Genomic DNA, 142,880 nt, shown 5'->3' with positions numbered 1-142,880 from the left:
AAAAAATATTACAAGCTGCTAAGAAGAAGTCATTCAGATACCATGGAATCACAGTGAGATTAACACAGGATCTGGCTGCATCTACACTGAAGGTCTGAAAGGCATGGAATATGATATTCCAGAAAGCAAGGGAACTAGATCTACAACCAAGGATCAAATACCCAGCAAAACTGACTATATTCTTATAGAGGAAAGTATGGTCATTTAATGAAATAGAAGAATTCCAAGCATTTGTAAAGAAAAGACAAGACCTGAACAGAAAATTTGATGCCCAAGCACAGAACTCAAGAGAATCATCAAAGGGTAATTAAAAAAGAGGAAAAAAAGAAAAAACATAAGAAAACAAAAAGAAAAAAACTTTTTTTAAGAGACCCAATAAGTTAAAACGATATGTATCCCTATAAGAAAAGAGGTCATTGACAACTCTTAAAAATTGTTATTATCACCTGGGCAGCTAGAAGAATTACTTAGAGGGAGCAGTGACAAGCTGTATTGGATGAAATGCTAAGACATAAATATGTATATAGATATATGTATGCATAAATATATGTATATACACACAACTAGAGTTAAAAAAGAGTTTAATACTAAAAGAAATGGGAAAAGAAACAAAAGGGGGAAAATTTATATGTCACAAAGAAGCTCATGGAGGGAGGGGGGATAACATCAATACATTAAAGGGTAAAGTGGTTGGAGATAGGAAATACTCAACTCTTACATGCATTGAAATTGACTCAAAGAGGGAAGAATAATCCAATCCACTGGGGAAGAGAATATATTTGCATCCTTTAGGGAAGTAGAAGGGTAACAAATGGACTGGTGGAGAGGGAAGCAGTACAAGGGAGGAAGAGGGTGGGGGGGTAGTTTAAGAAAGACTACAGGGAAAATAAGGGGGGGAATAAGAAGGGAGGGGGTAGAAAGGGAATTAAAATAAGGGTGGGAATTAGGGGGACTGATTAAAAACAAAACATTGGTGTAGAAGGAAATAGTGAAAGATGAAAAGGCAGGACTAGGAGTAGAAATCAAAATGCTGGGAAATACACAGCTGGTAATCATAACTCTGAATGTGAATGGAATGAACTCACCCATAAAATGCAAGTGAATAGCAGAGTAGATTAGAATCCAAAACCTTTCCATATGCTGTCTACAAGAAACACACATGAAGAAGGCAGACATGCATAGGGTAAAAGTAAGAGGATGGAGCCAAATATATTGGGCATCAACTGATAAAAAGAAGGCAGGAGTTGCAATCATGATATCTGATAAAGCCAAAGTAAAAATAGATCTAGTTAAAAGAGATAGGGAAGTTAAAAAAAAAAACCTGATAAAAGGCAGTACAGACAATGAGGAAATATCAGTACTCAACATGTATGCACCAAATGGCATAGCATCCAAATTCTTAAAGGAGAAACTAGTGGAGCTCAAGGATGAAATAGATAGAAAAACTATACTAGAGGGAGACCTGAACCTTCCTCTATCAGAAATAGAAAAATTAAACCAAAAAATAAGAAAGAAGTAAGAAAAGTGAATGAAATCTTAGAAAAATTAGAGTTAGTAGATATGTGGAGAAAAATAAATAGGGACAAAAAGGAATACATCTTCTTTTCAGCAGCACATGGTACATTCACAAAAATTGACCATGTATTAGGGCATAAAAACATTTCAAACAAGTGCAAAAGAGCAGAAACAATAAATGCAACTTTCTCATATCACAATGCAATGAAAATGATAATTAGTAAGGGTACATGGAGAGGCAAATCAAAAATTAATTGGAAATTAAACAACACAATTCTCCAAAATAGGTTAGTTAAAGAACAAATCATAGAAACAATTAATAACTTCATTGAAGAAAATGACAATAATGAGACATCCTTTCAAAATCTGTGAGATGCAGCCAAAGCAGTACTCAGGGGGAAATTCATATCCTTGAGTTCATATATTAACAAATTAGAGAGGGCAGAGGCCAATGAATTGGGCATGCAAATTAAAAAACTAGAAAATGAACAAATTAAAAATTCTCAGATGAAGACTAAATTAGAGATTCTAAAAATCAAAGATGAAATTAATAAAATTGAACATCAAAGAACTATTGATTTAATAAATAAGACTAGAAACTGGTACTTTGAAAAAACAAATAAAATAGACAAAGTACTGGTCAATCTAATTAAAAAAAGGAAAGAAGAAAACCAAATTGATAGTATTCAAGATGAAAAGGGAGACCTCACCTGTAATGAAGAGGAAATTAAGGCAATCATTAAAAATTATTATGCCCAATTACATGGCAATAAATATTGCAATCTAGGGGATATGGATGAATATTTAAAAAATATATAAATTGCCTAGACTAACAGAGGAAGAAATAGACTACCTAAACAACCCCATATCAGAAAAAGAAATGGAACAAGCCATCAAAGAACTCCCTAAGAAAATATCCCCAGTTCCAGATAGATTCACAAATGAATTTTATCAAACATTCAAAGAACAACTAATCCCAATATTATACAAACTATTTGACAAAATAAGCAAAGAAGGAGTTCTACCAAATTCCTTTTAGGACACAAATATGGTACTGATTACAAAGCCAGGCAGGTCAAAAACAGAGAAAGAAAACTATAGACCAATCTCTTTAATGAACATAGATGCAAAAATCTTAAATAGCATACTAGCAAAAAGACTCCAGCAAGTGATCATGAGGATTATTCACTATGACCATGTAGGATTCATACCAGGAATGCAAGGATGGTTCAATATTAGGAAAACCATCCACATAATTGACCATATTAACAAGCAAACTGACAAAAACACATGATTATCTCAATAGATGCAGAAAAAGCCTTTGACAAAATACAACACTCATTCTTATTGAAAACACTAGAAAGCATAGGAATAGAAGGGACTTTCCTAAAAATAATAGACATATAGTATAGTGGTAGTCTCTCAGTGACCGAGAATGACAATTGTCTTTGTGCATTATCATCTATTGATGTACCCTAAATGTACAAAAATAATAAACAGTATATATCTAAACCCATCAGCAAACATCATCTGCAATGGGGACAAACTAGAAGCCTTCCCAATAAGATCAGGAGTGAAACAAGGATGCCCATTATCACCTTTATTATTTAACATTGTACTAGAAACACTAGATATAGCAATTAGAGAAGAAAAAGAAATTGAAGGTATTAAAATAGGCAATAAGGAGAGCAAGTTATCACTCTTTGCAGATGAAATGATGGTCTACTTAAAGAACCCCAGAGAATTAACCAAAAAGCTAGTCGATATAATCAACAACTTTAGCAAAGTTGCAGGATACAAAAGAAACCCCCATAAGTCATCAGCATTTTAATATATCTTTAACACATCTCAGCAGCAAGAATTAGAAAGAGAAATTCCATTTAGAATCACCCTAGACAATATAAAATACTTAGGAATCTATCTGCCAAGACAAACACAGAAACTATATGAACACAACCTCAAAACACTCTCCACACAATTTAAACTAGATCTAAAAAACTGGAAAAACATCCACTGCTCATGGGTAGAATGAGCCAACATAATAAAAATGACCATCCTACCCAAACTTATTTACTTATTTAGTGCCATACTCATTGAACTACCAAAAAACTTTTTTACTGAATTTGAAAAAACCACAACAAAGTTCATTTGTAAGAACAAAAGAATAAGGATATCCAGGGAAGTCATGAAAAAAAAATGTGAAGGAAGGAGGCCTTGCAGTTTCAGATCTCAAACTATACAATAAAGTAGTGGTCATCAAAACAATTTGTTACTGGCTAAGAGACAGAAAGGAGGATCAGTGGAATAGAGTTGGGGTAAGTGACCTCAGCAAGACAGTCTATGATAAGCCCAAAGATCCCAGCTTTTGGGACCAAAACCCACTATTTGATAGAACCTGCCGGGAAAATTGGAAGATAGTATGAGAGAGATTAAGTTTGGATCAACATCTCACACCCTACATCAAGATAAACTCAGAATGGGTGAATGACTTGAATATAAAGAAGAAACTATAAGAAAATTGGGTAAACACAGAATAGTATACATGTCAGATCTTTGGCAAAGGAAAGACTTTAAACCCAAGCAAGAGTTAGAAAAAAATCACAAAATGTAAAATCAATAATTTTTATTACATTAAATTAAAAAAGTTTTGTACAAACAAAACCAATGCAACCAAAATTAGAAGGGAAGCAACCAACTGGGAAACAAAAACATCTGACAAAGGTCTAATTACTCAAATTTAAAAAGAGCTAAATCAATTGTACAAAAAATCAAGCCATTCTCTAATAGATAAAAGGGCAAGGGACATGAATAGGCAATTTTCGGTTAAAGAAATAAAAACCATTAATAAGCACATGAAAAAGTGTTATAAATCTCTTACAATCAGAGAGATGCAAATCAAAACAACTCCGAGGTATCACCTCACACCTATCAGATTGGTTAACATGATAGCAAAGGAAAGTAATGAATGCTGGAGGGGATGTGGCAAAGTTGGGACATTAATGCATTGCTGGTGGAGTTGTGAATTGGTCCAACCATTCTGGAGGGCAATTTGGATCTATGCCCAAAGGGCAATAAAAGACTGCCTGCCCTTTGATCCAGCCATAGCACTGCTGGGTTTGTACCCCAAAGAGATAATAAGGATAAAGGCATGTACAAAAATATTCATAGCTGTGTTCTTTGTGGTGGTAAAAAATTGGAAAATGAGGGGATGCCCTTCAATTGGGGAATTGTTGGGAGCCATCAGGCCATGATGCCTTGAGAAAGTCATGCGTTGTAGCTAAGGAGGCCACAGAGTGGCCCTTGGCAAGATGTGATTGCCCACTCAGTCCCCTTTGCATGACCTCTCTCATCAATGTCCCTGACTTATGGAATTGACATGATTATCACTCCCCCTAATTTCAGAAGGAATAATGCAAGAGCAAAATACCTGTACCCTACTTTCCCAAAACATCACCAAAAATCAGACCCTCAAACCCAATCCCTAAAAGACTATCATGGTTTAACTTTTACTTAGACACATAATCCCCAGTAAAACCACAGTTACAGGCCAAGCCCAGAACTTTCCCACTCACACAAACCTATTCTCATGAAGCCAGCACACAAATCAATCATAAAGGCCCATACAAAATATTCAGGTACACCAAGCTTCAATATACTTCAGTGACTCGATTTCACAAACCAGTAACTCAGAAACTCCCTAGTAAACCCTGAAAAATGATCAGTGTAATATTAAATCTGAATTGTGTTCCCAGTACCTCTCATCCTCAATGATATGATAGTTTAATTGTCTTTAAGAACTTCTGATTGATTACTTCTAATAAGTAAATTTCCTTGATTGTTTGTAAGCTCAAAACTCCTCACAGGGTAGTGAGAAAATTAAGCCACCTGTGACAAAATCATTTATCTTGTGTGAAACCTTTGTGCTGTGAAGAATCTGTAATCACAATACAAGAATATAGAACGTTAATTAAGTGATTTGTTAAAAGTTAATGTTTTACTTTTCCATTTATCTCCATTTGGACATGTGTGTTAGGTAATGTATCTGTGTGCCAAGAAAATGCATATAAAGTAAACATCAAGCTTGGGGATGGTGGAGCAGTTATCAGATGCAAAGCATTCCCATGGCCGTAAAGATACAGCTGTCTTCCATTTGTTATTATTTTTTGACTGATCCTTTGCCACCTGTTGGGAACCCCTGGAGTAGCGAGTGAGGCTGGACCTTGTCCGTGGCACTTGTTCATGGCTGAACAAATTGTGGTATATGTTGGTGATGGAATACTATTGTGCTCAAAGGAATAATAAAGTGGAGGAATTCCATGGGGACTGGAATGACCTCCAGGAAGTGATGCAGAGCGAAAGAAGCAGAACCAGGAAAACATTGTACACAGAGACTGACACACTGTGGTACAATTGAATGTAATGGACTTCTCCATTAGTGGCAATGCAGTGATCCTGAACAACTTGGAGGAATCTTTGAGAAAAAACTATCCACATTCAGAGGAAAAACTATGGGAGTAGAAACATAGAAGAAAAACAACTGCTTGAATACATGGGTCAAGGGGATGTGTCTGGGGATGTAGACTCTAAATGAACATCCTAATGGAAACACCAACAACATGGAAATAGGTTCTGATCAGGGACACAAGTAATACCCAGTGAAATTGGCTACAGGAATGAATGGTGAGGGGAGGGGAGGGAGGGAAATAATGTGATTCTTGTAACCAAGGAATAATGTTCTAAATTGACTAAATAAATTAATTAAAAAATAAAGTAGGGAAGGTGTTTAAAAAAAGAATGTGTGAAGGGGGATAATATACAATAAGCCAAGAAATGTGGCAGCACCAAATCATTAAGGAGTTTAAATGCCAAGCAAAGGAATTGTATTTTATCTTAATCAATAGGGAGCCAGCAGGACTTTCATAGCAGGGGAGTACCATAGTCAGGTTTGTGACTCAGGAATATCATTTGGACAGTTGTGTAAAGGATAAGTTTCATAAGAAAGAGTCTTGTATCAGGAACAACAATTAAGAGACTACCAAAGTGGGTCAGGCAAGAGGTGATGACTTTGTAAGTGAAGAAAAGGGAACATATTCAAGAGATGATACAAAGGATTTGGCATCTGGTTAGATATGAGAATTGAGGGATAGTGCTGACTTTGAGCTTGTGTAGCTGGATGAATGGAAAGACAATGGCACCCTTAACAGAAAAATGAAAGTTGGAAAAAGGGATGGTTTTTCTCCATCTGTCTGTGTGTGTCTCTTTCCCTTCCTTCCCTTCTCCCTCATATAAATTGCTTGGAGGCAATGACTGTTTCATTTTTGTCTTTGTATCTCCAATGTCTTGCACAGTGTCTGGCACATAGCTAGTCAATAAATGCTTGTTGATTAGTTAATTGATACATTGATTAGTTAATTAGATCAATTGAGTTTTAAATATATACATCCATTGCTATTTCTGCATTGCTATTTTTGGTCATTGGGCAGGATGTGTGTATTATAATAGAAGATGCTCTGGACTGGTAATTAGAAGTGTATTGTTAGTTTCAGAAGAATATTCTTTGTATTTGTATCATAATTAAAGAAGGCTGGACTTTAAAAAAAAAGGAAGACCTGGGAGCTGTCTGAGGTGCTGACCTAGACACTGAAGCAAGAGTGGGTCTCAAAGTGTTTGAATTAAGTAGATCAGGGAGGCATGACTAGAAAGCATTTTATGCTTTTTTTCTTTTACAAGCTCAATGTGAATGAACAGTAAGATATGTCAGCCAAGAAATTTTTGATAGAATCTTGGGCTACATTGAGAGGCATGTTGTTAAGTGTTAGATTTAAATTAGTTTTGAGTGTTAAATAGTTGTAGATAAGAGAGTGGGAGCCTTAAACTGTGATAATTAAAATGTTTGGGAGCAAGGGAAATATATATAACAATTATGACCGCTGAAATATGTTTTCTACTCTGTCTTGGTTTTATATAAATATAAGATGGTCGCCAGGGAATATATTCCCAATTTATGAATATGCCCAAGCCAACTGGGTTTTATAGAGAAATTTAATTTATAATACACTGATTAATCAATAGAAAAAGAGAGAAAGTAAGAAAGGAATAAGAATCCAATAAGGCCTAGACCTCAGTCCTAAGAGATATATCAGTTAGTTGGTTTTATCACTCACCCAAGATCTCTCAGGTAAGGCTTCTCATGCCAACTTCAGGCTCCACCTTCGAGAGAGCCTCCTTTCAAGAAATGTTTCCAGAGAATTCTCCTCCTGACTCCTCCTGAGTTCTCCTTCCACAGCCTCCTTCAAGACCTCTCCAGGAGCTCTCCCTTCAGGACCTCTCTCCTCTCAGACCTCCTTCAGAGCAACCACCTCTCAGAGAAAAACCTCCTCCTCCTCTATCCTCAGACCCCCACTATCTTTAAGCCCACAATCTAAGTTCCCTCCCCTTAGTTCTCACATCTACCAATCACTGTCTATGTCTCCCCTGTGCCAATGGTGGCTCTAGCTTAACCCAGGACCGCCCAGAGGTCTGCCCCTTTGCACATGTCTGTTGAAGGTCATATTCTCAAATAATTAAATCTTGATCTTTGCTGCAGCCCTTCCTAATCCTGTTACTCTGAGTAGGGTGGAGATTGTAGTTTCCAAGACCTGGTTCTGTCATTCCAAGTATCTCTATTGTATCAATTCTAAAATCAATCATGACTCAAAGAACTTCCTGTTCTATGCTTAAGCATAGGTCAAAGCCCTTTCCATTGTTTAGCAAAAAGTTTCTGTCCTAAAGTAGTCTTAAGTAGGGAGGAGAAGGATCCTCCCATGCCAAGGAGTTTCACATTCCAATAGAGTTCTTACTATCAGTAGGAAATTTTTTCAAGTATGAAATTTCCCAATGGTGAAATTTCCAACATTCATAAGTCTAAGAAATTTTAAGGTTTACATAAGGATTAGGAAAGTGATAGTGTTTTTGTATTGTTTCTTGGTCAGATCACATCTGGAGACCTGGTCTATGTTCTGTTTCTGGGTACCACATCTTAGAAAGGACATAGAAAATATGGAAATCACAGGATAGCAACTAGGATGGTGAAGGACCTTGTGATCATGCCATAAATGACAATCTGTTGAAGAAATTGGGGATTCTTAGTGATATGATTAAAATTATCTTGAGAGACTGGTTTTTGAATAAGAATATCAATTTATTGATTATATCAGTTTATTAGTTTGGCCAGCATCATAACTGATAAAGTGACATAGATTTCCATGGTCCTCTCAATCCATGGCCCTTGGAAGCCTTGGAAGCTGGATCAGGCACCTTGATAAATAGTTTTAGGAGCTCATTATTCAGCTCTTCCCTTGAATATCCCAAGACATTTCTAATTGGTGGATAGCTAATTAAGAAGTGGTCTAGGTGCAGCTACGTGGCTCAGTGGATTGATTCAGGTTTAGAGATGGGAGGTCCTGGGTTCAAATTTGACCTTAGACACTTTCTAGTTAGGTGACCTTGAGTAAGTTACTTAACCCCCATTACCTATCCCTTACTGCTCTTCTAATTTGGTACCAAAACACAATATTGATTCTAAGATGGAAGGTCATGGTTTGAAAAAAAAAAAGAGAGAGTCTATCAAACCATCCATTTCTCCCCATCATGAGAGATAGATGAGGAGTTTGTTATGTATGCAGGAAAAGAACTCTTCTCCCCTTCATTTATTAACCAAATTCTGTTAAAAAGGAAGACATTTCTTGGGATTACTAAGGACAAAGAATGTGAAAAGAACAATAGATATATGGAATCTCTGACCCAGACCCTAGACACAGTAATATACAGTAATTCTCCATAATATATTGGAATTAATTTAGGGCTTTTCAACTCTAGATCACTAATATAAAATAATACATGAAATGAAAAATACATTTTCATATTAGGGAAGAGAAGTCAAGAACTAAGAGGAAGAGGGATAGGATTTTCATATGAAAGATGGACTGAACTTATTCTCCTTGAACCTAAAGGGTAGAAGTAGGAATGATGACTGGAAGTAGCAAAGCAGTTTAATTAAATTTGATGTAAAAGAACAACTTCCTAAGTGCCTTATAGTGGACTGAGAGACTTCCAGAGGTGGCACCTTCTCCCTCATTATATATTTTCAAAGTTTGGATGGCAACTTTATGATTCAGCAACACTGGTCTCCTTCCCTTTCCTTGAACTTGATGTGCTATTTTTCTGGCTGTATGCCTTTTTACTGACTATCCTCCAAGCTTGGATGCTCTTCTTCACTTGAACCTCCTGGATTTCATGGCTTCCTTTAAGACTGAGCAACCAAGACCCAACCTTCTGCAAAAGGTCTTTCTTGGGGGAAGCTGAGTGGTTCAGTGGATTGAGAGCCAGGCCTAGAGTTCAAATCTGGCCTCAGACACTTCCCAGCTGTGTGACCCTGGACAAGTCACCTGACTCCCATTGCCTAGCCCTTTCCACTCTTCTGCCTTGGAACCAATACACAGTATTGATTCCAAGATGGAAGGTAAGGGTTTAAAATAAAAGTCTTTCTTATTCCTTCTCCCCTCTTCTGCTAGTGCCTTTTAAAAAATACTATGTATAGCTTATATGCCCAAAGTAATTTGTGTGCCATTTCCTCCTCTAGAATGTGAGTTTCCTGAGATCAGGGATCATATTTTTGTCTTTCTTTTATCCCTAGAACTTAACCCAGCTCTTGGCACAGAGCAAATGCCCAGTTGATTAACTGACCCATTTGATGGATATATCATAAAGAGAATTCTTGTTCACATGTGTAGTTCACCTTGTAGTTTCATCTTCTAAATTTACTATCCTTGCCTGGCATTTGTCTGTATTTCTACTAATCCCATCATCTTGGGCAGAAGCTAAGCCAAGATCATATGCTTAATCCTCATCAATGTCTACAACCTATATCCTTGCCTTCGTTCATTCAGTCTGACCCTTGATGAAGGTGGAAGATCACTGTGATAACATGGAGTTGTCTTCATTCTTATCTGACTCAAGCAGAAAACCCCACATGACAAGGACTTCCATCCCTAACATCCTTTCCTGATTCTTTGACCTCAGAATTACACATAATATGACTGGATGTCTGAAAAGGGTCAAGAGAGGTGAGGGAATCCCACTAGGGTAATGGATGGTGCTAAAAGGATTGACTTTGCTTTATTCCAAGAGGCAATTATAAAATTATGCCATTTCTTTTTAGGTAATAGCAATCAAAGAATGGGTTAACTTTAGGTCAGGTACCTTCCTTCTCGAAATGGAAAATGTGCCAGGAATCTCTCGCAGCTTGGCTCCTTTGGTCCCAGAGTGATATGTAAAGACTCTAAGCTTTGAGGAATACATATTTAAGCTGCTATTGCCAATAGGCAACATAATCTCATTGGGACTTTCAGTTAGTCCAAACAAGTCTGCCTTCTCTGGCTCTAGGTTTTGGATGCTACTCTCTCTGGCTTGAAAGGAAGGGGGAAAGTTGTCCTCTCGACATTAGATGTCATAAGGTGACATTCCTAGGAAGAGGCATCAGATGAGAACTTTGGATGAAAGGCATTGTGGGGTAGTGGGCTGAGTATTGGTCTTGGATACAGAAACCTTGGATTCAAATACAAACTCTGATGCTTTTGGGGGGTAATTCTGAGAAAGTCAGTCTTTCAAAACTCAAGTACGTCATATGTTGACTAGAGATAATCAGTCCTGTCTACCTCAGCAGAGTTGTGGGAGAAGTCCTTTGTAGTCAAAAAGGCAACCTGGTATAGTGGAAAAAGAACTAGTCTTGGAGTAAGAAGACCTTGGGTTGAGTCTTGTTTAGTATATTTCATAGTCATGTGACCTTGGACTCAGTTTCCATTTTATCTTAAATAAGGCCAATGTTCACTCTTTTTAGCTCATAGGACTGATGTGAAGAAATCACTCTGCAAACAAATATCTTGGGGAAAATGTGAGTTATTATTTCTTTATAAAACTTAAGGTACTATGTGATTATGTACTATTCTAGTGACTGACATTTATGTTAGCATTTTAAGTTTGCCAGACACTTTACAAGCGAGCTCCGGAAGGGCAACTATTGTTATTATTCTTACTTTTGCCTTTCTTTCTCCAATGCTTAGCCTGACACAGTCAGTACTTAATAAATGCTATTGACTTGGCTTGTCGATAGCAACTCTGTGAAGTAGGAATGACAAGTATTATTATTTCCATTTTATGGATGGGGAAATGGATTTGGAACAGTGAGGTAAAAGTCATGGCTGGACATGTCAACAGTGGAAAGCAAGCCCACATGTTCTTGATTCTATTTACTAAGTCCCCATTTGTTTTTTGGCCCAGGAAGGTTAATATGAATATCTCCCAGAATATAAGTGAAGACATCTAAAATATTGCTAAGTCTGGCTCGCTCTGACTAAGGGAGTAGCTGAGCATTCCTAAACAAATCACTTCCACCAATCTACCAATCGATCCATCAACAAATACCTGGTAAGTGACTTCTACTTCCCAAGCACTCTAAATATATATATATATATATATATATATATATATATATATATATACATATACATATACATATACATATATACATGTATATATATTTATTTTTTCAAAATTAATTTATTTTTTTTTTAAACCCTTTACCTTTAAACCCTTACCTTCCGTCTTGGAGTCAATACACACAATACTGTGTATTGGCTCCAGGGCAGAAGAGTGGTAAGGGCTAGGCAATGGGGATCAAGTGACTTGCCCAGGATCATCCAGCTGGGAGGTATCTGAGGTCAGATTTGAACCCAGGACCTCCCATCTCTAGACCTGCCTCTCAATCCACTGAGCTACCCAGCTGCCCCCCACTCTAAATATATTGATACTAGTGGCATACCAATATAATGACCTAGTCAAATCAGTGAGTTCCTATCTACAATATACCACATATCATATTATATGTGATATATATCATACAATATATGACACAATATCATATATTATATATATATATATATTATAAAGTTTGTTTAATCCAATTCAACAAATACCTATTGATCACTTGCTGATGCAGAGCACTCTTCTGAATCCTGAAGATAAGAAGACAAAAAGGAAACAGTCCCTGCTTCCCAGGACCCTCCATTCCTTTGGGAGGATGAGTTACAACAAGGACATAGATAGGTAAATAAGAGGTAATTTGAGGAGGGGAAGAGCACTATTATTTAGATGATCAGGGAAGACAATGTGTTGAGATAGTGTCAGAACTGGGCCTTGAAAGAAGATGGGGAATCTTAATTGCAGAGATAAAGAAGGAAAGCATTCTAGGCATAGGAGATGGTTTGTGCAAATGAGTGTAAGTAAGAGTTCATGGGTGGCTCAGTGGACGGAGAGCCAGGCCTAGAGATGGGAAGTCCTGGGTTCAAGTCTGGCCTCAGCCACTTCCCAGCTGTGTGACCCTGGGTCTGTGGGACTGTCTCTGTGCACCGACTTTTCCACTTAAATCTCCTTCAGGCACAAGTGTCTTTGTGTACACTCATCTATACACCATAGATGAAAATGCACAAAGACAATCGTCATCCTCGGTTACTGAGAGACTGCTACTACTACTGGCCCCCATTGCCTAGACCGTACCACTCTTCTGCCTTGGAACCAGTAGACAGTATTATTTCTAAGACAGAAAATAAGAGTAAAAAAACAACTTTGTGCCTGAAAGTTATTTGTATCCTCAACAAAAATAGTGGAAACAGTTGACCATCTACCCAAGTCATAAAGTATAACCAAATTTATTCATATTCAATTACAATCTATAAATTAAGATCTCAGCCATCCTAGTCAGGCTTGAGATTTTTCCAAAGATATTTAAGGTTGCAGAATGATTTCTTCATACCAGTCCTGTGAGCTAGAAAGACTGAGCATTAGTCTTATTTAAGACATAAGGAGGGGGGCAGCTGGGTAGCTCAGTGGATTGAGAGCCAGTCCTAGAGATGGGAGGTCCTGGGTTCAAATCTGGCCTCAGCCACTTCCCAGCTATATGACCCATTGCCTAGCCCTTACCACTCTTCTGCCTTGGAGCCAATTTTTAAAACCCTTACCTTCCTTCTTGGAGTCAATACTGTGTACCCAAGGCAGAAGAAGGTAAGGGCTAGGCAATGGGGGTCAAGTGACTTGCCCAGGGTCACACAGCTGGGAAGTGGCTGAGGCCAGATTTGAACCCTTGGAGTCAATATTGACTCCAGGATGGAAGGTAAGGGTTAAAAAAAAAAAGGCATAAGGAGATGAGAGGATCACAGATTTAGGGCAGGCATCTTCCTTAGAGGCTATCTGGTCCAAGTGCTTCATTTTACAGATAAGGAAACTGGAATAATGTGACTTGTTCAAGCTTGCAGAGGTACTCAGTGATTGAGCTTGGATTTGAACCTCGGAACTCAGAGTCCAAATCCAACACTCTTCATAGGTTATATTTAAATATCCTTTTTGGAAATTAATCCCCTCTTTCATTTTTCCATTGTCTTAATCCCTTCGATTATGGAAATTAGCAGAGCAGGGAATATTTTTTAGGATCTTATTTGGCATGGAAATTGGGATTGAATTTTACCATGACAATATTTATCAGGGCCATTTTTTGTCATTATAATTAATTTGGTATGGCCAGGGCAAGTAAGACAAACATGCCTTGGGCAAGAAGCAGGAAAGGGGCCCTTAGTTGGAGTGAAAAAAGATGGGGTGGGATGGAGCAGAACTTGAGTCAGAGACATGGGACATTGACGGGAAGCTATTGCTGAGAAGACCTGCAATAGGGGAAGGGTTAGTTGAGAGTTATCCTACTCAGTAGCTTCTTATTATACCTAATTCTTCTTCTTCTTTTTTTTTAAACCCTTATCTTCCATTTTGGAATCAATACTGTGTATTGGTTCCAAGGCAGAAGAGTGGTAAGGGCTAGGCAATGGGGGTTAAGTGACTTGCCCAGGGTCACACAGCTGGGAAGTGTCTGAGGCCAGATTTGAACCCAGGACCTCCAGACTCTGGTCCTGGCTCTCCATCCACTGAGCCACCCAGTTGCCCCCTATACCTAATTACTCTTGCTAAACAAGAATGAAATTCTTGCTTCTATTTCTAGAAGGATTGTGGGAGCTCTCAGAGCCCACAAAATTCAGTGTTGGGTCACTTTGCCCTAGTTACAGGTCTGATGACAATCATTTTGTCTTTGTCTCAGGTTTAAACACAATCATTTATTTATTTATTTATCTATTTATTTATTTATTTATTCATTTATTTATTCATTCATTCATTTATTTATTTATCCATCCATCCATTTATTTATTTATTTATTTGTTTATTTATGTATTTATGTATTTATTTATTTTATTCTGAAAGGTCCATGAATCTATTATCTGAGTGAACATACCATCCCAGTGGCTTTTACTTTCATATGAATAATCCCGGGTAGGGACACCTCATTCCCACAGGAAAGGGTGCTTATTCGATCAAAATTATACTAGAAAAAAGGCACTTAAAACCACCGTACTTTTACCAAAGGGCAAAATCTAATCGTCATTTTAGAGTGTTCTGATTATATTGACTTCAGGAAGGTACAAGGTGTAAACATGGGGAAATCAGCCGGTCTTGTTTGACTTTGCATATTTGTTACAAAGGTCTTGTTTTCTTTTTCATTGTAGGGAGAGGAGAACAGGAGAGAAAACAAATGATTACTAATAAAAAAATTAATTAAAAGGAGCATTAAAATTAGAGCATGGATCATAGGATCAGAAGCCTTGAGTGGAAAGGGTAATTGGAGGCCACCTAATCTAGCTTTCTTTTTTAATTTAATTTAATTTTTTAAACCCTCACCTTCCGTCTTGGAATCAATACGAGTAGTAAGGGCCAGGCAATGGGGGTTAAGTGACTTGCCCAGGGTCACACAGCTGGGAAGTATCTAAGGACCTCCCATCTCTGGGCCTGACTCTCACAGAGCCACCCAACTGCCCCTTATCTTCCATCTTGGAATCAATACTGTGTATTGGTTCCAAGGCAGAAGAGTGGTAAAGGCTAGGCAATGGGGGTCAAGTGACTTGCCCAGGGTCACCCAGCTGGGAAATGTCTGAGGCCAGATTTGAACCTAGGACCTCCCATGTCTAGGCCTGGCTCTCCATCCACTGAGCCACCCAGCTGCCCCCTCTAGCCTTCTTTTTACAGATAAGAGATCTTCCAAAGTCAAAGACACAGCAAATGGCAGAGTCAGGGTTGGAACCAATGTCTTCTGATTCTAGAACCAGTGTGGTTTCCATAGTAAAATACCACCAGCACAATAGTATTCCATCACCAACAAGTACCCCAATTTGTTCAGCCATTCCCCAATTGAAGGGCATCCCCTCATTTTCCAATTTTTTTGCCACCATAAAGAGTGCAACTATGAATATTCTTGTACAAGACTTTTTCTTAAGGGTATTTTCTTGCATTTTTTTTTTTGCCAAAAGAACATTGGATTGAGTTGATTATTAGCAATTTTCTTTCCAAAAACGGGTGCTGTTTGCTACTCCTAAGCATCTTCTGGGCTCAGAACTTCATTTATGTTGCTGCAGAGCAGCCTCGCAGTGTCAGCATCTCAGAGGTATGTAGAATATATTTGTATTTCAGAATAAATCCAAACTAAATACAAGGTCATTGTGGAGGGAGAACCCCAGCAGTTGAAGGCATCAGAAAGATTTCATATAGAATGGGAGCCTTTTTTAGATTCATTTTCATTTAATCCGTTCCCTTTGCCTTTCTACACTCAAGCTATTTCACTATCTTGTGCCCCCCTCCCTCCATGGCAATTCCTTTATTAAAACCAAGTAAACAAACAAAACCTGTGTGACCCTGGGCAAGTCACTTGACCCCCATTGCCTAGCTGACCATTCTTCTGCTTTGAAGCCAATACACAGTGTTTATTCCAAGAGGGAAGGTCAGGGTTAATAAAAAAACAAACAAACAAGTAAACAAAACAACAAGAAACAGTCAAGCCAAGCTAATCTGGGCGTGGATCACACTTGACAATGATTTGGCTAAAGCCAACCACTTCTTTAGGAAGAACTTGATCTGAGTCTTGAAAGAAGTGAAAGACTCTCTGAGGCAGCAGGGCAGAGGGAAGGGCCATAAAGGCAGGGAAAAGGCTTGGTGATGGAGTATGGAATGCTGTGTGAGAAACAGGAAGGCAGCCAGACTGCAGCTCAGGGTGAAGGCTGGGAAGACAGGTTGGGAGGCAGGCTGAGAAGGCTTTTAGACATCCAAACAGAGGAATTTATATTTTGTTCTATAGGAAACAGGAAACCTTGGGAATTCGCTGAGTAAAGGAGTAATGCATCCTGACCTAAGGGAAAACACGTTAGAGAGTGTGTGAGGAATGCAATGGAATAGGGAACTCCCAGTCTGCAATCTATATGCATGTATTCTTTATTCCAATTCCAAAAGAAGGTGTTTGCTATCTTCTTGACATGTTTCTGCGTCTGTTGAAGCCAAGAGTAGATCATCTACATATTTGATTAATTTACTATTTTTAAATGTTATATTGTCTGTGTCTTGGCTCAAAATTTGCTCAAATAAACTCAGACTTTCCACATAACCCTGTGGCAGCCGATTCCATGAATATTGTGAGCCCTTCCAGGTAAAAGCAAAAATATGCCTGGAGTTCTCATGTATTGGTATGGAAAAGAAAGCTGAACACAAGTCTACTACTGTAAAGTATGTAGCTGTGCTAGGAATAGAGGAAATAATAGTATTTATGTTAGAAACTATTGAGTGTCTCTTTATAACGTGATTATTCACTGCCCTCAGATCCTGTATGAATCTATAAATGTGCTTGCCATCAGGCTCTCTTTTTGGTTTTTTAACTGGCAGGATGGGCGTGTTGTATTCAGATTTGCAAGGGATTATTATTCCCTGTTCTCTTATTGAGTTAATAACTGGTGTAATACCCTCAATTGCCTCCTTTGAGAGGGGATACTGAGAGATGGAAGGAGGTGGGCTAGATTTAGTTTTTATCTGCACAGGAACAGCAGATTTAAGAAAGCCTACATCGGAAGATGTGGCCCAAAGAGACTCCAGTATATCCTTAGGTATTTCAAAAGTGGAAGGCTCTTTTGCCTCCTGGTTTTCTGAGAGATGTACAGGGAGTAAATTTAAAGATTCCTCTGGTACTTCCAGTGATAAAGAACCATCTGGTGAACAAGTTATTGTGGCTCTGAGTTTGCATAGAAGGTCTCTCCCCAGCAAATTTAAAGGGGAGTCAGGCATTAAAAGAAAGGAATGTTGTACCTCTATGGGTCCTATAGACACCATTCTAGGGGCAAGTTTTTCAACTCTTTGGGTTATTCCTGATACTCCCATTACACTTTGTGAATCAATGGAATAACAATTTAAATCTGATACAGACCTGGTAGCTCCAGTGTCTAATAGACAATCATAATAAGTGTTACCCACCTTTAAGGTAACATGGGGTTCATTAGTATGGGGAGGGCAGTGGATAGGGACAATGGGTAGTAGGACATCAGGGTCTGGAAAATCAAAGGTTGTATCCTCTGATTCCTGTGCCCCAGACCCCCCAGATGCCATCATTGTGTTTGGGATATTCCTTGGGCACCCCCCTGAAGGGCACCTCAACTATGTTTTGGACAAGCTCCATTTTTCATATTTTGTTGTTGTGTATTATCATTTTCTTCATTTGGAGCATTGTCATTATTTTCCCAGTTCCTATTTCTATAATTCTGGTTTCTAAAGTTCTTATTTCTATGTTCATTATAGTTATTTCCATAATCATCATTATAATTTCTAGAATTTCTAAAATTCTGGTTTCTATGACCATTATCATCATTATAGTTGTTCTGGTTTCTATGACCATTATCATCATTTCTATAGTTATTTCTAAAGCTATTATTAAACTGTGTATTCCTTCCAATCATCTTAAGAAAGGTTCTACATTCCATCATTTTGTGTCCCTTCTTCTCACAGAAGTGGCAAGTTATTGATTTATTTGTGAATTCCCACAAAGGGGCTATAGTCTCTCCCTTATTTTTCAATTGTCTCTTTAACATTTCAATTTCTTTCTTTAAATCTACCACTGATGTATCGTCTTCCTCAGGTCTTTTTACACGACCTTTATAAACATAGGTTGCTACTCTCCTTAGTTCATCGAGGTCCATAGAGTCCCAATTAGGACAGCTAGTTCTAAAGTAGTCTTTTATCACTGAACAACAATTCTTAACAAATTGCCTACGTATTTGTCTAATGTCTCTTTCTCTGGATAAATCAAGGTCCATATATGTATTCCCTACGTCAATAAGTCTGTCCATAAACTGAGAGGGTGTTTCATCAATATGTTGTTGGGTTTTTTCAAATTTTTACCATTTTTCAGGTCTATCAGAGCAAGCTCTCATGGCTGTCAATAATGCTTCTCTGGCCTGGTTTAGTTTTGTATAATCTAATTCAACATTGGGGTTCCAATGTGGATCTTCAGTTGGCCAATAATGTCCTCTTCTACCTCGTTTTTGATTAGCCAGAGAGACGATATTATTTTTCTCTCTCTTTGTTAATAATTCTTCTAATATATTCTCAACATCCAACCAAGTGAGGTCAAAAGTTCTGAATATGTTCTCTAATTTTTTTATAATTAATATTGGTTTGTCCTCAAATGATGGCATATCTTCCTTCAATTTTTTTAAATCCTCAGGGGTAAAAGGTGTATGATGTCTTACAGATATCAAGTTTCCATTTTTTTTAAAAGTGGGTACTTCCTTTAAAGGAAATAAACTTTCTAAATTATTTGGTACTCCTGTTTCTAGACTTCTTGCTCCATTTTCAATTGGGTAAGTCTGAGACATAGAAGAGTTGGGCACATTAAAAGGAAGGGTTTGTTGTAATCCCATAGTGCCAGAAAATTCAGAGGTAGGGTGTGAATTTAGGTTGGAATGTGAACTTAAAGTAGATTGTGTAGGATGAGAAGGAGGAGCCAAGGAAGAAGTGTGAAAGGATACAGAGGTGTTTGGATTGGAGGAATCAGTAAGGTGTGAAGTAGAGGGATTAAGATCAGAAGTATGGGTAGGATGTGAACTTAGAGTTGATTGTGTTGGGTTGGAATTGTGGGTGGGGTGTGTACTCAGAGTGAGTTGATTAGAATTAGAGTTTTCTGAGGCCAAGGGGGCAGGGGGAGAGGTAGGTTGGTTAGAAGCAGGGGGTTCTAGAGATGGGAGGTCCTAGGTTCAAATCTGGCCTCCATCACTTCCCAGCTGTGTGACCCTGGGCAAGTCACTGACCCCTATTGCCTAGCCCTTAGCACTCTTCTGCCTTGGAGCCAATACACAGTATTGATCCCAAGATGGAAGGTGAGGGTTTAAAAAAAAAAGATGGCAGCAATATCTATAGTATTCACAGAGTTGTTAAAATTAAGTGAGATAATCTATGTAAAGACTTATTTTATTGTGAACTTTAAACAACAAAAAAGGGTATTTGCGTGCACATAGTAGAACAGAAAAAGAGTTCTCATGAAACCATGAATATTCATTTTATACTATTTGTTTTAACAAAAAAAGTGTATTATAAATTCTACATGCTACTTTCAAAACTATCCTGCTTGTTTGTGCTCCCTTCCCGACTTCCTTCAGTCCTTTTCTGTGCATTATGAAGTACTTTTTCAAGCCTTAAAGTAATATGGCTCAAGAGCCAGCCTCAGAAATAGGAAATGCATTCTCCGTGTGTCCCTGGGTAAATCACTTGTACTTTCAGTGCCCTATACAGCTGGGATTTAGAGACCCTATTCGATTGTTCACAATTTCCCGGAAGCATTTCTCTGCAAACTGTTTTTTGTTCCAAATAATCCCTCTGACAACTTTCCAAATACTTTAAAATTGCTAGTATGTCTCCTGAAGGTCTTCTCCATTTCCAGTTTTATCAGTTAACAGTAATATGGTATAACATGGTCTCTGGTCTTATTATCCTGGTCACCCCCTTTGGAAAAGTTTCCATTTGTCTTTTTTTTTTAAACCCTTACCTTCTGTCTTGGGATCAATACTGTGTATTGGCTCCAAGGCAGAAGAGCGGTAAGGGCTAGACAATAGGGGTTAAGTGACTTGCTCAGGGTGACACAGATGGGAAGTGTCTGAGGCCACATTTGAACCCAGGACCTCCCATCTCTAGGCCTAGCTCTCAACCCACTGAGCCACCCAGCTGCCCCATTTGTCTTTCTTAAGGTGGGCTCAGGAAAAGCTTTTGAGATTTTCCTTTTACCAATTTATCCCCAACTTTCAAAGAATTTCTTTGTTGTTTTCTCCCAGTTATGGAAATGTGTTATTAAAGAGGGCTCTCTTAAGGATGTTTATTTTTTTTCCATTGTATTTTTTCTTTTTAACTTTTATTTAGAATATTTTTCCATGGTTACATGATTCATAACCCCCTCTTTCCCACTCTCTCCTCTCCCCTCCCAAAGCTCATAAGCAGTTCCATTGGGTTATACATGTATCATTGTTCAAAACATATTTCTAGGTTATTTGTATTTGCAGTAGAGTGATTCTTTAACTTCAAAACCCAAATCACATCCCCATCACACTACATGGTCCATCATATGCTTTTCTTCTGCATTTCCAATCCCACAGTTCTTTCTCTGTTCTTTCTCATGATTCCCTCGGGATTGTCCTGGGTCATTGCATTGCTGCTAGTAGAAAAGTCAGTTACATGGGATTGTGCTACAATGTATCAGTCTCTGGGTACAATGTCCTCCTGGTTCTGCTCCTTTCACTCTGCATCAGTTCCTGGAGGACGTTCCAGTTCACATGGAATTCCTCCACTTTATTATTCCTTTTAGCACAATAGTATTCCATCACCAACATATACCACAATTTGTTCAGCCATTCCCCAAGATGGACATTCCCTCATTTTCCAATTTTTTGCAATCACATAGAGCATAGCAATGAATATTTTTGTACAAGTTTTTTTTTTTAAGGACATTTTCTTGCATTTTCTTTTGCCAAAAGAACATTGGATTGAGTTGATTATTAGCAATTTTCTTTCCAAAAACAGGTGCTGTTTGATACTTCTAAGCATCTTCTAGGTTCAGAACTTTGCATTTTTGTTTCAGCAGAGCAGCCTAGCAGCATCAGCATCTCAGAGGTATGTCAATATTTCCCCTGGCATGTGACAGCAAAGACTTGTCTATACTTTCTGTTTTTTTTTAAACCCTTACCTTTTAGCTTAGAATCAATACTGTGTATTGGCTCTAAGGCAGAAGAGTGGTAAGAGTTAGGCATTGGATGTATAGTGACTTGCCCAGGTTCTCTTGCCCAGGGTCGCACAGCTGGGAAGGGTTGTAGGATTTAAAATAGTAGGTTGTCATAAACTGTGGCATTTAAAAGAGTGGGAGCTATAAACTGTAAGAATTAAAATGGTTGAGGTCATAAACTGTAAGAGTTAAAATAGTGGAAGATATAAATTGTGATAGATATTAGAGTGGGTGAGTAAATTGTGACCGCAGGAAATATGTTTTCACCACAGTGTCTTGTTTTAAATCAAATATTTAAGGTGGTTGCCAGGGAAATATTCCCAATTATGAATATACCCAAGTCAACTGGGTTTTATAGAGATTTTTAATTAATAATACAATGAGGAATCAAAGAAAGAGAGAAAGAGAGAAAAAGGGGAATAATGAGAAAAGGATAGACTGGCCCAGTGTAGCCCTGGCCAACCCAGGCCCAAGTCCTAAAAGAAAAGATCAGTCAGTCAGTTATCACTCACCATAAGATCTGTTCAAGCGAGGATTCTGGGGGACAGAGTCTCCCCAGAGGGAGTTCCAGCCAGAGTCAGCCTCCCTTGAGAGACCTCCTTAGAGATTGTCCTTCAAGAGATTCTTCTCAAGAGACCCTCCTTAGAGTCTGTCTCTCAAGAGCTTTTCCTTCTCAAGCGAATCTTTTCTCAAGAGATTCCTTTTTCTTATATAGGGGGTTTTCTCCTATGTCACCTCCCCTAAGTTCTTCCATCTACCAATCACAGTAGATGTTTTCCAAAGGACAACCCATTCTGAATTCACTGCTGGGTTGACTAATCCCTTTAGTAAGTTTGAACCAGAAAAAACACTGCTGGGTCGACTAATGCCTTTAGTAAGTTTGAACCAGAAAAAACTTCTGGATAAGTTTTCACCTCTTTGCTCCTTGTAAATTCACAAGTTGCCTGACCTTTATAGGTACTTAGCACCCTATTGTATTAATTCTAAAAATAGGTATGGCTTAAGTATGGTGTAAGCATTTCTCATTGTTTAGCAAGGAGTTTTCTCCCCCAAAGCAGTCTTAAGTATGGGTGGAGTAGAGGTCTTCCCATTTCTGATCTAAGTAGAGTTCTCACATTTTAGATCTAAGTAGCTTCACTGTTTAAAATGGGGAATGGTCTTAACCAAATGTTCTAAGGTAGAATCTGAGAAATTTCAAGATTCACAGGTACAAGGTCAAATTTGAACATAGTCCCTCCCATTTCTAGGTCTGGCTCTCAGTCCATCGAGCCTCCTAACTGGCCTTTTGTCTATATTTTTTTGGTGGAAGTTTCCTAGAAATACAATAGGACTCTTAAATGCAATTGTGTTCCAAGGAAAGAAATGAGAGCATACATCAGTCAGTCAGTCAACAAGCCTTTATTTATTAAGTGCCTACTATGTGGCAGGCATTGTGCTAAGTGATAGGGATTAAAAGAATAGGGAAGGGGTAAAAGTTCCTCCTTCCCATCAGCTCAAAGCCTAATTAAGTAGGCAGCATGCAAGCAATTATATACAAACAAGGTCTATGCAGGATAAGTTAAAGATAATGAACCTAGGGAAGGTACTAGTATTAGGGGGATCAGGAAAGGCATCTTTTTAGCATATAGGATTTTATATTGGACTTGAAGGGAGCCAGGGAGGTCTGGAGATGGAGACAAGAAGGGGAGAGCATTCTAGGCATGAGGGACAGCCATTTAAAATGGCTGGAGTTTTGGGATGGCGTGTGCTGTGTGAGGAACAGCAAAGAAGCCAGTGTATAGAATATTTAGAAGAATAAGTGTAAGAAGACTCAAAAGGTAGGAGGAAAAGGTCAGGTTGTGAAGAGCTCTAACAGCCCAAGAGGATTTTGAATCTTATCCTGAAGGTAATTGGGAATCAACTGGATTTATTGAGGAGGGGGATGAAATGGTGAGAGCTGAACTCTGGGAATACCAGTTTGACAGCTGGGTGGAGGATGGATTGGAGTGGGGAAAGACAGGGTGGGGAAACCAACCAGTAGGCTATTGCAATCATCCAGGAGTGAGGTGATGAGGGTGTGTCCCAGAGTAGCATCAGAAAGGAAAAGATGAGAGAAATTGCAAAGATGAGAACAACAAGCCCTGACAACAGATTGGATATAGGATGTATGTGAGAGGATGAGGAGTTGATGATGACAGGAGGATAGAGATGCCCCGGACAACAATACAAAGATTAGGAAGAAGGTTTTTTTTGGGGGGGGAAGGGAATGAGTTTAGTTTTGGATATGTCTATAGGATATCCAGTTTAAGATATCCAATAGGTAGTTGCAGATGCAAGATTGACGCTTAGGAGAAAGGTTAGGGCTGGATAAATGACCCTGATGCTAAGGCAGGGGCTGGGGATGAGAGTGAGCATGTAGGTGGCTAGTACCATGGAGAGAGAGGAAGTTAGCCCTGGTCACCTCATCTTGATGTCCACATACTGGCCTCCAGCCAGCAGAAAATGTCATCCTTTCCACCACGGTCTTTGCTGTTTTTATCTTATAGCGCTGCTGCTCTCTGAAGGATACATTCTGTAATTGCCTCCTTGTGTACTTGTTGTCCTCCCTCTCTCCTCAATACAATGTAAACTTGAGGGCAGGGATTCTTTTGTTTTTGTCTTTGCATCCCTAGAACATGACATAGTTCTGGCACGGTTTGGGGGGGACACTTAAATTTTTGTTTTTCACTGTGTGAAGAGCACAGGGGTGAAGGCAGGGTGTGCTGGTGTTTGCTTATCATATGGCTCTGGACCAGGAGTTCCACAGGACACAGAACATAATAGATCCTTTAATTAATGTTTATTGACTGATTCTGGGGGGGGGAGAGGAGAATGTACATTTACACTTTCAAGTTTAATCTGCATTATTAATATTTTCTCCATTGCTTTCTAATTTCTATCCCAATAACAAGGAAGGGTAATGTTGCCCCCAAGCTCAGGTGGTGCATTGGATAGAGAGCCAGGTCTGATGTGAGGAAGACTCATCTTCCCGAGTTCAAATCTGGCTTCAGATACTTACTATGTTCCCCTGGGCATGTCCCTTAACCTTATTTGCCTCAGTTTCCTCATCTGGAAAAAAAAGAGCTGGAGAAGGAAATGGCAAACCTCTCCAGTATCTTTGCCAAGAAAACCCCAAATGGGGTCACAAAGAGTTGGGTATGACTGAACAACCACCACCACAACAAACGTGGCTCACAGACCCTTTCCTCTCAGCAGGTCCAATGGGAATAGAAAACCGAACGGGCGTGATGCAATTCCATTTCCGCCCCTTTTCAACAGATCCCAGCGTGCAGGTTGTCCTATTTGTGGCCTTCCTATTGTTATACCTGGGCAGCCTCATGGGAAACTTCACCATCGCTCTCACTGTCTGGAGTGAACGCTCCCTCCACACTCCCATGTATTTCTTCCTCTTTGTGTTGGCAGTCCTGGAAATTGGCTACTCTACCGACATTGCCCCATTGACGCTGGCGAGTGTTGTGTCCATGGGGAAGACGACTGTCTCTCTGCCCAGCTGCGGAGCCCAAATGTTCTTTTTCATCTTCTTCGGTGGCTCGGATTGTGTTCTTCTGGCTGTCATGGCCTACGACCGCTATGTGGCCATCTGCCATCCACTACATTATAATCTAATCATGAGTTGGCAGTCATGTACGCAGATGGCCCTGGGATCCTTAGTGCTTGGGTTCCTGCTGTCACTACCACTGACAGCTCTGATCTGCCGTCTCCCGTTCTGTGACAACGCCGAAATCTACCACTTCTTCTGCGACATGTCTGCCGTCATGCGTCTGGCCTGTGCAGACACGCGTGTGCACGAAGCTGCCCTCTACATCATCAGTGTCGCCGCGGTGGCCATCCCTTTCCTGCTCATCTCCATTTCCTACGCTTTCATCCTGGCCACTGTCCTAAGGATGAAGTCAGCAGAGGGACAGCGTCGGGCCATCTCCACGTGCTCCTCCCACCTCATCGTGGTCCTCTTGCAGTATGGCAGCTGCACCCTGATTTACCTTCGCCCCAGCTCCAGCTACTCCCCAGAGGAGGGCCGGGTGGTGTCTCTGGTCTATACTTTTTTTTCGCCACTCCTTAACCCCTTGATCTACAGCATGAGGAACAAGGAGGTAAAGGATGCAGTGGGGAGACTTTTGAGAAGACAAACGCCAGCTCAGAAAGCGAAAGCATTCTTCTCCGAGAAATGATACCGTGAGATCTGAAGGAAGAGAGAACTCGAGGGGGTAAGGGAAGGGGAGAGGGCTCTGCCTATTGGATCGCGGGCTTTGCGATGGTCTGGATCAATTTTCCCATCAACATTCCCACTCCTTTCTATAACCTGCAACGAAGGACCCAACTCTCCAGAAGACCATCTGCTAAGGCAGGAGGAGCTCTTAACCTTCTTTGTAAACAGAGATGTCATTTGTTCCCCTCATCCAAATTCACGGACCTCCTTGGAGACAACGGGGAGTCCACGGGACCATTTAGGAGTCTGCGGACTCCAAACTCATGATTAGGCACAAAGCATTATGATTTACTTTGATGGAAGGAACATTCCTATCCATAAAACAGAAGATCTTTCAAGTATTGATAGAGTAAAGGACTGATTTGGGATTATAGAAAAGTCCTATGAAATGCCATGGTGGATGCCATTCATTCACTTTTTTGAGAATCAAAATCCATTTCACCAATTATTAGCATTACTCAAGCATCTCAGGACTGGATAAATAGAGGGAAGGTAATAGGATGGCAAGTATAAGGATCAAAGTCCCGAGTTCTAGTTCTGACTCTGATATATATTAGTTGTGGGACTCAGAGTCTCAGTTTCCTCATTTGTAAAATGGGAATGATATGAATTCTATTATTTAACTCACTGGGCTGCTGCAAGAAAACATATTTGTTTCTCTGAAAAAAAGATCTTGGGGTTTTGGTGGACAGTAGTCAGTCAAACAAGCATTTTTTTGGGGGAAATTTTATTTAGTCAATTTAGAATATTATTCCTTGGTTACAAGAATTATATTCTTTCCCTCCCTCCTCCCACCCCTTCCCTTAGCCAATGTGCAATTCCACTGGGTATTACATGTGTACTTGATCAAGACCTATTTCCATGTTGTTGATCAAACAAGCATTTATTAGGTAATAATAACTTATTATTATTACTATATGCTTGGTCCTTACTAAATGCTATAGGTACAAAAAAAGAGCTAAGCTCAATATGAGTTAAAAGTATAAGATGGGGGGGGGGCAGCTGGGTAGCTCAGTGGATTGAGAGCCAGGCCTAGAGATGGGAGGTCCTAGGTTCAAATCTGGCTTCAGACACTTTTTAACTGTATGACCCTGGGCAAGTCACTTAACCCCCATTGCCTAGTCTTTACTGCTCTTTTGCCTTAGAATTGATTCTAAGACAGAAGGTAAGGGTTTTTTTTTTTTAAGTATAAGACAGCTGTGTAAAGGTGAACAATGATTATTATTATTAATTTTGAAAACACCATAACTTCTGTCTTAGAATCAACACTGTGTATTGGTACTAAGGCAAAAGAGTGGTAAGGGCTGGACAATGAGGGTTAGGTGATTTGCCCAAAGTCACCCAACCAGGAAATGTCTGAGGTCAGATTTGAACCCAGGACTTCCCTTTTTTTTTAAACCCTTACCTTCTATTTTGGAGTCAATACTGTGTATTGGCTCCAAGGCAGAAGAGTAGTAAGGGCTAGGCAATGGGGGTCAAGTGACTTGCCCAGGGTCACACAGCTGGGAAGTGTCTGAGGTCAGATTTGAACCCAGGACCTCCCATCTCTAGGCCTAGCCCTCAGTCCACTGAGCTACCCAGCTGCCCCCTGGACTTCCCATTTCTAAGCCTGGCTCTCAAAATGTGGATTATTATTCAATTATTATTCAAATTCAAATAATTATTCAATTATTATTCAAAAACTTAAAAGATGTATATAGGATGGAAGCGTGGTTGGTAACAGGCTGAATCCAGAATCAAAGCCCAGATCTGCAAAAAGAGCATCAGAAGCATGAAAGTTCAGAATGAGCTGATGCTGGTAGGGAAAGCTAAGAACAATAATGAGGGTTGGTGTTTTTTTTTGGGAGGACAGTGAGGCAGCATAGGGGCACACAGTAGAAAAGGGAAGGGAAAAAGGGAAAGGACCACTATTGAGGGTGGAAGGGACAATGGATGTCATAATGCAGCGAAGGTTACTTGATTCTTATGTTTCTTCCACTTTATCTGCCAAGGATAAAGTTCTTTGGCTTAAAAAGGCTAGAATAAAGATGATTACTAGGTAGCTGAGGGTTGAGATAAGTAGGAAGATAATTAGTGTATGGCTACCTGTTCTTGACTTTTGAGCTCTCGGGTCCCCACAAACTGAATCCTAAGTGGACACTTAAAGAACTGGCAATTATCACTGATGAGCCATTGTCACTGATCTCTGAAAAGGCATGGGAGGGGCAGCTAGGTAGCTCAGTGGTTGGAGAGTCAGGCTTGGACATGGGAAGTTCTGGGTCCAAATCTGGTCTCATATACTCCCTATCTGTGTGACCCTGGGCAAGTCACTTAACCCCCATTGCCTAGCTCTTACTGCTCTTCTGCCTTGGAACTAAGACATAGTATTGATTCTAAGATGGAAGATAAAGATTTATTTTTTTAAAACAGCACAAGAAGTAGAAGAGGTACTTGAAGAAAAGGGTAGTAAAAATCAGTAGAAATAATACATTATTGACCAATGGATTTTACTTCAATTCTTGGCAAAAAATTTGAAGGTATTAAAGGGATGTTTAGTGAACATCTAGAAAAAAGGTGGTAATCACAAAGAAATACCACATCTTTGTCAATAACAGGCCATGGTAGGCAAATCCCAGTTCCTTCTTCTTTTTAAACCCTCACCTTCTATCTTAGAATCAATACCAAGTATTGGTTCTAAGGCAGAAGAATGGGAAGGGATAGGAAGTGTCTGAGGTCAGATTTGAACCCAGCACCTCCCATCTCTGGGCCTGACTCTCAATCCACTGAGCCACCCAGCTGCCCCCTCTAGCCTTCTTAAATGAGTTTACTCAATTACTAGACCAGGGAAAGTCAAGAGAGTTTACCTAGATTTTAGCAAAGCCATAGTTTGGAGTCATTCTCTTCTTCTGAGTCCATGTCTTGAGCTTCCCTGCCATCATCATAGTTCCTTAGATTCGACTTCTTTTTTTGTTTGCTCATTCTTCCTGCATACTTCCTGACTTTGAAATTTATGTTAGGGCTGGACTCTGCCAAGCTTCTGTGCATTGGTTCCAAGGCAGAATTCCAAGGCAGAAGACCAGTACAGGCTAGACAATCGGGGTTAAGTGATTCGCCCAGGGTCACACAGCTAGGAAGTGTCCTCTCATCTCTAGGCTTGGCTCTCAATCCATTGAGTCACCTAGCTGCCCGTCATCCCTTCTTGCTCTTTCCTGTATATATTTCTAAAAATAGAAGCCTTCTCTGGCTACTCCAGCAGCTTGGCTCTCCTCTTTGTCTACATTCTCATTGCTCTCTTCTATGTCTTTGGCTTTGATGCCTTGTTATTTTGTATTGTTCTTGATAGATTTGCACGTCTGTGTTTTGTCTCTCTGGTAGGATCACAAGTCTTGTGAAAAGATGGAATATCTTGCTGTGGGACCTGGCTCAGTGCTGGGCACATGGCACATGCTTCATACATGCCTGTTCATTTATTTTCTAATGGGGAGGGGCAGAGACATAGGCTGTAGAGACAGATAGGAATTTGATGCAACGGGAGTCACTACCACAACTCTTCTCTGGTGTTCCCAAGTGCCTTCTTGGGGCTTCTCGAAGCTTCCAAGCAATATGCATCATCTTAGAATAGCTATCAGGGGACACAAAAGGAGATCCCAGCAGGAATTCATTCAATCAAAAGCAGCCTAGATCAGCCCCTTTTCAGGAGGCCTTTTGGGTCTCCCTTCCCAGTTTCTAGAGCCTTCTTCTCAAAGTTTGTCTTCCAATGCTGGTATATCTTGTATGTACCAGGTTATTTTCATGTTTGTCTCCCCCACTAGACGGGGAGCTCCTGGAGAGCAGGGGCCATATTTCCCTTTCTTTGCATCGCTAGTGACTAGCACAGCTACCTGGCACATAGTAGGCAGTTAATAAATGCTTGTGGACTGACCAACTGACTAAACTAGGCTCTGGAGCCAGAAGAGATTGTGGCATGATGCTGGGTTAGTCCATCCCATTACACAACTCCTTACAGTTTGCCTTGGGTTTGATTAGAATGGAAACTGTCTAGATAGCATCACTTAACAAGGTGGAGCAACAAATGTGAAGCAATTGGTCTTGAAAGAAATGCACAAGGAAAGAAATAGGAACATATTATGCTAATCTCAAGTCATTGCCAAACTGGATTATAGGAGAATGCACAGTGTGGCAAGGGGTAGCAGGGGACAGTGGAATGAGTCTGGCATTTAGAGGCAGCATCCCTGGGAAGCTGGAACATCTGGATCTGGATCCTGGCTTTCTGAAGTGACCTGTGTGGCCTTGGATAAGTCATTTATTCATCCTTTGGCTATCAGCTTCCTCATATGTAAAGTGAGGGGGTATTCTCTAAAGTCCCTTATGACTTAAAATCTTATGCCTGGGTGGACAGAGACAGAGCTAGGAGATGCTGTCTTGTTTTGTCTGAATCTAAGAAAGAAAGGCAATATGATTTACTGAATGGAATGCTGGGCTTGGACTAGGAAGCCCTGGGTTCAAGGCTTACTTTGGACATTTCTGAGCGGTGTTACCTTGGGCAAGCTACTTAGCCCTTCTGAGGCTCTGGCAAAACTCTTTAAGACACTCTGGGGTTCTTCTGTTAAGTTTTAGACTGTGGGCAATCATACACTCACAGTCTTTCTCGATTCCTTACCTACCCTCAATCCACACGGACAATCAGAAACGCCAGCCTCATCATTTCTACCTTTGTAATATTTTGGCTAAATGTTTCCTTCCCGTCACTCACACAGCCACCAGCTTAGATCAGCCCCTCAAAACCTGGCCCCTGGACTGTTCCACCCACATTCTGATTGGTCCTCCTGACTCCGATTTCTCCTTCTTCCAATCCACCTTTCAGGCAGCTACCAATGTGGTTTCCATGAAGCTTGGTTCTCTCATCTGTTCCCTTTGACATCCAAGATCAAACATAAGTCCTCTGGCAGGCTGAGGTCTCCATACTTGGGCTCTTTCTTACCTTTCAGGCTTCTTACACTCTCATTATCATATCCGATTCTTTGTGAATTTGGGATTTTCTTGGCAAAGATATCCCAGTGGTTTACCATTTTCTTCTCCTGCTCATTTGCCAGATGAGGAAACCGAGGCAAACACGGTGAAGTGACTTGCCTAGGGTCACACAGCTAGGAAGTATCTGAGGTTGGATTTGAACTCAAAAAGGTGAATTTTCTTGCCTCCAGTCTAGCACTCTATCCATTATGCCACCAGCTGTTCCTTGCTTTGTATTCCCCAATATGCACTCTAAGATTTGGTAACAATAGAGGGACTACCTTTTGTTGATCACACACAGGGGTCTAAATCCCATCTCTGTGCTTTGGAGCATACTTGGAATGTTCTTCCTTACCTCTACCTCTTGACATCCCTGCCTTTTGTTAAGATTCAGCTCAAATGGGGGAAGCAAGATGGCTCAGTGCATTGAGAGCCAGGCTTAGAGACGGGAAGTCCTGGGTTCAAATGTGGCCTCAGACACTTCCTAGCTGTGTGACCCTGGGCAAGTCACTTAACCCCCATTGCCAAGCCTTTACTCTCCTTCTGTCTTGGAACCAATATACAGTGTTGATTCTAAGATGGAAGGTCAGGGTTAGGAGGCTCTTCTAGTCCCTGATTCTACCCTTGGTGTATCCTTTGTCCTCATTGACTTATTTGTGTATTGTCTCTCCCCCTAGTCTGTAAATGCTTGGAGGACGGGGACTATTGTGCCTTTGGGGATCATTGACAGGGCAGATGTCCAGTGGCAAGCAGGCGGCAGTGTTAGAGCAGCACAGGCATTCCTTCAGTTCCCTGGGAGAATTCTCATTGGTGACCTCCTGTTCTTTAAAGAGTGTGATCAGCCTTTCAGCTAAGGATTTAGGGGGTGCTCTCATGGAAAAGGGGAAGGTGGGCTAACCAAGCAGCACAGTCGATAGAGTGCCAAGCCTAGAGTCGGGAGGACCTGGGTTCAAATCTAGCCTCAGTTCTTCCTAGCTCTGTGTCCCTGAGCAATTTAGTGACTTAACCTCAGTTGTCTAGACTTTGCCATTCTTCAGTCCTAGAATTGCTAATAAGACAGAAGGGAAAGGCTTAAAAAAGAAAAAAAAATTAAAGAAAAGGGAATAGTGAGCCCTATATTAAAAATGGAGCTGGGAGCCAGCAGAGGGGCAGAAAGGCTGAGAGGGAATTAGAAGGGGACGTTGGGCAGAAAATTTGGAGATGCCATTCTGGGAGTCAGGACACAATCGCTATGACTTTGAGGGAGTCACTATATGGGACTTCTGATTTCTGATCCAGATAGTAAGAATTTCACTGACTTCTTCAGAGGTCTGAGAAATCCTTTTGGTTAGTCTCTCCATCTTCCCCTCTTGTCCTTGGCCTGACGCCATCAGGGTCTGATCCATCAGGGAAACCCACTTTTCCCAGAAGCCCCCTTGGCTGGTTCACATCCTTTGCTAGGACTCAGGGCTAGATTCAGAAAACTGGGATTCCAGCCTATCCTGCCTGTGGCCACCAGAGGGAGCTAACGCTCCCTCCTAGCCCAGGAGAATGGATGGCAGAATGAGAAGGGAGAAAGTCTGGAGCCTGGAAATTCGTTGCTGTCACCGTCTTATTTCAGAAAACTGCTCAGGGCTCTCTTTCTCTCTTAACGTTTGAGAAAACAGACTTATTGCTGTTTTCAGGCAGCCAAGTGGCAGTTTGTACACTTTACAATGTTACCCAAAGGCTGGCCATTATCATTTGGATACATCCCTCCAAACCCCAACTCCAAAGTAAATTCCCCAGCCAGAGCTAGAAATGGGAGGTCCTGGGTTCAAATGTGACCTCAGACACTTCCTAGATGTGTGACCCTGGTCAAGTCACTTAACCCCCATTTCCTAGCCCTTACCACTCTTCTGCCTTGGAACCAATATTTAGTATTGATCCCAACAAGGAAGGTGAAGGTTTAGAAAAGGAAAAAGAAGCAAATTCCCTCTAATGTATATTCTACAGAGCTGAGAAAAACAGCATAAAAGCTGATAAAGATAGAACATTCCAACATCATTATAATTTCTTTATTTTGACATTTAATAAAAGTTGTCTTTCAATGAACAAAAATTAACTTTTAACTTTAGTTGCCTGTAAATTTCTTTGTTGAAGGGTATTAATTTCAATATTTTCCAGAGTTCTTGATCTCAGTTTTGAAGTAGTTATGATCCATAGAGCTGTAGTATGAGCACTCACTCCAGCTAGGTGGCGCAGTGGATAGAGCATAAGACTTTAATGCAAATCCAGCCTTGGACATTTATAAGCTGTAGGTTCCTGGGCAAGTCATTTCACCTCTGTCTCAGTTTCCTCATTTGTAAAATATGGATAATAATAGCACCTACCTCCCAGGGTTGTTGTGAGGACCACATGAGATAGTGTATCCAAAGGGCTTTATAAATCTTTAATGGCTATTATTATGACCACTGGGCAGCACAGGGGACACATGGAGTCAGAAAGACTCATTTTCCTATTCTAGGAATATCACTTACTCCTATTTGCCTCAGTATTCTCATCTGGAAAATGAGCTGAAGACGAAAATGGCAAACTACTCCAGTATCTCTGCCAAGAAAACACCAAATGAGGCCACAAAGAGTCAGACACAACCTAAAAAAAAGATCAGACAACAATGATGTTCAGTGGTTGACATTTATAAAGTTTAGTGATTCTGCACATTATTCTTTTGGTAGTGCTTTGTTCACTCTGTAACATATGGATCTTCCTATCTATCTATCTATCTATCTATCTATCTATCTATCTATCTATCTATCTATCTATCTATCTATCTATATCTTTTCTTCCTTCCTTCCTTCCTTTCTTCCTTCCTTCCTTCCTTCCTTCCTTCCTTCCTTCCTTCCTTCCTTCCTTCCTTCCTTCCTTCCTTCCTTCCTTCCTTCCTTCCTTCCTTCCTTTTCTTTTTTTTCAAGCCCTTACCTTCCATCTTGGAATCAATACTGTGTATTGGTTCCAAGGCAGAAGAGTGATAAGGGCTAGGTAATGGGGGTCAAGTGACTTGCCCAGGGTCACACAATTAAGAAGTATATGAGGCCAGATTTGAACCCAGGACTTCCCATTTCTAGACCTGGCTCTCAATACACTGAGCTACCCAGATGCTCCTTCATAATTCTTTCAACCATTCATATTTCATTATGGGACAGTAGTGTTCCAGAATACTCAAGTTACAGACTCATAAAATCTCAAAGTTGAGAAGGACCTCAGAGCCCACCAATCCAAACCCTACCCATCCAGGTAGCCCCTCTATACTTTTTCCCCAAATTCCCTGGGTCTAGATTATTTTTCCTGCTAATCAATCTTCTCTCTACCTGAAAGACCCCACTTCAGTGCTCCCTCTTTCATAAAGTCCCATCACCTCCAGTGCAAAGTAAGATGACTCTCCTTCTTCAGACCTGCTCAGGTACTCATTTGATATTCATACTCTCCTGGACAGTTGGTTATATTTTCATGGTACCAAATCTTATCTTCCTAATGTTTGTGATTAAGCCAGGTTTTAACAATCTCTGAGACTTCCAACAGGGCTGGTAGAGCACTCATTAGACCTTCCTAAATCAATTGTCTCGAGGTCTTTTGTATTCAGTATTTCCTTGGGGATAGAAACATATGCTATATTAAATTCAACAAACAATAAGCAACAGCATATACAAAATGTCCAGGTTTAGGTTCTCTCTTTGATTGCGTCCTGTGTTGTTCTAAAGTTTGCCCTAGTGTACTATTTGTGGGTAATCCACCAGTGCCTTCCTGTCTACCTAAGAAAAGACCAGATGGGCTCCATTGTGATTGCAGGAGACTCTACAAGAATAGATTTTGAGCTGGAAGGGATTTTGGAGGCCACATAGTCTAGTCTTCCCTCATCCCTTATTTTATAGAAAAGGGGACCAAAGTCTTGGATGGTCAAGTGACTTGCCCAGGGTCACACAGGTAGTAAGTATTAGAGGGAAGATTTGAACAGGAGGTCCTCTGACTCAAATGCCACTGTTCTTTCTCCTGTACAGATGATCAACTACATGCTTGAGTCATAGAACCAAAGTATGCCAGTCCTTGAGGGAATTTAGTGTTAATTACTTTAAAAAGGGAGGAAATTGGGGTTCTGGGAAGGGAGGGAATAAACTGTTCTGAACTGAATAATTTTAATTAATTAAGAATATTTCTCCATGGTTATAAGATTTATGTTCTTTCCCTTTCTTCTTCCCCTCCCTCCAACCAACACACAATTCCACTGGGTTTTACATGTGTCATTGATCAAGACCTATTTCCATATTATTGATGTTTGCACCAGGGTGATCACTTAAAGTCTACATCCCCAATCATATCCCCATTGACCCATGTGATCAAGCAATTGTTTTTCTTCTGCAGTTCTACTCCCACAGTTCTTTCTCGTAAGTCCCTCAGAATTGCCCTGGATCATTGCATTGTCACTAATGGAGAAGTCCATTACATTCGATTGTGCCACAGTGTATCAGTCTCTGTGTACAATGTTCTCCTGGTTCTGCTCCTTTCACTCTGCATCACTTCCTGGAGGTTGTTCCAGTCTCCATGGAATTCCTCCACTTTATTATTCCTTTGAGCACAATAGTATTCCATCCCCAACATATACCACAATGTGTTCAGCCATTTCCCAATTGAAGGGCATCCCCTCATTTTCCAATTTTTTTGCCACCACAATCAATTCCTTGAGGTTCTTCCAGTTCACTTGGAATTCCTCCAGTTCATTGGAATAAGCAGTTACATATGCCAGGCACTATGCTAAGCACCCTTTACATGTATTTTAAAATGGTCCTCACAACAACCCCATTTACCTGATGCTATTATCATTAGCATTTAACAGTTGAGGAACCTGAGCCAGAGGAAAAGTGACTTACTCAGGGTCACACAGCTAGTCTGTGAGGAGAGATGTGAATTCATGTCTTCCTGACTCTACACCCAGCTCTCTATCTACTGCATCACCAGTTGGGCTAGCCCTTGTTTGACTAATCTAATCATATGATTTACAGGACTGAGCCAGGATCTCAGATTACTTGACTGAACCCTAAGCTTTCCTCTGACACTTTTCTACCATCTCCAATGAGATAATAGATTGTAGCATTTTCATAGATAACACTAAGATTTGCCTCATTTGATAGATGGGGAAAACAGGCTTTGGGAGATTGTGACGTTCTCCAGATTCCAAGTTCAGTATTTTTTTCTTTGTTTTTGTTGAGCTGTTTTTAGTCATATCTAACTCTTTGTGACTTCTTTTGGGGTTTTCTTTTCTTTTTGTTTTTAACTCTTTCATCTTAAAAACAATCCTGGGGGGCAGCTGGGTGGCTCAGTGGATTGAGAGCCATGCCTAGAGATGGAAGGTCCTAGGTTCAAATCTGGCCTCAGACTCTTCCCAGATGTGTGACCCTGGGCAAGTCACTTGGCCTCCATTGTCTAGCCCTTACCACTCTTCTGTTTTGGAACCAATACACAGTATGATTCCAAGAGAGAAGGTAAAGGTTTAAAACAAAACAAAACAACCCCCCCCCCCCAAATAATACTGTATATTGGTTCTAAAGCAGAAGAGTGGTAAGGGCCAAGCTATGGGCTTAAGTGACTTGTCCAAGGTCATACAACTGAAATAAAATTTGAACCCAGGACCCCTTACCTCTAGGCTGGTTCTCAATCCACTGAGCCACCTAGTTGCCTTGGAGTTTTCTCTGCATGGATACTATAGTGGTTTGTCATTTCTTTCTCCAGCTCTTTTTACATATGAGGAAACTGAGGCAAATAAGGTTAAGTGCTTTGCACTGCATCAGTCAGTTAGTAAATGTCTGAGGTTAGATTTGAGCTCGGGTCTTCTAGACTCCAGGTCTAGGCTCTCTCCACTGTGCTAACCAGCTACCATGGCACAAATTATGTACAATTCTTTGAAAATCTAGAAGTATTATCCAAATAGCAGTTATTATGATCACTACACAATACTACCTATTTCAAAAATCATCAGCAAGATTGGAAAACAGGGCAGTGTTTGGTGGATGGACATGAAAATATTTGCTTCCTTTTTAGTGAATAACAGTAGCCATTACCGATTTAACTGGCTACAGGACTCAGACAATGGGAGAAAGTCAAGTCAACGAGCATTTCCCAAGTATTTACTATGTATCACACACACACTGTGCGAAGGCCTGGGAATCCAAATACAGATATAAAGGGAGTTTCTGCCCCTAAGCACCTAACGTTCACCTGGGGAAAGATTACACACAGCTGAAACGTCCGAGGGTGAGATGGAATGAAGGTGGTGACTGTTGTTTAGTCAATCAATTGTGACCTGGCATGGCAGAAAAAGAGTAGAGAATATGGAGTATAGTATAGTGTAGAAAGGAATAAAGACATGACTGGCTCAGTGAGCATCCTCCTTAAAACAGAGGTTCTCATGGGCACCCAGGTGGCTCAGTGGGTAGAGAGCCAGGCCTTGAGACAAGAGATCCTGGATTCAAATCTGCCCTCAGAGACTTCCTCACTGTGTGACCCTGGGCAAGTCACTTAACTCCCATTGCCTAGCCCTTATTGCTCTTCTGCTTTGGAACCAATACACAGTATTGATTCTAAGATGAAAGATAAGGGTTTAAAGAAAAAAGAATATTTTAAATTTACCACGATAGCACCAAAACTACTTTGCTTATTTGGGTCCCCTTCTAAACTCCCTTCTCTTTTCTCTGTATTTTAGAAAAATCTTCATGGACACTTTTCTTCCATTTATTTATTTATTTATTTATTTATTTATTTATTTATTTATTTATTTATTTATTTATTTATTTATTTATTCATTCATTTATTTGTTTGTTTGTTTATTTATTTATTTATTTTTGCATCATCATTACTACTCTCCTTCCTCCCCCAAATTGTCTTCTCCTTGAATAAAATCCCTCTCTTATCACCAGTATTTCATCTTAAAGGGGAGAAGGATCTTTCAAAGTGAGAAGTCTAGGGGTAAAGATGATAAAGTCTGAAAATGCATCACAGATAACTTAAATATTTCTAGCTCAAAAGGCCCTTAGAGATCATCTAATCTAACCCCTTCATTTTAGAGATGGATAAACTGAGGCCTGGAGAAACAATTTGCCTGAGATCACATAGATGTGGCTGAGACAGGATTTGAACCCAGGTCTGAAGAGAACTCAGAACCGGTGCTCTTTTCACTAGAATTCACTGAAGGACAGTATAGAGGTCTGTTCCCATGTGGCCTTTCTAACCTTTCTTTTGTAGAGAATCTGGCAACAAAGCAAAGATTAGGGCTAAGAGAGTGTCCAGATGGAAGGAGAAAAAGCCACTGGGAGAAGGCAGCAGAAGACAGTCCTAACATTAGCCTGCACTTTAATGAATATGGAGGGGGGGCAGCTGGGTGGTTCAGTGGCTCAGAGAGTCAGACCTACTAGGTTCAAATCTGGCCTCAGACACTTCCTAGCTGTGTGACCCTGGGCTAGTCACTTAACCCCCATTGCCTAGCCCTTATTGATTCCAAGACAGAAGATAAGGGTTTTCATTTAAAAAAAAAAAAAACAAATAAGGAGAGTTTACAATGGCCTTTTAATGGAATTCCTTGAAAGATGGTGGGAGAGAAGAAGGAGTATGGGTCTGCTGCAAATTTGCTTCTGCTAGTGAAATCCTTGGCAAGTCATTGTTATTTCTCTGGACCTTAATTTTTGTCAACTGTAAAAGGAGAGATCTAGACTGGCAAAGAAGATCTTTAAGCATCCTGATTCTGTGACTCATCCATCCATCCCAACAGGTGCCCATTGGTGCTGACTTTCTACCAGGCAGAGAAGTTAGGTCCAGTTTAGCCAGGGAATCTGATAGATTTGCCGTTCCCAGCTCTGTTAGCTCTTCCACTCCCTGGAGAACACTCTCTTCTTTCTCTTCCAGTCCTCTACTGTTCCTTTCTTTTTTTTTTTGAAAATTTTATTTAATTAGTCAATTTAGAACATTATTCCTTGGTTACAAGAATCATATTCTTTCCCTTACCTCCCCCACCCCTTCCCATAACTGACGCCCAATTCCACTGGGTTTTACATGTGTCCTTGATCAGAAACTATTTCCCCATTATTGATATTTGCCCAAGGGTGATCATTTAGAGTCTACATCCCCAATTATATCCCCATTAAACCATGGGATCAAGCAGTTGTTTTTCTTCTGTGTTTCTACTCCCACAATTCTTCCTCTGAATGTGGATAGTGTTCTTTCTCATAAGTCCTTCAGCATTGTCCTGGATCATTGCATTGCCACTAATGGAGAAGTCCATTATATTCGATTGTATCACAGTGTATCAGTCTCTGTGTATAGTGTTCTCCTGGTTTTGCTCCTTTCGCTCTGCATCAATTCCTGGAGGTCCTTCCAGTTTACATGGAATCCCTCCAGTTCATCACTTCTTTGAGCACAATAATATCCATATTATACCAAACATATACCACAATTTGTTCAGCCATTCCCCAATTGAAGGGCATCCCCTCATTTTCCAATTTTTTTGTCACCACTAAGAGCGCAGCTATGAATATTCTTGTACAAGTCTTTTTCCTTATTATCTCTTTGGGGTACAAACCCAGCAGTGCTATGGCTGGATCAAAGGGCAGACAGTCTTTTATCGCCCTTTGGGCATAGTTCCAAATTGCCCTCCAGAATGGTTGGATCAATTCACAACTCCACCAGAAATGAATTAATGTCCCTACTTTGCCACATCCCCTCCAGCATTCATTACTTTCCCTTGCTGTCATGTTAGCCAATCTGCTAGGTGTGAGGTGATACCTCAGAGTTGTTTTGATTTGCATCTCTCTGATTATAAGAGATGTAGAGCACTTTTTCATGTGCTTATTAATAGTTTTTATTTCTTTGGCTGCGAACTGCCTGTTCATGTCCCTTGCCCATTTGTCAATTGGAGAATGGCTCGATTTTTTGTACAATTGATTTAGCTCTTTGTAAATTTGAGTAATCAGACCTTTGTCAGAGGTTTTTGTTATGAAGATTGTTTCCCAATTTGTTGCTTCCCTTCTAATTTTGGATGTGTTAGTTTTGTTTGTACAATTTTAAAAAAAATTAATGTAATCAAAATTATTTATTTTACATTTTGTGATTTTTTCTAACTCTTCCTTGTTCTTAAAATCTTTCCTTTGCCAAAGATCTGACATGTATACTATTCTGTGTTCACCTAATTTACTTATAGTTTTCTTCTTTATATTCTGGTCATTCACCCATTCTGAGTTTGTCTTGGGGTAAGGTGTGAGGTGATGATCCAGACCTAATCTCTCCCACACTGTCTTCCAATTTTCCCAGCAGTTTTTATCAAATAGTGGATTTTTGTCCCAAAAGCTGGGATCTTTGGGTTTATCATAAACTGTCTTGCTGAGGTCATTTACCCCAAGTCTATTCCACTGATCCTCCTTTCTGTCTCTTAGCCAGTACCATATTATTTTGATGACCACTGCTTTATAGTATAGTTTGAGATCTGGGCCTGCAAGGCCTCCTTCCTTTGCATTTTTTTCCATGATTTCCCTGGATATACTTGATCTTTTGTTCTTCCAAATGAACTATGTTATGGTTTTTTAATTCAGTAAAAAAGTTTTTGGTAGTTCAATGGGTATGGCACTAAATAAGTAAATAAGTTTGGGTAGGATGGTCATTTTTATTATGTTGGCTCATCCTACCCATGAGCAGTTAATGTTTTTCCAGTTGTTTAGATCTAGTTTTAACTGTGTGGAAACTGTTCTGTTGTTGTGCTCATATAGTTCCTGTGTTTGTCTTGGCAGATAGACACCTAAGTATTTTATATGTCTAAGGTGATTTTAAATGGATTTTTTCTTTCTAATTCCTGATGCTGTGATGTGTTGGATATATATAGAAATGCTGATGACTTATAGGGGTTTATTTTGTATCCTGCAACTTTGCTAAAGTTGTTGATTATTTCCACTAGCTTTTTAGTTGATTCTCTAGGATTCTTTAAGTAGACCATCATATCATCCACAAAGAGTGGATCTTCTCATTGCCTATTTTAATACCTTCAATTTCTCTTTCTTCTCTAATTGCTACTGCTAGTGTTTCTAGTACAATGTTAAATAATAGAGGTGATAATGGGCACCCTTGTTTCAATCCTGATCTTATTGGGTCTACTGTCCCTTTCTGATTTACTTTCACTCCCCAGGATTCTGCCTTCTATCCTCTAAAGCTTTTTTTCCCTTCCCCTTCATACTCTTTCTACCTTCTTTGCCAAGTTTTTAATATCCTTTTCAGTTGGTCTTCCACTCCCCTGACATTTAAAGCTCAACTAACTCCAGTGGACCTTTAGAGCCTTATTATACATTCATGCCCCTTCATAAGATTTATGGTCAAGCCAAGCTGGACAGAATGCAACACTCTGTCTCTCATGGTTTTACACAGGCTGCTCCTATTCCTGGAATGGTCCCTTCCCTCCACTTTTTTTTTTTGTTTTGTTCAGTGGACAGAATGCTGGGCCTGGAGATAGAAAGATTTGAGTTCAAATCTAACCTCAAAGGCTATTTGTGACGGTGGACATGTACTATCCTCTGTGCCCTATTCTCTGGAGAAAGAAATGGCAAACCACTGTAGTATCTTTGCCATGAAAACCCTAAATGGGGTTATGAAGTGTAAGACACAATTAATGAATGAACTACAACTCAGAATCCACAATGGCTTCAAAGCTCAGCTCCTTAGCATTTTCTTCCGGAGGCCTTTCCCTCACTCCCACCTCAGATGCCCATATCCCCCCTCCTCCAAATTAGTATGTATTTGACTTTTACTTAAAGGTGCACACGTGCTTCTCTAGGGCAGGGACTGCTTCCTTTTTCCTCTTTGTACCAGCACAGTGCCTTGGCACCCAGTAGGAGCTTAATAAATGTTTGATTGAATGATAGATAGGAAATTAGGGTTGGAGTTGAATTCTGGCTCTTCCACTCGCTTCCTGAGCAATTCAGGACGAGTCATCTCACCTCAGTGGGCCTCAGTTTCCGCATATGCAAAATAAAGGCTTCAAAGATCTCCCCTCCGTTCTAAATCTAAGATCTCTGCCTTCTCCCACCCTCTGATGACTTTTCAGACTTCTTCCTCTCCCGGGAGACCGTCTTTTTCTCGCTCCTGGCAGTTTCTTTCTTTTTCGGATTGGCTGGAGGCCAAAGACCCCTAGGGGTCTGCTTCCAAAAGGTGGGGGTAGTAGAGGGGGGAGAAGGAAAGGAGAGGAGGAAGGAGTGAGAGTGGGAGGTGAAGAAGGAGGAGGGAAAGGGCAGTCACGGAGAGGAGAGGGAGGAAGATGATGAGGTCATGGGTAGAAGAAGAGGAAGAGGAAAGTCAGAAGGAGGGAAGCAGGAGAGAAATAGGGAGACCCGAGAAGGGGGCTGGTGGCGCAGGGCCCGCGGGCTGCGCTGGCCCTTTAAGACTGCCGAGTTGTGGGCGGTGCCCAGGTAGAAGGGGCGGTGCCCGGCCCGCCTCCCCTCTTCCTAGTGAGTCTCCAAGGATTAGCCGGGCCGCGGCTCCGCGCCCTCCCGCCCGCCCTCCTGTCCTGGGATCAGGCTTGGGGGGATTTAGATCGCGCGGTGGGGAGCAGGCCGGCCATCTCCCATGAGACTCGGACGTTCCTCCTAGTGCGCAGCCATTACCCTCCTCCTCCTCCTTCACCTGCAGCCAATCTCGGGCGGCAACTTCCTGCTACTCACCTGGGCCGCGCTCACCTGCCCGCCGGCGCCTGGGAGGGGGCCCCCAGCGGCTCCCCCGGCCACGATGAAGGACCGGCTGGAGCAGCTGAAGGCTGTGAGTGCCGCTTTCCCAAGGGCTCCCGCCGGGGGAGGTGGGGGCGGGAGGCTGTTTACGAGCCAGAAGGGTGGGAGATTGGCCTTCTCCTCCTTCGGTCCTCGGATTTCCCCCTTCCCACCCACGTCATGTGCCGGCTGATTCATTACTGGGAAGCGGCGCTCTGAGCGCCCGAGTCCCTCACTCCTCGCGTGTGTCGGGCTCCTCCGAAGGGGGAATGGGTCTAGCTGCCATTGGCCACTGCCAGCTCTCGGTCTCGGGAGGGACATCTGGCCGCGGTGTGTGTGAATGTGAGTGTGTGTTGCTGGATGTCAGGCAGGGTCACCTAAGCTAGTTCTGGCTGGCAAAATGGGGAGAGGGGTGGGGCTAGGTCTTCCTGGGGTGACAGAACAAAGAGGTCATTCAGGTCACCCCTTCCCCGGATCTCTTCTCCCCGGGGCGCTCTTGGACTCCTTTAGCGCCTCGGGCACTCTTCTTTCAGTCGGGAGGCTGACGTACCTCGCTTTCTACTTACAGAAAATCCGAGGCAGGTCTGGCTGGCTGCCGGCCCTGCTCCTCGCCATCTCCCCTCACTTCTGATTGCCCCCCACCCATCCCTGGAGTTTCTGTCCTCTCAGATCTCGTTTTCTCTCTCCTCCCAAGCCTTGGCCAAAGCCTTCCTGGCGGTTTGACCTGCGTTGTTTATTGTAGGGTGACAAATAAGGTGAAAGTGCCAGGCTTTCTCTCGGGTGTGCTGGAGGAGCCTAGAAGGGCCCAGGGACCGGCCAGGGTTTGTTGTGGGATTTTGTGGGGAAGCGGTAGGTTCTGAAGACCCAGCCTGTGCCCAGGAGCCAGAGGAGTCCTTGGCAAATGATCAACAACGGAAGCAAGCTTGGACTGTCTGTTACCTTCTGTGGTTAAGACTGGGCTCAGCTGAAGTCCTCTGAGGGGTCCATTCAGTTGTCTTTGCATCTCCATGGAGAAACGAACCTTAGGGGCCATCCTATTATTGCTTCCAGTAAGAAAGTGCTAATCTACGATTCAGTAATCATCTGTTTTTTAAACAATCATTTATTAAATGCCTACTATGTGCCAGGTAGAAAATGGAGAGTCCAAGACAGTATGAAGCAGTGCCTGCCCTCAAAGAGCTTATATTCAACTGGGGGGCAAGAATATGTGCCCATTTAAGTCTATAAGGGGAAAATGGGTGTAGGAATTGGCTATGATCTCACTGATAAAAGGAACTTCCAGGTCAGGAAGCCTCTCTACAAGGTAGGTGGGCACTTAGGGTCATAGGAAGTTGTCTCTTCTACCCCTTGGAGAGTTGCCTAAGAAGGGTAAATGACTTGCCCAGGATCTCATAGCCAGCCTATAAATCAGGTCTCACCCTTGAAACCAGGCTTTCCTGGTGCCAAGTCTAGATTTCTAGCCATCCTGCTTCTCTTACACATTCCATACTGAATGAATTTTAAATCCACTGAATGAAATTGGGGAGGGGAGAGAGCCTGAGCAGCTGTCAGGAGCTGGCAAGGCTTGGAGAAGGCGGGGAGCAGAGACTTGAAGGAAGTAAGGGATTCCGTGAGGCGAGGAGGAGATCAAGACTAAGGCAAGAGAGAATGGGGTTGTGTGTGTGTACAATATGTATGAGATGTGGGGAAAGTGCTGGGACTAACATTAAGGGGCCATCACAAACAGCACCAGAGCCACCTCAGAGGCCACCCAGTCCAGACCTCTCATTTTATTGGGGATCCAGAGAGGGGAATTGACTTGTCCAAGGTCACATGAGTAGTAAGTAGCCAAGCCAAGATTCTATCTACCTCCTGGTTCCTTGTCTTTAGATCTAGCCCTGTCTCCATGGTGACTCCTTCCTGCCCTTCCGGCTGGCTTAGGACCTTAAGAGCTGTCCTTGAGCACATGAATACTGGATAGTGCTCTAGGGGACACAGGGGTGGGTGGAGTGGAAGGCAGCAGGGAGCTTTGGGTTCTCTCTAGGCTCACTTTTGCTGTCAACTAGCATGGAGAGTGAGGCAGGGCACTTCTCCTCTGGGGTCCTTCCAGCTTCACATGCTAAGAGTCAGTAAGGCACAGTGGATCAAGGGCAAGCCTTGGGGTAAGAGAGACTTGAGTTCAAGTCCAGCCTCTGATAAAGGAGCTGGGTGACCTCAGCACTCCCCTGCAATTCTCTTCAGACTGTTAGTTACAGATGAGTTCTACACAATGCGTTAATAGAGAGAACATGCACAAAGGAATGACCACACCCATGTCAGAAGTCCAGACCATTCACACTGCCAAAAAAAGAAGAAAAAAATGACACATGATTCTGGATGAGACAACAGTTCAGAGAATTACATAAACAGCTTCCTGGAAGCTTCTGCTCTAGGACAGACAACCCTGGTGTGGGCACCATGGTACACACACATCATGGGGTTCACTAATAGCATTCTGTGCCCACTAAGGGCTTCGGTTCTTCCTAAGGCTAGTCAGGAGGCTCATCTCCCCTTCTTTTGGATGTGGGCCCCCAAAGAGGTCATCAGAGCCACAAACTCTAGGGCAGACTTGGGGAATGCCAGGAGTCAGTATGTATAATGTAGGTGGAGGCTTTTTACTCACTGTGAATACTCCTGAGTGGAGGGGGGGCTCAGCCTGTCTTTGGAAGTTATTTCCTTCCTTCCTTCCTTCCTTCCTTCCTTCCTTCCTTCCTTCCTTCCTTCCTTCCTTCCTTCCTTCCTTCCTTCCTTCCTTCCTTCCTTCCTTCCTTCCTTCCTTCCTTCCTTCCTTCCTTCCTTCCTTCCTTCCTTCCTTCCTTCCTTCCTTCCTTCCTTCCTTCCTTCCTTCCTTCCTTCCTTCCTTCCTTCCTTCCTTCCTTCCTTCCTTCCTTCCTTCCTTCCTTCCTTCCTATTTTAGAATCAATACTGTATATTGGTTCCAAGGCAGAAGAGTGGTAATGGCTAGTGACTTGCCCAGGGTCACACAATGAAGAAGGGTCTGAGACCAGATTTGAACCCAGGACCTCCTGTGTCTAGGCCTGGCTCTCAATCCACTGAGCTACCCAGCTGCCCCCTGGAAGTTATTTCTGACAGTTCTTTTTCGGTGTTTTTGGATCATTTAACTCTAGGCCAGTTGCTTAATCTTTCTCAGCCTCAGTTTCCTTACTTGTAATATTGTTGTTGAGAAGATTCATCTCCTTAATGAAGGTAACAATTAGGAAAAGGGTTAAGACCTGAACAGTTGCTCTCAGATTAGAGCAGAGAATTTGCTTATGGTTTGACTACTCACTCTGCCTTGCTTTTTGAATGTGGTACTTCTGTGGCAAGCTGTTAGCAGTGTCACTTTCAGTCAGAAAGAAAAGGCAAATTCATTCAGTGTTAAGTAAAAAAAACATATGTTAAATACACGATAAACACATACATAGATGTGTATGTGCCAAGAGCTTTGCAAGTCTTAAAATGCTATATAAATGCCGGCTGTTGTTCAGTCATTTCTGGCTCTGTGAGCCAATCTGTGGTTTTCTTGACAATGATGCTGGAGTGGTTTGGTATTTCCTACTCCAGCTTTTTTTACAGATGAGAAAACTGAGGCAAACATGGTTCAATGATTTACCCAGGCTCATACCTCTAATAACTATGTGAGACTGGATTTGAATCCAGGTCTTCCTAACTCCAGGCCTATCCACTAAATGCCTAGGATCATCTATTTTTGCACAAAACCTTAAAAGCCTTCTAATCCAACATTCTCCTTTTACAGAAGAGGAAATTGGGGTTAAATGACTTACCTAAGGTAACAAATAGTAGAGTCAGGATTTGAACTCAAGCTATTTGGTTCTACATTTAATATTCCTTTCCACTGTATCAGGCTCTCTCCCTCAAGAGTCCAGACCCACATTTCTTAGCTTCAAAGTGTACTTTGAACTGGTGTATTATCCTTACTAAGCTCTCGCCTAAAATTAGGGCTGGAGAAGGAAGGAGCAGGTGGTGGAGGGGATCAGGATATAAGGAGGAGATTTAGATTTTGGGAGATGGAGGAGCCAGTTTTAAAAGTTTATATGATTTGATCCAGCCCAACTACCTGTTATTATATACAAGAAAGGGCCACCTTAGTGACCTAGTGAAGAAGAGCCGAGTTCTAGTCCTGCCTCTGACTTACTGACTATGTGAACTTGGGATCTCAATTAACCTTTTGGTGCTCCAAGCAATTTTCTAAAATATTGGAAAATTGTAATCCAAATTGGTGGACTGTTTCTACACTGGGAATTCCCCACATGGAGGAAACCACAGGTGTGGACCTTTAAAAAACAGACAAGTGTATATACTTTTAAGAAGTAAAGTAACTTTCGGTAGGAAAGCTATTCTTTTAAAACAATTTTAAATGAAAAAATTTTAATTTTAAAAATGTAAATTTAAAAAACTTCCCTCAGATCAGGAAATAATTGGAGCCACTGAGTTAATGGGAGAACATCAGGGAAAGTCAGGCATTCTCCATTTTTTTTTTGGTGTCATGGACCATTTTGGTTGCCTAGAGAAGTCTATGGAGCCCTTCTCTGTATCATGTCTTTAAGTAATTGAAGGAAAGGAAAAGAAAGAAATTGAAGGAAACTAAAGATGTATTTTCCCCATCCAAATTCATGGAGCCCCTTGAAATCTATCCATGGACCATAGTGGGGATAAGGGATGCGGTCAAGTTAAGAGTTCTTGTTCTAACTAATTTTCTCTCTATGGTCCTTTAGCTTGGGTCCCAAGAAAATACAATCTCCATTTTTTTCTCTGCTACTCACCAGATCTGTTATCTTCAGAATTCAGCTCACTCCTGCCCTAGACTTTTTTTTTTCAAACTTTAATGCTAGCTATTATTATAGGGTCATGACTTTATATGCAGAAGGCACTTGGAAGGCCATCTTGTTCAACCTTCTTCCTCTTAGCCCAGGTTTCTGGTTCCTCTTTGATCCTATTTTCCTCTTGCCTTTCGGCCATCTGGTCTGACGCTGTGGATGACAGTCGCTGGAGTTTACTCATAAATAGTTCATCCTGATAAGCATTTAAAATAAAACTGTTCTTCAGTCAAGTTTAGAACTCTGCACTTTGGTGCTCATAATATGGCACAATATCATATATCACTAAGGAAGCAGGCACTTGCCTAGACCCTCTAGAGCACAGGGATCAGGTTCACAGAGTAACTAATAGCCAGAATTAGATGAAAATGTCATTGGGAAATAACTAACAAAATAAATGAGAACAATAAAACAGAGGTAATGCTACCAGGTGATTTTCTTTTTTTCTTTTTCTTTTTTTTTAATAAAACCCTTACCTTCTGTCTTGGAGTCAATACTGTGTATTGCCTCCAAGGCAGAAAGAGTGGTAAGGGCTAGGCAATGGGGGTCAAGTGACTTGCCCAGGGTCACACAGCTGGGAATACCAGGTGATTTTCTAAGTCAATATATGGCTGGAAGGGATTCTTATGGATGGTTTAGGTTCCATTGGATGGAGCTTGACATCACTTCTCCAGACATTCAATCCACCTGCAAATTTTTTTACCACTTGTGTTTGGTGTTGGGAACACTACAAAGAGGACTAAAGGCATCGTCCAACCCCATAGCTTGGGAATACAATATTTAAATACAGGAGAATAAAAATTAATGAGCAATTCGAAGGAGTGTCAGTATCATCAGAGTTCAGAGATGAGCTGGTGAGTCATCTGACCTTCACCCTGGGTGGTTCAAGAGGACTTCCTGAAGGAGGTGGCATTTAAATTAGGACTTTAAGGAAAGGGAGAATGTTGACTTCAGAAGATGAGTGTTCCAGACCAGGGGAACTGGTGGGAGTTTTGAGGAGGGGATTCCAGTATAGATACAATTTGGGAAACCTCTAGAGTCCTTTCTAAGTCTGAAAGCCAATGATAAAATGAGATAATATGCGCAAATCATTAGATAACCCTTTGCTGTGTGTATTTATGTCTGTATACATACATGTGTACATGTATATGATATGTACATCTATATACATCCCTCTGCCTGTACATATATAATAGTTGCACAATACATATATCCATTGATAATAAGTGTTATACAGTATGCAATATACACATATTTATATATCTCCTATTTATATCTCCACATTCTGCTTTTAGCCAAAAAGTGGGGCATGGTCTTGGGCATTATCAGACCAATTTACCTGTTAGAATGTTTTTCTTGGAGAGTAATGGGGGAAAAAAGCTAGAAAGGGAGAGAGCGAGATCAGATCTGGGGGTCTGGGGTGCCACGTAGAGGAATGCAGACATTGTTCTCTGAGCAGGGGTTGGGAAAGAGGACTGGAGGTTTTTGAATGGGCAGGTCAATCTTTGTTTTTTGTTTTCTTAATTTTCCCTCCACTTCTATTTTTTAAATTGAATTTTATTTTTTCAAGGAACAATTTTTGACAATTGTTTTTTGACATCTTACAATTCAGACTCTCTCCCTCCTTTCTTCTCTTTCCAAGCCAGTAAATAGTCTGATATAGGGTATATCAGGACTTTCATATAATATATAGTTCCATACTCTGTATTATATGACATCCCCTTTTTAATTATTTACATTCTCATTTATTAATTAATTAATTTAATTAATTATTTAATTATTATTACCTTCTTTCTTAGAATTGATACTAAGTATTGATTCCAAGGGGTAAGGGTAGGTAGTTGCAGTTAAATGACTTGCCCAAGGTCACACAGCTAGGAAATGTGTGAAGGTCAGATTTGAATCCAGAACCTCCCATCTCCAGGCTTTGCTCTCTATCCTTGGGCAGGTCAGGGGTACAGGAATGATTGGAAGGGAAATCCTAGTGAGTTGATCAGTCATCAAATATTATTAAGTACCTATGTGATAGGTGCTGAGCTAGGTGCTGAAGATAAAAAAACAAAAGTGACAAAGGTCCCTGCTTTCAAGTAGTTTACTTTTGGTCTTGCTGGGAAGACATAACTACACACAGAATTACACACAGGATTGATACAAAGTGATTTTGGGGGGCAGCTGGGTAGCTCAATGGATTGAGAGCCAGGCCTAGAGAGGGGGAGGTCCTGGGTTCAAATGTGGTCTCAGACACTTCCCAGCTATGTGACCCTGGGCAAGTCACTTAACCCCGTTGCCTAACCCTTACCACTCTTCTGCTTTGGAACAATACATAGTCAATAGACTCCAAGATGGAAGGCAAGTGTTTTCTAAAAAACAAACAAACAAAAAAAACAAAGTGATTTTGGGAAGGTGCTACTAATTGCTGGGGGAATCAGAAAAGGTCTTATGAAAAAAGGATGGACAAAAAGGATTCTGGGAGCCCAGAGTCAGGATATGAGTCAATTGGACTCCCTTTGAGAGGGCCTAGAGTTTCTAGTGCCTAAAGTAAAGTCCATTCCTAAGAGGTTCCATCCTATCCAGGAAGCATGGATTAAGGACCTACCTTGGGCTAGGAGACATAGGATATCTAGACAACAGGGGGAAAAAGCCGAATAGACAACTTTGACCTCTGGATCTTCCATCATGTCCTTCTAGAGTTCTAGGGCACTTCTCTGCTGGCTTCTGCATACTCAGAGCAACGTCTACTGAAAGGACTGGGGTAAATCATGCCCCTCCTATGGGAATTCTAAGAACACAAACAAGCCACCTTTGCCCCTTGTCTCAGATTCCAGGTTGAACTAGGCCCTTCCTTTCTGGGAGGTTCATTGCTGAGCACTGAGCTGTGGACATTGGAATGTGTGGCTATTTTGGCCTCCTGTCTGCTCAGTCGGGGGTGTCCACAGAGAATTGACTCCTCCTGTGTGAGCAGGAGAGAGGCTGGTCAGGAGAGAAGAGTGACAGGGATTGAAGAGGGATTAGAGGACCCAGCAGGCTAAGGCCAGAAGATAAAATGCTTGGATGAGAGAAGGGGATTAATTTTATTTTTATTCTCTGTAATGTGCTGGGGGTAGGGCACAGGAAGCTGGGGAGGAATCTGGCAGAAGCTAATGGGAGAATGGTCAAGACAAGCAGCAGTAGTACATGAAAGATTGCTACCTCTATTATCAGAAGTCTGGGGTCCAGTTATTCCTCTCCTTGTCCTTGTGTGGTCTTGGGCAAGTGGCTTCCATCTTCTGGGCCTCAATTTCTTCATCTGTAAAGGAAAGGTCTTGGGCTAGATTAGGGTTAGGGTTAGTTAACTAGGGGTCCACAGACTCCCAAAGAGGTAGATAATAGATTTTAGGGGATCTGTGGACTTGAATGGGGAACCAAATGATAACTTCACTGATCTTTGCTTTCTTTTGTTATCCTTTGTGTTTTGTTTTATGCATTTAAAACCATTATTTTGAGAAGGGGTCTATAGTGCAATACCAAAGGAATCCATCTATGACACATGAAAAGGTTAAGAACTTTGGACTAGGTGATCTCTTTTTTTCCTAAATCCTTATCTTTCATCTTAGAATCTACACTGACTTGGTCCCAAGGCAGAAGAGCAGTAAGGGTTAGGCAATGGGGGTTAAGTGACTTGCCTAGGGTCACACAGGAAGTATCTGAGACTAGATTTGAACCCAGGACCTCCCTTCTCTAGGCCTGGCTCTATCTACTGAGTCCCCTTTGCTGATTTCTTAAATCTGGTGTTTCTTAACGGGATTGACTATTGACATTGGCTCACACTGATTTTCCATAACTTCCACACTCAGAATACTTTCCCTCCTTGACCTCTCCCCAGATCATCTCCATCCTTCAAGGTCTAGCTCAACTCCCACCTCTCCCAGGGAACCTTATGGAGTCCCTATGGTACAGTGTATACGGGGCTAGTTCTGGAGACCGAGGACCTTGGGCAAGTCACTTCTATCTGAGCTGGACTCCATGGCCTCTACGGTTTCCAGTATGAGCCTGAGATCTTTACTAGAGTCCACATGAACGTTCCTTCCTCGGAGTTCTTGTGCTAATTGTCTGCACTCTTCATTTGCCAGCTCATTAGGAGGAGGAAGAAGCAAAGGCTATCTTATATGGATGTGTTTGTGTTTTGTGTTCAGGGCTGGGGTAAGAATCCATTGTGGGTTCCTTTTTCCCCATGGGCAGGACCTTACACTGATATTTACTGAGTCAGTTAACATTTGCATAGGGTTATGCATATATGAACTCAAGTGACTCGCACAATTTGACCTGTAAAGGAAACCCTGGAGTTATTACTATCCTTCTCAACAGAGGAAGAAAGAGACTGAGGTTCAGGGAGGCTTATTCAAGAGCAAATGAACTAGTCAACACCAGGCCCAAGATTTGAACTCAGGTCTAGATACAGCATTCTTTTCTACAATAGCACATGCTGCCTCCTCAATTTTCATCTTTAATCCCAGGACATTATTTTATCTCCCCAAATAAGCTGTACTTTACTTGAATATACAGAGAACTTTTTAGCATTTTTTTTTCTATAAGAAGTCATATCATGTTTAGAGTTTGAAAGATTTTTGGAACTTGAGTTTAATCTCCTTATTTTGCAGATGAGGAAACTGAGGCACAGGGAGGTATAGGGATTCCCCTAAGGTTCCACCAGAGGCAGGATTTGAACTCAAGTCCTCTGACTCCAAACCCTTTGCTCTTCAATTAATATTTGGTTGATTTATCGGATCAGCAGAATCAGAACCATAACTAATAAGGGGTGATGGGGGGCTTTGCCCCAGGGGACTAATACTCAGAGGCTCATGGTTCGTCTCCATAGGATACTCACAAGACTGGGGTACTCCTCCCTGAAGTCTGCTGGCACTGTGGACCAAGGCTGTTGTAGGGAGAAACTCCTTCCCACCAGTATTAGTGTCTTGGTGGGGGATGCTCACGTTACCTTCTCCCCTGCTCCTTGAGTATCCACTTAGTGTTCTACCCCTCTACTCAGCCATGCTTTACCCATTTGGTTCCATTGGGTCTGATGGGTGGGCTGCCTCTGCTTTGTCCTCAGTGGTGATGACAGCATGTGCCCACATTCAGGTATCCTAAAGTCTCAGTCAGTTTCCCTCCTCTCACTTCCTGACTTTGCCCAGGGCACCAGAATTCTCAGCCATGGCTCTGACTCTCTTCCATGTTGGCGAGCTCTCACAAGGTGCCTCCATTTTGGCACTGGGAAGCTTTGCTATGGATACCAGGTCATGGGTTCTGTATGCTCATGGCCCCAAGGTGTTTGGCCTAGTATTTTGCATTCTTGGGCCTTTATTTACCAAGGAAACCAGGTAGAAAAATTGTAGCTGGCTCAGTGCTAGACTGTCATTACTCTTAGGAGAAGACTTTTAATCCATGCCATTTTGAGTGGGTGGCACCAAGTTTGGATATGGAGCAGAGCATGAAGCTAATGCAGGGGAAGAAGGAAAAGGATATCGGCTTCTCATTGGTTTTCCTGAGCTGTTGAGACCAAATTGAGGGAGTCAGTGATAAAGTAGAAAAGCTCAGACACCAATTAGAGTCACCGGACCTGAGTTTGAATCCCAACTCAGCCACTAATTCAGTGGGTAACTTTGGGAAAATCCCATCACCTACATGGACTGCAGTTTCCTCACTAAATGACCTTGGGAAAGTCATTTAACCCTTTAGGGTTCAGTGCTCTCATCTGCAGAGAATGAGGTAAGGCTATGTCTAGTTCTTTTTTAACCCTTCCCTTCCATCTTAGAATCATCACTGTTTATGGTTCTGAAGCAGAAGACTGAGAACTAGGCAATGGGGATTAAGTGACTTGCCCAGGGTCATACAGCTAGGAAGTGTCTAAGGCCAGATTTGAACCTAGGACCTCCTGTCTCTGGTCCTGGTTCTCCATCCACTGAGCCACTCAGCTGCCCACTATGTCTAGTTCTAAAATCCTAAGACAGGAGATGTACAATCCAGCCAACCTTGGAGGCCCACCTTCTCGAGTACAGAGACTATATTCCGTGAATATGATACACAGTGCCCCATTGTAGTCACAATCAGTCAGTATACATTTATTAAGCACCTACCATGTGCCAAGTGGTAGGACTGCAAAGAAAGGAAAAGCCAGCTCCTGCCTTCAAGGATCTTTTCTTATTTCTGCATTTTCTTGAGGAAGAACAGGCCACATCACCAGTCACAGGGTGGAGTATCGGGCCTCAAAGGGCCCTCAGGAGATTTGAAGCTGTAAAGAATCTTTGAGGCCATTTAGTCCAACCCTGTCATTCTGCAGAGAAGGGAACCGAAGCCAGGGATGGAGGTTTCGTAAGTTGCTTTGAGTCCTGGCTGATGGAAGTTGATGTCTGTCGTTGTTTGTATGCCATTTTCCCAATTAGAAGGTAAGTTCCTTGAGGCCAGGGACCCCTTTTTCCTTTTGCTTTCCATCATAAAGTAATTAGGTAATCAGTGTTACTGTTGATTGACTAAAGAGGAGTTAGACTTGTTCTGCTTGTCCCAGAAATAAGAACAATAGAGATCGGAAGGGGGAAGATTTCACCTTTATGCCAGGAGAAATTTCCTACCAATGAAAGCTTTATAAAAGACAAATGGGCTGTCTTGAGAGGCTGCCTGGTTGGAGGGCTTTAAATCCGGCCTGGAGGACCTCTTGTTAAGTACTTTGGACAGTGGATTCTTATTTGGCTCTGGATTGGATTAGATGGGCTTGAGGGGCTGCTAAGTGTCATGGTGGGTAGAAGTGCTGGGCCTGGAGTCAGGAAAACTCATCTTCCTGGATTCAGATCTGGTCTTACGTGAAGCAGACACTGGAGCAAATCACTTAACCCTGTTTGCCTCAGTTTCCTCATCTGTAAAATGAGCTGGAGATGCAAAGGGCAAATCGCTCCAGTATCTCTGCCAAGAAAAACCCAGAAAGGGGACACAGAGTCGAAAACAGCTGAAATGACTGAAGAACAATAGACCTGGAGGTCCTTCACAGTCTTGCTGGGATTCTTTGATTGCCTCTAAGTCAGGTGCTTCTTAGAAAGACCCTGGGCTGTTTCCGTGGCAATGATCAACTGTCTGTCCTGGGAGGCTGTGAGTAAAGTTCAAGCTCTGGCTAAAGAGATTAATGGAGTCTTTAGCTGTCCTAGTTAAGGCAGCTTTGTAAGGCCTTTACATGTAGTGGGTGTCTCCGGAGTCTATTGTCCAGTCTGGACAGCAAAGCTGGTGGTGGGGCCCCTTGTGGGGAGCCCTGGTGGGCTCTGCTCTCTTGCTTTTTGGTCTTTTTTAATTCATTCATTCATTCATTCATTCATTTATTTATTCACTGGTGGGCTCTGCTCTCTTGCTTTCTGGTCTTTTTTATTTATTCATTTATTCATTCATTTATTATTTATTATTATTATTTATTCATTCATTCATTTATTTATTCACTCATTCATTCATTCATTTATTTATCTTTCTGTTCATTCATTCATTTATTTATCTATTTATTTGCTTGCTTATTTATTTATCTATCCATCTATTTTTTTATTCACTTATTCATTCATTCAGTTATTTATTCATTCATTTATCTATTTATTTATCTATTTGTTTGTTTGTTTGTTTGAAACCCTGACCTTCTGTCTTAGTATCAATACTGTGTATTGGTTCCAAAGCAGAAGAGCTTGGTAAGGGCTAGGAATTGGGGGTTAAGTGACTTGTACAGGGTCACACAGCTAGAAAAGTATCTGAGGTCAGATTTGAATCCAGGACCTTCTGTCTCTAGGCCTGGCTCTCCATCCACTGAGCCACCCAGCTGCTTCCTCTGACTGTCTTTTTAGATAACCAACAGAATCCATGGCCCCGACAGCTCTTTGGTTGGTGTGGAGAGCAGCTTTGACTTTCAAGACACATTAGGATGGTATAGACTTTTTAAAGATACTAGAATTTAGGGGGCAGCTGGGTAGCTCAGTGGATTGAGAACCAGGCCTAGAGACAGGAAGTCCTAGGTTCAAATCTGGCCTCAGCCACTTCCTAGCTGTGTGACCCTGGGCAAGTCACTTGACCCCCATTGCCTAGCCCTTACCACTCTTCTGCCTTGGAGCCAATACACAGTATTGACTCCAAGACGGAAGGTGAAGGGTTTAAAAAAAAAAAAAGATACTAGAATTCAGAGCCAGAAGGATCCTCTTGTCCAACCCCCTTGATTTACAGAAGGGGAAACTGAGGCCCCCAAATCATGCAGTAGCAGAACTGGTATTTGAATCTAAGTCCTTTGATTCTAAACTCTGCTAATCTTTTCACTGCACATCTGGACCATATCTTTTGTTGTTCAGCCTCTTCTTGACCCCATTGGGGGGATTTCTTGGCAGAGATCCTAGAGTGATTTGCCATTTCTTTTCCAGCTCATTTTATAGATGAGGAAACTGAGGCCAACCCAGTTAAGCTGGCTTCTCCTCGGGGAGCAGAGACGGTCTCTCACGGGGACTATACTTGGCAGTTTTGCTGGCTTGGTTGACGTGAGGTGGCTCATGACCCTCTTGAGACAGTGGGCAGGAGAATTACAGTGGGGTGGTGGAAGGACGACTGGCGTTGGGTCCAAAGCCCTGTGACTGTCTAGACTTCCTGTGTGCCAGGCACTGCTTGGCATTGGGGATACCCATACAAGCAATTGGGGGGATCATTTCCCTTCTCTGGCTTCCAGTTTCCTTATTTGTAAGTCGAGTGGGCTGGTCTTCCATCTCACAGATGCGCTGGTCTGAGTGGAGACTGCTCTGTCCTAAGCCTCGGGGACCCTCAGGCTCTGTCGATGGCTTCGGGAAATCACTAACCTCAGCGTATTACAGTTTCTCAGCCTTTTCAATTCTTTCTCTGAGAAAAATGTTTTTATTTGGTTTTTGGACTGGATCTGTGATTTCACTGGGATTGGGAACTTCCAGTGGGGGAAATCCCTCTGCTGCTTCAGATGGCCACTTAGTAGAGTCTCTTTGGGAGTTTTTCTGGGTTTTGGAGGGTTTGGGTGAGGAACTGGCCCAAGGTCACCCTGATGGTATCTGTCAGTGGCAGGATTTGAACTCAGTTCTTTCCAACTCCAAGGTCAGCTCTCTATCCACGATGCTAAACAGTCTCATAGGCAGGGAAAATAGAGAGAAGATATACTTAATCACAGGACTGGCTAAGTGGTGCAGTGAATAGAGTGCCTGGGCTGTGGCAGGAAAACACATCTTCATGAGTTCAAGTCTGGCCTCAGACACTTAGCTGTATGATCTTGGATGAGTCCCTCGTTTTTCTCATTTGTCAAGTGAACAAGAGCAGGAAATGGCAAACCAGGCCAGTATCTCTGCCAAGAAAACCTCAGAGAGGGTCGTGAAGAGTCAAATATGACTGAAAAATGGCTGAACAACAACCAAAGGAAATCTCAGTGGTAAAAAAAATCAGGAAGCGGAGGCCCAGAGAGGGGAAAGGACGTGCCCAGGGCCCTGCAGCTGGGGGGCATCTGATTCTTGGGGCTCCGCTTCAAGACTCGGCGCTTCCATTCTTGGGATCTCTCAATGGTCACGTTTCTCCTTGCAGCGGCGTCATCATGGCCCTTTGACGAGGACTCGGTGCAGCCCAAAGGGGAAGTCTCAGGAGAGTAAATGCAGCACAAGTCGGAGGAGTTCCATCTGACCTTTTCAATTGGGAACTGAGAGTAATGGGGGCAGTTTATGAAGTTTTGGTTCTTCACGCCTGGAAGGAGGAAATGGAAGGAAAGGTGTCTGCCTGGACAGGCAGGGGTGGGCCTCCTTCACGCTGCTCGGAAATGAGCCGTGTCTTCCTGAAGTCCCCGACTCTCAATGGGTCAATCAGCAAACACTTAGTAAATGGCTGCCAGGCCCCTACGTTGCTGGAGGGCCTGGAGAGACAGAGACGAAAATGAAATCGTCTCTGTTTGCGGGAGCTCCCAGTTTCTGGGGTGAAGGGTGAAGGAATGGGGGACGCCGTGGACAGAACCATTGACAAGGATCAGTGAATGGGGAATTGGGAGGAGGGGGTGAGAGAAGGGCAAAGGGGGAGAATCGGGAAAGGCTTCATTTCCTCTTCCTGGGTCTTAGGTTCCTTTTCTGTGAAAAGAGGCTTGGACTGACTGCTTTATCAGGTCCCTTCTACCCCTGACATTGTGTTCTAAGATCCCTCTTTTCTCTAACGTTCCGTGTTCTAAGATCCCTCTTTTCTCTAACGTTCCATGCTCTGAGATCCCTCTTTTCTCTAACGTTCCATGCTCTGAGATCCCTCTTTTCTCTAACGTTCCGTGTTCTAAGATCCCTCTTTTCTCTAACATTCTATGTTCTAAGATCCCTCTTTTCTCTAACATTCTATGTTCTAAGATCCCTCTTTTCTCTAACATTCCGTGTTCTAAGGTCCCTCTTTTCTCTAACATTCTATGTTCTAAGATCCCTCTTTTCTCTAACATTCCGTGTTCTAAGGTCCCTCTTTTCTCTAACATTCTATGTTCTAAGATCCCTCTTTTCTCTAACATTCCGTGTTCTAAGATCCCTCTTTTCTCTAACATTCCGTGTTCTAAGATCCCTCTTTTCTCTAACATTCCGTGTTCTAAGGTCCCTCTTTTCTCTAACATTCTATGTTCTAAGATCCCTCTTTTCTCTAACATTCCGTGTTCTAAGATCCCTCTTTTCTCTAACATTCCATGCTCTGAGATCCCTCTTTTCTCTAACATTCCATGTCCTAAGATCCCTCTTTTCTCTAACATTCCATGCTCTGAGATCCCTCTTTTCTCTAACATTCCGTGTTCTAAGGTCCCTCTTTTCTCTAACATTCCATGCTCTGAGATCCCTCTTTTCTCTAACATTCTGTGTTCTAAGGTCCCTCTTTTCTCTAACATTCTATGTTCTAAGGTCCCTCTTTTCTCTAACATTCCATGTCCTAAGATCCCTCTTTTCTCTAACATTCCATGCTCTGAGATCCCTCTTTTCTCTAACATTCCGTGTTCTAAGGTCCCTCTTTTCTCTAACATTCCATGCTCTGAGATCCCTCTTTTCTCTAACATTCTGTGTTCTAAGGTCCCTCTTTTCTCTAACATTCCATGTCCTAAGATCCCTCTTTTCTCTAACATTCCATGCTCTGAGATCCCTCTTTTCTCTAACATTCCGTGTTCTAAGGTCCCTCTTTTCTCTAACATTCCATGCTCTGAGATCCCTCTTTTCTCTAACATTCTGTGTTCTAAGGTCCCTCTTTTCTCTAACATTCTATGTTCTAAGGTCCCTCTTTTCTCTAACATTCCATGTTCTAAGGTCCCTCTTTTCTCTAACATTCCATGCTCTGAGATCCCTCTTTTCGCTAACATTCCATGTTCTAAGATCCCTCTTTTCTCTAACATTCTATGTTCTAAGATCCCTCTTTTCTCTAACATTCCGTGTTCTAAGATCCCTCTTTTCTCTAACATTCCATGTTCTAAGGTCCCTCTTTTCTCTAACATTCCATGCTCTGAGATCCCTCTTTTCTCTAACATTCCATGTTCTAAGGTCCCTCTTTTCGCTAACATTCCATGTTCTAAGGTCCCTCTTTTCGCTAACATTCCATGTTCTAAGATCCCTCTTTTCTCTAACATTCTATGTTCTAAGGTCCCTCTTTTCGCTAACATTCCATGTTCTAAGATCCCTCTTTTCTCTAACATCGTGTTCTAAGATCCCTCTTTTCTCTAACATTCTATGTTCTAAGGTCTCTCTTTTCGCTAACATTCCATGTTCTAAGATCCCTCTTTTCTCTAATATTCCGTGTCCTAAGATCCCTCTTTTCTCTAACATTTCCTTTTGTAAGGTCCCTTACAGTTCTGACATTCTGTATTCTAAGGTTCCTCTTCTCTCTGACATTCTGTGTCAAGTCATTAACCTCTGTTTGCTTCCGTTTCCTCACCAGTAACAAAACAAAATCTGGCTTCCAGGGTTCTTGTAAGGATCAGATGAAATATTATTTGTAAAGTGTTTATCACAGTTTGCTTGGAGATCCTCTTTATCTCTGAATTCAGTAGTGGGGAGGGAGTTCAGGCTTCTTGGGCTTAGACGGCTAATTTCTGTGTCCTCTCTCTTCCCTTCTCCTTGGGAAATGATGAATTATTATTATTAATTATTCCTGAAGAAGTAGAGCTATTTTGACCTTGTGGGGCGGGGGTGAGCTAATGAGGGAAAAGAGGGCTGGCCTTGGAGTTAATCAGAGGACCTGGTTCTAAAGCCTGGCTCTGCTCTTTATCAGCAATGTTTTCTGCCTGGCACTGTGAGGGGACGTGGAATTATTCTCTCTGTTTTAGAAATGAAAAAAATTTAGGATGAGAGAGGGCAAGTGACTTGTGTAGGGTCATACAATCTGAAACAGTTTTGGAACCCAGGTCTCCCTCACTCCTCCCCAGTCCAGCACCCTAACCAGTAGATAACCCTGGCTCTCAACAATTCATCTTGTAGGATAATTTTCGAGGGAAGTGTTTTCTAGAATTTGGAATGCTCTAGAAATGTGAATGGATGCTTTTTTGTAATTAGAAATCACTTTGCTTGGTGTGAAGGAAGAAGGGGGAAGAGATGGGAGCACAGTGCAGAGGAAAAATCCTGACTTTGAAGTCAGAGGAGCTGTGTTCAAATCCTGCCTCCACGTTCTCTCTGTCCTTGGAGTTTCAGTCTCTACCTACCCAATGAGTGAATTGGATTAGATGGTCTGTAAGGTCTCTTTCAGATAAAAATTTGGGATCCTTCCGTTTACCTGCTGAGGTTCTGGCTGGTCCTCCAAGGGTTCTTCTGCTCTGGCTTAGTGGTCAGGATTCTTGACGGGGAACGGGATGAGGGTGGAGGACTTCTCCCATTTTTACTTTGTTCCCATTTGACTCAAGTAGGTCATTTGGCTTTCTTCATCTGGAGACTTTATGGTCCACAAGCTCTTTCCCTGATCTCTCTTTGTGTATTGAGGATGACTTGTCTCTTGCCCCCTTTTTCCTCTTCTATTACTCCCGTGCCTCAGGGTCAAATCCTCTAGAACTGGCTGGCCAAACTCTCGGTAATGAAAACTTGGAAGGGAGCTCCTTTGAGGGCGCTAGTCGGCGAGTGTTTATTCCCATTATATGGATAAGGAAACTAAGTCCCAGGGAAGTGAAGGGTTTTCTAGAAAAGACGTTTCAGTCCTAGGATTTAACTTGCTGACTCCAAGTTCAAGGTTCTTCCCACAGTATACCACACTGGTCCATTTGACTGTGAGTTCCCTGAGGGAAGGGATGGTGGCTGGCATTTTGTGGGTTCTTTTGGTGTTGTTCAGTCATGTACCACGTTTGGTGACCCTATTTGGGTTTATCTTTTTTTTTTTTTAACTTGACCTTCCATCTTAGAATCAATACTGTGTATTGGCTCCAAGGCAGAAGAGTGGTAAGGGCTAGGCATTGGGGGTCAAGTGACTTGCCCAGGGTCATACAACTAGGAAGTATCTGAGGTCAAATTTGAACCCAGGACCTCCTTTCTTTGGGCATGGTTCTCCATCCACTGAGCCACCCAGCTGCCCCACATTTGAGGTTATCTTTGCCAAAGATACTGGCGTGGTTTGCTATTTCCTTCTCCAACTCATTTTACAGATGAGGAAACTGGGGCAAACAGGGTGAAGTGACTTGCCCAAGGTCCCACCACTAATAAGGGTCTGAGTCCAGATTTGTACTTATGTCTTCCTGATTCCAGATCTGGTGCTCTATCCACTGTGCCACCTAGCTGCCTCATTGTAGGTGCTTATTAAATGTTTATTAACCAACTGATGTCTGACTCCATGATCATGATTTCTCCCAATTGTTTTCATTCCTTCCCTCCAAATATTAAAAAACAACAACTCTTACTTTACATCTTGGAATCAATACTGTGTATTGGTTCAAAGGCAGAAGAACAGTAAGAGTTGGCAATGGGGGTTAAGTGACTTGCCCAAGGTCACAACAGCTAAGCAGTATCTGAGGCCAAATTTGAACCCAGGACCTCCCATCTCCAGGCTTGGCTCTCAATCCATGGAGCCCCTCAGCTGCCTCCCCTTCCATCACTTTTTCTAACTTTGTTGCCATTAGGGATTGCTGTTCCAGGTGCGTAGTAGATGCTTAATAAATATTTGTTGACATGGAAAACTTCTTTGGAAATTTATTACATGTCAAATTAAATTAAAAAAACTTGTCAAGAGCGTGAAACAGACAATATCCCTGTGTAGTTAGGCTGCTGGATCGGTGCAGGATAGGCGTGATTTCTTCCTCGTAGAATCGAAATCTCTCTGCTTTTGCCTCTCCAGCACCTCGCAGAGATGTTGGCACGTGGCAGGCGCTGGATGAATGTTTTTGGAAACAAGCACTGGGTGCCTCAGTGCCTAACACTGTGCTGAGCACAAGGGTTTGAAAAGAGACAGAAGACAGTAGCAAACTGCTCCGGAGGGGCTTAGAATGGCACCGAGGCCCCAGGACGTACAGAGAGACGGCGGGGCAGAGCAGGCCACTCGGCCAGCATCGCCAGCTCTGGCTGAGTCTCCTTTGCTATGGCTGGACAAGGAGAAGGCCTGAACCTCTTCTGGGTCAGCCTCGTTCTGACCTGGCCCCCCTCCTGGACGTTCTCTGCCCCTATAGTCAGAGGGTGTCAGAGCCGGGAGGGACCTTGGACTATGACTCTGGAGAATGGGAACAAGTGAACTTAACCATCTTAGAAAAGGGCTTGGAAGGTTCTTAGGGGTATTTGGAGTCAAGGGACCCAAGTTCTAATTTTGGCTCTGCCTTTTCCTATTTGTGTGACCTGGAGGAAGTCATTTTGCTCTTCTTTCTAGACTCAGCTCATCCTCTATAAAATGAAGGCGTCAAGTTTTCAGATTCTTAAAAACTGAGGATGCCGGGGTAGCTAGGATGGGGAGCCAGGCCTAGAGATGGGAGGTCTCAGTAATTGTAAAGGAATGTAATGTAATTGGCAAGAAACGTTAAATAAAAAACAAATAACTTGTCGGGTCAGATGCTTCCTAGCAGTGTGACTCTGGACAAGTCACTTGACCCCATTGCCTAGCCCTTATTTACCACTCTTCTGCCTTGGAACCAATACCTGGTATTAATTCCAAGATGGAAGGTAAGAGTTTAAAAAAACAACAACACCTGGGGACTCTCTTCCCCCAGAATTGGTTTTTTAATATATTTTAATAGTGTAAGTATTAAAAATAGTAAAATATGAAATAGATGTACACACATATTTACCATATTAGAAATAAAAATATCTCAGTACGTGAAAATAGTTTTGATTTCAAGGACTCCCTGAAAGGGTCTCAAGGACCCTGGGCCACCTATGGAGGACTACTGGATTCGGTAATCTCCGAGGCCTCTGCTTCTAGCTCTAAATCTATGAATTTATGCTTCCAGTTTCTCTATTTACTTCCTAAATGACTTTAAGCAAGTCGATTAGGCGATCTGGGTCTCACTTCCTCTGTGGTAAAGGGAAGGGACTAGATTAAGGGTTCTTACTTACTCTGGGGGTGTTTTAAGAATATTTTGGTAACTGTATTTCAATATAATTGGTATGTGCACACACATATATGAGAGAGACAGAAAGAGAGAGAGAGAGGGAGAAAGGGAGAGAGACAGAGAGCAGGAGAGAGAGAGAGAGAGAGAGAGAGAGAGAGAGAGAGAGAGAGAGAGACAGAGAGACAGAGAGAGAGAGAGAGAGAGAGAGAGAGAAAGAAAGGAAGAGAGAGGGAGAGAGACAGAGAGCAGGAGAGAGAGAGAGAGAGAGAGCAGGAGAGAGAGAGAGAGAGAGAGAGAGAGAGAGAGAGAGAGAGAGAGAAAGGGAGAGAGACAGAGCAGGAGAGAAAGAGGGAGAAAGAAAGGAAGAGAGAGGGAGAGAGACAGAGAGAGAGAGAAAGGGAGAAAGAAAGGGAGAGAGACAAAGAGAGCAGGAGAGAAAGAGGGAGAGAGAGAGGAAGAGAGAGAGAGACAGAGAGAGACAGAGAAAGGGAGAGACAGCAGGAGAGAAAGAGGGAGGGAGAGAGACAGAGAGAGAGAGGGGAGAAAGGGAGAGAGCAGGAGAGAAAGAGGGAAAAAGAGGAAGAGAGGGAGAGAGAGACAGAGAGAAAGAGAGAGAGACAGAGAGAGAGGGAGAAAGAAAGGGAGAGAGAGCAGGAGAGAAAGAGGGAGAAAGGGAGAGAGAGAGAGAAAGACAGAGAGAGAGAAAGAGGGAGAGAGAGAGAGACAGGGAGAGAGAGACTGTGAGTGAGTGTGATGGGCCTCCTGTGCTGTACTCAGGTGGTGAGGAAGGCTTCCAGAGTTCTTGGTAGGTTTCTGCGGATGTAGATAAGTTTTTGATCTTTTGCTTCTGGAAAGTATGCCGCCAAGGCCCTGCTGATAAGGACAGGGAGAGAGACAGAGAGAGAGACAGAGAGAAAGAGAGAGAGACAGAGAGAGAGGGAGAAAGAAAGGGAGAGAGAGAGCAGGAGAGAAAGAGGGAGAAAGGGGGAGAGAGAGAGAAAGACAGAGAGAGAGAAAGAGGGAGAGAGAGAGAGACAGGGAGAGAGAGACAGAGAGAGACAGACAGAAAGAGAGAGAGAGACAGAGAGAGAGAGGGAGAAAGGAAGGGAGAGAGAGCAGGAGAGAAAGGGAGAGAGAGAAAGAGAGAGAGACAGACAGAGAGGCAGAGAGAGAGAAAGAAAGGGAGAGAGAGACAGAGGGCAGGAGAGAAAGAGGAAGAGAGAGACAGAGAGAGAGAGAGAGAGAGAGAGAGAGAGACAGAGAGAGAGAGAGAGAGAGAGAGAGAGAGAGAGGGAGACAGAGAGAGACAGAGAGAGAGAGAGAGAGAGAGAGAGAGAGAGAGAGAGAGAGAGAGAGAGAGAGAGAGAGAGAGAGAGAGAGAGGAGGGGGGGGAGAGAGGGAGAGAGAGAGAGAGAAAGACAGAGAGACTGTGAGTGAGTGTGATGGGCCTCCTGTGCTGTACTCAGGTGGTGAGGAAGGCTTCCAGAGTTCTTGGTAGGTTTCTGCGGATGTAGATAAGTTTTTGATCTTTTGCTTCTGGAAAGGATGCCGCCAAGGCCCTGCTGATAAGGCATCGGGAGGCTGGTGAGGGGAAGTGGTCAGCTGTGGCCAGGCCAGCCTCAGTCAGGGAGGTTTCCCTCGTGACCGATTTCACAGCCACAGTAACGTACGCTGGATTTCACTTTTGATAAAGGCGCTCACATTTTCTTCCCAAGTTGGCACCAACTCATGTGACTGCGGAGAAAGGGGCCCGTGGACGTGGGTCCCTTTGACTTTAGGTTGGCCGAGAAGGACCCGCTCCAGCACAGCACAGATTTCCCCTCTTCCCCGGCCCATTTGGTTCTGCCTCTTTTTGGCGTGTGCGGAGGGGTTGAGGTGGTCCCAGCAGCTCTTCTTGGACCCTGTGCAGCTCCTCACTACTTGGGTGTGTGACTGGTTTCTGCTCTGACTCAAAGGCTAGCCAGGATGCCCAGTTTCTGGGGTTCCCTCCAAAGCTGGCTAGAGGCCGTAGCTTGGGCAAAACGGTCCTAAAGCTTCTTCCCGAGCCATTTGTTTTGATTTCTGTTACTCTAAGGGAGAGGAGAACCATTGAGGGATTTTGGCTCATGGAATCCCCGTTGGGAGGGAACATGGAACAGGGGTTGTCCGAGCCAGAAGGGCCCTCACGACACGGAACGCTGGAGCTGGGAAGGACCCTGCGTTTCTTCTAGTTTGGTAGGCAAACCTAGTAGAGTCAGGGCTCCGGGCCCAGGCTATTCAGTCAATAGACTGCGAGCTCTCTAAGGGCAGGGACTGCCCTTTGCCCCTTTTTGTATCTCCAGTGCTTGGCATATTGCCTGGCACATAGTAGGCACTTTAAATGTTGACTGAATAGTTGTTAGCAAATTATTAGGAAGCTGGCTTGGCTCCTTTTCCAGGTTAAGAGGGAGAGATCCTTCCGTCTCTTGGTGATGAAGGTTTCTGTCATTTTTTGATCCAGGCTGAGTCTTTATCTTAGTGGGAAAGGACAGGAATGAGAATTTATGTAGCTCCTACTGTGTGCCAGGCAATATGCTGAGTGCTGTACGAGTATTATCTCATTAGATCCTCACAACAGCCCTGTTGTGAGGTAGATGCTATTATCTTCCCCATTTTACTTTGTTTAATTAATTATTTTAAAACATCCATACCTTCTGTTTTACTATCATTTTTTTTTAACCCTTACCTTCCGTGTTGGAGCCAATTGGCTCCAAAGCAGAAGAGATGGTAAGGGCTAGGCAGTGGGGGTTAAGTGACTTGCCCAGGGTCACACAGCTGGGAAGTATCTGAGGTCAGATTTGAACGCAGGACCTCTCATCTCTAGACCTGGCTCTCCATCCAGCTGCCCCTGATGTCACTGTCTTAAAAAAATTGTTTCCTATGAATCTTATGTCTTTGGGCTTACCTGAGTCCTAATTTCTGTGGGAAATAGTCAGGTTTCGGCAGTACTTGGCACTAGACGGGCAAGTTAGCCCTTGACTCCATGACTGTCCCTGATCGAGGGGCTGCAAGAGCTGCTCTGGGGTGATGCTGAGGTCTGCTCAAGAGTCTTAACCTCTCTAGAGTGGGGGAATCGAGCCACATTCTGCATTCATTAGAACAGCTCTCCTCCAGTCTAGGAGACCTTGGGGCTGCCAATTCTTGGGCTCAGGGCGGAAAAAGGAGGGTGGCCTCCTCGCAGGGCTTGTCTGGAGAAGAGAAAACTCAGGGGAGCCACCCAAGTATTTAAAAGGCTCTCGGATGGAAGAGGGATGGCAGAAGATAGAGCCAGCTGCAGAGTGTAGAAGGCAGAATGGCCATTTCAGAGATGAGAGTGTTGCATTGCAGAAATATTGAGTGGTGACAGGTGGTGAGTAGCAGAGCTGAGATTTGAACCTAGGTTTTCTGATGCTTGTTTCGTCTCCCAAAGGAACCAAGGAGAGATGGCCCATCACGGGAGCGTTTTGAACCAAAGGATGAGTGACCTCTTGTCGGGGTTGGGATGGAGGGGATATCTGTGTAGGAATGGCCTGATGTCTCAGATTCCTCCAATTCTGTGATTTTGGGTGTAGGTGGTGGGGCAGGAGGGAGATGGGGCAGGTGATGCCATTCTTGGACGGAAAGTCCGTAGGAATATAGGACCAGGTGTCTAGGATGCTCAGCAAGCATTTATCAAGCACCTACTATGCGCCTCACATTGGGCTACATGCTGGGCACATAAACACAAAGAATGAAGCAGTCTGTTCTCTAGGAGCTTAAATTATTATAGAGGAAAGAGAACACACATAGACAGATAGATAAATAGACAGACAGACAGACAGGTAGGTAAACAGGTAGAGAGCTAGGTAGGTAGACAGATAGATAGATAGACAGATAAATGGGCAGACAGATAGATAGATAGACAGATAGACAGATAGGTAGGTAGGTAGACAGATAGATGGATAGATAGACAAACAGACAGATAGGTAGGTAAATAAATAGGTAGGTAGACCAACAGATAGGTAGGTAGAAAGATAGATGGATAGATAGACAGACAGACAAATAGGTAGGTAGGTAAGTAGACAGATAGATGGAGAGATAGACAGACAGATAGGTAGGTAGACAGATAGATAGACAGACAGACAGATAGGTAGGTAAATAAATAGGTAGGTAGACCGACAGATAGGTAGGTAGAAAGATAGATGGATAGATAGACAGACAGACAAATAGGTAGGTAGGTAAGTAGACAGATAGATGGAGAGATAGACAGATAGGTAGGTAGACAGATAGATAGACAGACAGACAGATAGGTAGGTAGACAGATAGATGGATAGATAGACAGATAGACAGATAGGTAGGTAGAAAGATAGATGGATAGATAGATAGACAGACAGACAAATAGGTAGGTAGGTAAGTAGACAGATAGATGGAGAGATAGACAGACAGATAGGTAGGTAGACAGATAGATAGACAGACAGATAGGTAGGTAGACAGATAGATGGATAGATAGACAGATAGACAGATAGGTAGGTAGAAAGATAGATGGATAGATAGATAGACAGACAAATAGGTAGGTAGGTAAGTAGACAGATAGATGGAGAGATAGACAGATAGGTAGGTAGACGGATAGATGGATAGATAGACAAACAGACAGACAGGTAGGTAGATAGGTAGACAGATAGATGGATAGATAGATAGACAGACAGGTAGGTAGGTAGGTAGACAGATAGATGGATAGATAGACAGATAGACAGATAGGTAGGTAGAAAGATAGATGGATAGATAGATAGACAGACAGACAAATAGGTAGGTAGGTAAGTAGACAGATAGATGGAGAGATAGACAGATAGGTAGGTAGACGGATAGATGGATAGATAGACAGACAGACAGGTAGGTAGATAGGTAGACAGATAGATGGATAGATAGATAGACAGACAGACAGGTAGGTGGGTAGAAAGATAGATGGATAGATAGATAGACAGACAGACAAATAGGTAGGTAGGTAAGTAGACAGATAGATGGAGAGATCGACAGATAGGTAGGTAGACGGATAGATGGATAGATAGATAGACAGACAGGTAGGTAGATAGGTAGACAGATAGATGGATAGATAGATAGACAGACAGGTAGGTAGGTAGATAGACAGATAGATGGATAGATAGATAGACAGACAGACAGGTAGGTAGGTAGGTAGACAGATAGATGGATAGATAGATAGACAGACAGACAGGTAGGTGGGTAGGTAGACAGATAGATGGATAGATAGACAGATAGACAGGTAGGTAGGTAGGTAGACAGATAGATGGATAGATAGATAGATAGATAGATAGAAAGATCGGTAGGTAGGTAGATATAGGCAGGCAGGTAGGTAGGTGGGTGGGTGGGTGGGTAATAGATCATTTGAAATATTAAGTGGTTTTGAAATTTTTCTTGGAGAAGGGTCATTTTTTTGTAACTTTCTGCCCAGGAAGTAGATGAGATTAGCAAGCTGAAATCTTCAGAGGTTGCTGTAGAGACAATTTCCTTTCTTTCCACTGTAAATATGGAAATTCCTGCAGAGAGTCTCATTTCCTCTCCATCATTCTGCCCCTGAACATGGGGACGTGTGTGACCCCCATGCTGACAACTGGTAGCCTGGGTGTAGAGTCGGTGCAGATGGGACCTTGTGGTTGCTCATCCTGGATCTCATTCTCTCTTGTAGAAACAGTTAACAGAAGATGATGCCGATGACGAGGTGGAGATTGCCATTGACAACACGGCCTTCATGGATGAATTCTTTGCAGAGGTAGGTAACTGACCTGGTAAAGAAGACTTGGATTCAAGTCTGGCTCTGGGCACTTCTCTTAGACCTCAGTTTTCTCATCTGTGAAATGGGGTTGGTGGTTTTGCCCCATCTCCAGGATTGGCGCTCTGAGAACCTTAGAGAGTTATAGGAATGTGAGCTGATAGGCAATCATCCTTCTTTCAGAGCCTCTGTTGGAAAATGTTTCTCTAGTTTTTTCATCAGAGTCCTCTTATTGAAGCACAGAGATGATATTTTATTCCCTTTCTGAGGGGGTGGGATTAGCTTTCCCTCCTGGAGCTCAGAAGTGTAAAAGAAGGATTCCTTTCCCACTCTTGCTTGAGCAGAGCCTGGCCCGTCTGCCATTGGTCCTGCCAGGTCTGGCCCACATGTGTGGGCCTGATTGGGAAGCACTAGGATGGCTTCAGGGATTCCTTCCTTTCCTGTGTTCAGAGCCACTTGTCTGGCTGAAATCTCTCAGGAAGGTAATTCCCGAGAAGGGGAGACCCAGGAAGGGCTGGAAAAGGCAGGTCGTATTCTCTGAAATCGCTGATATCTTAGATGTCTGCAGTGGGGAGGGAAAGGGAGAATTGAGAAAGTGCCTTGGGGAGAAATTTGAGGTCTTTTAATTCAGCAAGCATGAATGTGGGAAGAGACAGGATCCACCCTAAAACAGTCCTTGCCTTCAGGAAACTTGTGTTCGAGCCTGTATCCTAGCAGGTACGGAACTATATTTTTTCTGCAGTCTTGGAGAACTGAACCTGCTAAAGACATTTTTGCCCAACACGAACCCCCTCTGGTTAGCCTGTTCTTATCTCTTGTCTTAAGCCATCTCATTATCAGCCATTTTTCTGTTTATTTGCAATAACAGCCTCCATCTCCTGATAAGCACGAGCGCCGAGCCGTTTCTGTTCAGTGTCCCCCTAAAACTAGGACCTCAAGAAAAATGAACTCTCCTCTGTGCCCCGTCCTGGGCTTTCTGGTGCGGGGCAGCCGGGTGGCAGAGTAGAATGCCAGGCAGGGAGTCAGGAAGATTGGCGTTCGGATCCAGCCACAGACGCTTACTGACCGTCTGACCTTGGGCAAGTCACTTCACCCCTATTGCCTCGCCCTTACTGTTCTTCTGCCTTGGAACCAACATTCAATATTGATTCTACCATGAAAGGTTGAGTTTTAAAAATATATATATATTTTAAATTTAACACGATAGCGCCACTACTATCGTGCTGATTTGTGTCCCCTTCTAAACTCCGTTCTCCTCTCTTCTCTGTATTTTAAAAATGTTTCATGGACACTTTTCACCTATTTTCTTCCTTTTCTTGCATCATCATCCCTTCCCTCCTTCCTCCCCCGCAACTGTCCTCTCCTTGAATAAAATCCCTCCCTTTCATCCAAAATTTCTGTAGCCCCTTCAAGGGCTCTTTCAGCCCCAGACTGGAACTCCAGGACCGTTTCTGCTTCTCTTCTCAGCATGTCTCCCCTCCTGCCCCCATCTGCTAAATGCTTTCGGTCCAGGTACACGGGCGCTGCCCTCTGATAGATCTGCCCAAGGGCAGGCAGCTCGGGAACTGCTCCTTGTACTTCTCATGGACGAGACGTCCCCACGATCGCGGAGTCAAGCCCATTCCAGAGCACGTCTTCAAACCCAAGGAAGTGAGGTGTTTCCCCACTGTGGGTCCCTCTCTGAGAGGCCCCCCAGGATGGAGTGGCACACATTCCTCAGGCTCTGCTTTATTGCCGGAGGTACTGCTGAGATAAAAACTTGTTTTCTGGACTAGCTCCAATGAGCCACCCAGGATTGTTTGTCCAAGGGTTAACTTGATTGCTGCTCCCCCGGTGCAGAAGAATTCGTGCCCAGGCTTTGTCCTGTGAGGGGTGGCGGTGGGGAGAATGCACCGGCCCAGGGCCATCCTACGTTTGCTCAGGCTAATAAAAGCACAGATCCTGTTCTCAGACAATAGCACTAATTGAGGCATCTGTAAGAATTTTCTAAATCTTTTTTTCTTTATTAGATAATCTAGATAGGTACAAAAAGGCTTTATTAGTAGAGTGATTTTCAGATCATTTATGAAAACCAAACATCTTGACATGAATATAGCTTAGAAATCCAGCTGCTGAATGAATCCGTTGTAAAGTAAAGCAAAGAATATTAGGGGTAGCTGGATGGCTCAGTGGATAGAGCACTATGCCTGGAGTTGGATGGATCTGGGTTCAAATTTGACCTCAGACATTTCCCTGCTGGGTGATCCTGTGCAAGTCACTTCACCTCATTTACCTAGTCCTTGCTCTTCTGTCTTAGAGTTGTTACTAAGACAGAAAGTAAAGATTTAAAAAAAAAAAGAAAGGATCGGGAGTTTGGGTTTGAGCAGGGGGACTTAGTATAATTAGTAATACTTAGTAAAATTATGGCTCTGGAATTTGAGAACCCAGATTTGGTTTCTGTCTTTGAAGTTTGCCTCTGTGACGCTGTGCAGGTAACTTAATTTCCCTGGGCCTCAGTTTCCTCATCTGTCAAATGAGGGGGTTGGCCTTTGAGATCCCTTCTCGTTGGAGATCTCAGCTCCTGTGAGCTTGCCCATGTCAGGGTTCTGCTCTCACAAAGGAATTCATAGAGGAAACATGAAAAATTTAATTTGTATGAATGAGTCTGTTTCCCAGATTCTGTGATGCAGGGAGGGTAGAGAGGGGCTGGGACATTTGTGAATAAATTCTAGTAATAAATGAATTTTTTAAAAAAGAAAAAATGATTCGTATCTGATCCTTAGAGTCTTCATCTGTAAATGGGGAAAATACTAGTCTTATTACCCACTTTATTTGCTAGTGTTAAAAAAAAAATGGCTTTGTAAATCTTAAAGCATGGTATGCTGTGTGAATTGTAGAGAGGCAGACAGAGAGACTTGTATTGAGCAAGAATGAGAGAGTTTAAGTAAGTGGACCTTCTTTGGACAGAAGGAGTAAGAAGTCCCAAGAAACCTAGTCCTGGTCGAGGGATGTGTCTTCCTTCCAGCGAGGCTGGCCCACTGACATCTGGTGTGGTGCCAAGGCAGCTGGCCTACCAGGAAGTCTCAACCCTCCCTCTGACATGGATCCCTTCTTGGAAGCGAGCTAGAGGAGCGGACGAGATAGCATCAGAACTCTGTGACCATGTCCAAGGGTCCAGGAAGAAGCATTGGCTTGTCTCATGAGAGTGGAGATTTAGAACCAAAAGGGCCGACTGAGGCCATCGAGTCCAACCCTTTCAATTTACAGATGAGGAGGTTGATCCAGAAAAGTGACATGGTTTTTCCACTGTCAGAACTAGGAGCAAAAGGTGGAAGTTGGAAAAAAGGCAAATTGATACTCAATATAAGGAAAAACTTCCCAATAATTAGAACTATTATCCCATAGTCAATGAGCATTTATTAAGTGCTTACTGTGTGCCAAGGGTTGGGGATAAAAAGGTGGCATGCCCACTTGTTGGGGGTGTTGTAGAGTGGATTTTTGGTTCTTTTTGTGTTGGATGAGATGATCTTTTCCAACTCAGAGATTTTATGATTCTGTGACTTATGTTTGTTATCTAGTATGGTCCAGTGAAGCTGAGGACTTTATGCCTTCCTGAGAAACAGAGCATAAACATTAGCTCGAATCATGTGGCCTTGTACATACTTAATAAACTAACAAATAAAAAAGCATTTATTGAATTCTTTCTTTGTGCTGGGTGTTGTGCTAAGCTCTGGGGAAAGCGAATTAAGAGATGATCCATCAACCCATCTATCCTTCTTTATTTCCATAGGTGAACAGGTCACATCCACAAGAAAAGAACTCTTGTCTCCATTTATTAACCAAATTCTGTTAAAAAAAAAAGGGAGACATTCCTTGCAATTCCCAAGGATAAAGAAACTGCAAGAAGCAGCTGACTAGATGGTATCTCAGAACCAGATTTCAGATGTAGGAATACATGGTAATTCTCACTAATATATAGGAATTCATATAGTATGCGAATAATAAATTCTCACAATTTGAACTTGGGACCTCCCATCTCTAGGCCTGGCTCTCAATCCAGTGGGCCATCTGGCTGCCCCCTCAGCAATATTTTCTGATCTTGATGTACTTAACCTATATTATCTACAATAGGAGCATCTGGAGGATCTTCCTATCCATAGGTCTTCCATTTGTACACCATACTGGAAATGCTCCATGACTTGGCAATCACTCTTGGCCACATAAAAGTTAAAATTAAATCTCAATAATAAAAATATTATATTTTAAGAGATTTATTAATGTTCATTAGAAATCAAGGAATAAAAAAGATACAAAATAAAGACAATGTGTCCATGACTGATCAGCCAGTTAAACACCCACCTTACCACCACCAAGCTCAGGACAGGAAGTAAAGAGGTGGGACCCTTCACATCCTTGCCTAATATCCCCTGTCTACAGGAAGTATGTAAGGACAGGAAGTCAGTGGGCTTCTGGGAAATGTAGTTTTTTTAAAGGGTAACAGATTTTTTAATTACACAGTCAGCATATCTATAAGTCAATCAGTCAGCTTCATGGCTTGTTTACTATTGATAAGCAGAAGGTCACCAAACAAAGCCATCTAGTAAGCAGTCTTGGATAATTTTATTATATGCATGGGAGATACCTTATAGTGGTATCTTGCTCTCCAACCCCCCCCCCTCCCCATTCTTTTAGCCAGCAAACTGTGAGCACATTGGTATCATGTATTCTTTTTATATCTTTTATCCAGTTGTTTAACTCTAAAGATGTGGCTTAATGCAGGGTATCGTTTATGAAGGCTCTTCTGTTCCCTTTTCATACCTTTGGTGTGTATAGAAGTTATTCTCCTAAGGATTTGGTGAGATAGCAAAGTAGGCATCCTGGGAGGTATTGATATTTTGTTGGTTAATTTTTCTCAATTAAAGTCCATGATTTTTTCCAGATATTTGGCATTTTCCTTTTCAGTTATCTTTTTTTTTAAACCCTCACCTTCCATCTTTGAATCAATACTGTGTATTAGTTCTAAAGCAGATGAGTGGTGAGGGCTAGGCAATGGGGGTTAAGTGACTTGCCCAGGGTCACACAGCTAGAAAGTGTCTGAGGTCAGATTCAAACCCAGGACCTCCTATCTCTAGATTTGGCTCTCAATCCACTGAACCACTTAGCTATGTCCTGCTTCTCACCCCCCACTTCAGTTATCTTATGGGTTGAACCATCAATGATTTCAAGCTTTTGTCACTTTTAGCATGGCCCTCCTCTGCATTATCTTTAGTCATGTGGCACATCAAGGACTCTGTTGTTAGAAATCAAATGTGGTGACTCTCCTGCCATGAGTCAAGAAAATGATTTGCTATAGGAAACTTAGACAGATCTTTCCCCTTTTTTGTTTACGTGTTGTCCTTAGTCCCTCAGGGTGTTCTGACTTAACCGACTCTTTCACCAACCTTCCGTGGACTTGTTTTCCCCTTTAAAGCTTCGCATTGTCTTTTCAGGCAATACCGCTTATGATTTTCATGATCGTTTGAGGCAGTGTTGCTTATATTCTTTTTAGTTAAGATTTGATTAATTTGTATTCCAAATTGGCGTTGTCCTCGCATAATTAGAATCTGCTCCCCAGGACTCAAAATCCCAGCTTCCATGTTCCTGCTCATGTTATATACTAACATAGGGAAGAGATATGTTTCTTTTCCATCAAATGTGGCTGGGAAAACTGTCTCTACTCAGGCTTTTACTTTCATTCTTATATTTTCTTTTACTTCAAGAGATTATGAATAAATCTTATGAAATAAAATACTTGGAGTTATTGGATATTACTTTAATCTTCCACCTTCGCTGCCATATAGCTCTTCTTCATATCCCACTTTCTGCCTTTCCTGGTTGCTCAGCTTCTAGAGTCTTCCCTTTTATCTGCCATGGACATATCTTGTATGTACCTAAATCCTGGGCACACATACCACATACATGTGTTACATGTGTACTCTATGTCGTATATGTTACATGTTGCCTCTCCCGTTAGAATGTAAGCATTTTATGGTAGCCCTTAGCACAGTGCCTGGAATGGAGTAAATCCTTCATCAATGGCTGTTGAGAAGACTTGAATGACTGCTTGGCGATGAGGTCAGCCATTTGCTGATTCCAGTAGATTTTAGGTTCTTTTGGTATCCTCACTGCAATGATTAATAATAGTGTTTAAAATTCCTTTGCAAATTATGGTTGTCTGTGCTGGCTGATGTCTCTTTATTCCCCTTCTCATTTTTCAGCCCCATCAGCTTCAGAAAGATGGGACTCACCTTCCTGTGCTTGATTACAGATGAAGTCTCTTCTTCATCTTGCCTCTGTGTGTTTATGTGTGTGTGTGTGTGTGGTTAATTGGACTGAAGGATTCTGGGAAATTCCCTCCATCAATGCATGCCAACATTTGGTTAGGGGCAACAAGACGATCAGGTAGAACTTGAACCCTGTCATCTTTCCTTGGAGGATGAATTCCCTATTCTGGGTTCCCCACTGTATCCTTTCATTTTCCCTAATGAAGTAGAACTCTGAACAAAAGAGGACTTAATTTGGAAGCTCCATTTTGGAGAGCAAGATTTCTTGGAACAAGGAAGGTGCCAAAGAATCTGAAAAGTAATTTGCTGTGAGAGGCAGTAATGGGGTAGTGGAAAGAGTAAGAGGACCTGAGTTCAAGTCTTAGATCAGATTATTTCCATCTTTGTGCCCATAGAGCTGTTGTCTTGGGAGCCAGATGTAGATTCTCATTAAATAGGTTTTTCTTGAGCTAGTGTTCTTTCCATTGAATTCTGCTTTTATGCCTAGGGATGCTCTGTGTCCGGACAGAGCTCACAGCTCCGCCATGACTCAGAGAGTCCCCCCAATGAAATACCAGCCCCTTCCAGTCTGGCGGTTGACATTCTGGGGATGATGAGGCTGGTTCTTGGATAACTGCCAGATAGTTCAGTCCGCTTGGACCTGGCAAACAGACCTTGTGCTCTGCTGTCATGGTCTTCAAGAAGCCAGTGTCATCTCTATTGCCAACTGAGCAGGAAAAGGAGGCCTGCCAACGTGCTAAGAATCCTCTCCTTTCTCTTGGTCTTCTTGCAAGCCGCCTGAGCTGCACTCCAGGGCAACCTGCCTCCTCTTGAGTAGTAATTGGCCTGCTTTCCATTTCCTAATTCGGTTCCCTGACTTAATTGACTCCTTAGGGCAGAGGCAAGGGCTTTGGGAATGGTCCACTCTTGCCCATCCAGATGAGGGCAGCGATTAGAGTAACTTGGGTATAATTAGTTTGGTGGGGCAACATTACTGTGAAGTCTGACAGACTTGCTTTTGCTGAAGTGACTTCCTGGGGTGGCCTGTGATGATTTCCTGGGGAAGGGCAGGAATAATTGGCTTGGATAGAGATCAAGTAGTTTTAATAATTGCCGGGCTACGGAAGATGGGCTCATCCAACAGTATGTTTATGTTTGGGCTCCAAAAAGCCATCAATGTATTTCTCCGTGTAATAGTCTGTAGACCTTTAAATATATATGTACATGGTACGCTCATGTCACATATACACATATATCATATATGTATATGCACATACATGCATATAGAAACATAGGATAGTGACTTCTTGGGGTCATGCCTATCTGAGTTATTTCATTGAAAGTAAAAATCAAGTGTTACACATAATAGTGTTAGGAACTGTGCTCAGTGCTGGGCATAAGAAAGGCAAAAGGCAGTCTCTGTTCTGAGAGTCCAAAAATGAGAAGAGAAGATTTATCAGCACAATGTTATAGAATTATAATTTTTTTCCTTTTGAGTAAATGCTTTAGTTGAATTAAAGAGGTGATGGATGGTGATGAAGACAGACAATATGGCATCATGGATAGAGAGTTTGCTTCACATCCCACCTCTGATTATTTGTCCTGACTGTGTGACCCTGACCAAATAATGTTACTTCTGAGGGGCTGAGGCAGCTCTCTTAAGGTGATCAGTTACAGAACAGGTTTCTCTACTCTAGTAGAGGGGGCTCCCTATACTGATGAAATCAATCATAGGTTCTATTAAAGAAAAAAATAGTGTAAAAATGCTTAAGGTCCCAGGTGGATCCTGAGATCACAGAATTAGAGGTATTTGGGACTTCCTTATTTTACACACATATGGAGTTAAAGTGATCTATAAAGGCTTGAGGCAGTTGGCGTCCTCCATCTCCTTATTTTCCACCTGGCTCCTCTCCTGGTTACCTTGCCCTACTTTCTGCCTTTTCAGCATCCTTTTGGGTGTTGTCTTCCCAAATTAAATTGTAAACTCCTTGAGGGCAAGTTCTGCTTTAAAAAAAATTTGTATCCTCAGCACTCAGTACAGTGCTTAATACGTCTTTACTTACTGATTGACTTTGTCACCTTAGAGCAGAACGCTGGTTAGCTGGCACCTGTACAACTAGGGCAGCCAGGTGGTGCAGTGGATAGAGCATTGCGCATGGAATCAGAAAGATTCATCTTCCTGAGTTTAAATCTAGCCTGAGACTCTCACTAGCTGTATGACCCTGGGTAAGTCAATTACCTATGTTTGCTCATCTTCAGTTTCCTCATCTGAAGACAAACTAGAGAAGGAAATGGAAAACCTCTCCAGTATCTTTGCCAAGAAAACCCCAAATGTGGTCATTAAAGTTCAACACGACTGAAATGACTAAACAACAACATGCAGCTGGACCCCTTATGGGGATGGCATCACAGGGGCACACCTAGATGTTGTATTGTCGGGGACAACCAGGGCTGCCAACAGAGTCTTTTACAAAGTTCCAAGAAATCGTTCTGTAGTAGATCAATCAGGAAAGACCTTTCAGTTAGAGTGCTGGACTGACCTGGAAACTCCCCAAGTGGTGATGAACATGGTACTGGTTCACCCCCATTCAACAAATGTTGACTAAAGTATACGTAATTGGGCGTTCGGTCTCACTGAATATGTGACCAGTAAATATAAACACAGGCGCCAGAAATGTTAGTTTTTAAGTGCCCACTTTGTACTAAATACTGTGCTGTACTAGATGGTCACGAATGGCCCTTCTACCTCCAAGATTCAATGACTCAGTGGATTGAGATCTGGAAGAAACCTTAGCTCAGTGAGGGGAAGGAAATTTCCCCAACTTATACATCTGGAAAGATCTCCGAGAAGAACCCAGTTCTGACTCCAGATTCAGAGCTCTCTTACTGTCCTCCTGCCTGTCATTGTCAACCTGTATGCCAGGGGATTATTCTGAATAGGAAATACTTTTTTAGAGATTTTCTGAGAAAGCTAATCCATTAGGTAGGGACAACCTAGGACTTCTGATCTTATTATAACCCCAAACATGGCCTTTTTAATGTTGGTAGTGCCTGGGATTTTGTGAAAAGTGGGGCACTGAAGGGAGCTTAAGGGGTTATCTTTGGGTAATGAGGACATTCCTGGGCTCAATCACAGAGGAAACTGAGGTGGGTTCCCAATGGGATGCTGAAAGTCATGTCCATGCAATTTCAAGCAGGGAAGGTGGTGGGATCTGGTGTTAGAGAGCCAGTTTGAGATTTAGGAAAATTAGATTTAATTTTCATCCTCCATTAAAATTATACTTTGAGATCATAAGGAAAAGTATACAAAAATATTTATAGCCACATTCTTTGTGGTGGCAAAAAATTGGAAAAGGAGGGGATGCCCTTCAATTGGGGAATGGCTGAACAAACTGTGGTATATGTTGGTGATGGAATACTATTGTGCTTAAAGGAATAATAAAGTGGAGGAATTCCCTGGGAACTGGAACAACCTCCAGGAAGTGATGCAGAGCGAAAGGAGCAGAACCAGGAAAACATTATACACAGAGACTGATACATTGTGGTACAATCGAAGGTGATGGACTTCTCCATTAGTGTCAATGCAATGACCCAGAACAATTCGGAGGGACATGAGAAAGAACTGTGGGAGTAGAAACACAGAAGAAAAATAACTGCTTGATCACATGGGGCTAAGGGGGTTTGACTGGGGATGTAGACTCTAAAGTTTAGATCATTTAGAGTCTAAACAATCACTGTAATGCAAATATTAATAATATGGAAGTAGGTCTTGATCAATGACACAAGTAAAACCCAATGGAATTGTCCATTGGTGATGAGAGGGGGGGTGGAAGGAGGGAAGGGAAAAACATGAATCATGGAACCATGGAAAAATATTCTAAATTAATTAATTAAATAAAATGTTCCAAATTAAAAAAAATTATACTTTGCCTGGGGTGGGGTGACTAGAGGTCCCCAGAAAACATGCCCCAATGAGAATGCTGGAAAGTTTTGTGGGTGGATCTAGTGATGGATTGACTTGAGCAGCTCAGTTCAGTCTGGAGAGACTCATCACCCATCTTGATGTCACGTTTTTGGTCCCAGAATGCCCTGAAGACAATAGAGGGAGCCAAGTGGAGGGATTCATTCTCAGACTCCCAGAGAGTGTTGTCTAGTCTAACCCAATCACAACAGGAATCTTCCCAATATTAAACCTCTCCAGGGTTCCAGGGATTTCATTCCTAGGCAGATACTCCCACTGAGTCAGTGACAGATCCTCTATGTGTTTATTTCTTTCACCTCACAAGTGATCTTGTAGGGAACCAAGGGGGAAGAAGCTCTGGATGCAGGGTGTGCCACACACTGGGAGGGAGGAAGGGATGGAGACCTTTGGGCTACCAATTGGCTTTCTAGTTGCTGTAGGTTTCTTAATCCCTAAGGCAAGAATGCTCTTTAGTCATGATTATTTCTTTTCATTGCTTCCGTGCCTGGTGCCACCAGCCACCCTTTTGGGAAATGAGGCGAGGTGGGGCATCAGGCTTCTTCTCCACACTTGAACAAGAGTTCTCATCCGTATTTTTTAGAACCTTTTTTTGGGGATGTCTTATAGTTTTGCACTGAAGTCACTGGATGCAACTTTCCTAGCACCCTTCTGAGGTTTCTCTTCTGACTTAGAAGAAAAGTTATACAAACCCAACCAATGCAGCCACCATGTCCATTCCAGATCTATAGAGGCAGCAGAGTTGGGAGTCAAACAGAGCTGAATTCAAATCCTGCCTGTAATACTAGTGGGACTGGGTAAAATTATATAACAGCAATAATAGTGATAGCATTGATTTATTGCTTTAAGGTTTGCAAAGTATTTTGCATATATGATGTCATTTTATCCTCCCAACAATCCAGCATGGCAGGTGCTATCATTTTCCCCATTTTACTGGGGAAGAAACTGAGGCTGAGAAAGGTTAAGTCTCTCCTGTAAAATGGGTTGTTCAAATTAGAACTCACATATAAAGTGCTTTGCAAACCTTAAAGCTCAATAGAAATACTAGCAGTTATTATTTTTATGTGGCGCTCCTTCCCTCCTCTGTCCCCCAGCGCTCATACTCGCATCCATCTAGCAAGAGAAGTGTTACGAATCTTCTGTTCTTTGGTACCAACTCTGACGATCATAATTATTCAGCTTTCATTTCTTTTTTAATGTTGTTTTCATTTATATAATTATAGTCATTGCCTGTAGTCTGTTCGTGATTCTCTTAATCCTTTGAAATCGTCTATCATAAAATAGTAGATTTGAAGCTCTAAGGGACCTCAAATGGCATTCAGTCTAACTTTTATTTTTAAAAAAACCCTTACCTTGTTTAGAATCAATATTGTGTATCGGTTCTAAGGCAGAAGAGTGGTAAGGGCTAGGCGGGGGGTGAAGTGACTTGCCCAAGGTCATACAGCTAGGAAATATAGCCATCTAGCTGACCCCATAACCTTTTATTTTTAATTTATTTTTTAAAAACCCTCACCTTCCATCATGGAATCAATACTAAGTATTGGCTCCAAGGCAGAAGAGTGGTAAGGGCTAGGCAATGGGGGTGAAGTGACTTGCCCAGGGTCACCCAGCTGGGAAATATAGTCATCTAGCTGTCCTCATAACCCTTTATTTTTGATTTATTAAAAAAAAAAACCCTCACCTTCCATCATGGAGTCAATACTAAGTATTGGCTCCAAGGCAGAAGAGTGGGAAGGGCTAGGCAATGGGGGTGAAGTGACTTGCCCAGGATCACACAGCTGGGAAGTGTCTGAGGCCAGATTTGAACCTAGGACCTCCCATCTTTAGACCTAGCTCTCCATTCACTGAGCCACCCAGCTGCCCCCTCATAACCCTTTATTTTTACAACATAGGAAACTGAGGCACAAAGGCAAGGGTCACAAAACTGTCAGATTCTCAGGTAGGATTTGATTCCAGGTATTTCTTACTTCTCTCTTGGTCACTTTAGAATGCTATCTATATTTTGTTTAGGAGCAATATTTCACCTTGCTCATATACCATAGTTTGTTCAGCCATCACCCAATAAATAAGCACCCTCTTTGTCTCCAGTTTTTTGCTACAAAAGGTTCTGTTGGGAATATCTTGGTCCTCGCACGCCCTTGGGGTTTCCGCTTATTAGAGAGATGTCCGGGCAGTTCTTCTTGCATCTTATCTCCCATAGTTGCCATGGCTTTGAACTTTGGAAGAGTATTGTGCTCCTCTAGCTTGCAATGAGAAGAGAAGGAAGGAAAGGGGGCTGGGAGGGAAGAGAGGAAGAAAGGAGAGAGAAGAGCCAAGATAGCCACTCCTTCTTGTAGTTGCATTAGCCGGCCTCAGGACTGTCTTGTGACATGGTCCATCCCAAGGACAGAATGCTATCGTGGCCATTTTATGATCTTGTATTTGTGCAATCAGCTTTAGAAATGTGCCGAGGTCTTATCATCTCTCAGCCCGTGCCCACAGGAGCATGACTTGCTAGGTGTAACCTTCAGGTAATAGGCTTGCTATCTCTTAAAACTCGTGCCCAGGAAGACTCTTGGCTTCGTAGTTCACAACTTTGCCTTGATGGCTTAATAACTGCTTATAGATTGATTGATTGGAGCTCATCTAGTCTGACTCCTTCCCTTTTCAACTGAGGAAACTGAGGTCCACAGAGAACATGTCGCTAATAAAGAGCAGAGCTGGAATTTGAGACCAGATCCTCTGAATATGATGCTATCTCCTTCACTGTGACTTCATCTTCTTGGATACTTTTAACCCAGACTTTCTTAATCTCTAATGAGCCCTTGGACAGACTTTAGGGGATTAGTGGACTAGGACGAGAAAAGCAAGGGCATCTTTATTTTGCACTAACCTCTTACTAAAGTTAGCACTTTCTCCATTTATTTAAAAGTATTTTGAACAACACTGAGGTACCATCACACCTATCTGGTTGGCCAATATGGCAGTAAAGGAAAGTGGTAAATGCTGGAGGGGATGTGGCAAAGTTGGGACACTAGTTCATTGTTGGTGGAGTTGTGAACTGATCAAGCCATTCTGGAGGGTAATTTGGAGCTATTGCATACCCTTTGACCCAATAATACCACTATTGGGTCTGTATCCCAGAGATAATAAAAAAGGGGAAAGGATCCACTTGTTCAAAAATATTTCTAGCAGCTCTTTTTGTGGTGGCAAAGAATTGGAAATGGAGGAGATGTCCATCCATTGGGGAATGGCTGAACAAATTGTGGTACACGTTGGTTGATGGAATACTCTTGTGCTACATACAAGAAATGAGAAGCAAAATGATTTCAGAAAAAGCTGGAAAGAGCTGCAGGGACTGATGCAGAGTGGAATAAGGGAACTGGGAGAACATTGTACACAGTAACAGCAATATTGGATGATGATCATCTGTGTAAGCTTGACTCTTCTCCGCAATGCAATGATCTGGGACGATCCTGAAAGACTTCTGATGGGGAACCCTCTCCACCTCCAGAGAAAGAGATGAGGGAGATGCCTTCCACATCAGTGTGCTTATGGTTGGTTGTATTTTGGAGTGTTGGTTACATATGAGTGTGCTCTTACAACAATGACCAGTATGGAAGCATGTTTTGCATGACAATAAAAATAAAATTAAAAAACATTTTGAGAAGGGATCCATGGGCATCACCAGACAGACTGCCCAAAGGCTTGAGGACATCCCATAAAGTTAACCCTTGCTCTCTCTAGCTTTTCTTTGGATCTGTCTGCTTGATCCTCGTTTGAGTATTCCAGTTGCAAATTGGGCTTTGCCCAAATCCTTTTGTTCCACTGGGAGTGAATAGGGAATTAAAGGGACCCAGCATTCTCGGAAAGCATATTCAATTGGCCATTCCAAGATCTACTTAATGATTTCTGGCTGAACAAAGCCAGGAGAAAAGAGTGGACTCAGCAGGAAGCACTAGTAAGAAATCCATGGTTGTCTTCTTAATGATGAGGGTATTTCTGCCTCACTTTGTAGATAGAGGAGACTCGGCTCAACATCGACAAGATCGCGGAGAACGTAGAAGGAGCTAAGAAACTTTACAGTGTCATCCTCTCGGCACCAATTCCAGAACCAAGTGAGTTTTCACCCAGAGCTCATTCTCCGGGAGCTGTCTCTTTCCACCCAATGAAGCCAGCCTCAGTTTCCTACAGGGGCTGTGTCCAGAAGAGCTGATGAATTAATGATTATATTCATGGCATCTTCCATTTCATAATGCCTCACTTCCCCAGCCTTGAGTCCCTTCTAGGGTCTACTTTACCTCTTCAGCTTGTTCTCCCCTCACTCACTTAATATACAGCTTCTGCAAAAACGAGACTCCCGCTGGGTCCCCCCTATACTCCCTATAGCTCTTTTCCACCTTTGTGCTTTTTTTTTTATCCCTCTCCTTCCCCAATTTGTTACCATTATCCTATAGCTAATCTGAGCCATTCATTCTTCATGGCCCAAACCAAGTCCCATCTCTCCATGAAGTTTTATTTCTTTCTTTAAACCCTTATCTTCAATCTTAGAATCAACATAATATATAATATAATCAATAGAATTGCTAAGATAAGTTTTGAATTTGTTATTTTGGGAGGGTAAAGGAATATTTGATATAGTACAAGGTTAAGAATTAGATAGTTAGAAATATCCAAAAGGTAAGTATCATTAAAAAATGCAGGGTACAGGCAGCTGGGTGGCTCAGTGGATTGAGAGCCAGGCCTAGAGATGGGAGGTCCTGGGTTCAAATCTGACCTCAGACACTTCCCAGCTATGTGACCCTGGTCAAGTCACTTGACCCCCATTGCCTAGCCCTTACCACTCTTTTGCCTTGGAGCCAATACACAGTATTGACTCCAAGACAGAAGGTAAGGGTTTAAAAAAAAATGCAGGGTGCATTTTTTAAGACAAAAAAGGGAAGAATGTGGAGGAGAGATCCAATACTAAGTTTCAGATCCAAGGCAGAAGAGCAATAAGGGGTGGGAAGCTGGAGTTAAGTGTCTTGTGCAGGGTCACACAGCTAGGACATGTCTGAGGTCAGATTTGAACCCAGGTCCTACTAACTGCAGACCTGGCTCTCTGTCCCCTGAGCCACTTAGCTACCTATCATGAGATTTTCCTAACTATTCCAACTCTCAAAGAACTCTTCCTTCTCAGAACTTCTAAGGTGCTCACTGTCAAAACAACAGCTTTTGTGCTTAATTACAAACCATCTGTTATTATTTCAAACTATGTAGATATGTATATCTAATCTTTCTGAAGTGATCGTGAACCCTTAAGGCCAGGATCATGGCTTCCTCATATTTCCAAAGCGTTTAGGACAATGTTACAGATTCTGGGTTCATAGAATCCTAGATTTGGAGATGGAAAGGACTCTAGGGCTCATCTAATCCAGCCCTTTCATTATTACGGAGAAGGAAACAATCCCAGAGAGGGAATGTGATCTGCCCAGGTAAGATAGTAGGAAGTCACAGAGCTAGGTTGATGAAAGATGGTGAGATGTTCTCTCCGGAGACCCAGTGAGTTATCTCATCCCTTGGTTCGTTCATGCCCACGTAACCTTGGACAAATCATTTCCCTTCTCTGCGTCTTAGTTGGCTTCTCTCTAAAATGAGGGGGCAGGAATTATCAAGGTCTCTGAACCTCTTGAAATGAATCTTTCAGTTCTCCTGAGTGGATTGAGATAGCTCTTCCTCTCCTCTGTGGATGTTTACATCTTTAAGCCTCTTCTTCCTTCCCTCTTCTCCCCAACCAATTGTTTCCCTCTGTTTGTGTTTCTTCAGAAACAAAGGATGACCTAGAACAGCTAACTGGGGAGATTAAGAAAATGGCCAACAATGTCCGGAACAAACTTAAGAGTAAGAAAGAAATTGTGTCTTTGAGTCCCTCCTGACCTCTAAGCACTTCCTATCCCACTGTTGGAACCTGACTCCTGGCTGAGCCTTCCTCCCTGTTATCCCTCCTGCTTCTTTTCTGCCTCTGTGTTTTCTGGGAATGGTTTCTTCCCTTCCCCATCAGTCTTTCTTTCCCATGTACACTCTTGTCTTTCCATATCTCCTTCTATAGCATATTCAATATGGCGCATGGGGACAGATGAGGGTGGGACTTTTGACTTGGGAAAGTGCTGCTATACTAGGTCCTCTGAGTTCTCACTGGTGGGGATGACATGACCCAATCTGGGTTGGGTTAAGGGAGCCCCTCTGTTCTGGTGACAGTGGCTGTGTGTGCGTATGGTGGTTCTGTTGTCTAGCACCCTAGTTAGACCACTTCCACAGACCCTGTTCTCCATGGTTTACGAAGACCCTAGATAAGATGGAGAGCATCTGGGATGGGAAGGCCTTGAGGTCAGGCCATATGAGGACTGGTGAAAGAACTGGGAGTATTTGGGATGGAGAGGACCAGACATTGGTAGGGCAGAGAGGATGAGAACTGACTTGAAAGTATTGTGATGTGGAAGACCAATTAGAATGATTCTTCTGGGCCCAGAGGAAAGAAGTAGGAACAATGGGAGGAAGTTTCAAAAAGGCAGTTTTAAGCTCGATGACGGGGAAAAAGATCCTATTGATGAGACTCATCCCAAAGAAGAATGGTGGTGGGGTTCCTTCCAGTGGGGCTGCCCACTTTTACATGTTGCAGAGGCAATTCTATTTCAGGTACGGGTTGGACTAGATGGCCTGTGAGGTCTTTTTAACTCTGAAATTCTATGACTCTGTGATCCATTTCCAGACATGGAGAGGCACATTGAACAAGATGAAGTCCGGTCATCAGCGGATCTTCGGATACGGAAATCCCAGGTGCAGTGGTTAGCTTTTGGTTGCCTTTGCTCTCATGGGATTAAGTCAGAAAGTATTCACTGTGGGTCCAACCCTGTGCTAGGTGCTGTAGGAATGAAAAAAGAAATAGAAATAAATAAAACATTTTTATTTATTATATTTACATATATAAATTTTAATCATAAATAAATATAAAATAAATATATTATAAAAATAAATTTTAAAAAAGGTCCCTGCCCTTGAAGTATTTATTATCTGGTCAGGGATATTAGATTTGCCTACATGAAGCAACTGGAGGACACTTTAGAGAAGACAGCCAGCTCACGTTTATTAAACACCTACTGTGTGCCGGGCACTGTGCTCCAGGTGGAAGATACAAAGCAAAACCCAAGTAGCCCTGGCATCAGGGGGCTCAGTCTAATGGGGGAGAGAACCATCAAACAACTGTGCAAGTCACTTAAGTTCCATCTGCCTCATTGGCTTCATCTGTAACGTGAAGGATGATAATAGCCCGTCCCTCCCAGGGATGTGTGAGGAAGAATTGAGTTCCTATTTGTAAAGCGCTTCACAAACCTTGGGATGCTTTATCGTGTTAGCTGTTATTAAGACTTGCTTCTACAGGCCCCAGGAAGCCACTGTAGACAAGACAAATATTGGAGAAGCGTTCTTTTCTGAAAGATTAATCTGGCAGCTCCTATAGGATGGGCTGGAGGTTGGGGTAGAAACTGGAAATACAGAGATTGTCGAAGAGCCTGTTATGGCGATTTGAAGCGAGCCTAGATTAGGCTGGAACCAACGGGATTAACTAGAGGCCTCAGTCTACAGGTCTTAGTTCTTGGTTGGATACTAGTGGGGATGGAGGAAGGAGGGAAAGGAAAGATGCTGGGTCCAAAGAGGAAGAAAGAATCAAGGAAAGAGAGGCAGAAAGAGAATCCCAAGAGTCTGAGCTTAGAGCCCTTAGAGCAAGGTCTTCTTGCCTTCCCTCTTAGAATCAATCCTGTGTTGGGTCCAAGGCATTAGAGTGGGAAGGGCCAGGCAGGGTGATTTATCTAGGGTCACCCAGCTAGGAAGCGTCTGAGGCTAGCTTTGAACCCAGGACCTCTTGTCGCTAGGTCTGGCTCTCTCTCCACTGAGCCACCCAGCTGCCCCCTCCCTGTCTAGTCATAAGGGGACAAAATGAAGCTTGGGGACATTAGAAGTAGAAGCAAGGGCTAACCAAGAGGAAGTATCCGTAGCCTCACTTCCTCTTCCTTGTCCCCACAGCACTCCGTCCTCTCCCGGAAGTTTGTGGAGGTGATGACCAAGTATAACGAAGCCCAGGTGGACTTCCGGGAACGCAGTAAAGGCCGCATCCAGAGGCAGCTGGAAATCAGTAGGTTCTCAGAGCGAACGTGGGCCCCGGCCTGCCCTGTGACCCACTTGCCTGGCAGGCCAGGATGTGCTAAGGCCGGGAGGTGGCCCTGGGTCAAGGCAGCCCTGTGCATTGTTGTTTCCCAGGGGTTACACCGCCCCCTGCTGGAGAGAGCAGAGAAGGCAGCCGAGTTCTAGGCCAATTTCAATTTATTATAGCATCATAGATAGATCTAGACCTGCAGACCTGTAGGGGGTCTGTGAAGGCTGCCTGATCGAGCCCCCCTTTTCTTTTATTTATTTCCTTTTTAATTCTTCTTAATAAGGAAATGTTTACTGAACAAGAATAATCACGACATGACAACCTACCCATAAATGTGGGTTTCTGCAGGCTCTCTGACCCATGTACACTGTCCTTTGGAGCCAGTGTGCGTAAACATAAAATTCCAGCCAGGGGGGGCATGTGAAGGGAAGCCCCAAATTCTGGCCTTGTGTCATGCATATCCTTGAGTTCCTTAAGGCTCCCTGGGCAATGCTATGCCTCTCCTGGACCTATCTGCCTTCTCCCTGAGCTCCCCTCTTTTCTACTGTCTCCCCCTCCCCCCCTTGTTTTACACACGAGGAAGTCGAGACTCAGTGAGCTTATGGGAGCTGTCTGAGGTCACACAGCTAGTAAGTGTCAGAGCCTGAATTTGAACCCAGGCCTATCCGCCATATTGGAATGCTTTTCCCATCCCTCGACTTTTGTCCTGGCCCTAGCTGTAGAGAGGGAACACAACCCGCTCCCCTTAGCCCTAGTTTCCAGGAGGCCTGCTAAGGAATCTGTTCTGGTCTTCTGTGTCTGACACTCTCCTTCCTTTGGCATAAAGCCGGCAAGAAAACCACAGATGAGGAACTGGAAGAGATGTTGGAGAGCGGGAACCCAGCCATTTTCACTTCTGGGGTGAGTGTCCTGAGAAGAAGGGGGACGTTGTGACAAGGAAATCACTTTTAAAAGACTGATATATATTAATTTAAGGTCACCAAGGAATTTAGCTATGTAATTCCTAAATGAAAACTCAAGTCAGCCGTCAACCTTTTATGGAGTTTTAATTACAAACAGGAGGAAGAAAGGAATTAGAGATAGAGAGATAGAGGTAGAGAGAAAGGGGAGAGAAGGGAATAGGGCTTAAATACCCCTTCTGTTTAGGCTGGGCCAAAAGGCCCAAGCCCTTAGATAGCTGGGGCAAAGAAAGAGATCAGTCCCTATTACTCACATGACCAAAATGGAGAAACAGTCTCAGAGCCCCCACCTTCAGCTTCCTTCAGAGCAAGCTTCTCCGAGCATCCTGCAACCACTCCGACCAACTCCTAAAACCCCCCCTCCGAGTCTTCAGACCCCTCTCTCTTTTAAGGAAACCATCCAAGTTGCCTCCCCTCAGTTCTCACATCTACCAGTCACTGTCCATCAATTTCCCTGTGCCAATGGAGGCTCTAGCTTAACCCAGGACCGCCCAGAGGTCTCTGGCTTTGCACATGTCTGTTGAAGGTCATATTTTCAAATAATTAAATCTTTGATCCTTTGCTACAGCCCTTCCTAAATCCTGTTAACCTGAGTAGGGTAGAGATTGGAATAATTAAATTTTGATCTATGCTGCAGCCCTTCCTCAATCCTGTTAGGACTGAGTAGGGTGGAGATTGATTCCAAGTATCTCCATTGTATCAATTCTAAAATCAATCATGACTCAAAGAAATTCCTGTTCTATGCTTAAGCATAGGTCAAAGTCCTTTCCATTGTTCAGCAAAAGGTTTCTGTCCTAAAGTAATCTTAAGAAGGGAGGAGGGGGAAACTCTCATGCCAATGGGGTTCACATTCCAATAGCCAAGACCCACTATCAATAGGAAATTTTTCAAGTATGAAATTTCCCAATGGTGAGATTTCCAACATTTATAAGTCTAAGAAATTTTGAGGTTTACAACGTCTAGACTTGATGGAGTGGGGATCCACCAGTCAATCAGGCCATTGAATCGATCACTGACATTTAGTAATCACCCGCTCTGGGCTAGGCACTGTGCTAGCTGATGGGGAGACAAAGACAAAAAAGAAATGATCTCTTCCCGTCTGGAGCTTCCATTAGTGTCCAGCGTCAAGAGGCAGGGAGGGACCTTCATAGAAACAGATGGAAGAATCGGAGTTTGGGAAAAGTGAAGGCCTGATTCCCACCCTCTTCCCACTCCTACCCACCTTCTAGCTGAAAGTGGCCACTCCCCCCACTCAATTCTCCTGGAGCTCTTGGTCTCCTCTTCTTATATTCCCCTGGTCCTAGCCTAATGGAGACTGTAAAGCTGCTCCAGGGTTGGGCCTGTCCCTTATTTCATCTCTGTATCCCCCAGCCCGGGACCTTGAACTAGAGGCAATGTAGCCTGATGGTGAAAGAGCCATCCTGGGAGTTAGGAAAATCTTTCCCAGAGTCTCATAGCTTATGTATCCAAAGCAGAACTTGAACTCAGGTCCTCTTGACTCCATGGCCATATTTCCCTTGCCTTGTACGTAGGAGATGCTAAATCGCTACTTGACTAAAGGGTGTGCATATGTAGCCTGGTAGTCAGACTGCCAGGGCCTGGGCAGCACATGTAATGGGGACGGATGTGTTACAGATCATCGACTCTCAGATCTCTAAGCAAGCACTCAGCGAGATTGAAGGGCGGCACAAGGACATCGTCCGGCTGGAGAGCAGCATCAAGGAGCTCCACGACATGTTTGTGGATATCGCCATGCTAGTGGAAAACCAGGTAACTTGCCATTGGGCAGGGGCAGCGACCAGGAGGAGGGCACCGCCTAGGACCCAGGAAAGGAGGCAGGAAAGGGATTCAATTAAGCAGTTCATCTCAGAAAAACCAAGAGGAATTCAGGGCCTCAGGTGGAGGCAGCCAGATGGAAGCCAGGTCCTGGCAAGAGGACCAATATGGCGTCATGTGAAGCTCATGGAATTTAGTCTTAAATCCTAGGTCTGTCTCTTCCTGGCCATGGAACCAAGGCCAACTCATCTCTTCTCTGAGGTTCTGTTTCCTAATCTGTAAAATAAAGAAACTGGACAAGAATTTCCCTAAGGTTCTTTTCAGCTCCAAGTCTTGTGTTCCTGGCCGGGCCACAAAGTAGACACATGATTGTGTCACTTCTATGAACCTCAGTTTCCTCATCTGTTAAGTGGGGATTTGTTAAATGTCACCTTAACTCCTCAAAGGGTGGGTTGGAGGAAAATGTTTCGGGACCTATAAGTATTCCAGCTCATAGGTGAGCCACCCACATGGGCTATTGCAGTCTCTTCATGCCCACCCCTATATGGTTCTTGTTTGTGTTGTCCCATAAGTTAGTTTGCTACAAGGGTCCATCCAATGTGCCGGAGGTCTTCCTCTCTTTGGAGGGTCAACTGTTAAGCACTACACAAATGGAGCTGCCATTGCTACCATTATTATCATTAATTATTCCTTTCACCACAAGGCTGTAAGGCTTGGCTCTCTCCTGTTGACCGGTTAGCAGAGCTAGTTCCCAGGACTCCTGTAGGGCAGGAATCCCCCCTTCTCTCTTCCTCTTTGTAGAGTTTACTTGACCTCAGATGCCAGGGACCCCAGGTGTTCCCCTCTAGACCTTAGCACCCTCTTCTCAAGTTCTCCTCCCCCACTTTCTGTTTTCTACCCACAATGCCATGCGAGGATCGGGCGTGAGACTTGGGGAATGGTGAGTGAACTCTTCTTCTTTCCTGGCTAGTCTATAGTGATGGGGGAGGCTGAGAAGGTCTTGGTGCATGGGGTGTGGGGCCTTCAACCTCTGCATACCAGGGAATGGACTGAAGAGAAGAATTAAAGTTCTTTTTCTAGGCATTAGAAATGGGGGCGATGAGTATACGAAAGGGTTAGGGCAGTGATGGCAAACCTTTCAGAGACTGGGTGCCCAGAATGCAAACCCCTCCCCCCTTACCCTAGACAGGGGAAGGAGGAAGCACTTCCACTAGGCTGCTGGGCAGAGGATGGGTAATGGGAGAAGTGTCTTCAGGCTGTGTGGAAAGGGAGACGGGAGCAGCCCTCTCCGGCATGCTGCCATAGGTTCACCAACCCGGGGGTGGGGCATCTCCTTCAGAGACTCCTTCCTGGGAAGGGAGAAGGAGGAACCTACTACAGCAGCTAGGGTAGGCCAGAATCCCCAGTCACTTAGAGTAGAGGTGCTTGGTCTTTTCTGTCATGGATCCCTTATACAGCTTGGTAACATCTAAGGTTCCTTGCTAAGAATAAACTTTTCAAATGTGTAAAATAAAACAAGATTACAAAGGAAGTCAATGAGTTGAAATACAGTTATTAAAAAAAAAAGTTTATGGACCCCAGATTGAGAAAGCTAGGTGGGAAGGGGCAGCTGGGTGGCTCAGTGGATAGGGTGCTGGGCCTGGAGTCAGGAGGTTCTGGGTTCGAATGTGGCCTCACACACTTCCTAGCAGTGTGACCCTGGGCAAGTCACTTGACCCCCATTGCCTAGCCCTTACCACTCTTCTGCCTTGGGACCAATACTCAGTATTGACTCCAAGATAGAAGATAAGAGTTGGGTTTTTTTTTTTTTTGGTATTTTTTTAAAAGAGAAAACCACGGTCCCCTTAAGGACTGACCCTTTGGTTAAGAAAGAACTAAGTGATTCAGGAGGGAATGGTATTCTAACTCGCTCTTGGAGTGTCATCCAAGGCCTGTAGGGGAGGAAGTATGGGCCAACAGAGCAGCGGACTTGGCATTCAAAGATCTGGCCCTTTTCCTTGACAATGGGCATCTCTGCGCCAGCCTCAGCATCCTTATCTGCAGAGTGAGGATCAAAATATTGTAGTCCAAACAAATAAAATAAAAACAAAACAAACAAGCAAAATCCTTGTAGTCTCTGCCTTGGAGATTATGAGGATCACGTGAGAGAATGCATCTGGAGCCCTTAGTAAATGCCTGAAGATAAAGGCTTTTTGCATTAAATTCATTTCCTCTCTGGACCTCAGTTTCCCTGACTGTTAAATGATCAGATTGGACTAGATGATGCCGTAGATGCCTTCCAGTTTTAAATCTGATGCCCTTTGGGCAAGGAATTTCTTCTTCCTGGGCCTCAGTTTAAGGCCTCTTCTAGTCCTAACTTAAGTGGAAGCCGGGCTGTCAAGATTCCTGAGCTCAGTCTACTCTTGACTCTGGGGGAACAGCCACGGGGCAGTTTCCTCTCGGGGTCAGCAGCCCTGAAGAGTGAGTGGGATGGGTTTTGTGCTGTGATACGACCAATATCTGTCTTTGCAGGGGGAGATGATAGATAACATAGAACTGAATGTGATGCATACAGTGGACCACGTGGAGAAGGCTCGAGATGAGACCAAGAAGGCCGTGAAATATCGTAGTCAGGCCCGGAAGGTGAGAGTCCCTTGGGGCCTTGCGTGAAGAGAGCACCTACCTCTGCCTGCTCTTTCTCTTTCCTCTTTTCTGTCATGCCATCTCTGCTTTCTGCTGCCGCTGCCTCTTCCATTCTGGGAAAGGGAGCCATGATTGATCGCATTGAGAACAACATGGACCAGTCGGTGGGCTTCGTGGAGACGGCTGTGGCTGACACCAAAAAGGCCGTGAAATACCAGAGTGAAGCCCGGAGGGTGAGATCCTCAGCCTTATCCTCTCCCTGGTCAGCCCTTCCTGTCTGTCCATCCTCTGTCTCCGTCTTCCCAGTAGAATCACCACCATCCCTTCATTTCCATTTTGGACTGGCAGGAATCTTATTCTCACACGGACTCAGGCAAACAGGTGGCCCATGTTGGACCAAGAGTCCCATGAGCTAGGTTCGAGTTATAGGCTTTCTGCTGTGTGACCTTAGAATAAGTCACATCCCCTCTGGGACTCAGTTTTCTTAACTATATACAGTGAGGACCTTCCAGATGATAAGAGGCCCTTGGTTTTCTCATCTATACAACAAGGGCCCTTGGTTTCCTTCTCTTTCTAATGGGAGTCCTTGGTTTTTTCATGGGTACAATGAGATTTGGAGTCTGTACAATGAAGGCTCTTGGGCTTCCTTATACATCTGGGGCCCTCAGTTTCCTCCTCTGTCTAATGGTTTGATTTCCTCATTTGTGTCAGAGAGTTTAAATGAACCTATAAGTGAGAACTCATGCTTCAAAGGCAGTGATTGGGTGTTACACCAAAATCTCACCTCTCGTTGGGCCTGATTGGTAGCTCTGAGTCTTTCAGCACATGATGGCCTTGAACTGTCTTGTCCTCAGACAGGAGGACTGGACCTCTCTCATCCCAGGCACTTTGTAACTTCAGCGATCAGAATGGCAAAGTGGACTCAGGCAATGAACCAGCCAGCCTGGCTTCAAATCTCACTTCTGGCACGTTGGTGGCATTTTAGAGAGGCCACATGGGTGGCATCATGACGTGGGGTCTGGTGACTTGAGCTGTGGTCGGCTCCGTCTTTTACTAGCTTGGTAATGCAAGCACTGGCCAACTCCAGCATACAATAGAAATAGAAACAGTTCCGTCAGGACACTTCCCCTTCTCAATTCCTTCCTGACCAGGACTTGGTATCAAAAGACATTTTTGCTCAGGTGGCGGCAGTTTCTCACATTTTTCGACCTGGTTTCTTGGCCTTTGGCACCCTTGCTTCCTCTGCCTTTTCTAAACTTAACTGTTGTCTATGCTGGGGTTCTGGGAGCCAGAAACTTCCTCATCAGAGTACTTTTGGGCTATTCTTTATCAGGCCTTCTTAATATGATCTCTTTGTAGTCCATTTTATTAGCATGCCCTAGGGATTCTGGGGTAATAGTAAACCTCGTCCTCCCTGCCTCCTTGCAGTTTATTATTCCCTAGAGAGAAATGAGGGGCAGTTTGGTGTGGTGGACAGCGTACAGGATGTGAATTCAAGAGAGACTTGGGTTCAAATCCTGCCTCTGACACTTGGAAAGTATATGACCCTAGGCAAGTCACTTAATCTCTGAACCAATTTTCATTTTATCTGTAAAATGGAGGTATAACATCTGTTAAACCTGATTGTTGTGAGGATCAAAGGAAATTATATATGTTAAGAACTTTGTAAAAGTTGGAAGTGCTATTTAATGTGAGCTATCAGTAGTAGTAGTAGCAATAGCAGTAATAGCAGTAGTAGTAGCAGCAGCAGCAGTAATAGTAGTAGTAGTAATAGTAGTAGTAAGTAGTAGTAGTAGTAGTAGTAGTAGTAATAGTAGTAGTAAGTAGTAGTAGTAGTAGTAGTAGTAGTAGTAGTAGTAGTAGTAGTAGTAGTAGTAGTGGTAGTAGTAGTAGTAGTAGTAGTAGTAGTAGTGGTAGTATCACTACTGTTCAAAGTGGGTAGCTGTGGGGCATCTAGGTAGCTCAGTGGATTGAGAGCCAGACCTCAAGACAGGAGATTCTGGGTTCAAATCTGGACTGAGACACTTCCTAACTGGGTGACCCTGGGCAAGTCACATAACCGCCTTTGCCTAGCCCTTACTGCTCTTCTGCATTGGATCTAGTATACTCTTTTGATTCTAAGAGGGAAGATAAGGGTTTAAAACAAATACAAAGAACCAAGGTGGGCAGCTGCCTGATTCTCTAGGCTATGGACAGTTACATCTTTCAGTGCAGAGGTGACTAGCATGAATGGGCTGGCCTAGAGCCGTAACGAGGGCAGTGCAACAGAGATTTGTCTCAGGGCACCAAAATTTAGAGTGCATTGACAGCAATAGAAACAAGTGAATGTTCCATCTCCTCATCAATAATATTTAGTTAAATCAGGAATTTCCCCTCAGCCAAATCTGTTTACTCTATGGAAGTGGCCTCCTACAACCTGAGCTGAAATTGTCTTAAAAAGTTGCCTCGAGAAGTTCTTCGGTGTTCCTCGCCTCCGATGCCAGGTTTGCTAATTCAGGGCTCTGGCTCAGCTCCCGATGAAAGGACCGCAGGCGGCCAGTGAATTTGCCCTTCTTGGTTACTCATGATAATTTCTTCTTCCTCTTCTCTCTTGTGCCTCCCCTCCAGAAAATGGTAATTATCATTATCATAGTTGTGGTGTTGCTGGGCATTTTAGCTCTGATCATCGGGCTTTCCGTCGGGCTGAAATAGCAGCAGCTCCCGTTGACTGCTGGCACTGAACCGTAAGTAGCACGGACCAGGCTTTCTTCGGGGGTCTCTGCGCTGTCAGCAAGAGGACTAACTAACACACCCTTGATCCCAGCATCTACTCATCTCTCTTCTGCTTCAAGCCCGGGCCTGGTATTTTGAATTCTCCGCTTCATCGCTCTTGTTCTGGGTCTCTCTCTTTCCTTCCTCCCAGTGTCTCTGGGGAAAGCACGGGCTTTCCAATGGTCTTGGAGCTTGGGGTCTCCTCTCTGTACTCTCTGGCTTTCTCTGTGAGTGCTCGATTTGCTCGTCTGCCCTTTTCCCACACGAGTGCAGCTGTGCACTGACCTGCCCTTTGGGGATTGGTTTCTGGGCTCTTCCTTGACTCATCACATTGGCATTCGGGGGGTGGGTGGGAGGTTGTTTTAAAATGATGCTTTAGCTCTCTTGTAAATATGATTTTGAAAAATGTTTGTTGCTCTGTTTGGCACCTACAAAGTGTGTTGAGAATCTCAGAGGAGGGCGAGAGAAAAGCCTGGAACTGTTTCCTTTTTGTTTGCTACTGATATCAATCCGATCAGCTGATGAAGGAAAGGCAAAGTGTGTATGTGTTGGGGAAGTAGTGACTTGGGAGCCAGAATACCTGGCCCTGAGTTCTAATTTTATTAGTGTGTGACCTAGGATTAGTCACTTAATGATTTAATTTTAATTTATTTAGTTGAGATTTATTTTTATTTACTTTTATTATTTAATTTTAATGAATTAATTGAGAATATTTTTCCATGGTTACAAGATTCTTGTAGTTCTCTCCCTCCCCTCTCCCCACTCTGCCCCTGTAGCTGACACCCAGTTCCACTGGGTTTTACATATGATTTATTTCCATATTATTGATATTTGCAATAGGGTGATTGCTTAGAGTCTACATTCCAATCATGGGATGAGTCACTTAATGGAAACCTCAGTTTCCTCCTCTGTAAAATGAGGGATAACAATAGATGCCTTACCCACATCCCGGTTATTGGGAAGAAGGCCTGATTTGTACCCCCCTCTCTCAAAACAAGCAAACCCTTAACCTTCTGTCCTAGCCTCAATTCCAAGTCTCACTCCGCTCCTTCATGAGCAGCCTCTCTGGTTCAGGCGACTTCCTTCTTGTCCAACTCTTCTGCCTTTCTTGGGGCCCGAGAGTGGGGGCTGTGGCAGGCCTCTCACTCTCAGGGCTGGACCTTCTGCTCTCTGGAGGCAGAGGAGAGATGACGTGATGTCCTGGGGGAGGGCCGGGGGCCAACAGAAGGTCGAAATATGAATGAATGAAACTGATGCCGGCCGGTGCTCCTCTGCTGGGAAGAGGCCGGAATAAATCCCAGACTTCTGGTCTCTGGGTTCCGTGGCTACTTCCTTAGACTTAGTAAGCTTCCGTGAAATCAGGGCTTTCAGGTATTCGAATTAGCCTTTATGGGAGTCAGGTTGGCCCTCATTAATCACAGGACACCCATAAGTGACTGAGCGTAGAGTCTGGAATTCACAATGTGATGGATGTAGAACATCATGGTCAGGAGGCTAACACGACTCTCCTTCCCAAACAGAATCTTTTACAATTTTGTCTTCTACCCTCTCGTTCTGAGACCTCGTGCTTGAGGTTCCTGAGAGGCAAAGGGATATGGCTATTAGAGTCCTGGACTTGGAGCCAGGAAGACCCGAGTTCCAATGTGACCTTAAGCACTAGCTGTGTGACTGTGGGCAGGTCACTTAACCAATGTCTGCCTCAGGCTCCTCATCTGTAAAATGGGGCTAATAATAGCATCTATCTCCCAGGTTGTTGTGAGGGTCAAATTAGATATTTTTTAAGTATCTTAAAAAATGTTTTAAAGTGGTTATTATTTAAAATAATGATAAAATCCTGCTGATCTGACTGCCTGGACCACCTTAGAGCTTCTGATTCTCTTGGTGAAGAGTAGGAGATGCACTACTATCATCTTCTAGGTCAGGGACGGGGCATTTCTTTCTCTCTGTTTGTTTCTTTTTGTCCCCTCTGTCTCTATCTTCTCCCCATCTTTCCTGTGCTATTCTCGACTTGCTCTTGAACAAAGGGAAGGGGTCTACACTAAATGATTTCCAACGTTCGTCTAGACTCTGAAGCCTCTGCTCTCTGGTGCCCCTTGAGCTGACCCATCTCTGAGCAGAGGGCACGTGAATTAGGAGCATCCTCTCCTCTAGGAATGGGGACTTCTCGTGCCCTGCTCAGTGACTCTCTCACTTCCTGGCTGTGCTTTGGGTTTTTGAGTTGAATCTCTGCCTCGTTGTTAATGGACTCTCCCCTGTGCTGTTCTTCCCTTTTTCTAGTAACTCCTTCCTGCCCCTGACCTCCTTGGCCTGCTGCTGCGTCCCGCTGATCCTCACCGACCACCTGTGCACTGACCAGCATCTGCTCCCCTGCCTCTCCCAGCACCTGATCCCATCCCACTTGGATCCTTGCGCCTCTTCCTTTGGACTGGATGGGAGTTGCCTCTCAAAAGTCTCCAGGAGGGAGCAGGACATGTGCCTTTGTGTCCCTGTTAGCCCCCCCATGGGTCTGGTTTGCCATTTGCCCAGTCCAGGAGCTGTCCAGCCTGTCCTGACCCAACTGTAAATCTCTTTTTGGAGATTGAGTGTCCCACTAACCCATTCTCCAGCTGTGAAGTGCCTCCCAAGCTTACTTTTCTGCAGTTGCAACTTGGGAGCCCCCTTCAGATGCCTCCCAGGATGCTGCGTTCTACCTCATGGAATACTCTTCTCAGGAACTGCGTTATTTTTTTTCTTTATTGCCTATTTCTTTAACAAATGTTTAAGAAAACACAAAGCAGAAATCAATCTCACTCCGCCGACTGGCAAAGGGAAGGCACAAACCTGGGTCTCCACCCTGGCGTTGTGCTAGCCCTGATTTTTGTAACACTCCTTAGAGACTGGAATTAGGAAAGAAAAGAAACTGGTATGATAAGACGTGGGGTCTCGAGGAAGCCACCGTCCCTTGACACCCAGCTGTGGGCTGTTTGTCCTCTAGGGCAGCCAAGAGGCCGGTGTTGACTTCTAATTCCCTGGTGGGTCTGTATCTGTTCTCACGTGTTTACCTAAGGAGGGAATGTGATGACACAAGCCTCTGAGGTCATCGTTTGCCAACGCTGAGCCCATCCTTGGCTGTGTTTTGGAGTCTGTGTCTTGGAAACCAGCTGTTGTCTAGTGGAGAAGGTCATGGAACTTTCCCTCTACTGGCTGGGGAGAACTCAAATATTTGAAAACTGGCTTATGGAGGAAGAGTTTGAGGCCTAATCCTGAGGAATATCACAAGAGAAGGGTGGGGTTCGGGGCTTCTTGCCACTTGTTTTCCCTCTGTTGTTCCAAGTGCTTGGGGCAGTTTCAATGATTCTGCAGATGACCGTACCAGAAGGAACTGGAGGGGATGTAGGGGGAGTGGAAGAATTGGGATCTTTTGCCCTTTAGGCTTCTCACCAATTTGGCTCTTTGCCCCAAAGAGATTGGCAAGTAGCCAGTGTAGACTCTTAGTTCCTCATGTGTGTGTGTGTGTGTGTGTGTGTGTGTGTGTGTGTGTGTGTGTGTGTGTGTGTGTGTGTGTGTGTGTCTGTGTTTATGTGTGATCTGGAACTTGGAGAGTAGAGGTTTTGGGTATAGCCTCTAGAATTAGCTTGAGGGACTTCTTTAGGGAAGTAGATGAGGGAACAACTAGTTCTTTGCACAGATTTGGGAGGAACCTTGATGGAAACATACTCTTCCTGAGGGCCATTTTCTGCATGAAAAATCTAGGGGGAATCCCTAGGTTTGGATATCCTCATCTCAAGAACACCTGAGTCCACTGGCTTGCTTGTCTACCAGACCCTTGTTCTCTTTGGCCTTGATACACAGGTCCAGTTTGTAGTAAGGATCCCTAGAAACCAAGGACCATTCAGGGTACCATTCAGAGATCTTCTCTCCCAGAGAGAATCGCTTGGGTAGGGGTAGGACTTTGACCAAATGGCATTTGCCGTTAATACACTTTTCTCTTAACAAAGAGAGTTTGGTCTTTCCCTCATCATGCCAAGAGGGAGCTAATGGTATTAAAAATCTTCTTTAGACCGTTCTGAAGTAGGCTGTTGTGTCCAGAAGTGCTCATCATGTTGATAATATATTTATGCCAACAGAAGCTGTTAGATTTCTCACTGGTGCGTGAGATTTGTCCCCATACTCCTTGCTCCTAAGTATCCTTTATTGACTTAACCCTTAACCTTAATGGCTCCAGGGATGGAGCACGATCTCTAATCCAGGCTACTGTCCAGTAGGTCCTTTGCAGTCTATTCTAAACACCCTTCAATATATAGACAGAGCCATGGGGGTTTCAGCACCATTCTTGCCCAAGGCTGTGAAGTCTGGCATTCAAGAGAGGGGCCTGGCTTTGGTGCCAAGAAGGAACAAACTCCAGTTATGTGCCTTTGGTCTCATGTATGAGGCTGGGAATTGTATTGTTTGCCCAAAGGGTTTTTGGTCTTTTTTTTTAATGGAAACTTGATTATTTTATTGTTAATTTAAATAAATGAGTTTATATTGATTGACAGAATGCCTTCTCTTTCCCTACTGTCCCCTATGGATGACCAGTGCTAAGTATTCCACCATGATGAATGCTATTTTCAGGTTTTGTTCAAATCCTACATGTTCTGGTACAATGAGACTGGACTTGAACTCAAATTAGTGCCTGGTTTATATGGGTGTCCTGCTAGGTGCTGGGGAATGCAAAGATTAAATGACAGACCCTGCCCTCTGCGAGCTTATAGTACCCTTGCAGTAGGAATAGAATGAGGTGCAGATGTGAGATATTTGGGAGCCCGTTGATAGATTCTGAGCCTGAGTGACTAGATTGATGTAATCTGTGTCAACGAAAACAGAGAATTTGTGGGGAAGGGAGATTTCTCTGCCAAGTTTTGACATTTTGACAGTGGCACATCCTGGTGGGGATAGCTAATAGGCGGTAATTGAAGAAGGTCTGAAGCTCTGGGAAAAACTGAGAATAAAGATCTAGACTTGGGAGACAACTACATACAGTTGGCCGTGGCAGCCGTGGAAATGGATGAGGTGATCAAGGAGAGTGTAGGGGGACTGAAGATGGCCAGGATACAGCCTTGGGGGAAAATTACATTTAATGGGTAGGAGCTAATGTGCCAGAGGAGAGTGATGGGCCTCAGAAAATCAGGAAGACCTGCCCCAGACTCTTAGTATTTATATAGCCTTGGGAATGTCTTGAGCTTAGGTTCCTCCATCTGTAAAGGAGGATGTTGAAGTAGATGCCTCTGAAGGTGTTTCTAGCTCCAACTCTAGCATCCGTATCATTTGTCTTGGGCTTTCCGTGCTTGGAGTAAAGTGCTCAATGGCAGCACCTTGAGTTCCAAAAGCCAGTTCCATCTTTGTTCTCTCCTTCCTCCTCTACTAGCTTAGTTGCCCTGAGATGCCCATAGAGCTCCCTTTGTTCAATGGTATCCTGTTGCTTCTTTGCTTTTTCTTCCCTTCTCTTGGATGAGCAGAAGAAGATTATGATCATGATTTGCTGCGTTATCCTCGCCATCATCTTGGCCTCCACCATTGGGGGCATCTTTGCCTGAAAGCCCACTTTGACCTTGACCACCTGCCTCAGGTGAGCCCTCTAAGGGGAGGGGATGGAGAAGCAGCGTCTCTTCCATGACTGAATGGACTGGACTTCCATTTGGCTGGATGGTCTGGTGGCAGTCACCATCAGGTGATACAGATGGGAGGTCTGGGTATGGAACCTGATTCTTGGGTCCTCGGATATTCATAGAAGGATGCCTTGTTGAGGATGACCTACTCTCATGGAGGGAGTATCAAGCAATCCACCAGCAATTATTCAATTTAACTGTGTCAGGCACTATGCCAAGTGCTGAGACTACAAAGACCAAAATGAAAGTTCCTGCACTCAAGGAATTAAAACCCTACAGTCAGAGAAATCTTTCAAATGGGGGAAAAGGGTGGACTGGTGAGAATGAAAAGAGCAATAAAGTCCGGGGATAGTGGAGACAGATGCCAAGTGGCTGTGTGGTCCAATGAAAAAGGCATCACTTAGGTTGGTTGGCCTGGAGTCTGGTTTTCAATGTCCAGGCCTGTTATCTATGTACTGCAGGTAAGTCATCTTCTCTGGTCTTCTGCTCACTTGCAAAATGGTCATTCTTTATTCGGCAAGCTTGATGCACGCAGGCATTGGGGACAAAAGTGAAAGCAGTCCTTGCCCTCAAGGAGCTTGCATTTGGGGGGCAAACAGTACAAGCCTAGCAGGGGATAGTAGTATTTACCTTCTAATCAAAGAAGGAAAGGTGGTCAACTTTGGGAAGAAAGTAGGCCCAAGGTGACATTTTAATTTCTGCCAGAAAGTTTCTCACTTTGGGATATTTCAAAGGAATTGGGACCAAGTGTTACTAAATCAACCCTACCCAGTTGGGATTTAGCAATACTGACGGACATTGCTGCTATTTCATGATTTCAGCCAGCTTTGCTCGTTTTTTTTCCCTTCCTTTAGATGGATCCTGGATGAACATTTCAGTTCCTCTTTCCAACCTTGTGGATTGCAGATGTCTCAGTCACTCCGCCTCTCCTTTGAGAAGTTCTGATTGGTGGCACCGGACAACCACCAGCCAAATGTCTACTTTTTTCATTTTGTATTCTGTTAGAAGCTTGGAGGGCCAGGATCCAGAAACCCACTGGACTCCACATGGGGAACTGGCTGCAGGGGAGGTTGAGGGAAAAGTCAGTCAGGCTGGTTGGACTCAAGTTACTCCTGGGAAATGGATAGTGGAAGAGATAGGCAGTTAGGCTCAATAAGAAAGGACATCAGATAGGCCTCTGGATAGCTCTATGGGCTCTGTACCTTTTACACTATGGGTCAAATGTAAGCCTTCACAACAGCTCCAACTTCAGAAGGACCTTGGGACCATGGAAAGAGAGCTGGTTCTCAAGCAAAGGACCCAAGTTCAAATCCCACCTCTGACCCTTGCTATTAGTGTGATGTTGGGCAAAGTGCTACTTCTCTGGACCTGAGTTCACCCATCTATAAAATGAAGGCCTCAGAGATTTCTTCTAGTTCTTGACCTATGTGTGATCAATCTCGTTTAACTTTATTTAGGGTAATTTCTGTTGCCATTAACCTCTTCTCCCCATCTTCCGCCGCTATCCCATGGCCCACTTGTTTCAGTTAATGATGCAAGATGAATAGAAGAGATTCTTTAAGAAGTGGTATCTGCAGCCCCCTCTCTTTTTGGATTAGCCAAGCATGCCTGCACCCCGATCTAGGAGATGAAGAGACGGAGGCTCAGGCTCTTGTGTTGTTAAGACAGTGTTAGGATGACGGTTTTTCTTTAGTTAACTGGGAATATAGTGTTCCTTTGGTTCTGAAGGTGGAGCAGGTTCTTTTCCTTGGGGGACGTGGATTTATAGCAATCCATAATAATGTCTTGCTAGTGTGGCTATTGGATAGAGTGCAGAAGTCTTGAGAATCAGGAGCCACTGGGCTTGAATTCTCTTAGAAACTTCCTAACCTTGGACAAGTCACAATCTCTGAACTGATGACCTCGGAGGTCTCTTCCAGGTCTCACTGTATGAAAGAAACTGTTCTGTCATCCTATGGCTCCCCCTTGTGACTAATGGCCTTTTTAGAAAATGAACTGCTATTGTTGGGGGGCGGGAGAGGCTTTAGTAAATAGGAAAACGCCCAATAAACAGAGCAAAACAAACCAGCTTAATCTGGGACTAAATCCATAACTTGGGTCTTGTTGCTAGTCTTTTTTTTTTCCTTTTAACTTTTACTTTGTTTTAGTAGTAAACATTTAAGACAGAAGGACAAGGGTTAGGCAAACACAGCTAGGAAATGTCTGAGGCCAGATTTCAGTTTCTTTTGACTCTAGGCCTGAAGCTCTATCCATTGTGCCATCTAGCTGTCCCCATAATGTAGTCTTATCTGAGACAGCCAGTTACAGAGAACTGGATTATAGATCTAAGAGACCTCAGATTCCTTCATTTTATAGATGAAGAAATTGAGGCTGAGAGGTGAAGCAAATTGCCCTGGGTCACACAGCTCCCAAGGGTCTTTTTTGGTTAATAAAACACTTGTTTGGGTTTTGGATATTCAAAATAATGAATTTTTCTTGAATCCCAAAAGCTTATTCAAAAAGATTATATACATATATTGTCTTCAAGTGTTGATTTAATTCAATCTTTAGATTAAGAGCTATAAGGGATTTTAGGCCAATTTAACTTCCTCATTTTACAGAGGGGAAACTGAGGCTCCTGGAGGTCAGGTGGTTTGCCTGAGGTCATACAATCCTTCTAAGCAGCAGAGATAAGGTTTGGGCCCAGATCCTGACTCCACATTGAGGGAGGGAATGTTCTTGTCCTTGTACCTGGCTGCCTCTACTTAGGACCTAGTAGCAGACTGATGATGTTGCTTCCTTCCTTCTATGACTTGTCTTCCAACCTCTTCCCTGCTGGCAACAAAAGTTGACCTTGTTGATCAGCAATTTGGTGTGTAGCCATAGAAGGAAAGCCTTTAGTTCCCACTTGTGGCCCCAAGGTCTTCCAGCCACATGAGGCCATGAGTAGGGACTTCCAAGATAATTCATCTACAGAAACGGGATTGTTTGTTATGAAAGGTTCCGCTGCAGGGTACCTTAAGGAGCTGTTCTTGTGCATTTTGGTAAGATGGTCACCCACTCTTGGAGTAGAACTCATAAACTGAAGGGTTTATATCTCAAGGCTCAAGTAAGCTGATTTGGGGGAAGAGGCAGAGTGCTGGGGTTGAGGGAGACCTGGGGAAATAGTAGCTGTGTGTCCAGTCACTTAACGTCATCTTGAGTCTGCTTCCCACCTGTACAAAAAGGTGATAGACTAGTCCAAGTCCAAGGTCCTCTGTCTCTACCCTTAGCTTTCTCTGCGGAGACATCCACAAAACTTAAATTTCCAGAATCTGAAAGTCTGGCACTTAAATATCAGATTTGTGCCATCTACATCAAATGTGCTGTTCTCCCCTCCTACTTGAACATCTAGTGGTTCTGAATTCCTTTAGTTCTGGGGGGGTGGAGGGTATTCACTCAGCCCCCGAATCACATGGTAGACTGAGGGCATTACAGGCACAAAAGCAGGAGCTGCCAGTGATACCACACGGAATTATATATTTTGAATCAACAAACACGGTGATTGTATGATGCAGTGTGCTAAGGGATAGGAAGACAGAAAATTAAAGGTGATTGTGTAAGATTATGGATCCTGTCGTTTACGAAGAGTTTAGGGTCTAAGCGGGTAGCTTAGAATCTAGTAACGGAACTGATCTCAGGGTTAGATGGATGAACACAAACGTCTAACCCTGTTCCTTTTAAGATATTCAGCCCTCCTGGCCTTTCTGTTCTATCTCACTGAGATTAAGTCTAGAAGGACTAGTTTGGCCTAGATAGCGGAATAATTTCTCTGTTGCTGTATCAAATATACAGTTGTCAAGTATGTGAATTTAACTAATAAAGTCACATCGAGTGAAGACAGCTGTGCCCAAGGTTTGTGTACGGGGTCGAGGGAAGTGGTTATGCCATAATTTGAAGACTTGGGAGGAGTGTGGGGAAGGGGTACAGGCAAGGTTTCTGTTTTATTCCTCCTAAGACTGTCTATCCTGTTTCTTCATACTTTCAGCCTCAGTTTACTACTCCCTATTTGAGTTACTGATGCAGGGAGGCAATATGCCAGAGTGGAGAGAGGGCTGCCCTTAGTGTTAGGAAAACCAAAGTTCCAATCCCACTTCTGACACACTAGCTGTGCAACCATGAGAAAGACTGTCTTTCTTTGCATCCCCAGTGTTTAGCAGCCTCTGGCACACAGCAGATGCTTAATAAATGTTTACTGATTGATTGACAACCTCTCAGTGTCCCAGGCAACTCTTTAAGGTTAGAAATTAGTGAAATTTATGTTGCATCAATGGAGGGAATTTCTATACTGGGAGTTTCCCGGAACTGATGATCTCAAAGATTTAGGGAGAACAAAATAGCAGTTCTCAACCTGGGGGGGGGGGGGGGGGGAGGGAGGAGGGGTCCTGTGAACTTTGTTATTTTAAAAAATATTTTGATGTATTTCCAAAGAAAAACATGAATTTGAGGGTTTTTAATAGGTGCCACTTTACTGCCAAACAGGTTTAAGATTTACAGGAAAAGTCTAAGAACCCCTGAGATTCCTTGTCGGTGAGGAAACTTCTATTACCAAGGCAGGTCAGCTTGTCTTCTAGCTGCCAAGAGCACTCAACAGTTTTGTGTCTTGCCTGAGGTCATGAAGGTATCAGAAGTGGGAGCCAAATCAGGCCTCCCTAGCAGAAGCCAGGACCCAAAAGAAGAGTCATTTAAATATTTCCAGAGTCCCTTTATAGGGGACAAGACTTCTCCTGCAAGACCAACTCATCCATTCCACGAGGTGCACTACAGGGCTCCCATCCCAAGGCTTTTCTGGGATCATCCACACTGCTAGGGCTGATCACAATTGTGGTCATAAGGAGAAGTTGGAGATGAATACAGGTGGAGCAGCTGCTCTTGCAGTCACTAGACACGTTCAGACAAGTAGAACTTGCCCCAGTAGCGGCCCTTCTGGGTCAGGTCATAGGGGCTCAGCACTTTCCTCATCCCTAGCATGTTGGCAGTGATAATACGCTCAAAGGTCCAAGGGTTCTGATTGTTGTGCTCCCTTTCCCTTTGTTCCTCCCGCATCTTCTGCAGAGACTCTCGGCTCACAGGCTTGGCTGGAAAGGGCAGCTTGTGTGCCACCTGCTTGAGAACGTGTTTCACCTCACCAAACTCACAGCGGCCACCCACCTCCACGATCAGGCGACCAGTCTTGACTGCTGTCACATAGTGATCAATGGCACCTTTGCCACCCCCCATGCGCTGGCCCATACTCTTCCGGGTGATGGGTTTGTAAGGGGCTGGGACACGCCAGATGGCAAACATATTCTTGGTGTCCAAGGCACGGTTGATTGTCAAGCGCATCATTTCAAAATGGCCCCAGTGGAGGTAACCACCACCCAGTGCCTGAAAAGGAGACAGCAGTTAGGAAAACAATCAGCATGCATCGAGCACCTACAATGTGGCAGATACTGTGCTGTGTTAGGGAATTTGAAGACAACATTGCTAGTCTCTAACCTTAAGGAGCTTATACTCCACTGGGAGAATGCAACATGTTCAAATTAAATAAATTAAAAAAATACAAAGGAATTTTAGAAGGGAGCACTAATGACTAGGATACTCAAAAAAGGTCTCTGTGAAGGGATAAGGGCTTCCAAGAGGAAAAGGAGGAAGGGCAAGAGGGATAATCTATGCAAAGGCACAGATGTGACAGAAGAAAGGTTGTGTGTGGGTAATAGCAAGTCCATTTGTTTGGAATGCAGAATTCGTAGGAGTAGGGAAACAGCAGGAAGTGGGCCTGGAATTAGGCTGAAGGCAGACTGTGAAGGGCTTTCGACAAGAAACATCATTATGCCGATCTTGTCCAAGGTATTTGGACAAAGGCAAAAGCAACCAATATTTTGTTATGGTGGAGATGCTTCTATTCCTTTTATGTTCCTCCTTTGGGATTTTTTTCACTCTTCACCTGTTTATCCACCAGAAGATGAACAGGAAAGGAGAACTTAAATTCAAAAAAGCACCTACTAAGGATGAAGCATGATGCTGCCCTTCTCCATCAAGATGATAATGTGGAGACAAAGTGGAAGGTGAGATATAGAAGTGAGCTTGTTATGAAGGGGAAGGAACAAATATTAATTAAATGCCTCTTAAATGCCGAGCATAGTCCTGAAAACCCCAAGGAGGAGTGGGGGGAGGGGAGGGGGGAAAAGGTTGAGAGAGATAGAAAGAGGAATTAGATTAGATTAGAAAGAGGCCAGGGAGAAGGACAGGACAGAAAACATTCCAGCCATAAGGGCATGTGGCAAAGGGCCAGGACATGAGAGTGTGATATGTGAGCAGAGGAAGTTAGAATTGGAGAGATGAGGCTCATGACCTAGCTTATCTATACCATTCTTGGACCCTCTTTTCCCCCAATGCTGACTTGGTTTACTCACCAGGATACCAAAATTACCCTCGGTGAAGTCAGTGGCTACAGTGGATGGCCCTCGGATGTCACTCAAATTCCTAGGTTCTCTCTTCACTTTTGGCACGAGCGGCATCCGATCAATATATTTAAGCTTGGGCTTCTCAGGGATAGGAACATCTAAGGAAAGAGCATAAATAGCAAAGGGTCATATCAAGGAGCATGGACCTCCAGGCCCAAAGATTCATTGAACAAGGTTATAGGTTGGTAGTTATATAAGAAAGGAGAAGTTTCTATGTGCCCAGCATTCCCTAATGCTTCATTTCAGCACTAAGGTCACCTGGAGATCTTGAAGGCTATGTCCACATGGCTTAAGCTGGAGGAAGTCCTACCCAAGCTAGAAAACCTTTCAGTGTGGATAAGGCCCACCATCATATTGTTTTGGTCAAGAAAATTAACAAATACCTTATATAAAGTGGGAAAGGGCTGCCAGTTGGACTGGAGGAAGGAATGCCTGCAATAATGAAACTAGACCCCAAATATATGCATACTGGTCAAGGCAGCCTCTTAAAAAACATTTTCATTTATAGCTTTTGTTTTCATATCTCTTTCCCTTTGTACCTCACCTTCTTCCCTCCTCTTAGATGATCATCTCATGACAATTTCTTTAGAAAGGAAAAAGGGGAAGAAAAAAAATCTATTATTGTATATAATATTCTACACTTGTAGGCCCCCATCTCTTCAAAGGAGTAGGGGAAGTGAATTCTCATATCTCTTCTTTGGGGCTAAGGTCATCACTAGACCTATCAAAACTATGACACTGAAGACAGCAGCCCTCTTTGGGCCTTATAGCATGGCTGGGCCTAAATATAGCTAAGAATGTGTAAGCTTCGCATAAGCAAGAAAGAGAGGGAGAAATGTGTGTGTGTGTGTGTGTGTGTGTGTGTGTGTGTGTGTGTGAGTGAGGGTTCAGCACAGCACTGAGAGAAGGTGCTTAATAAATGCTAGATGGATTGGACTATGTTGCTTCAATCACTGAAGAAGTGACAATGCCTAACTGTGACTACCAGGTGAAGAGATAAAACTGAGATTAACCAGAGAATGGGACCTCTTACCTTCATAGGTAGGTACTGGGAGGAAGGTCTTCATGCCAGCACTGAAGAACTGGGCAGCCCCAGGACCTGAAAAGCCAAACCATTGGAAAATGGACTAAGAAACAAGGAGAAACACACACATTCACCAAAACTTGGGTGCTGAGATGGTACTAGCCTAAGACCCCAGGGACAATTCTTGGGGTTTTGTGCTCAGGTGCTGATACTTCTTACCCCTTGCCTCACGGCTAATCCTTTCTTTCTTTCCCAACATGGTATCATGAGAGTTGGCTGGCAGAAGTTGGGATACTCAGTGGTAGAGAAAAAGAGTAGAATGTGAACTCTATTCCTCTGAGGAGACATGGCTTTACAGAGGAAACAAAACCCAATGCCCTAGAAGTCATGAGCTTTTTGTCTGAGGGCAAACTTTCCAATGACAAGAATCTCACTATCTCACAGGGCACCAGTTCTTAATTTGGGGTCTATATAAGTGTCTAAGTTTTTTTTTTTCCAATTACTCCATTTCTATATAATTGGTTTCCTCCTGTAGTCCTATGTATTACATTTTCTGCACTTACAAACCTGATTCTGAGAAAGGGTCCATAAACCTCCCCTGACTGTCAGAGGGCTCCAGGTCACAGAAATGGTTAAGAACCCCAGCAGAAGGATGACCAAACATATCTGCTATTTCCCTTGTACTGGGCAGAGGGCTAGACTTGGCAAGTCAAACAAGAGGCATTGTGCCATCATTAGGTTCCAAGGTCAGTGAGTCCTGCCATCTTCCCCCTCCCTTCCTTTCATCATCTCTACACGCTTGCCTTCTCAATACATACCTACCATTCACCTCCCTTCCAACCTTCCATTTGGGGGTATCCCTTTTTTCCTCCTCCCATTCTCCTTTCCTAGAAAGGGGAGCTATAGTAGTTTAGAAATCAAGCCCTGAGAAATGACAGCTTTAAAACTCGAACCCCCAAACCTAAGTAGCTGTTAAGAGCTGACTCATTTCACTTGAGCCTGTTTCTTCAACCCCCAAATGAGGATGAATCTTGGAGCTATTACTTGACCCTAATGCCAGGCCTGCCTTGTGAATCCCCAGAAGGCTCCGGATTCATGGCCTAAACCGCTTATGAGTGCTGTCTCCATCCTAGAATGTGAGCTTCCAAAGGGCAGGGATTGTCTCGCTTCTGTATTGTATTCACAGGTGCAAACAGGGCTTGGAAAACAGTGTTTAATAAATGCTCATTCACTCACTGTAGTGTTGCTGTTACTGTGCCTAGTATAGACCCACCCCCAACAACCTCATTTTACAAAACACCGAGGGGGGCGAGCAGCGTTGCCTAAGGTCACATAATCCCAATATAGACCAACAACGCCGCTCTGGAGTGAGGGTGTTGGCTCCATTTTGCAGATAAGACAAGTGAGGCTCGGAGAGATTAGACATTGCCCAGGGTCACGCAGCTTGGGAAATTCGAAACTCCGTTCATCACATTAAAAAAGTCAGCGTTCGGCAAGGCAAGGTGGGGAGTGGCGGAAGCAGCGGAAGGGGAAGGAAGGACCGAACGCCGCAGACCCTAGAGGATCTTGGGAAGTTCGGAAGGATACCTGACCTGCAGGATGCAGGAACAGAACAGGAGGCCTGACGCGCGCCACTTGCCGCCACATGATTGCGAGCAGAAGTCCTCCGGGGTCCGAACAGGACAGTGTCACCGTAGACAGTGGAAGCAAACGCGCGCGGAACGCCTGGAGACCGCAGGACGTCAGGAAATATTCAGTAGACCGCCATGTCAGACCGGAATTTGCATCATGAATCCACTCCTTCCGGTTCCTTTTTCCTCCAATCCGCGCTCACTTTCTAGGTCGGGAGAGTCGGGGAACACGTCGTATCTGATTGGTAGATAGGGCGGAAGGGGAGGGAACCTGGGCCCCACTTGTGAGTTTCGTATGGGAGGATTCCTGCGCTTTTACTGGTGGCCTCTGTGACTGATCTAGTTCTAGCGTTTGCTCTCTATTCCTTTTTCCTTGTTTAGCATCATCTCGGGGCCCGACTGTTTTAGGCTCCAGGGCGTTAACCTTCACGGTGTAGTCCTTAAGCCGTTTGCACTGCGTTTCCTCCCCTCCGATTTGCCCGATTCCCAGCCTTTGGCCCTCGAGATTGCTGTTTGCCTTCTCTCCGCCTTATTTCTTGACGTCACCTTTGGGCCTCAGATTCCTGTTCTGCAAAGAGGCGAAGCTAGTGGACCTGTGGCTCCTTTCATTTTGGAGTCGGAGGACTCGAATTTGAATCTCATTTGATTCTTTTATATATTTTGGAGACCTTGGGCGAATCACTTATCTTTTTGGTCCTCAGTTTCCTGATTTGTAAAACGAGGTGGGAGGTAGATAACGCCTAAGGACCCTTCCAGCTATAGGTCTATGGAAATTAATGAAACACTTTCTGTTCTCATTCCTCTCCCGTTTGTTCAGAACCTTTTTACTTATTTCTCCCCCCCCCATCCTCCAGCTTCTAAAGTGGTTTCCCTAAAGCACACCTCCGATTGGCCAGGGCATTTTACACCCAGAAACTCAGGCAAACTATTATCAGGGAAATTCCTTTGCTCTCTTAGACCCCCAACCCAAAACACCAGACCTCAATTACCCTCCTTTGATAGCCCCATGGAATTGAGATGGACAAAGAGACACATCCCATTCGTCCTCCAAATCTCGACTACCACCCCCATACCCTCGGGAAAACCTCCCAACCCATGGCTCCAGAGTCACACCCTCACTGTTGTAAAGAGTATAAAATCCACAGAATTGATTAGGGATAGGGTGGGGTGGAACAGCTTTTCCATCCATGCTGTTCCATTTAGGAGGCAGGCTTTTCCACCTATGCTGCCCTCCTGGCCAGATTCAACAATATTTTCTAAATTAATAAATTTCCCTTTTTATTTTTGAGCTAAGTTTCGGAGTCTTGCATTTTTGCCAAAGGTATCCTTCCTGAACCCCAGGATTTGAACTTAGGAAGAAGAGTCTTCTTAACAACAGGCCTCTATCCACTTTCCCACTAGCTGCCTCAGATCTTTTTAAGAGACTAAAGTCTGTTTTCTCTCTCAATCCAAGTTGAGCTTACTCTTTTGGTTGCCTGGAATGAATGAATGAAAAAAAATTTAAGTGCTTATAATTGGGGAAGAAAATTCTGTACTCTTGAAGTTTAGGCATAAACCCACCAGAAAAAAAAAAATTAAAATTTAATCTAAGCATTTCTGCTTACAGAACAAAAGATGGACATAGCTCCCCTTCATCACTACCTATCTCTCTGAAGCTCATTTTCAGGTTATGGTGGTATTCTTAAAACAACAGATAATTTCACAATTAGATAAAACATAGTTATAGTGCTCATTTCAGTTACTATTTACTTCATTTTTTAAAAGACCCTTACGGTCTGTCGTAGAATTGATACTAAATATCTGTTCCCACTCAGAAGAGAGGTAAGGATCAGGCAATTGTGGGTAACTAACTAGTTCAGGAAGTGTCTGAGTTCAAATTTGAACCCAGGACCTCGATCTCTAGGCCTGGCTCTCTGTCCACTGAACTACCTAGCTAACCTCAACATTTGCTCCATTAAAGAGTAGTAATCAATTAACTTTTGGTGTGACACACCTTTGGAAAATAATTTTCCTAAAGCCAATCCCTCTTTGACCATTCTGGGTAAGAATTTTCCTTTCCAATGTGGTAAACTAAACGTGAAGTCAAGAAATGTTTCATTAACTCAAGTAAGTGTAGAGACTTCTCAGTCTTCTCTGACTTCTCTGATCATTAATCTAATCTGGTCAAGCCAAATCAATCCAAAACTTTTTGTCTTTGTCCAGTCACCACCCTAATGACTTCATGGAGGAGTCCTTTTTGGGCTAATCTGGAGAGATGAAAATAGGACATTGTATAACTAAAGAAAGACTCATTAAGAATTTCTCTTTTAGATTAGCCCAAAGTTTTAAGATTAGGACGATTGCAAAATTCTTTCTTAATATTTCTAAAAGAAGGAGCAGGGTGGCTTTAGCTAGCTTCCATATTATGTGGGGGTATAATCACCTTTTAATATAAAAACACCATTAAATGGACATAGTCATGGGATGAACAACATGCCACCACAAGGGAGCAGTCTTTTACTATGAATCAATTTTTGACATCAACAAGGTGTCCTGAATTACAGAATCAAATTTCACTGAGGAAATGAATTGACTTCATCAAGTGTCAAGTGTCTAGCCATCCTCAAGATATACACGTATTTTTTTCTGACAACCTTTTTCTTTTGACCAGACAATATGCCAGATTGGTCCCTTCCCGTCTCTTTCCCCCCATATTAAGCTGTTATATTTTTTAACTTTACCTTGGCAGAGTTGCTACCCTTGTTTCAAACAAAAGCTCTGTATTTTTTTTGGAGGGGGAGGGTGAGATGAAATAATAATAATAGATAATATTTATATAGTGCTTTAAATTTTGTCAAATGCTTTCAAATCTGACAACTTTGGAAGGGAAGTGCTATTATATTAACCCTGTTTTAATAGATGAGGAAACTGAGGTAGAGCTGAGATTGCCCACAGCCACACAAGTGTTTGAGGCAAGATTTGAACTTAGATCTTTGTGACTCTCTGGGTCCAGGACTCCATCAACAGGAAGTCAAGCAATTGATCAATGCATTTTTCATTTCTGTGGGATCATTGCTGATCTTTTTTATTAATTCAAAGATATTTTATTTTCCAAATTACATAGAATCACCATTTTCCACATACATTTTCCAGATTATAAGATCCAAATTATCTCCTTCCTTCCACCTCTCATAGGTGGAAGTATTTTGATCAGGAAATACATGTATTATCAAGCAAATAATCAGCCTCCTTCTGACTCCACCACTTCTTCCTCTGGAGTCGGATAGCATTCTTTGTCACAAGTTCTTCAGAATTGATTGCTGACTTTTGTAAGGCAGGAACTGGTATATCTACATGTCGTTGACATAGATCTGCCCTACTTCTTCCCCGGAAAAAGATGATAAAAAAGTGAACAGTGCAGATGTCATCTTAGTACTGTGTGAAGTTGGCTGTGATGTGTTCATTGTCATAGGGGACATAGTAGCTGACTCCTGTGGGGGGGAAACCCAAGAAAGAATTGAGGTAGAAACTGTGTGTGTAACTCCTCCACGAAGAATGTCCTTTCAGAGAGTGTGATCCAAATAGTCTTTTTAGTACAATTTTCAGCTCTTAATAACTCAAGACTACACTAAGACTTTTGGGAAATCCAGTATTTTTTCTTTCTTTCTTTTTTAGAAGCAAACAGGGTTAAGAAATTTGCCTAGGGCATATAGCTAGTAAGTGACTGAGACTGGATTTGAACTCAGGTCTTCCTGACTTCAAGCCGAGTACTTTATTGATTGTACCAACCAGCTGCCCTAGATATCCAGCATTTTCAAGGAGGAATGAACATCGCATCATCATTTTTTTTAAACCCTGACTTTCTGTCTTAGTAACAACTCAGGGTAAAAGGCTAGGCAAATGGGGTTAAGTGACTTGCCCAGGGTCACATAGCCCCTATGCTGTTATTGAACAAACACTTTTGGAAATACCAGGGCTTATTTAGCTCAACGATAAAGCCAGTATGTTCTTCCACACACTTTGGGGCTAGGTATTACCACTTGGTGCCTTTTTTATGGGAGAATATCCAGGGATTTCCCATAAGGCCATTTTTCTCTCAATCCCTGGACTTCCTTCCTTCCTTCCTTCCTTCCTTCCTTCCTTCCTTCCTTCCTTCCTTCCTTCCTTCCTTCCTTCCTTCCTTCCTTCCTTCCTTCCTTCCTTCCTTCCTTCCTTCTGGCCTTCCATCCTTCTTTCCTTCCGTCCTTCCGTCCTTCCTTCCTTCCTTCCTTCCTTCCTTCCTTCCTTCCTTCCTTCTGGCCTTCCATCCTTCTTTCCTTCCTTCCTTCCTTCCTTCCTTCCTTCCTTCCTTCCTTCCTTCCTTCCTTCCTTCCTTCCTTCCTTCCTTCCTGGGAAGTATCTGATTTGAACCTAGGGTCTCCCGTCTCTAGGTCTGGCTCTTAATCCACTGAGCCACCCAGCTGCCTCCCCCCCCCCAACCCCCCAGTCCCTTTTCTGAGTGTTTTACCCACTAGTAACTTTTGTGAAGTTGGTGGATGGCTTCGATTATCCTCATACTCCCCACTCAATGCCCCTGGTTTTAGCCTTCACATACCTTGGTCCAAAGGGATTTTGCCACTAAGAAATTGCCAGTAGGTCCTGTGGTTTTCCACCTCATAAATGTTGTTGATGGAGGTGACATAGAGGCCCCAGGATGTCATTTTGTATTCAAATCTGCAAGGAAGATGAGACCTCAGATGATTATACATCACAGGATTAGTCATAGAATAAGGAAATAGAAGAAACAGATGGATTCTAAGTAGTGTGGAAATATTTCATTGTATATAAGGGATCTATGATTTTGTCAGGCAGTAATGGTAATCTCTAGACTGCCTGCCAAAGTCATCGATCCTTCATGTAGAGTGGATGACCTCTGGGGAGGCTGGGTGGTACAATGGAGAGAGCACTGGACTTGGAACCAGGAAGATCTGAGTGCAAAAGGGATCTCCAAAACTTATTAACTATGTGACCCTGGATCAGTTAGTCAATCCTTATTTGCCTCAGTACCTCATCTGTCAAATGGGGACACATTGGAGAAGGAAATAGCAAACCACTTCAAAATCTTTGTGGAGAAAACTCTATGGTCAAAAGCCCATGAGGTTACCTAGCGTTGGACACAACTCAACAACAACATGGATAATTTTTAGGTCAGTGGTTCTCAAACATTCCTTTATATTTTTAAAAAATATTGAGGACTTTCCAAAGAGCTTTTGTTTATGGGGGTTACATTTATGATTATTTAATTATTTAAGTGATTAAAATGTCTTAGTATTATTAAGAAAATACTTTTGACCTCAAGGATTCCCTGAAAGGGTCTTGGGGACTCCCACTAGTCCCCAGGACCCGTGCTGCTCTAACGGATACAATTCAAAACCTTGTTGTGACGAGGTGGACGGTCTTTCACAGTTTGTTGGTCTCTTCCGTGACCTCTGAATCGCTAATGAACAAAAAGCATCCTTTAGGCCATCTGATGGTGAGCCTCTCTGAGTATAGGTAAAGGCATGGCAGACATATTGCCTGCTACTTATGGCAGAGACGTGTAAAATTTAAATTATATCTCTAAGAACAAAAATATTATATTTTATGAGGTTTATTAAGGATCATTAGAAATCAAGGAATAAAGAGGATACAAAATAAAAACCACGTGCCCATGGCTGGTTAGCCATTTTCAGCTATCCCCATTCACCACCATCACTGCTGATGCTACATCATTCAAGAAAAGAGAGCACGTGGGAGGCGTTACTGCCAGTTAAATACCAATCATGATCTCACCAATGTGGAGATGCAGGAGAGATTATGGGGAATTCTGGGAAATACCAAGGACTTCTGGGGAATGAAGTCTAGGGTTCAAAAATCTCCATTTATACAGATGCCAGAGAGAATCAAAGTATTCAGTAATGATGGCAATGCTATTTAGCTGTTTATAGTGCCTTAAGGTCTGCCAGACCCTTTAAACTTTGCCCTCTTATTTGATCTTTACAAAAATCCCATGAGGGAGGCAGTGCAAGTATTTTCTTTTTATGAATGAAGAAGATGAATCTCAGAGACTTGAGATGAGCATCACTCCTCATCCTAAATTCAGCTTTCTTCCCGCCACACCAGGCTGCCTTGCTCTACAGGTTGTCTTCTGCTTTAGTCGTTTAAACCTCTCCCAAGGCTTTTGGAATGACCTATCTTTGAGGACCCCATTATTATTATTTTTTTAAAACCCTTACCTTCCATCTTGGAGTCAATACTGTGTATTGGCTCCAAGGCAGAAGAGTGGTAAGGGCTAGGCAATGGGGGTCAAGTGACTTGCCCAGAGTCACACAGCTGGGAAGTGTCTGAGGCCAGATTTGAACCTAGGACCTCCCATCTCTAGGACTGGCTCTCAATCCACTGAGCTACCCAGCTGCCCCCTGAGGACCCCATTATTATTCTATTCCACTTCGCTTATTCTATTGATGTATTATTGTCTGAGAGTGATATATTGTTATCGATATGTTATAGTGAGTATATTGATGTATTATCTGAGGCAACGGAGTATAGCCTCTATCTACCATTATACCTACTACATCAGTGGAAATGATATGAAAGATGGTCATCTGCTTAACTGTTGTAGCCCAAGGACCATGGCAGAGTGTGGGACATAGCTGTTGTTCAGTTATTTGCAGTCATACCTAACTCTTTGTGACTCCATTTGGGGTTTTCTTGGCAAGGATAGGAGAGGGCTATGCCACTTTCTTCTCCAGCTCATTTGACACAAGAGGAAACTGAGGCAAATAGGGTTGGATGATTTGCCTGGAGTCACACGGCTAATAAGTGTCTGAGGCCAGATTTGAATTCAGGAAGATGAATCTCTCTGAGTCGAGGTCCAGCACTCGATTCACTGAACTACCTATGTGATTCCACTCACTCACTCCCTCCTTCAGAATTGTGGGACTTTGGGAAAGTCACTTAAACTGTCGTCCAAAGTGCTCTGACTTTTCTTGTTGGCTCCTCATTTGGCACTTGTTCATTTATTGCCTTGTATTATGCCAGGGCCAGTCTCGTGTCCCTAGTTCAATTGCAAATTCCTTGTATTGCAGGGACTGTCTCTTAATTTTTTTCTCCCCTAAGGGTCCTAGCACAGTCCTAACCCTAGAGAATTAGAGTTCATATCTTTTGCAGGCATTCACAGGGAATGTCCAAAGCCTTCTGGGGGAATCATTCACCCCATCTTATAATGAATAAGAGAATCTGCATTATCTTTATCATCTGTAACACTGTTTTCATATGACCTTTCTTTCAAGGTAGCTCAGTCTATTTCATATTGACTTATTCTCATTTCTTTCCTGGGAGGCTGGAGAGGACCAACCATCACTATCCCTATTTGACTGAGGGAGAAGCTGAGGCCTGGGCACATTGAGCATCATAGACCTTAAGGCCCTCTAGTCCAACCTTTTCACTTTACAGACAAGGAAACTGAGGCCCAACAAGGCTAACTGTTTTGTGGAAATTCTTAGTAAAGGAAAACTTGTTCAATGAATGATAGATGAGAGAAGAAAATGGCACCCAAGGAGGGCACTTAGAAGGCATTACAGGCTTTACTCACTTGAATGTTGGGTTTTTGCGCTGGGCTTCTTCTAGAACAACAAGGAGGACTGATCCCTTTTTCACGCTGACTGTCTCTGTTTCATTGAAGATCAGTTCCACCCCCCTCAGTTGGTTATTGATTGTGTAAGTCACTGTGATATTTGAAGCCAAAGTCGAGACAGGGCTAGAGTTCCTAGGGAGGCTTTGTCTCACCTCTTGATCTGTAGAGTAAGGAGTTAGGCTTTGTAAGACTGTGGGGTTTCTGTGTGCAGAGGCTATACTTTACTGGCATCGAGAACTTTTTCAAAATCATTTTAAGAGGCAGGGAAGGGCCTGGGTAGACCTTCTGAGTTATTCCAATGAAGAGTCACAAGTTAAGCTATTGCTTTTATTCTTTTTTTTTTTAAATTTATTTAATTAGTCAATTTAGAACATTATTCCTTGGTTATAAGACTCATGTTCTTTCCCTACCCTCCTCCCAACCCCCTCCTGTGGCCAACAAGCAATTCCACTGGTTTTACATGTGTCCTAGATCAAAACCTATTTCCATATTATTGATAGTTGCACTAGGGTGATCGATTCGAGTCTACATCTCCGATCATAGCCCCCTCAACCCATGTGATCAATCTTGCTTTTATTCTTGCTAAGACAGAAAGTCTGGTAGAAGCTCCTTTGATTCCCCCCCCCCCCCCCTGTTTTTATTTTTTAAAGAATGTTCAAATTGGGTGTGAGATCTTGTGCCCTTTTATTATATTTTATAAACATAATTAGATCTTTCTTAGAGGACTCTAGTAGTGCATCTATAAATCAAAGAGTCATCTCAATAGTGTAGAAAAACTCAGCTATGGAGTTTCAGGACAAATTGAAGGGGTGTGGGGGCCCAGGGCTGGAGGCATCCAGAATGTTCTGACAGCGATGCTGTGGCTACTTAGAGCTTGAAAAGCTTGAAAAACTACGGGAAACTTGGACTAGGAAGATAACTTGGGCTCTGAAGATTGTTTGGGTTAGAAGAAACTTGCCTTATGCTAGTCCTTGGTTTCTGCCCCTTTTGTACTGGTGAGACAGTAGGTGCTGATTCTTGAATGAGGAGGTACCTTGGTTTTTCAGCTGCAGGGACATGTTGCTAAGTGTGCAACCACAAGGAATCTCAATAGGAAGGGAGGGTGTAGATGGAGGTAACTGCCTTTTATATTATTAAGGATGGACAAATAAGCCATTTCATTAGACTGTGAGCTCCTTGAGAGCTGGAACTGGTTTTTTTTCCTTTTTCTTTAAAAAAAATCTCTCTTTGTAGATCAGAGCTTAGCACAGTGCCTGGCATTTAGCTGACTGACTATTTGACTTGATATCTGTGGGGGAGCTCCCTAGTCTTGTTTTGAAAGACCCTGGATCTTGAAAAGGATGCTTACCAGTAGAACAGGCAACGTAGGGCACATCTAAATAAGTTTTGCCATACAGGGAAGGAAGGATCTGGGCAATGGACATGGGGTTATCAAATCTATTTTGCTCAATCTCCTTGAGCACTGTTTCCATAGTCTTCCTGCAGTTCCACTTCTCTCCAGGTTGCACAGAGAGGGCCTGAGAAAGGAAGAAAAATATTGTAGAGTCAATATGGAGCACTAATAGGTCATTTGTAAGGGAGGAGATTGTTTGAGTCAATCAATTACTCCACTCTATTGAAAATAACTTACAAAGGTAGATGGTTCAGTGGCTTGGAGATGGGAGGTCCTGGGTTCAAGTCTTGCTAAGGCACTTCTTAGCTGTGTTATCCTGGACAAGTCACTTAACCCCCATTGCCTGGCCCTTACCACTTTTCTGCCTTAGAACCAGGACTTAGTATTGACTCTAAGGCAGAAGGTGAGGGTTTAAAAGAATAAAGTAACTTACAAGAAACTTTAGCCATTACACCTTTATCTGCTATCTGCTATCTGCTAAGAAAAACTCTATTAAATCAAGAAGCACTTGTATTGATCTACCGAATGCCTTATCACAACCTGTGGATCTTCCACAAATTGGCAAGCCAGATCATGTCCCAGCTTTGCAGTCAGTCTAGGAGTTCCAGGTGAGCCCCTGAGAAGGAATTGTTTGCGGACTGTGATGGGGAAAAGGACCCGAGTCTCTGCTTCCCTGCCTCCTTGAGCACAGCACGACCTTCTGAACTTTGGGGACTGGACTATTTGGGCTTCTCATTGGGGTTTGAGGATGAATTAGGCTCCCTGGAGAAAGGCAGCATCAGAGCCTTAGAGAAAGCTTCACTCTTTATCCATGGAAAGCTTCATGGGGACTCCACGGAGAGGGGAAAGGACTGCCCACATGTGCTCTTCAAGTCGGAGCCCAACTGTCTCTGGACTGTATGTTTCTTTGTCTTTGTCTCTCCCTCCCCTGTTTTCTCCACCTTCTCTTCTCTCCTCCCTTGTCTCCCTCCTCTTTCCTCTCTGTCTCTGTCACTCCCTTGCCCCCATCTCCCTGTCTCTGTGACTGTCTCTTTATCTTTGTCTCTCCCTCCCCTGTTTTCTCCACCTTCTCTTCTCTCCTCCCTTGTCTCCCTCCTCTTTCCTCTCTGTCTCTGTCACTCCCTTGTCCCCATCTCCCTGTCTCTGTGACTGTCTCTTTATCTTTGTCTCTCCCTCCCCTGTTTTCTCCACCTTCTCTTCTCTCCTCCCTTGTCTCCCTCCTCTTTCCTCTCTGTCTCTGTCACTCCCTTGCCCCCATCTCCCTGTCTCTGTGATTGTCTCTTTATCTCTGTCTCTCCCTCCCCTGTTTTCTCCACCTTCTCTTCTCTCCTCCCTTGTCTCCCTCCTCTTTCCTCTTTGTCTCTGTCTCTCTGTCACTCCCTCCCCTGTTTTCTCCACCTTCTCTTCTCTCCTCCCTTGTCTCCCTCCTCTTTCCTCTCTGTCTCTGTCACTCCCTTGTCCCCATCTCCCTGTCTCTGTGACTGTCTCTTTATCTTTGTCTCTCCCTCCCCTGTTTTCTCCACCTTCTCTTCTCTCCTCCCTTGTCTCCCTCCTCTTTCCTCTTTGTCTCTGTCTCTCTGTCACTCCCTCCCCTGTTTTCTCCACCTTCTCTTCTCTCCTCCCTTGTCTCCCTCCTCTTTCCTCTCTGTCTCTGTCACTCCCTTGCCCCCATCTCCCTGTCTCTGTGACTGTCTCTTTATCTTTGTCTCTCCCTCCCCTGTTTTCTCCACCTTCTCTTCTCTCCTCCCTTGTCTCCCTCCTCTTTCCTCTTTGTCTCTGTCTCTCTGTCACTCCCTCCCCTGTTTTCTCCACCTTCTCTTCTCTCCTCCCTTGTCTCCCTCCTCTTTCCTCTTTGTCTCTGTCTCTTTGTCACTCCCTCCCCTGTTTTCTCCACCTTCTCTTCTCTCCTCCCTTGTCTCCCTCCTCTTTCCTCTCTGTCTCTGTCACTCCCTTGCCCCCATCTCCCTGTCTCTGTGACTGTCTCTTTATCTTTGTCTCTCCCTCCCCTGTTTTCTCCACCTTCTCTTCTCTCCTCCCTTGTCTCCCTCCTCTTTCCTCTCTGTCTCTGTCACTCCCTTGCCCCCATCTCCCTGTCTCTGTGATTGTCTCTTTATCTCTGTCTCTCCCTCCCCTGTTTTTTCCACCTTCTCTTCTCTCCTCCCTTGTCTCCCTCCTCTTTCCTCTTTGTCTCTGTCTCTCTGTCACTCCCTCCCCTGTTTTCTCCACCTTCTCTTCTCTCCTCCCTTGTCTCCCTCCTCTTTCCTCTCTGTCTCTGTCTCTCTGTCTCTGTCTCCACACTGTGCTCATGCCCATATCTAAATCTGCTTCCAACAAACTGATGACCAACCTTGGCTCCGAGGCTACGGGCTGATCCTTTGGGTGGGTCTTTCCCCCCAGTAACTAGCTAATATAACAGCAAACATTCACGTAGCACTTTAAGAACAGCAAAGCACTTTTACGTATGTTACCCCAGTTGATCCTCACAACAATCCTTGGAGGGCGATTCTATTATTATCTCATTTTATATATGGGGAAACCGCCCGGGGTCGTATCGTCTGCAAGTATGTCAGGCAGGATTCACACACGGGTCTCTTTCCATCATGCCACCCAGCAGGCATCTGAATGAACACAGCTAGCTGGCCCTCCTCCGTTGGTGTCTTTGACCTCACATTTCTACTTCGAAATCTCATTACGGATCAGGCCTGGTCTTGGCAAATGAGTCTTCCTTCTGCCATAGGATTCAGGGCATTCCGTTGAGTCCGCCTAGACCCTAATGATTCCCTTCTCCTATATTACCTACCCACGTGATGTTGGGGAAGTCGTGTAACCCCTCTGGGCCTTGGTTTCCCTATCTGTAAAATGGGGAGGTTGGACCCGATGATCTCTGAGATCCCGTCCAGCTCTAAGCATAGGCTCCCATGACCCTAAGCCTCGGACTGCCAACTGCTTCCTATCAGAACGGTGATAACTACAGAACAAGAGAACGGGCTGTGTCACCAAAGCCCTGAAAAAAGAAAGGCCAAGACCTTGGTTATCAGTGTTTGAATTAGAGCCTGCCTTTTATTAGAAAGTGCCGGGACTCATAGGAATGTATAGGGCAGGTGATGAAGCTTCAAATACAAGAGAACCGATACCAGGAATGATGGGAACATTTCCTGCCTGGTCTAAAGGGGAAGAACGGTCACTAGAGGTTAGCAAAAAATTAAATCTGCATCATAGGCGTGCTTATGGCACATTGGCCTCTTCTGTAAAATGAGGAGGTTGAATTAGATGGCCTGGGGTTTCCTTAAAGCTATAGATCTAGAAATCTACAATCCAGCAGTGTCCAGGATTTCCTGGAGGAGCTGTTAAACCTTTTCTTTTCTCTTTTTAAACCCTCACCTTCCATCTTGGAATCAATCTGGTGTATTGGTTCCAAGGCAGAAGAGTGGTAAAGGCTAGGCAATGGGGGTCAAGTGACTTGCCCAGGGCCACACAGCTAGAAAGTGTCTGAGGCCAGATTTGAACCCAGGACCTCCCATCTCCAGGCCTGGCTCTCCATCCACTGAGCCACCCAGCTGCTCCTTGAGTCAATTTATTTTTTTCAAACCCCTGCCTTCTGCCTTAGAATCAAGACTGTGTATTGGTTCCAAGGTAGAAGAGTGGTAAGGGCTAGGCAATGGAGGTTAAGTGACTTGCCCAGGGTCACCCAGCTGGGAAGTGTCTGAGGACAGATTTAAACCCAGGACCTCCCATCTCTAGGACTGGCTCTCCATCCACTGAGCTACCCAGCTGCTCCCTAAACCTTTTCTGATAATGAATGAGAATTGAATTTTTATTATCTTTATAATTTAAAACTTAGATTTTTTTTTTGTATAATCTTCCTTTCAAGGAATCTCCAACTACATCCCATAGAGTCATCATTCTTATCCTGTGAGGTTGGGAAGGATCCACCATCATTACTCCCATTTGACCAACAGAGAAATAGAGTCAAACACCTTAATGATCACAGGTTCATTGAGATAGGGTTGGAGGCTGTCTCATCCGATCCCCTTATTTTACAGAGGAGGAGATGGAGGCCCATGAAAATGAGGTGACTTGCTCAAGGTCATACAGATATTTTCATGGGCTGGCTTTGAGGCTCAGAATTCTTATCAGAGAGCCAGAACTTTTTACACTGTGCCACACGGCCTCCCCACAGAGGAGATATAATGAAGGAATTTGGTGGGTATCACACAGTTAGACATTATTGGAGTCATGATGAAAAATTTCCCAGCTGCCCATTTCCAAATGCTGGGTTTTCCCCAGTGGTCCTTTATTGGTTACCTGCATGGCTAAGCCTGTGCTGTAGGATCCCCCAATGAGGCCATTGTCTTCAATTCTGCCACTGATGTGCTTTACCATCTTTGTTAATACTTGACCAAATAACTGATTGTATTCATCCTCCGGGTCTTCAGGAATCTTATTGCTAACACAAGTCAAGGCCAGGGTCGCCATGGCTCCAGTATCTGCAGAGCATACGACATGCAGATTGCTAGTCACATGAATGCTCTCCCATCTCCTCTCTCTTCCCTTCTTCTACCCCTTCCCAATGCCTGTGCTCCCTCCCTCCCTCCCTCCCTCCCTTCCTTCCTTCCTTCCTTCCTTCCTTCCTTCCTTCCTTCCTTCTTTCCTTCCTTCCTTCCTTCCTTCCTTCCTTCCTTCCTTCCTTCCTTCCTTCCTTCCTTCCTTCCTTCCTTCCTTCCTTCCTTCCTTCCTTCCTTCCTTCCTTCCTTCCTTCCTTCCTTCCTTCCTTCCTTCCTTCCTTCCTTCCTTCCTTCCTTCCTTCCTTCCTTCCTTCCTCCAAATGAATACTCATTGTATTGGTTCCAAGGCAGAAGAGTGGTAAGGGCTAGGCAATGGGGGACTTGCCCAGGGTCACACAACTGGGAAGTGTGTGAAGACAGATTTGAACCCAGGACCTCCCATCTCTAGGCCTGACTCTCAATCTACTGAGCTACTCAGCTGCCCCTTCCTATTATCTTTCAACACGCCTAAGGCTCCCCATCATTAAAAACCATCCTTAGACGCTATTCTTCTGTCTTCTCAAGCTATGTCTTAATTCCTAACTATGGATATTCTGACTCCCAGATCTAAATACTCAGCCCTAGTGTTTCCCCTGAGTTTTGGTCCTATAACACTATCTGGAGAGCGAGCGTTTCAATCTGGATGTTTCAAAGGTCTTTCAAACTTGTGTCAAAAATAGAATTCTTTATCTGTAAAGGTAGCTAAATGATGCAGAGGATAGAGTGCTAGGCCTGGAATCAGGAAGACCTGAATTCAGATCTCACCTCAGACACTTACCAGCTTAGGACAAGTCATTTAACCTCTGTTTTTGTCTCGATTTCCTCAACTGTAAATGGGTATTATAATAACATTTATCTCCTGGGGTTATTGTGAGGATCCACTGAGATAATATTTGTAAAGCACATAGAAAGTGCTTAATAAAAGATATTACTCTTGCCAAACTCATCTTTCTTCTAGGCTTTCTTATTTCTGTCAAAGGTCCCACCACTCTTCTAGTCTCCCAGGTTTAAAGCCTTTGCATTTTCCTCATTCCCTTACACTCACCTCACATATTTAATCAGTTGACAAGACTCTTTCTGTCTCTGCAATATCATTCTTATTTACCTCCTTCTCCCTTTCTAGTTACCATGTTAATTCAGGGCCTCATTGCTTCTCCCCTAAACTATTGTGATAGCCTATTTGCTCCTTCTCTCAAGTCTCTTCCTACTCCCTTCCATCATCCATTCAGCTGTCAAAGCTGCTTTCCTTAAGCATCAATCTGACTTTTACTTTTCTCTGTAATACACACTAGTGCTGTGATGATGAACTTATGGCACGTGTGCCAGAGATGGCATGCAGAGACCTCTCTGTAGGCAGGCACAGGCCCCTGACTTGGTCAGCTTGGAGCCTGGAACCACCTGGAAGGCATTCTAGCCTTCCTCTACTGTCTCAGGGTATGAGCGAGGCTGCCCTCAATGACTCCAGGGGTTGATCATGACTAGCCTGCTGTGCACAGCTGTGGCACCCTGCCTTTGATGCTGCAAAGGCAGGGGTGGGTGGGGCACTGCATGCAGTCAGGGAGTGAGACAAGCATTTGGGGGCAGGGCATAATATGGGCAGTCTGGGGGGTGGGTGGGGTAAGGCATGGGGTCCTCAAAAGATTTGTCATCACTGCAGTAGTGGCTTCCTGTTGCCTCTAGGATCAAATAGAAACCTCTCTGTTTAGCCTTTAAAGACCATCACAGCCTTGCACCCAACTTATTTCTATAGCCACATTATAGATTATTCTCTTTTCAACACTCTGGGATCTGGTTAAAAATCTTCCCTGGAACTGATACTTAGTATCAATTCTAAGACAAAATATAAGTTGGTTGTTTTAAAAAATCCCTAACATTCTGCCTTAGGATCAATATTATATATTGGTTCCAAGGGAGAAAAGTGGTAAGGGCTACGCAATGGGGGTTAAGTGACTTGTCCAGGGTCACATACCTAGGAAGTGTCTAAGGCCAGATTTGAACCCAGGACCTCCCATCTCTAGGCCTGACTGTCAATGTGTTGAGTCACTTATCTCCTCCCAAGGTAAGGGTTTTTAAGGAAGAAAAGAAAAGTACTTGTTGAATTGACACAAATGAAGTAAATTTTAAGAGGCCAAATAAATATCATTTGTCATTATTTTTGCTGGTATTTTTCTTTACTTTGGACTCTCAAATTGCTTTTTACTTAGCTTTTTTTTCATTGATTCCTCTTACATTTATTCTACAAATATATGAATACATAGCAACTTCCTCTATTTGAACAAAAGCCTTTTTAGAATAGGGATTGTTTCATTTTCTCTCTTTGTATATCTAATACCTATCTAATGTATAAGTGGAATTTTGAACCTTTGGACTTCATCCCCCAGAAGTCCTTCAGTATTTCCCAGAATTCCTCTCCTCTCTCCACCACTTTCTGTGGCCACATTTGTTTTTAAGTTTGCTGTAACTCCTCCCTCGTGCTCTTTTTCTTTTGGCCAGGCTGGGTTCAGGTAGTTCTTTTACTTTAGTTATTATTAATAAACCTTAATAAAATATAATAGTTATGGAATATTAATTAAAAAACCCACATTAGGTACTGTGTACAGTGCAGGGATTGAAGAGATTCTTGCGAATGAATGACTTCATTTGCTCCTAGTTAGGAATAATCCTCTCTGGTGGCCCCACATCCAATGCTTTGGACGTGCTCCTGTGTATTACCTCTTTGCCACCAGATGATGCTCTGCTCCTCCTCTGCTCTCATCTCTGGGTTGCTACTTACCTTTGGTTTCCAGATTTGCCATTTACTATATTTTCTCCTAGCCCACTTCCAGCTCAGAAGGGTTTGGAGCAGCTCCTCACTCACCCATGTTGAAGGGGGAAACATTGGCTAGCAACATCTTGGAAAGTCTGACAGCTAGTTCCAAGGTCCCCTCTTGATTCTCTTGGCACAGAGCCAAGAGTCCCAGGCTGGGTCCGTAGAAGACTGAATGTGGGTCTTGTGGACCTGGAAAATCAATTGGGACATGAGTATGGCCAGATTGGATCAGTGGGATTGTTCTGGGAATGGAGAAAGAGAAAATATGTTCATGTGGGATTGCCAGAAAGTTTCTCTATGAAGGAGAGTTGTGGGTAATGGGTAGATTCCTTCAGTAAAGGAAAGGAGCCAAAGAGATGGAGCATCATTGTCCATGATGCCGCCTCCTCCAGTGAATCAATGCCTCCTCATCTCCTTTCATTTGATCGGTAAGGAGATGGCGAGCCAGAGCTGATTGCCCTGCCTATAGTCACACAGCTAATAAGTGCCCAAAGCAGGATTTGTATTCCATCTCCAGGGCTTTATATCCCTAGATGCCTCCACCTTTCTATGAAGGAGCAGACTTGTAGACGAACCTCACATCACCTGGTAGGATTTGTAACCATCTCCAGAAAGAACAGGGAGAAAGAATTGGTGGCCATAGTCTCCTCTTTCCTCACCCGCTTCTCTGTCCCCTTCTTCTCTGGGGTTAGAGTTTGGGGAGAAGGTCTAGATCATTTCCTCCCCCTCTCCCTTCTGCTCCCCTCTTACTTGAAGATGACCAATTCTCCATTTTCTTTTTCAGCACCAAGACTCTGTTCCCAGGATTTTGGCAGGATGAGGCGAGAGCCATGACGTTGAGGGCCAGCTGGCCAGTGGTAAGATCTGCAAGGGGGGCAGGAGCAGGAAGTCACCCTTTGATTCAGGCATGAAAGCCTCTTGGCCAAGGGAAAATTGCTCACTTTTACTTTATCCAGATAACTTTTATTTTCTGAAAGTAACTCAGTTTGTGAAATGGCTTTCCTTAGGAGAAAAAGAAAAAGAACTAGACTGGCTTTGCCATTGAGAAGATGTATTCAAGCAACAAATTAGTGAAGGACCAGGAAGGGTTTTCCCATGGATCATAGTTCTACAGCTAGGAGGGACCTCAGAGGCCATGAGCTCCGAGCCTCATTTTACTGATGAGGAGGTTGAATGACTTGCACAAGGTCACACAGGTAGGAAGCATCAGAGTTGGGTTTTGAATCCAGGCATCCTGGCTCTTTCTACTTGGTCATGAGACTGCCTGGAAGAGATCCTAGAGTTATTCTGCATAGTCTGGAGGGCAGAGGTAGAAGCAGGGGGTGATGGAGTTTGTTTCCTTAGGGGAGAGAATTTACTACTATTGAGAACTGTCTGAAAATGGAATGGGAGAGCTTGTACAAAGCAGTGATTTGATTTCACCAGAGGTATTCAGGCAGAAGCTTTGTGATGATTTGTGAGGTGTGCCTTGTAGTGAGACAGTGTAGCACTGATGGGTTTGGAATTCAAGTTTGAACCTAAAATAGAGCTGAGCAGAGGAATTGCTCCCATTTTGCAGGACCCTGGGGTTTACCAAAGGGCTTTCTTCACAGTTGACCTAAGAGGTTGGGAATTTTATTTTATTTTATTTTATTTTTAAACTCCTGCCTGCCATCTTGGAATCAAGACTGTGTATTGGTTCCAAGGTAGAAGAGTGGTAAGGACTAGGCAATGGGGGTCAAGTGACTTGCCCAGGGTCACCCAGCTGGGAAGTGTCTGAGGCCAGATTTGAACCTAGGACCTCCCATCTCTAGGCCTGGCTCTCCATCCACTGAGCTACCCAGCTGCCCCCAAAGGTTGGGAATTTTGAAAGAGTGTCACTGAGCTTGCCAATGTGTGTTACCTTCTGGGTCGGTGGACAAGATCATATGAGTGAGGAGCCTCTGGGCCTCTGCATTGTGGCCCCCAACCAGGTTCATGGCAATCAGGATGCTGGGATTGGGAAAGGATGATGGAGTCACGGAGCTCTCCATGATATCCTGGAGGTCTTCCACCAAAGCTTGCTTTTCTGGGGGAACAGCTAAGAACCAGAAAGCAGTTGCTCAAGCATCTACTTATTCTTCTTCCCAGAGAAACATTTTACCCAGGATAATGTTATCGTAAGATCATAGATTTAGAACCCAAAGGGACCCGAGAGGCCATCTCCTCCGACTCCTTCATTTTACAGATGAAGAGATGGAATCCCAGAGACATCAAATGACTTGCCCAGGGTCACACATGTAGTAAGAGGGATTAAAGTTCAATTTATTTAGCTTCAAATCCAGCACATTTCCCCAAGATATTTACTTTGAAAATCTTAGAGAATCAGCAAACTGAGATAATTAATAGCTTCAGTAAAGTAGAAGGACACAAAATAAACTTTAAAAAATCACGAGGGGGAAGACACTAACACACGCAGAACAAATACAGAACTCACACTTAGCAGCCACTTCCCAGGCAAGAGCTATTTCTCATCTCTTCTCCCCCTCTCGCCCCAATTTTCAAATGGAAGATGACCACACTCACAGCATTCACTCCTTGGGAAGGCGGAGGCCCCCCTCATAGCCCAGCAGAGGCTCAAGACAGGGATTGCCAACAGGATCATCTTTCTTGCTCTTCTGCTGGGACTCTTGGACCACAAGACCATCTCACTCCTTCTTTGTTTCTGCAAAAGTGGCCCTTGCCTCCTTCCCTCGCCTTGTTCCCTACCTATTCCTTTGTTCGTGTACGCTGACCTTCAACCTCTTCCATTCACTGGACGTTCTTTTCTCGGGTCCTTATCAATGTTTACCTTCTCCAGACCCTCCAAGGCGACTTTCTGGCAGCTTATCCTGGGAAGGAAGCATCTGGGCAATAGACATCGCGTCTTTAGGAGACTCTCCAGAGTTGGTAATGATGATAATACTAACAACAGCAATTGACAAATGGTCAAAGGATATGAACAAGCAGCTTTCAGATGAAGAAATCAAAGTCATCCATAATTATGTGAAAAAAGGTTCTAAATCATTATTTTTTCTTAAAATTTATTTTTTCATAAAATCCCCCACTTTACGTCTTAGAATCAAAACTGTGTATTGGATCTAAGGCAGAAGAGTAGTAAGGACTAGGCAGTGGGGGTCAAGTGACTTGCCCAGGGTCACCCAGCTGGGAAGTGTCTGAGACCAGATTTGAACCCAGCACCTCCCCTCTTTAGATTTGGCTCTCCATCCACTGAGTCACCCAGCTGCCTCTTCTTTATGATAGGGAATGCTCTCCACCTGCAGAGAAAGAACTGTTGGAGACATCTTTTGCATCAGTGTAATTATGGTTTTATTTTAGGGTTTTGGTTATGTATGAGTTTGCTCTTACCACAGTGATCAATATGGAAGTGTTTTGCATGACAATAAAATAGAATTAAAAAAAGTAATAAACGTGATGGGTTAAAAAGAATACCAGCAACAATAATAATAACCACGAACAATTCTATGGTGCTTTAAGGTTTGTAAAATGCTTTACTTTTGTTGTCTTATTTGATCCTCACAATAACACTGTGAGGCAAGTGCTATTACCCCCATTTCATATATGAGGAAACTGAGGCCAAGAGAGGTTAAGTGATTTGCCCTGGAACACACAGTGTTTACGAATTTGAACTGAGGTCTTCTAGCATCTAAATCCACTATTCTAGTCACTGCAAAATCTAGTTGCCTAATAATATTAACCTCACAATAATGACAGCCATAATAATAGCCATAACCTAATAGTAACACAGGGCACCTAGGGAGTTTAGTGGATAGTGGCTGGCCTTAAGTCAGGAAGTCATATTCCTGTGTTAAAATCTGGCCCCAGATATTTATTAACTGGGTGAATGTGGGCAAGTCATTTAACCCTATTTGTCTCAATTTTTTCATTTGTAAAAATGGGCTGGAGAAGGAAATGTCAGAGCACCCCAGTATCTTTGCCAAGAAAACCCCAGTTATCAAGTTAGACACAGGTGAAAAATGCCCCAAACAATGATAATAATGAGTATAATGGCATTTGGGGACAGGTAGGTAGTGCAGTAGATAGAACATTGGAAAGGGTGTCAGAAAGATCTGAATTCAAATCTGACCTTAAATATTTACTAGCTTAATGACCCTGGGCAAGTCACTTTAAACTATTTGACTCTGCCCCATATCTGTAAAATGTGGACACTCTGAAGAAGGGAATAGCAAACCATTCTAGTGTCTTTGCCATGAAGGCTCCACGGACAAAAGCCATGGTGTCATGTAGAGTCAGACATGATTGAATGAGTGAAGAGCAAGAACAATACAAATAGCAATTACCTCAGCATATCCTTTGAAATTCAACAAATAAACTACATGGGAGATGGACTACTAATCCAGAGAAAACCATTGCTCACCATCACCAAGATATCGTATTGATTCATTACCATTAATTTATTTTTTTTAACAAACTCTGTTTTAGAAGAATGGTAAGGCAAGGCAGAAGAGTGGTAAGAACTAGGCAATGGGGGTTAAGTGACTTGCCCAAGGTCACACAGCTAGGAAGTGTCTGAGGCCAGGTTTGGACCCAACACCTCCTGTCTCTATCCAATGAGCCACCTAGCTGTCCCCATTGATCACAATTTAAGAGTTACGTTTTGATAGCTGCTGCCACGTTCAATATTCATACTCTCTAAGCTATGTCGAATGAAAAGCCTTCAAGATGCAGAACTAAAAAAGAAGTCAAAACCACAAGGGAAGCGTTCCATTTGGTCCTCTTGCCTCCTGCTGGAGTCTGGAGGATACTTCCATTGAGCCTGTCGAGGGAGGGAGTACATCCCGCCATTTTATTCCATGACAATAAGCTGGGATTTTTTATTTCTTGGTCAGACGCCTTTTATGTCTGACCAAGCTCCAAGTCTCCATCAATCGACTTCTTGGCTGCCTCCTGTCTTTGCCCTGGGGAGCTCTGCTGCTTAATTAGTTTGGTCTCCTGCCCTGTAAGTGGCAGCTAGCCTGGCAGTTGGTGGGTATAGCTAGCCCCCGTCTATGTCTCCAGCTGGGCTAGAAGCAGGAATGGTGGCTGGCGAAGTTGTGACACTCTCAGGGCTACTGGGCTTATCTGACTACTGGGGGTATTTGGTCAGCAGTTGATGGTAGTAATGTGTCATTAATAATCAATTACCCTAAAAACTACATTTCCCAGGAGCCCTCTGACTTCCTGTCACTGTGTGGTAATTTACATAGAGAGATGTATTGAGTGAGGTTGCTGGTCTCATCCTCTCGGCTTCCTGGGTTGCAACCATGGTTGTGGGTGAGCGGGGTTTTTGAACAGATAGATTAGCCATGGGCACGTGGTTTTATTTTGTTACCTTTTATTCCTTTATTTCTAATGATCATTAATAAATCTCTTAAAATATAATATTTTTATTATTTGAGATTAAATTTAACTTTTGCAGTAATGAGGAAAGTGAATCCCTTCTCCATAATGATTTCTGTCTTCATTGATGCCTTCTATTGGGGACTGAACTCGAAGCAGGTCTGGTGGTTTGGGGGACACAATTATTTCCAAGACTCTTGTGTTCAAGGTCTTAGTCCCATGTTGGTGAACCTATGGCATACGTGCTTGAGTGTGCCGGAGGGGGCTGCTCTCTTCCCCCTCTCCATGTGGGCCTGAGGACATTTCTCCCATCACCCATCCCTCTTTCTAGCAGCCCAATGGGAGCACTTCCTCCCTCCCCTGTCTGGGGTAAGGCAGGGGGCTCATATGCAGCATGAGGGTTGCAGTTTAGGAACTCCATCTCTAAAAGGTCTGTCATCACTGTCTTAGTCTATTTCCAACAAGATCTGAGAGAAGATGGCCATCAAGGTGGCAGTAGTGGCTTGACCTGCCTGGAGCACTTGAGCTCCTTGAGCTGCCTCATTCTTTTTTTCCCTAAACCCTTATCTTCCTTCTTGGAGTCAATTCAGTGTATCGGTTCCAAGGCAGAAGAGTGGTAAGGGCTAGGCAATGGGGGTTAAGTGACTTGCCCAGGGTCACCTAGCTGGGAAGTGTCTGAGGCCACACTACCTCATTTTTAAGTTTCACAACAATCTCTTGGGATTGCTTTAAGAGTTATTGTCCCCACTTTATAGAGGGAGAACCTGAATTTCAGAGAAGACAAGTGACTTGCTTGTAGTCACAAAGCCATGATGTCTAAGTCAAGTAAGGCGATTCTAATGAGGCATACATAGCATTTACTATACTGGGAATAAACTTGGCTATTAATCACTCTTGATCTCATGGACTTCAAGAAGGCCATTTTCTGGGGTCATGAGCTTTTTGGATGCATCTGGGAGCTACAGCAGTCGGAGTACTTCAGGGGAAAGGCAGAGAAGAATGGGATCTTCTTTCCTCCTCTCTCAGGCGGTGTCCTCCTGAACTTGAGGACCTGAGCCTGCTGCTGTGGCTGTGTGTGTCCCTTAGCAGCCATGAGGGGGATTGGAGGGACCAAAGACAAACCATCTGCTTCACAATTTTCCTGTGAGCCATTCCTGATGCTGGTCAATTGTGACCAATGAATTCTAGGTGTTTGCAAGGTCTTTCAACATTGAGACAGAAACATTTAAACAACACCTGGGTAAACTACAACAGAAAAACGGCAGCGATAAGCAACAGGGACAGGTTGCCCAACTAGGCTTCCCAGAAAACCAATTTGTCATTTGATCTCTTGAAAAAAAAGCGACCAAACAAAAACCCTTCTAATAGCTTCCATTCATCAGAATGTATACAAGCGATAATGAAGTTCAAAAGACATTTCCAAGAAGCATTTGAAATTCACTTACTGAGTGATCTGAGACAAAAGCAAGGTCAATATGAGCTAGTAATAAAGTAAGTCAATATAAAGTCTATTCTAAGATCAACTTCTGGCTTAGTCACGCATTCATAGTCCCTTGACTTCCCCCAGCCTCAGTTTCCTCATCTGTAAAATGGGGACATAGTAATTGCATCTATATTACAAGATCATTGTGAGCATCAAGTGAGACAATACACAAAGTGCTTTGCAAACCTTGAAATACTATATAATTGTTAGTTATCAATATTGTTAGTATTGCTATTTCTCCAAGTATAGTGTCATATCATCTGCAAAGAGTGATCATTTGGTTTCCTTGTTGCTTATGATTATTCCTTCCGTTTCTATTCCTTGTCTTATTGCTATAGCCAGCATTTCTTGTAGAATATCGAATAACTGTGGTGATAATGGACATCCTTACTTTGCCCCTGACATTGTTGAAAAGACTTCTAGTTTATCCCTATTACACATAATGCTTACACTTGGTTTTATTTATCTATTTATCTATTCATTTATTCATTCATTCATTTATTTATTCATTCATTCATTTATTTATTCATTCATTCATTCATTCATTTATCTATCTATCTATTTATTTATTTGTTTGTTTATTCATTCATTCATCCATCCATTTATTTATTTATTTGTTTGCTTATTTATTTATTATGAGCCCCTTCCCTTCCCTCTTAGAATCAATACTGTGTATTGGTTCTAAGGCAGAGGAGTATTAAGGGCTAGGCAATGGGGGTTAAGTGACTTGCCCAGGGTCATCCAGCTAGGAAGTGTTTGAGGCCAGATTTTACCCATGACCTCCTGTCTCTGGGCCTGGTTCTCAACCGACTGAGCCACCCAGCTGCCCTCTTACACTTGGTTTTAGATAGAAACTATTTACCATTTTAAGACAAGTTTCATTTATTCCTATACTTTTTAACATTTTTAATAGGAATGGGTATTGTATTTTGTCAAAAGTCTTTTCTATCTATTGATATAATGGAATGATTTTTGTTGTTTTTTGTTATTGATACTGATCAACGATGCTGATAGTTTTCAAAATATTGAACCAGCCCGGCATTCCTGGTATAAATCCCACCTGGTCATAGTTATTATTTTTGTGATATACTGTTAATTTCCTTGTGGCATTTATTTATTCCATCATTTATTCATTCATTCATTAATTCATTTATCTATCTATCTATCTATCTATCTATCTATCTATCTATCTATCTATCTATCTATCTATCTATCTGTTCAGTTATTTATTTATTCATTCATTTATCTATCTATCTATTCATTCATCCATTCATTTATTTATTTATCCATCTATTTATTTATTTATTCACTCATTTATTTATTCATTCATGCATTTATTTATTTATTTATTCATTCATCCATTCATTCATTCATTTATTTATTTGCTTATTTATTTATTCATTAATTCTTTTATTCATTTGTTTATTTGTTTATTTATTAAACCCTTACCTTCCGTCTTGGAGTCAATACTGTGTATTGGCTCCAAGGCAGAAGAGTGCTAAGGGCTAGGCAATGGGGGTCAAGTGACTTGCCCAGGGTCACACAGCTGGGAAGTGTCTGAGGCCAGATTTGAACCCTGGCTCTCAATACACTGAGCTACCCAGCTGCCCCTATGTGGTATTTATTTAAAACATTTTGCATGAATATTATTAGGGAAAATGGTTTACATCTTTTTTTTCTCTGTTTTTGCTCTTCTTGGTTTAGGTGTCAACACAAAATTTGTGCCATTTGAGGAATTTGGTAGGACTCCCCCTTCTAAAAAAATTATTCTTTTTTTAGAAAGATATTTTATTTTCCTGATTACATGTAATAACAATTTTTAACACCCCTTTCCCCAAAGTATAAGATCCAAATTTCCTTCCTTACTGTTTACCTTTACCACTCCTAGAGATGATAAATAATTTAATCTACATTATACATGTTTTCTCATGCAAAAAATATTGGTCAGTGTTATAAAAGAGCATAATATAAAACCAAAGTCTCAAAATAAAAACATAAATAAACTAATGTCAAAAAGAGTATTCTTTGATCTGCATCCCAACTCAAACATTTCTTTCTCTGAAGGTGGATAGCATTCTTTTGTCATAATTGTCCCGGATCATTGTATTGCTGAAAGTAGTGAAGTGTTTCACAGTTGATTGTCCTCCAATATTGCTGCTACTGTGTACAGCATTCTCCTGATTCTGCTTATTTCACTCTGCATAGTTCATGGAGGTCTTCTCAGCTCTTTTTCAAATCATCCTGCTCATTGCTTTTTATAGCACAAGAGTATTCCATCACCAACATATACCATAATTTGTTCCCCAATTGGGGGTCAATTTCTAATTCTTTGCCAATTCAAAAAGAGCTGCTATAAGTACTTTTGTACAAGTAGGTCCTATCCCCCTTTAAAAAAAAAATTATCTCTTTGCTATGTCGACTCAGTTGTGGTATTACAGGATCAATGGGTGTGCACAGTTTTATAGCCCTTTGGACATAATTCCAAATTGTCCTCCACAATTTTTAGAGCAGTTCACCACTCCACAAACAATGTATTAGTGTCCCAATTGTGCCACATCCCCTCCAACATTTGTCACTTTCCTTTACTGTCATATAGGTCAATCTGTTAAGTGTGAGGTTGCTCACACTTGTTATAATTTGCATGTCTCTAATCAAGAGTGATTTTAGAACATTTTTTCCATATGATTGTTAATAGCTTTGATTTCTTCATCTGATAATTGCTTATTCATATCCTTTGACCATTTGTCAATTGGGAAATGACATTTTCTTATAAATTTGACTTAGTTTTCTGTAAATTTTAAAAATTAGACCTTTATCAGAGAAATTTGTTATAACATTTTCCCCCAGTTTGTTGTTTCCCTTATGATCTTGGTTACATTGGTTTTGTTTGTACAAAATCTTTTTAATTTAATATAATCAAAAGAATTCATTTTATATCTTGTAATACTCTCTATTTCTTGTTTGATCACAAGTTCTTCCCTTCTTCATAGATCTGCCATGTAGATTATTCTGTATTCCCCTAATTCACTTATGGACTCTTTATGTTTAAATCATATACCCATTTTGACCTTATCTTGGTATAGCATCTGAGATATTAGTCTATACCTAGTTTCAGCCATATTGTTTTCCAAAAAGTTTTTGTCAAATAGTGAGTTCTCATCCTAAAAGTTGGGGTCTTTAGGTTTATCAAACACTATTGCTAAGGTAATTTACACCTGTATTTTGTATATCTAATCTATTCCATTAGTCCACCATTCTATTTCTTAACCAGTACCATTCTGTTTTGATGTTTGTTGCTTCATAGTATAGTTTGAGATCTGGTACTACTAGACCCCTTCCTTCACATTTTTTTCACATTAATCACATTAATTACCTTGACCTTTTATTCTTCCAGATGGATATTATTATTTTTTCTAATTGTATAAAATATATTTTTTTGGCAATTTGGTTGTTATAGCACTGAATATGTAAATTGTTAGGTAGAATTTAATTTTAAAAAATATTATCTCAGCCTATCCATGAGCAGTTAATAGTTTTCCAGTTATTTATAGCTGACTTCATTTGCCTGAAAAGTGTTGTGTAATTGTGTTCATAGAATTTCTGGGTTCGTCTTGGCAAGTAGATTTCCAGATATTTTATATTGTCTAAAATTATTTTAAATGGAATTTCCTTCTCTATCTCTTGTTGCTGAATTTTGTTGTTAATATAGAGGAATGCTGATGATTTATTTATTTTGTATCCTGCAACTTTACTAAAGTTATTAATTATTTCACTAGTTTTTAAGTTGATTTTTTAGGATTCTCTAAGTAGACCATCATATCATTCACAGAGTGATAGTTTAGTTTCCTTATTGACTACTTTAATTCCTTCAATTTCTTTTTCTTCTCTAATTGCTAAAGCTAGCATCTGTAGTACAATATTAGTAATAGTGGTGATAATTGGCATCCTTTCTTCATCCCTGATCTTATCCCCTTTACAGATGATACTTGCTGATGGTTTTAGGTAGATACGCTTATCATTTTAAGGAATGACCCATTTATTCTTATGTTTTCTAGTGTTTTTATAGGAATTTTATCTAAGGCTTTTTCTGCATCTATTGAGATAACCATGTGATTTCTGTTAGTTTGGTTATTGATAGGGTAATTATGCTGACAGTTTTCCTAATGTCAAGATGACCCTCCATTCCTGGTATAGTTCCTATATGGTCATAGTGAATGGTCCTTGGGATATATTGCTGTAGTTTACTTGGTGGTATTTTATTTAAAATGAAATTGGCCTATAATTTTCTTTCTCCATTTTTGCTCTTCCTGGCTTATGTAATGGTATCATATTTGGGTCATAAAAAGAATTTAGTAGGACTCCTTCTTTGCCTGTTTTCCCAATTAGTTTATATAGTTTTGTGATTAATTGTTCTTTAAATGTTTGATAGAATTAATTTGTGAATCCTTCTGGCCCTGAGGATTTTTTCTTAGGGTGTTCATTGATGGGTTATTAAATTTTTTTCCTGAGATATGATCATTTAAGTATTTTATTTTCTCCTTTGACAACCTGGACAATTTATATTATTTTATATATTTATATATATTTATATTATTTTTGAAAATATTTCTCCATTTAACTTAGATTGTCAGATTTATTGGCATAAATTGGGCAAAATAGCTCCTAATGATTGCTTTAATTTTCTCTTCATTGGTGGTGAAATCACTCTTTTCATTTTTGATGCTGGATATGTGATTTTCTTCTTTCCTTTTTAAAAATAAAATTAATCAATGCTCTATCTGTTTTATTCCCCCCCCCCCCCCATAATACCAACTCCTAGTTCTATTTATTAGTTTGATGGTTCTCTTACTTTCAATTTTATTGATTTCTCCTTTGATTTTTGGGGCTTCCAGTTTAATGTTTACTTGGTGATTTCTAATTTGTTCTTTTTCAAGTTTTTTTTTTAAGGTTGGGTGCCCAATTCATTGATCTTCTTTCTTTCTAAGTTATTGAGATAAGCATTTAGAGATCTAAATTTTCCTCTCACTACTGCTTTGGCTGTATACCATAAATTTTGATATGTTGTCTCCCATTATCATTCTCTCTAATGAAATTGATTATTGATTATTTCTATAATTTGTTTTTTTAACCCACTCCCTTTTAAGAATTAGATTATTTAGTGTCTGGTTACTTTTTGATTTGTCTTTACATGGAGCCTTTCATTGAATTATGATGTGAGAAGGATGCATTTATTTTTTCTGATTTTCTACATTTGGTTGTGAAGTTTTTATGCCCTAATACATAGTCAGTTTTTGTGTAGGTGCCACGTACTTCCAGCTCCTATATTTTTAGAACCTTGCTGGAGTCTTTATGGGGAATCTGAGCTCACCTAAGTCCTGACACATTCTCATCTTTCCAAGGCTATATTAATAATAAATAGGTAGCATTTCTATTGCTCTTTGAACCTTGCAAAGTGCTTTACAAATATCATTTAAGGTTTATAACATCCCTGGGAGATAGGTTGTATTATTAAAACCCATTTTAAAGATAAGGAAACTGAGGCAAAGAGATGTTAAGTGACTTGTCCAGGGTCATACAGCTAGTAAATATAGAAGGCCAGATTTGATCTCAGTTCTTACTGACTTAAGAGCTCTATCTACCCTACAACCCAGTTGTCTATGTTCAACTTCTAATTGGTGACTTTGAGTGTTATATGCCACATACCTTCTTTACCTGAGATTTATGCTTATCTACTTTTCTTGCTTCCTTTTATGTGATAAGGAAAAATCATTGTCTGTTCCTTCTTGCAGTGGGGGTTGGGTAGTTCAGGTAGAACTGCTTTTTGGAGGGATCTCTACACTGGTACATGGCGTTATAAGTATAGTGCCTTGCCTATACTCACTGTGGCCAACACATGGAATTGGTTGGGGGTAGTGTGGGGGCAACAATAGGTCCAAGTGTTCAAATTCTCTAGTGTTAGTTGCTAGAAATTTTACATTGTGTGAGAATTCTGTCTTTTATCTTTTGGTATATAACTACTTTATTTATTTATTTTTTAGAATCCTTACCTTCCATCTTGGAATCAATACTGTATATTGGTTTCAAGGCAGAAGAGTGGTAAGGGCTAAGCAATGGGGATGAAGTGACTTGCCCAGGGTCACACAGCTAGGAAGTGTCTGAGGCCAGATTGGAACCTAGGACCTCCCATCTCTAGGCCTGGCTCTCCATCCACTGAGCCACCCAGCTGCCCCTTATATAACTACTTTATATTGGGCTCATAATTGTTTTCTTTTGATGTTTTGAGTTTGGCAAACTTTGGAGAAACTTTTAGAAAGTGGCTATTTGGCTATTTTGCTCTGTCTGGCAGTGTTCATAGTAGACATGGTTTATTTGGTCCTGGTGATTTCCAAGTGCCAATGACATGAGTATATAAGAAATAAAGGACCCAGTTTTATCTCTCAAATGTCTATACAACGAAGGTACTTGTAGCTTACACATCAGTATCTGCTAAATAAGATGAGGAGGGAGAAATTCTATGAAGAATTCTTCAAGACCCTTCAATTGAAATGAATTTACATGTTGAGAATTGATGACTTCCAAGAAAAAGGGCACATTCCAAAAGGAGGCTGGTAAATGAGGGTCAGTCAAAAATGAAAATGAGCAAAGACTTTTAAATGATACACATAAGTTCTAAGCCTGTGACGGATGAATATTGTTTTTGAGAGAAGAGTTGAAAGATACCAAACAGCATCACAAAAAAAGAAAATTAAAAATGTCAATAATAATAGATGGCCAACAACTGTTTATAGATATGGGTGCCATTTCTAAATTAGTTATCCATATAGAATCCTTATTAAGTTCTTAATTCCTTGTTAAGTAAGAAATAAAATTTAGGGGGCAGCTAAGTGGCTCAGTGGATTGAGAATCAGGTCCAGAGATGGGAGTTTCAAGGTTCAAATCTGGCCTCTGACACTTCCTAGCTTTGTGACCCTGGGCAAGTCACTTAACCCCCATTGCCTAGCCCTTACCACTCTTCTGCCTTGGAGTCAAGACTCTATGATGGAAGGTGAGGGTTTTTTAAAAATAAATTAAAAATAAAGGATTATGAGGACAGCTAGATGGCTATATTTCCCAGCTGGGTGACCCTGGGCAAGTCACTTAACCCCCATTGCCTAGCCCTTACCACTCTTCTGCCTTAGAACCAATATCCAATATTGATTCTAAGATGGAAGATAAGGGTTTAAAAAAATAAAAATTTAACACAATTAGAAAAAAAAAGAATAAAAACCAGAAGATATAGTATGCAATAAAACTAGCTTCTGTATTTTATTGCTGCCTCCAAAAATGGGTACTGGATAAAGGAACAGAAATAAGACAAAAATCACTACCATTTCTCACAAATATTTAACTGATGCAAAGCAATCAGCAAAATGAAGAGGTCAAAAGAGCCTAAAAATCATTTTATCAAATAAACACTTGATCTAATTGTTTAATGGAGAGTTTGGTAGCCACTGATTCCAACCATTAGTCTAGAACAAAGATTCTTATTTGGGATTTGTGAATTAAAAAGAGGTACTTGTATTTTTAATATATCTGATTTCCCTTTTGGTCTCATGATGTAGAGCAAGAACCCCATCAACTGAATCTCTGTTCTCTGATGTATAAAATGAGGAGAATGGGCTAGATTATCACAAAGTTTTCTTCTGCCAAGAAGTCCCAGGATCTTGACTTACTTTGCTTCTTTAAGCTTCATTTTCTTCATCTTCTAAATGATATTCATAAAGATTCATTGTATAAATTTCCCAGGGTTGTTATTAGGAACAATTAGGAAAGCAGAGGAAGCACGATGCACTTTTAAATACTTATACCCATGCCAGGTTTTTATTGCCTAAATTCTCTTAATGGTGGGTGGACAAAAGTTGCTTTCTTGGATCTCCAAAGGTATCTTATTAGTGGAAATGGTTAATAATACTATTTTTCCATTGAATTTTTATTGTATAAGCAGGGAGAGAGGATAAAGCTGCTTGACTTCCCACAGATGCTGAGATGAGCAAAGAGAAAGGCAAGGGGTCCCTTGTTTCCCAATGGAATCTTGGGGCAGGAGAACACATAGATGGAAATGTTGGATATCATGGTTGGGCACCTCCTCTCATGTCTCTTGTCTCAGTATTTACTCAGCTTCACCTCTAGACGATCATCTGCAGAAACGACAAAGCTCCCAGCACCTGTAGAGGAAAATGAGAGGAAACTGAGTCAGATGATCTAAAACTGGGGTCTCCAAGTCACAGAGCAATCCCATAGATATTACCCACCCAATTTTTACCCTCATGGGCCCTTACTTCTACGGGACATTTCTATTTTAAAAAATCATCTGCAGAAACAGAGCTCTGCACATTATAGAATGGATGCTCTGAGAATTTCCTGCTATTCCATCATATCTGCCACATTTTTGCTTACCTTGACTCAGTGGCTGATCATTACACAGGAGCTGCCAGTAAGTTCTGTCGTTACTGTTGGCCTCAATACCACGAACAGAAGTGACATATGGCCCCCAGTCACTTGACTCTGTTGTGAACCTGGAGTAAAGAATCACATAATCTCATGGTTGGCTGATATCTGACAGGTCATTTTGTCTAACTCATACTTGAGTAAGAATCTGCCTCTACCTGCACAATAGGGAATCCACAATTTTCTCCTGTTTTTAAATTTTAAATTTTATTTATTTAATATTTATATTATATATTAATTATTATATATTTATAGATAATCAATTATATATTAATATAATAATATTGAAATTTATATACGTTTAAGTTTTTTATTTTTTTATTTTAACCCTTACCTTCCATTTTAGAATCAATATGATATATTGGTTCTGAGGCAGAAGAGCAGTAAGAGGTAGGCAATGGGGGTTAATTGACTTGCCCAGGGTCACACAGCTGGGAAGTGTCTGGGGCCACATTTGAACCCAGGACATCCCGTCTCCGGACTTGGCTCTCAATCCACTGAGCCACCCAGCTGCCCCCAATTATTTATTGGTGTATAAGGAGTCTAGCAACCTGGGAGATTGCAGGAAAACAGAAAAGATTGCCATCTCCACTCTGCCTTTCATTCCTATGTTGTTTCACCAACTTCTTGGGTTGTTTGAATGGCCCTGGTGTAGACGGTGCTCATGTGCTTTGTCTATTCTAGTGTTGCAGCAATCTTTTAAGATTATTCCTGTTAGAGGCTTCATTTTTATTAGATCAGACAAGATTACACACTAATTGAGGCAAAAGACATATTAAACGGGATAGGAAGACAAATGAGGGAATATTTGTAAAGTGCTTTGTAGATCATGAAGCATCTTTTAAGTGTTATTATTATTTTAATTATACCACAAGAAAAATCTCTTTGTACTCTGTGCTCATATATAGAATCTATGAAAATAAATAAAAAATATCTTCTATATAACTATATTCTATATATATATAAATATATAAAATATATTCTATATAACTATAACAGAAATAAATATATAAACATATTATACAAACATATAATAAATATATTCTCATATAAATATATTACAGATTAAGATATAGACATTATAAATA

General features: G+C 42.7%; 5 protein-coding genes across 13 annotated transcripts in view; 2 read left to right on the top strand and 3 right to left on the bottom strand.

Moving 5' to 3' along the window:
* The first annotated feature begins 24,320 nt into the window (after positions 1-24,320).
* On the top strand, positions 24,321-25,926 carry LOC100028082 (olfactory receptor 10V1-like). Its single transcript, XM_001378162.4, has one exon. It carries the CDS (start codon positions 24,757-24,759, stop codon positions 25,924-25,926), a length of 1,170 nt encoding a protein of 389 aa, XP_001378199.3. The 5' UTR covers positions 24,321-24,756.
* A 16,328-nt stretch (positions 25,927-42,254) lies between these two features.
* On the top strand, positions 42,255-105,191 carry STX3 (syntaxin 3). 8 transcript variants are annotated; one of them, XM_056801685.1, is made up of 11 exons: positions 42,255-42,746; positions 68,721-68,804; positions 83,062-83,161; positions 84,849-84,923; positions 85,792-85,859; positions 87,102-87,210; positions 88,058-88,131; positions 89,826-89,960; positions 92,711-92,821; positions 100,817-100,926; positions 101,821-105,191. In XM_056801685.1, the coding sequence occupies exons 1-10, from the start codon at positions 42,717-42,719 to the stop codon at positions 100,892-100,894; spliced, it is 864 nt and encodes a 287-aa protein (XP_056657663.1). In that variant the 5' UTR covers positions 42,255-42,716; the 3' UTR covers positions 100,895-100,926; positions 101,821-105,191. The 8 variants fall into 8 exon arrangements, with proteins under 8 accessions (XP_056657663.1, XP_056657660.1, XP_056657662.1 ...); XM_056801683.1 differs by adding an exon at positions 95,196-95,311 and having other exon boundaries at positions 42,429-42,746; positions 97,617-104,823; XM_007497542.2 differs by lacking the exon at positions 92,711-92,821 and adding exons at positions 92,478-92,588; positions 95,196-95,311 and having other exon boundaries at positions 42,429-42,746; positions 97,617-104,823.
* A 235-nt stretch (positions 105,192-105,426) lies between these two features.
* On the bottom strand, positions 105,427-110,275 carry MRPL16 (mitochondrial ribosomal protein L16). 2 transcript variants are annotated; one of them, XM_007497544.3, is made up of 4 exons: positions 110,047-110,275; positions 108,464-108,529; positions 107,380-107,528; positions 105,427-106,351 (listed from the first exon to the last, which is right to left on the bottom strand). In XM_007497544.3, the coding sequence occupies exons 1-4, from the start codon at positions 110,099-110,101 to the stop codon at positions 105,866-105,868; spliced, it is 756 nt and encodes a 251-aa protein (XP_007497606.1). In that variant the 5' UTR covers positions 110,102-110,275; the 3' UTR covers positions 105,427-105,865. The 2 variants fall into 2 exon arrangements, with proteins under 2 accessions (XP_007497606.1, XP_056657667.1); XM_056801689.1 differs by lacking the exon at positions 110,047-110,275 and adding an exon at positions 109,022-109,189.
* Positions 110,276-113,493: 3,218 nt separating this feature from the next.
* CBLIF (cobalamin binding intrinsic factor) lies at positions 113,494-129,343 on the bottom strand. Its single transcript, XM_056803738.1, has 9 exons — positions 129,274-129,343; positions 128,347-128,523; positions 127,215-127,328; positions 126,513-126,653; positions 123,417-123,598; positions 119,067-119,235; positions 117,677-117,878; positions 114,659-114,777; positions 113,494-113,555 (listed from the first exon to the last, which is right to left on the bottom strand). The coding sequence occupies exons 1-9, from the start codon at positions 129,341-129,343 to the stop codon at positions 113,494-113,496; spliced, it is 1,236 nt and encodes a 411-aa protein (XP_056659716.1).
* Positions 129,344-140,586: 11,243 nt separating this feature from the next.
* TCN1 (transcobalamin 1) overlaps positions 140,587-142,880 on the bottom strand; it is a 21,657-nt gene continuing 19,363 nt past the window's right edge. The window contains exons 8-9 of the mRNA XM_056801681.1: positions 141,742-141,860; positions 140,587-141,509 (exon numbers count right to left, since the gene is read on the bottom strand). Coding sequence (XP_056657659.1) covers positions 141,448-141,509; positions 141,742-141,860 — 181 coding nt within the window. The 3' untranslated portion in view covers positions 140,587-141,447. The remainder of the gene's footprint in view (positions 141,510-141,741; positions 141,861-142,880) is intronic.

Source organism: Monodelphis domestica, chromosome 6 (genome assembly GCF_027887165.1).
Source record: "Monodelphis domestica isolate mMonDom1 chromosome 6, mMonDom1.pri, whole genome shotgun sequence".
NCBI lineage: Eukaryota > Metazoa > Chordata > Mammalia > Didelphimorphia > Didelphidae > Monodelphis > Monodelphis domestica.
The sequence above is the reverse complement of the archived record's forward strand: the minus strand, read 5'-3'. Positions and strand labels throughout refer to the sequence as shown.

Excerpts from the sequence above, each read along its gene's own strand:
- MRPL16 (XM_056801689.1), bottom strand. The coding sequence starts at position 109,118 with ATGTTTGGTCATCCTTCTGCTGGGGTTCTTAACCATTTCTGTGACCTG. Across the intron at positions 108,530-109,021 it reads GGACCCTTTCTCAGAATCAG|GTCCTGGGGCTGCCCAGTTC; the intron begins GTTTGTAAGTGC and ends TTGGCTTTTCAG. Across the intron at positions 106,352-107,379 it reads AGGGTAATTTTGGTATCCTG|GCACTGGGTGGTGGTTACCT; the intron begins GTGAGTAAACCA and ends TCTCCTTTTCAG.
- LOC100028082 (XM_001378162.4), top strand. The coding sequence starts at position 24,757 with ATGTTCCCCTGGGCATGTCCCTTAACCTTATTTGCCTCAGTTTCCTCA.
- CBLIF (XM_056803738.1), bottom strand. The coding sequence starts at position 129,343 with ATGTCTATTGCCCAGATGCTTCCTTCCCAGGATAAGCTGCCAGAAAGT. Across the intron at positions 128,524-129,273 it reads CCTTGGAGGGTCTGGAGAAG|CTGTTCCCCCAGAAAAGCAA; the intron begins GTAAACATTGAT and ends TCTGGTTCTTAG. Across the intron at positions 119,236-123,416 it reads GCACAGGCTTAGCCATGCAG|GCCCTCTCTGTGCAACCTGG; the intron begins GTAACCAATAAA and ends TTCCTTTCTCAG.
- STX3 (XM_056801682.1), top strand. The coding sequence starts at position 42,717 with ATGAAGGACCGGCTGGAGCAGCTGAAGGCT. Across the intron at positions 88,132-89,825 it reads CAGCCATTTTCACTTCTGGG|ATCATCGACTCTCAGATCTC; the intron begins GTGAGTGTCCTG and ends GATGTGTTACAG. Across the intron at positions 89,961-92,710 it reads CCATGCTAGTGGAAAACCAG|GGAGCCATGATTGATCGCAT; the intron begins GTAACTTGCCAT and ends ATTCTGGGAAAG.